Consider the following 142,583-nt stretch of genomic DNA (forward strand, 5'->3'; position numbering starts at 1 on the left):
AAGCAGTGGTAGGTCTCAAAGAGGCTGAGAGGGAAGACCCCGCTCCCTCATGGAGGTAAGAGTCATTGACTTCTTTGGGCATCTGGGTTTCTTGGGGGAGAAATGGGATCTCTGCTGCATAGCCTGGCTGGGAGCTTCCCCCATCCCTGGGACAGAGACATCTCCATCAATGTGCCACCCTTGTTCTTTTCCTAGCAAGAGACTCCCCAGAGAACTCCTCAAACCTGTTCTCCTGGAAGCGTTTGTGGGAGGAGGCTCCCATCCCTCAGTCTCCAACTCCATCATGCAGTCTCTTTCACCTAACATCTCCGCTCTCCAGCTCCACTTCCCGCAGCAGGACAAACGGACCTTCAGCTCCTAGAGAACAGACTCTGACCTCCTTCTGATCAGCAATGGGGTTTCACCATCCCCTCAGCAAACCTGTCAGCTGGGCTGGACCGGATTTGAAGGAGGAGGGTATCTAAGAGGGTGGCTTGGCCTATGGCTGCCTAGCCTGGGGCTAGGCCAAATTGATGACCAAGTGAGCCCCACCTGAGAGGAAACAAGAGGAAACAGCCGCAAAAGTACAGAAGCAGAGCGAGCTGTTCAGTCAACGGCCTTGGGCCAAACCCTGGAGTCCAGGGTAGGACCGGCTTCTCTCACTGTCCCTAAGGAAGGGGACATAGAAGACCCTAGAAACCCAAGAAGGGCAGGCCGAGCCGAAATCAGGCTGAGACAGAACTCCCCTCGAGGGTGGAAGGCCTTGTTTCTGTTCAAGACATTTTTGGACTTTGTTTGGAAGGAGCACGACCCAGGAAGGAGTGGAGTAAAGGCCAGTCACCTGGTTGGAGGGCTGAGTTCCCAGCCAACAAACTGAAAGAGTGAGTATCAGCGGGGTTGCTAGCCCAGCTAGAAAGCAATGACACGAGGCCTGGCCAGCATCTAGCGGTGAGTGAACTCTGGTACACACCTGCTTCCATTCTGGAAACAGCCTGGTATTGGAGAGTGGGTGGGGAGAGCAGGGAGGTGGGAGGGGTTCCTGAGGCTGGGGTGGGGAGGAAGCTGTGGGGCTGGGAGGGGAAGGACATGGCCCAGCTTGTGGGAGGGATCCTGCTGGCTGTGTCTGGATCCCTGTGTAGCCTCTTCTGTGGGAAGTTCCCATGGGTCAGTGGGGCCTGAATCTCTCCTGCTCCTTTGGTCTCTTTGGGCTTCACAGGAGGTGTCTGGTGAACTGCCCTTGGACTCTGGGCCCAGCACCGCTCAGAAATTATTCGCTACCTTCAGAGAGACAGGGCACAGCTCAGCCTGTTGGGTAGGCTGGAGACTCACACTTCACTCAAACACACAACCCAGAGGTGCTTTGGGAAGCACAGTAACAAAGAAGAGATTGAAGTGAAACTAAGCAAGAGAAAGAGACAAATTTCAAACAGAGAAACAAAACACAACACACTTTGTAGTGACTTAAACTGAATCTTAACAAGTCACAATCTTTGCCTTAGCAGTTTCCTGACTAGCATCTCAGCTTTCCTAACAGACCTTCTTTGATGTCCCTGTAGGGTACAAAACTTCTCTGTCGAATCCGCTGATTTGATTGCTTCGTCTTGTGGTTTCAGACCCTCTGTTCTCCTTCTGGGCTGCCTGGACCCTGACTGTAACATCTCTCTGGCCCAGCCTCTTACACAAATGTGTGCTGCAGCCAGCCCAGCGCAGGGAGCAGTGGGGACAGATGATCTCATCCTGTCAGACCAAGAAACAAGGGTCCCATTGAGGCTTAGATGGAAGATCCCAGGCATCTCCTGGAGGTAAGAACCATCCACTCTTCCGGGCACTTGGGGGTGTTGCAAGAAAGAGGGGACTCCTGTTCCATAGCCTATTTGTCATCGTGACTGTGTTTTTTTATTCTCAGAGGATGCGGCCGGGACCCTGCAGACTGTTTTGTGCAGGAGGTTTGAGCCGGGAGAGATCACTCCCTGTCATGACCCTTGGGTCATTAACCCGGGTCTGCAGGGTTCCTGGGAACAGCCACCCTCCAGCACGCCACCTGGAAGCCTACGAAAAACTGCTTACCTAGGACTGACGAAGTCCAGACCCAGTTTGAGGCTCCTATTGGCAGAGTCCCAGAGCAGCTAATCGGCCCCCAGGACCTCCTTAAACCAGCAGCAGGAACAAGAAGCTGTCTGAACACCCGAGCTGCTCCCCGGCTCTGGACCGTGTGTTGGCTGTTCCTGCTCCCACTCCCCAGGCTTGATTTCCTGGCATGCGGACTCGGGGTGACTCATCTGACTTGAGGTGCTGAACACAATTTGGTCTTTTGCTTCTGCTCTTCCAGTGTCCTGACCCAGCTCACTCTCGACTCCTGTCTCATGAGTGTGGACTCTGCCTCTGACCACTAGGTCTGGCTGCCCATGACCCGGCCGTGACACTAACTTTTCTACATTCCTCCAGTGCCCTTTTCTGCTCTCCAGCTCTGCTCTCCCAGCAAGACACACCGATGCCTTTGCTCCCAGAGTCCTGCTTGCCTGCTAGTCAAGGGCACAGGGGGAGTGCTTTTCTTGCCCCCTCCCCTACCACAGCTGCTTTTCCTCGGGGACTCTCCGTAGAGCAGAAGAGAATCCGTCCTGGCAGCAATTCAGGAAGTCACGGAAGGGATGGTCTGCTCAGCTCCCTCTGCAATGCCACTGCCCGAGACCATTACGAGTGGGTGCCCAGTGACTGCGCCGGCAGCTCCTTGAGAGACTGCTGGGGGCAGGGTAGTCGTGTTTCCCGGTGACCGCGGGAAGCCATGCAAAGAGTGCGGCATTAAGGAGACTCTCCTGCTGTCCCAAAGGGTTTCTGTTCTCCTGCACGGTCAGACCGTGGGGCCGGCTGGCAGAATGGGGAAGAGCTGGTTGGTGATGAGTCGGAGGAATCACCATAGAGGTGGCAGCAGCTGCAGATCCTGGAGTCGCTGTGGTCGGGTTACCATGCGTCCGGATTTTCCCGGCCATGTCCGGCTTTTGGGGTTTTAAATCACCCTCCGTGAGGAATTTGTAAAACTCTCCAAAGGGCCGGGATTTCCCTCCCAATGCAGCACTCTGGGGGCTGGGGCGGGGGGAGCCGCGTGCTCTGCGGGGGAGTGCGGCACTGTGTCTGGCTCCGCACCCCAGACACACTGCTCTGAGCAGCAGGGTATGGGGGGCTGGAGAAGGGGCATGGGGTCCCAAGGGGCAGTCAGGGGACAGGGAGCAGGAGGGGTTGGATGGGTCAGGGGTTCTGGGGGGAGCCTGTCAGGGGGTGGGCATATGGAGAGGGGTCGGGGGAGACAAGGGACAGGGAGCAGGGGGGGTTGGATGGGGCAGAGGTTTGGGGGCAATGTCAGGGGCAGGGATCGGGGGGGTTAGATGGGTCGGGGGTTCTGCGAGGGCAGTCAGAGGACAGGGAGTGGTTGGATAGGTGTGGGAGACCCGGGGGTCTGTCAGGGGGCGGGGGTGCGGATAGGGGGCGGGGCAGTCAGGGGACAGGTAGGGGGAAAGTTCGAGGGGGGCAGTTAGGTTGGGGGGGTCAAAGGAGGGGGCAGTTGGAGACAGGGAGAAGGAAGGCTTAGATAGAAAGCAGGGTCCTGGGAGGGGGTGATCAGGGGACAAAGAGCAGCGGGGGTTGTATGGGTTGGCAGTTCTGGGGCGGGGGCAGTCAGGGGGCAGGAAGTGGGAGGGAGTAGATAGGGGGCAGGGCTACAGCTCCCCCCCCCACTCCGGAGTGTCCTCTTTTTTGAAAGTTCAAATATGGTAACCCTACCCTATGGGCCCAGCCTCCATTCCTGAGAGTTCAGGCGAACCTCCCCCTGTTCTCAGGGAGTCTTTGGCTTTCGCGGCTGGGCCTGCCTGCCGAGACAGAGGACTCAGTATTTCCATCAGGCTGCTCAGTTGCAAATGCAGCCACCCAAAGACGTGAAGAATGGAAGCGAAAGAGCAAAGCTGGACCCTCCGCTGAGCTCCTGCAATCAAGTGAGCCCAGCCTGGGAGAGATGAGGGAAAGCTCCAAGGTGGCTGCAGGGAGCCAGGGGAGGAGAAATAAATAATTAATGATGAATCCTACGGGCTTTGTCTTGTGTGGTGAAGGGTTTAAAATGGGTCTAATTACGATCACATTCAACTTTACAATCGCTGTGTCTGATTGAAGGGCAGGTCTGGAAAGGTCAGAGGTCACTCTAGGAGCTTCAAGTCTCACATTCTGTCCCTATTGCCTCCTTTGACCAGCTGATCTCACCCCAACACATCCCTCAGGTGGTCGCAGTGGTGAGCTCTTTCCCTCTTTTTCTGGAGTAGCCGCCAGCATGGGGACAGGATACATGTGGCCAAGGAAATGGAGAGGCATGGGGGTCACTTGCAGAGGCATGCAGAGAACTTGCAGAGTTGCCTGTTAATGCAGCTCCTATGGGGGAAGCACAGTAGGGTACCGTGCACTCCGGGGCACCATTTCAAATTTTGGTGGTGACGGGGAGGATAATTTCACCATGATTCAAAGGGCTACTTTGGCACCTGAAATCTCTAGTGTTTTGGCAGATAACTTAGCAAAGAGCTGACAGGAACACTTGCCAGACTGCTTTCCGGGGAAGACAGCTATAAGAATGGATCCAGGGAATGGTTCTGTATCTCTGAGCTGTTTGGACACTTTCAGGGAACATTTCAGATGCAAGACAGAGATCCCCAAAGTTATCCTGGGTAACCCTGAGAGACTTCTGGAAAACTAGCAGATCCCACATCTCTGCTGTCACTTTGCACGACAAACTTGGACTGTCCGAACCTGTTCATGTATTTTACCTGCTTTAACCTCTCAATAACTTTCACATATAAAAGAAAGAAAACTAAATAAATGACGTAGTTACACCGATATAGGGCCGTAATGTAAACCCGACCTCAGAGTTGTCCCATTGAAATGGAATTATTCACAGCAGTCATTAAAGTTAAACATGCACGTAAGGGTTTCCAGGGCCAAGATTAAGGCCACAGTTTATGAGAGGTGCAGACGCAAGAAGAGAAGAGCTGTGCAAAAATTGAAATACCACTTGGAACTTGGCCCAAACAATGCAGCATGACAAATAAACTCATCTTGTTATACAGTAATAGAGCTGGTTCAAAATGGTTTTACACTCACAATGCAACCTTTGAACTGAAAATGCCACTTTGGATTACATTGATCATTTGAAAAAAGTTCCCTTTTTAAAAAAAACATTTTGGATTTCTCTGCCCACTTGAGAGAGAACGTGGAGTTTTTCCCACCGAAACTAAACAAAAATGTGATCATTAAAAACATTTGCAAATAAGTTTGAAGAATATGGGGGGGGGGGGAAGTGGTTTCTTCTTCAATTTTCATGACCCTCCCCACCCCCGCTATTTTTGACCAGTTCTAATTGTGAATAAATGTCTGTCTGTCCATGAATGATAAATATGTCTGCTACTGAAACATTTACAAACAAGGGCTCTCATCAGGAGCCCTGAGGTCACATGACGCAGAGAAACACCCAGGCCTGCGGGGTTCACATTCTCAGAGACATAAACCGCCCCAGGACGGGAATGTCACACACAGCACAGCGGGACTGGCCCGGGTTGGTGAGGTGCATGTTTTGCTGTTGCTGGCAAATTGTGCTTTTTTGAGGTCGGGGGGGGAGTTATATTTGAAAAGAGTTCTTCCTCCTCTCCCACTCTCAGCCCGGGGTGCCAGAACAGGGGGGACCAGGGCCCACCACTTTTTACTGGCCATAACTGTGAGCGACTGGATGAAGAGGGAGAGAAGGGAGCGGGGAGGGGGGGTTTGGGGCAAGGGGGGACATGAAGTGGGGGCTCAGGGAGAAATGCGGCAAGAGGGGGGGCCTCGGAAAGGGGCGGTTTGAGGGGGCCAGACGTCAAGGAGAAGGGATGGCACAGGGGCTAGGCCACAGTTTGGGTGCCAGCAGCCCCCCCTCCACTTGTAGGAAACTTTTGCCCATTCTGCCGTCGTCTCAAATAAATTTGTTACAGTAAGAAAACTTTGAGCAACAAGAAGACTCAGAGACCCACAATATAACCGCTAAAATCCACACCCGCCCCTGGAGCTGGGAAAAAACAGAATTTTCTGGTCACTGGCAATTCCAAAAAAAAAGATGGAAAAAAACTGGTTTCAGGTTGAACAAAACCTTTTCCAAATTTTTGATGAACCAAAAAGCTTTTTTTAAAAAAAACCAAAAAGACCCAGGAACATTTCAAGGGTTGTAACGTTTTGAATTTTTAAAATAAAACTGAAGGACATTTTTAAACAAAAAATTGTTTCAAACTGAAAAATCAAAATGGTTTGTTTGGAAAGTGTCTAAACGAAATGTGTCGACTTTTTAAGAACGGGGGGAGGGGCTGGACGTGAACAATTCAGCAGACTGGATATGAATTCGCAAACTGATGAATCTAAAATAGGTTTAGATGAAAAGTTTCGCCCAGTCTAGTCCCCACCATTGAGGGGCATCGTAAGAGGGATCAGCTCTTCTAGCTGGTTCCCCAGCCCAAGTCTGTCTCCATTTAATGGGTCCCTCCCCCCCACTCCGGTTTAGGGTTGCCAATTTTAATTGGACGTATTCCTGAAGATTTTATCACATGACATAATCTTTAATTAAAAATTAATCTTTAATTCCTGCAGACTCCCGGTCATCCTGGAGGATTGGCAATGCTACTCCAGTTTCCTGGGCCACACCCGTGTCCCCACCTAATGGATCCCTTCCTCTGGGTTCCTGGGTGAAGCGTCTGTCCTCCATGAGCAGGTCTCCTTCACCATTCTCCAGGGCTGGGTCTTGATTCCTGTTTCTAATTCCCTGGGCCTAGTCCCCGTCCCTGTCACACACTGCGGGGAGCTCAGATTCCTGTGAATCCTGCAGACTTCCAGGCTGCTGGGAGGGATGAGTCAGCAGCTTGCTGAAGACGAGTCGCAGGTAGGCAAACACTTTCCTCTACCTTTTCAAAACCCACATAGGTATAGTGAGACCAGCACCCCCACCACCCCCACCACTCCACGCACCATGAGATGGTTCCAGGACGCTGGCTCTGAAACAAAAGAGAGAGAAAGGCCCCATTACTAAGGGACTCCGTTAAATCATCCCACTGCTACCATGAGGATCCCAGAAGATGAAAATGTTCCTGGCATACAGTAAGAGCTGAGTTGGGTCGTGTGCACATGGGCAGCACTCAGAGCAGCGGGAATGAGATCTCCAGGCTCATTATCCCCATCGGCCAACCTGACGGAGGGAGAAAGGTGAGCCTGGCAAAGCAGCCCCTGTTCCAAAGTCTGGGAACTGGGATTTTTAAGATGCTCCAGGATGGGGTCCCTCAGGTCTTAAGGTTAGAGGGGAAGGTTATGATCATCTACTCCAGTGTCTCCTGAAGCGTGGGGAAGGGCTAGCCATGGTGGGAAAGGTGGGGTTTGAAGACGAGTACATGAAAATGGGGGGGTGGGGTCGCTAACACATTGCTGACGAGTGAGGGGCACGATTGGTTTCTTTGCCTTGAGGGGGGAGCTCAGCTTTTAAAAGTTTTGGGAAGAATAATTTAGTCTGAGCCCTGGCATAACCCAGGCCAGAGAACGTCGCCTACTGATTCCTGCATCCAGTCCAGTGATTTATGGCACTGACCTGGCATTGAGAGGGATTTTATCATACGCTGAAATCCAGCTGCAGAAGGGAAAGGGCATTAGAAGCTGAAAGACCCCAGAAGTGGCTCTGGTTTTCTACTCGAAATAACCACCGGGGCTGATTTTCCCCAGCCCAGCGCCTTGCAGTCATGCACCCAGCGATCTACTGAGTTCGGTGTGCAGGCAGGCTCCCAAATCCAGACAGTGGCACTTCACATCTGCTTTGCCCTGGCGTCAGGGACTGCCCTGAGCGCCCACCATGCAAACACTTACGCACCTGAGCCCTCCCACTGCGATCCAAGGCTACTCCTACGGATGGAGTTAAACACATGGCTAAAGCGTTTGCAGAGGTTCCAAAGAGCTGAGGCTCTGTGTAAAAGGAACATTACTTCAGTTATTCCAATCTTGGGTTGATGAGATGCTCCTGCCCGCCCCCTCCCTTCACAGCTGAGTCTCCCACCCAGTGGAATTCTCCAAGGAACTTCCCACTCCAAGAGACAGAGGTGCCTGAAGTGGCCATTAGCCTCTTAAGTCCCTTTGTGAATCCAGCCCTAACCATTCATCGGGACAAGTCCTCAGCTCCCTGCAGCTCTCCCGTTACGCAGGTCGCACGGTGCAGGTTTCCTCTCACCCATCAGACTTTGTTTTTAAAGGAAAGCTGAGATGCAGGAGATCAAGGTAGCGCTTCCAATGAACAAGTACCAAGTTGCCCACCCCATGGGATTCAGCCTCGTATGGTCCTTGCTCCAGACCCCCTAACTCTGTGCTTGTCAAGCAGGGCTACACGTATCCCTGGGGTACACAGAGGTCTTCCGAGGAGTAGGTCAACTCATCTAGATATTGGCCTAGTTTTACAACGGGCTACATAAAAAGCACTAGCGAAGTCAGTGCAAACTAAAATTTCAGACAGACACTGACTTGTTTACACTGTTCTATACGCTATACACGGATATGTAAGTACAATACTTATTTCCAGTGGATTTATTTTATAATTGTATGGTACAAATGAGAGTCAGCAATTTTTCAGCAATAGTGGCTGTGGCAACATTTGTATTTTTAGGTCTGATTTTCTAAGCAAGTCGTTTTTAAGTCAGGTGAAACTTGGGGTAAGCAAGTCAAATCAGACTCCTGAAAGGGGTGCAGTGGTCTGGAAAGGTTGAGAGCCACTGCCCTAACTCACCTCACAGCCTGGGACGTCTTCTCGACTGACCCTCTGCAGGAAAGTTAGAGATGAAGGACAATACCAGAGCCCACCTTCCCATTACGGGGAGGGGAAGGAAAGACTCACCCCTGGGCCTTTCCTTGTTACAGGGACCCACAGTGACACGGACTCTCTCTCACTCTGCAGCTTCTCAGGCTCTGCTGGTGGGAACAGCTGCGGGTGGATAAAAGGCAGCCAGGTTCTGTCTGAGACGTGTGCCGCGGAGCTCAAATGGATCTGCCAGAAAGAAGCGGCCGTGATATAAACAGTGCAACTGAGGATCCACATTTGTGTATCTGTAATGTGAAGTACCCCCCTGTTTAGTCTCATGGGTAGGGACCTACCAAATTCACCCATCCAGTTTGGTAAATTTCATGGTCATGAGATTTTTAAAAGTCTTTTAAATTTCACAGTTTTAGCTATTTCAATCTGAAATGTCACCCTGTTCTAACTGTGTGGATCCCATCCCAAGAGAGGGTCAAGGGGGGGGTCTCAAGGCTATTGGGGGAGGGGTGTCATGGTATTGCTCCCCTTACTTCGGCACTGCTCCTGGCAGTGGTGCTACCTTCAGAGCTGGGCTCCCGGCCGGCAGCCACGTAGCTTTCTGCTGCTGGGGGAGGTTCCTGGCGGTGCCTCTGATCTGGCCCTGGGAGCAGCCCATGCAGGGGACGAGGTCCTGTTCCTCCCCAGCCCAGCTAGAACTTGCAGCTAGAGCCTGGCACACGGTAGGAGCCCCTGCCCGGGACGCTCCCAGCCCTGCCCCTCCCCCGTTCCAGGGTCCAGCACTCAGAGGTTACAAAGGCCTGGAGCTGGCGGTTGGCAGGGTTCCCTCCTGACCACCGTGCTCTGGGCAGTTGCCCGCATCACCCACCCGTAAGGTTGGCCCTTCCCCCCCCTCCCCCAACCTCCCACCCTCACTTCTGCACTGTTGCTGGCAGCAGTGCTGCCTTCAGAGCTGGGCACCAGACCAGCAGCTGCTGCTCTCTGGCTGCCCAGCACTGAAGGCAGCGTAGACGTAAGGGTGGCAGTACTGTGCCATATCCCCCCCTCCCCCGCTGAGCCAGATTTCACAGGGGAGACCAGATTTCAGTGTCTGTGATGCATTTTTCATGGTCATGAATTTGGTAAAGCCCTACTCACGGGGCGGGACTGTGGCTTTAGGCAGAGCAGAACTCTGGGAGGTGCTGGGACTCAGGTGCCCCGCGCAGTCACAGTTCCTCTCCTCGGTCCTCCTCACTGGGCTGGGGCCTTGGGGTGTAATTTTTAACTGCCCCAAACCTGCAGTAAGTTAATACCCTGCAATGTACCCGGGTACCCGGGGCTGGGAGGCACCTCGCCACCACCTGCCCTTTGCCTGAGGGAGCCTTGTCTGTGCCTGCCAGGGGTCAGCTCCCCAACTCCACTGGCCACACGCACTCACTGCTGGGCCTGCCGTCACTGCAGGGGAGCAACAGGCCCACTCTGCCCTCCAGCCTTCTGAGCATCAGTCTGGAGCGTCCAGTCCCTGGTCCCCTGGGCACTGGCAGGATTCACAGATTCACTATTTCCAAAGAAACAGTAACATCCTCTGCCCCAGCTTACCAGCTCCAGCTCAGATCACTGCTCCACTTAACACACAGCGCTGCCATAGGCTCACAGAGAAATCACGCCTCAGTTCAACAAAGCCAAGAGTCAAGTGGAAGTGTTGGAAACAAATGGTTACATATAACAAAGTCATAACATGCGTTCTAGAGCCGAGACTGAACTAACAAGATATTCTCCTGTCTAACCAAGTACAGCTCACCCGAAATCCTTGCAGCACTTCACAGCCAGGCAGGCTCGGACCCTTCTTTCATGAGACATGCGTACTGTCAGTTTGTCTCCGAGGGGAAGGATCCAGCATGTCTCTGCACACCGAGAGAGATCAGACCAATCCTTTGTCTTTATGCTTAAATACGACAGATGGACACACACACACAGCCCCCTGCTGTTAATTTCTTCCTGTAGATTTCCCTTTTTTGTGGATTTTGCAATCTAATTTTGCACCTGGCTCAGTGTGCAAAGAGACATCCAACATCAGGCACACAATACACGGATGGCCAGACAGGGAGGTAACCTCAGTTGCCTCCTGTCTGAAAGGAGGATCTGAGGTACATCACCTCCCGTGGCCGGCCTTGACTCCAAGACCTTAAGGGCACCATTGTCAGTCTAGAGACACAGCTCCTTACATAGTATCTGTACAGAGGTCTTGCTCCGATTATGGTGACCATTGGGTTACTGGCCCTTGATACAGACCTCACATGCCCCCTTTGGTGAACTATTATGTAGACCACTGGTTCTCCACCGGGGTACATGTACTCCTGGTGATATGCAGAGGTCTTCCAGGGGATACATCAACTCATCCAGATATTTACCTAGTTTTAAAACAAGCTACATAAAAAGCACTAGCGAAGTCAGTAGAAACTAAAATTTCAGATAGTGACTTTTTTACACTGCTCTATAGCCTATACACTGAAATGGAAGTACAATATTTATATTTCCATTGACTTATTTTATTATATGGTAACAATGAGAACGTCAGCCATTATTTTCAGTAATAGTGGCTGTGACGCTTCTGTATTTTTTGTCTGTTTTTGTAAGCGAGTAGTTTTTAAGTGAGATGAAACTGGAGTTTCACTTTCTAAGTGAGGTGACAAATCAGACTCCTGAAAGAGGTACAGTCATCTGGAAAGGTTTAAAACTACTGATGTAAAGATCAGACCCAGGGGATTCCTGTAAAACCTTCTGTGCTGCCTGCCACTTGGCACCAAGGGGTCCCCGGGTCACATACGTCTTTCCCCCAAACTGCATCTCTGGGCAGGCTCAGCTCCTCTCTCCTGGAAGGAGGGAACTGGAGCCAAGGCCGTGCAGTAGTGCTGTCTGCAGTGTCTTGAGAGAGTGCGCGCCAACCTCAGGGCAGACTGCTGGGAACCAGGGCACAAATCCAGACTGGCTGAGAATTCTAGACATAGATTTCACCAACCAAACATGCAGGGTAACCTCCTCTGGCATCGTAACAGCCTAGCCATGCAGTCCCCTTGGGTACTCCGAGCTGTCTCGCAACCCAGGTGAGCCTGCCTTTGTGAGACAGATGGTCTCTTGCACTCAGAATCACAACAGTATTCAGGTTACTCCCAGTCCCACAGGTCCAGGACCCCCAGGTGAACTGCACCTTAGACATCGCACCAAAGACAGCGCATGTAGCCAGTCTTATTCTAGGATAATTTATTAAAAAAGAAATAAGATTTATTTACAAGGTTAAAGCGGGTGAACATATCTACACAACTCAGCTACAAAGTTTCAAAAAGGTAACAGAAGCATCTATAGCAGTGATGCTCTGAGCTCAGTGGTTCAGGAGCGAAATTAGTGATCAACCTTACCCAAAAGAGCCACAGTAGCGTGAATTCCTTGTTTCATTTACTATAGTACTACTCCTATTTAAACAAGGGAAATATTTAGTTTTTTATATAAATGCTTGCAGCAAATAACTTAGTGGCTAATAACATAGTAAAAGCATCCTGACTGGTTAACAATTAAATCACAGTGTTTTAATATCATGTGCTACAAAGAGCGGCAGGAGACACATTAAAGAGTGACTTGCAGCTCATGAGCCGCAGTCTGTGTATCACTGGTCCATTATAAACTCTGTGTCCTTTAGGGCTAACCCAGGCTAAGCAGCTGGGGATCTCTTGCTTATGCCTAGAAAACCTTGCCCCCCAGCATCAACGAGCTAGATTCAGTTCCTTCTTGTATCCCACCTCCTCCCCTGTGCTCTGAGCTGCTGGAGATCAGCACTTCATACTCCTTAATGCCTTCATTCACTCTCCAGTCTGGTGATTTACACAGTCACAGAGGCTCCCAAAACAAACGCTCCAATATTACCTTACAATGTGGGATACAGAGGTCAGAAGAAATGAGATTAATGCTGCAGCAGCTCACAAGCATTCAATAAAGGCTGAACACAGTCTTATAACGCTAATACCTATCTTAACACACAGGTGAGCCAGCCTGATCCCAGCTGTGTATTTCTCAGGGTCCCCTTGAGACATGGGGACTTTGGCATGACCTGGCACCTGGTCTGTCCGTGTCACACCGATCCCCTCCCTGCCCTTTTCAAGCCCACTGGGCTCCAGGAAGGGAGAGAACAGACATTTCTCCTCTTACTCCTACGTTCCAGGCCCCTCCCTTGGCAGGTGCAGCGCTCTTAAAACTAAAAGTGGAAAATTAAAACCAGATTAAAACGTTCGTGCTTTCATCCAAAAGCAATATCTGGCAACAAAAACCAGGAACGGGTGGTGTAAACTTGCAAACTTCAAAATCAATTGGGTTTTCAAAACACCCCAAAAACTGACCCATAAAAAAATCTTGTTAAAAAGTTGCTGGGGCGGGGGGGGGGGGGGGATTGAAAACATCCTCCCTCAGCTCTATTCCAGACCATAAAATGGGAATGATGAATATTTTTAAAAGATTCCATAGATAATTTTCTAGAGTAAAAAGCTTCTGTGGGGGAATGTCAGGGCAGTGAAAGCTGAGACTGCTGCCTTGGCTCAGTTAGGCAGAGTTCCTGGTCCAGCTGAGGTAGGCTGGAAAGGCTGGATTTGAGCCGTTCCACTGGCGGAAAAAGAGACGGCGCGGGTGGGGGGACAAGATGTGCAAATAGCATCTCTGGTTTTCACCTGCATCCACAGTGCTCTGCCCAGTGATGCGCAGAGCATTCCCCGATATTCTGGAATTGCTCAGATGTGATCTTGTAAAGAGATCAGTCCCACTTTTCCGGGACTAATTCCACAGTACTCTCCTTATGAGCCCCCTACCACGGCAGCCTCCTGTGCCTGTGTAAATGCATCGCGTTTGGTGCAGATCCAGGGTCTCTCACTGGCACATCGCAAGCTGCTGACCCCATTCGCATCATTCAGATACACGCAGTCTCCTCCTCCTCTTATCACAAACCTGCAAGACAGAAGCCAGGGAGCTGGTGTCAGGTAGGAATTGGACATTTCCCATCAGTCACAGGCAGGGAGAGACGCTCTCGCACAGTGCAGGGAGCTGCTGCACTCACAGCCCCTCACGATTCCCCTTCCTGCACCTGCCACAGGCCCCAGCTAGAAAGGGGGCAGTGGGGCAGCAAGGCCAGGAAAGGTTCGAAGATCAACTGACCTCCATGGACCATTTATGCCGGGTGGGTATTAATCCAATTCCTACTCTCTCCCCCGCGCCCCCCCCCCCCCAGCTGGGTCTGGATGGGCCCCTGCAGGCCCAACCCACCCAAACTGCCCCGGGTGCAGGTTCCAGGTGACTCTCAGCGTGGCGAGGAGCAGCAGTAACGCCGCACAGAGGAGCTGGGTCCCGGGCTCCCTGGACAGTTTACATCAGCACTCAGGCCAGAGGCCTGTCAGGACAGGCTGTATTGCAGGGGGCGGCTGGAGTGAAATGCCAGCAGCACAAACCCGGCGGCCATGGTGTGACCCCAGCCACTCACACAGAGCTTCCCGTGAGAGCTGGAGGCCAGTGCTTCCCACCTGGAAACAGGGTGGAATCCAGGCCCACAGGCAAATCCTCCCCCATGGTCCCATCCTGGCTACTCACAGTAGTCATGTGCTGGGCTGGGAGGAGGCCCAGCACTACTCTTTGGGCAGGCCAGGATCTCCCTGCCCTCAGGCCACCAGCCTCTGGCTCGGGGTGAGATCTGTCCCAGAGAAGGGAGAGCCCAGCCCACAGCCACCTGAGCAGATGGCTGTGGGTGGCTCCCTCACCAACATCACCCCAGAAGAGCTCTGATGGGATGGCAATGATGCACCCAGAGCCTTCTGCTGGGGTGGGCGCCCCCAGGGTGGCAGATTTCAGGGTTAACACCCCACTGAGATGCCTGTTTACCCAGTTCGCGTAAATTGGCGTCACATTAGCTATCCTCCAGTCATCGGGTACAGAAGCGGATTTAAATGATAGGTTACAGACTACAGTTAGTAGTCCTGCAATTTCACATTTGAGTTCCTGGTCCTGGTGACTTGTTACTGTTTAGTTTCTCAATTTGTTCCAAAACCTACTCTAATGACACCTCCATCTGGGACAGTTCCTCAGATTTGTCACCTAAAAAGGACGGCTCAGGTTTGGGAATCTCCCTCACACGCTCAGCCATGAAGACTGCTGCAAAGAATTCATTTAGTTTCTCTGCAATGGCATGGTGCCAGCTGCGGTGTGGACAGACTCCAAACAGGCCTGCTAACAGATGGGCTCATGATGCAATCACAAAGACAGACTGCTGCCGACATCAGGGCATCCTTGCTGGAATATGTGAAAATATCTGACTGGGATCAAACAACAGGTCATCAAGTGACTTGTTTCCTAAGCCTCCTCTGGGCACATTTTCCAGCTTCCCATCAATCGCAAAGGGCTTTTTTAAAAACACCATTCAGCTGTAAGTACACAAGATTGGCCACATGGGTGAGACCAACGGCCCATCTAGCCCAGTGTCCTGTCCTGCGATACTGGCCAGCGGTAGGTGCTTCCGAGGGAATGAACAGAACAGGGTCAGTATCGAGTGATCCATCCCATTCACACCCAGCTTCTGGCAGTCAGATGTTTATGGACACTCAGAGCATGGGGTTGCATCCCTGACCATCCTGGCTAATAGGAACTAGTCGAGCTATCCTCTGTGAACTTGTCTACTTCTTGTTTGAACAGAGTTATACTATTGGCCTTCACAACATCCCCTGGCAACAAGCTCCACAGGTTGACTGTGTGTTGTGTGAAGAAATACTTCCTTTTGTTTGTTTCAAACCTTCTGCCTATTCATTTAATTGTGGCAGGTTTCAGAGTAGCAGCCGTGTTAGTCTGTATTCGCAAAGAGAAAAGGAGGACTTGTGGCATCTTAGAGACTAACCAATTTAGTTGAGCATAAGCTTTCGTGAGCTACAGCTCACTTCATCGGATGCATTCAGTGGAAAATAACAGTGAGTAAATTTATATATACACAGAACATGAAAAAATGGGTGTTTAAAACTATTTCCCCTTGTTTATTTCTCCCCCCGCTCCCCCACTCTTCCTCAGACGCTCATGTTAACTCCTGGAAATGTACTGGAAATGGCTCACCTTGATTATCACTTCAAAAGGTTTTCTCTCTCTCCCCCCACCCCACTCCTCTGCTGGTAATAGCTCATCTTAAGTGATCACACTCCTTACAGTATGCATGTTGAACACCCATTTTTTCATGTTCTGTGTGTATATAAATTTACTCACTGTTATTTTCCACTGAATGCATCCAATGAAGTGAGCTGTAGCTCACGAAAGCTGATTCTCAACTAAATTGGTTAGTCTCTAAGGTGCCACAAGTCCTCCTTTTCTTTTTTCATTTAATTGTGTGACTGCCAGTTCTTGCATTATGTGAAGGAGTAAATAACACTTCCCTCTTCACTTTCTCGACCCCACTCATGATTTTATAGACCTCTTATATCCCCCCCTTAGTCATCTCCCCTCATATGGAAGCTGTTCCATATCTCTAATCATTTTCGTTGCCTGCCTCTGTACCATTTCCAATTCTCATAGATCCTTTTTGAGATGGGGCAACCAGATCTGCACACAGTGTTCCAGGTGTGGGGGTACCATGGATTTATACAGTGGCATGATGATATTTTATGCCTTTTTCCCTATCCCTTTCCTAACGTTTTTTAAAGGATGCTCGTTTTTTGCCTCTAACCACCTGGCATTTCCCCCCCACACAAGGATGTTAAATTTAATTACATTATGGTCACTATTACCGAGCAGTTCAGCTACATTCCCCACTTGGACCGGCCCCTGTGCTCCGCTTAGGCCTAAATCAAGAATTGCCCCTTCCCTTGTGGGTGCCAGGATTAGCTGCTCCAACAAGCCGTCATTGATGGTGTCTAAAAATCACTTCTCTGCATCCCATCCAGAGGGGACATGTTCCCAGACAATATGGGGATAGTTGAAAACCCCCATTATTATTCGGTTTTCTCCTTTGGTAGCCTCTCAAATCTCTGTAAATTTCACAGTCACCATCCTGGTCAGTAGTATACTCCTGCTGCTAGATTCTTATTCTTCAAGTGTGGAATTCCTGCTGTTAGAGATGCTAGGATACAGTTGGGTTCGTTTAAGATTTTTACTGTACTTTACTCTATGCTTTCCTGGACATATAGTGCCACTCTCCCGCCAGCGTGACCTACTCTGCCGTTCTTTCAGTGCTGATGGTCCAGGGTCAAACCCTGCTATGGGCTCAACCTTAAGACCTGAGGGACCCCATCCTGGAGCATCTTAAAAATCCCACTTCCCAGACTCTGGAACAGGGGCTGCTTTGCCGGGCTCACCTTTCTCCCTCCGTCAGGTTGGCCGATGGGGATAATGAGCCTGGAGATCTCATTCCCGCTGCTCTGAGTGCTGCCCATGTGCACATGACCCAGCTCAGCTCTTACTGTATCCCAGGAACGTCTTCATCTTCTGGGATCCTCATGGCAGCAGTGGGATGATTTAACGGAGTCCCTTAGTAATGGGGCCTTTCTCTCTCTTTTGTTTCAGAGCCAGCGTCCTGGAATCGTCTCATGGTGCGTGGAGTGGTGGGGGTGGTGGGGGTGCTGGTCTCACTATACCTATGTGGGTTTTGAAAAGGTAGAGGGAAAGTGTTTGCCTACCCGCGACTCGTCTTCAGCAAGCTGCTGACTCATCCCTCCCAGCAGCCTGGAAGTCTGTAGGATTCACAGGAATCTGAGCTCCCCGCAGTGTGTGACAAGGATGGGGACTAGGCCCAGGGAATTAGAAACAGGAATCGAGACCCAGCCCTGGAGCATGGTGAAGGAGACCTGCTCATGGAGGACAGACGCTTCACCCAGGAACCCAGAGGAAGGGATCCATTAGGTGGGGACACGGGTGTGGCCCAGGAAACTGGAGTAGCATTGCCAATCCTCCAGGATGACCGGGAGTCTGCAGGAATTAAAGATTAATTTTTAATTAAAGATTATGTCATGTGATAAAATCTTCAGGAATACGTCCAATTAAAATTGGCAACCCTAAACCGGAGTGGGGGGGAGGGACCCATTAAATGGAGACAGACTTGGGCTGGGGAACCAGCTAGAAGAGCTGATCCCTCTTACGATGCCCCTCAATGGTGGGGACTAGACTGGGCGAAACTTTTCATCTAAACCTATTTTAGATTCATCAGTTTGCGAATTCATATCCAGTCTGCTGAATTGTTCACGTCCAGCCCCTCCCCCCGTTCTTAAAAAGTCGAAGCATTTCGTTTAGACACTTTCCAAACAAACCATTTTGATTTTTCAGTTTGAAACAATTTTTTGTTTAAAAATGTCCTTCAGTTTTATTTTAAAAATTCAAAATGTTACAACCCTTGAAATGTTCCTGGGTCTTTTTTGTTTTTTTTAAAAAAAGCTTTTTGGTTCATCAAAAATTTGGAAAAATGTTTTGTTCAACCTGAAACCAGTTTTTTTCCATCTTTTTTTTTGGAATGGCCAGTGACCAGAAAATTCTGTTTGCCCAGCTCCAGGGGCGGTTGAGGATTTTAGCGGTTATATTGTGGGTCTGTGAGTCTCCTTGTTGCTCAAAGTTTTCTTACTGTAACAAATTTGTTTGAGACAACGGCAGGATGGGCAAAAGCTTCCTACAAGTGGGGGGGGGGGGGGGGCTGCGGGCACCCAAACTGTGGCCTAGCCCCTGTGCCATCCCTTCTCCTTGACGTCTGGCCCCCTCAAACCGCCCCTTTCCGAGGCCCCCCCTCTTGCCGCCTTTCTCCCTGAGCCCCCACTTCATGCTCCCCCTTGCACCCAAATCCCCCCCCCACTCCCTTCTCTCCCTCTTCATCCAGTCGCTCACAGTTATGGCCAGTAAAAAGTGGTGGGCCCTGGTCCCCCCTGTTCCGGCACCCCTGGCTGAGAGTGGGAGAGGATGAAGAACTCCTTTCAAACATAACTCCCCCCCCGACCTCAAAAAAGCACAATTTGCCAGCAACAGCAAAACATGCACCTCACCAACCCAGGCCAGTCCCGCTGTGCTGTGTGTGACATTCCCGTCCTGGGGCGGTTTATGTCTCTGAGAATGTGAACCCCGCAGGCCTGGGTGTTTCTCTGCGTCATGTGACCTCAGGGCTCCTGATGAGAGCCCTTGTTTGTATATGTTTCAGTAGCAGACATATTTATCATTCATGGACAGACAGACATTTATTCATAATTAGAACTGGTCAAAAATAGCGGGGGTGGGGAGGGTCATGAAAATTGAAGAAGAAACCACTTCCCCCCCCCCATATTCTTCAAACTTATTTGCAAATGTTTTTAATGATCACATTTTTGTTTAGTTTCGGTGGGAAAAACTCCACGTTCTCTCTCAAGTGGGCAGAGAAATCCAAAATGTTTTTTTTAAAAAGGGAACTTTTTTCAAATGATCAATGTAATCCAAAGTGGCATTTTTCGTTCAAAGGTTGCATTGTGAGTGTAAAACCATTTGGAACCAGCTCTATTACTGTATAACAAGATGAGTTTATTTGTCATGCTGCATTGTTTGGGCCAAGTTCCAAGTGGCATTTCAGTTTTTGCACAGCTCTTCTCTTCTTGCGTCTGCACCTCTCATAAGCTGTGGCCTTAATCTCGGCCCTGGAAACCCTTACGTGCATGTTTAACTTTAATGACTGCTGTGAATAATTCCATTTCAATGGGACAACTCTGAGGTCGGGTTTACATTACAGCCCTATATCGGTGTAACTACGTCATTTATTTAGTTTTCTTTCTTTTATATATGAAAGTTATTGAGAGGTTAAAGCAGGTAAAATACATGAACAGGTTCGGACAGTCCAAGTTTGTCAGTGCAAAGTGACAGCAGAGATGTGGGATCTGCTAGTTTTCCAGAAGTCTCTCAGGGTTACCCAGGATAACTTTGGGGATCTCTGTCTTGCATCTGGAATGTTCCCTGAAAGTGTCCAAACAGCTCAGAGATACAGAACCATTCCCTGGATCCATTCTTATAGCTGTCTTCCCCGGAAAGCAGTCTGGCAAGTGTTCCTGTCAGCTCTTTGCTAAGTTATCTGCCAAAACACTAGAGTTTTCAGGTGCCGAAGTAGCCCTTTGAATCATGGTGAAATTATCCTCCCCGTCACCACCAAAATTTGAAATGGTGCCCCTGAGTGCACGGTACCCTACCGTGTTCCCCCATAGGAGCTGCATTAACAGGCAACTCTGCAAGTTCTCTGCATGCCTCTGCAAGTGACCCCCATGCCTCTCCATTTCCTTGGCCACATGTATCCTGTCCCCATGCTGGCGGCTAATCCAGAAAAAGAGGGAAAGAGCTCACCACTGCCACCACCTGAGGGATGTGTTGGGGTGAGATCAGCTGGTCAAAGGAGGCAATAGGGACAGAATCTGAGACTTGAAGCTCCTAGAGTGACCTCTGACCTTTCCAGACCTGCCCTTCAATCAGACACAGCAATTGTAAAGTTGAATGTGATCCTAACTAGACCCATTTTAAACCCTTCACCACATAAGACAAAGCCCGTAGGATTCATCATTAATAATTTATTTCTCCTCCCCTGGCTCCCTGCAGCCACCTTGGAGCTTTCCCTCGTCTCTCCCAGGCTGGGCTCACTTGATTGCAGGAGCTCAGCGGAGGGTCCAGCTTTGCTCTTTCGCTTCCATTCTTCACGTCTTTGGGTGGCTGCATTTGCAACTGAGCAGCCTGATGGAAACACTGAATCCTCTGTCTCGGCAGGCAGGCCCAGCCGCGAAAGCCAAAGACTCCCTGAGAACAGGGGGAGGTTCGCCTGAATTCTCAGGAATGGAGGCTGGGCCCATAGGGTAGGGTTACCATATTTGAACTTTCAAAAAAGAGGACACTCCGGGGGGGTGGGGGGGGAGGAGTTGTAACCCTGCCCCCTATCTACTCCTTCCCACTTCCTGCCCCCTGACTGCCCCCCACAGACCTGCCAAACCATACAACCCCCGCTACTCCTTGTCCCCTGATCGCCCCCTCCCAGGACCCTGCTCTCTATCTAAGCCTCCCTTCTCCCTGTCTCCAACTGCCCCCTCCTTTGACCTCCCCAACCTCACTGCCCCCCTCGAACTTCCCCCCTACCTGTTCCCTGACTGCCCCGCCCCCTATCCGCACCCCCGCCCCCTGACAGACCCCCGGGTCTCCCACACCTATCCAACTACTCCCTGTCCTCTGACTGCCCTCGCAGAACCCCCGACCCATCTAACCCCCCCTGATCCCTGCCCCTGACATTGCCCCCAAACCTCTGCCCCATCCAACCCCCCCTGCTCCCTGTCCCTTGTCTCCCCCTACCCCTCTCCATATGCCCACCCCCTGACAGGCTCCCCCCAGAACCCCTCACCCATCCAACCCCTCCTGCTCCCTGTCCCCTGACTGCCCCTTGGGACCCCATGCCCCTTCTCCAGCCCCCCATACCCTGCTGCTCAGAGCAGTGTGTCTGGGGTGCGGAGCCAGACACAGTGCCGCGCTCCCCCGCAGAGCGCGCAGCTCCCCCCCAACCACCCCCAGAGTGCTGCATTGGGAGGGAAATCCCGGTCCTTTGGAGAGTTTTACAAATTCCTCCCGGAGGGCGATTTAAAACCCAAAAAGCCGGACATGGCCGGGAAAATCCGGACGCATGGTAACCCGACCGCAGGGACTCCAGGATCTGCAGCAGCTGCCACCTCTATGGTGAATCCTCCGACTCATCACCAACCAGCTCTTCCCCATTCTGCCAGCCGGCCCCACGGTCTGACCGTGCAGGAGAACAGAAACCCTTTGGGACAGCAGGAGAGTCTCCTCAATGCCGCACTCTTTGCATGGCTTCCCGCGGTCACCGGGAAACACGACTACCCTGCCCCAGCAGTCTCTCAAGGAGCTGCCGGCGCAGTCACTGGGCACCCACTCGTAATGGTCTCGGGCAGTGGCATTGCAGAGGGAGCTGAGCAGACCGTCCCTTCTGTGACTTCCTGAATTCCTGCCAGGATGGATTCTCTTCTGCGCTAGGGAGAGTCCCCGAGGAAAAGCAGCTGTGGTAGGGGAGGGGGCAAGACAAGCACTCCCCCTGTGCCCTTGACTAGCAGGCAAGCAGGACTCTGGGAGCAAAGGCATCGGTGTGTCTTGCTGGGAGAGAAGAGCTGGAGAGCAGAAAAGGGCACTGGAGGAATGTAGAAAAGTCAGTGTCACGGCCGGGTCATGGGCAGCCAGACCTAGTGGTCAGAGGCAGAGTCCACACTCATGAGACAGGAGTCGAGAGTGAGCTGGGTCAGGACACTGGAAGAGCAGGGGCAAAAGACCAAATTGTGTCCAGCACCTCAAGTCAGATGAGTCACCCCGAGTCCGCATGCCAGGAAATCAAGCCTGGGGAGTGGGAGCAGGAACAGCAACACACGGTCCAGAGCCGGGGAGCAGCTCGGGTGTTCATACAGCTTCTTCTTCCTGCTGCTGGTTTAAGGAGGTCCCGGGGGCCGATTAGCTGCTCTGGGACTCTGCCAATAGGAGCCTCAAACTGGGTCTGCACTTCGTCAGTCCTAGATAAGCAGTTTTTCGTAGGCTTCCAGGTGGCGTGCTGGAGGGTGGCTGCTCCCAGGAACCCTGCAGACCCGGGTTAATGACCCATGGGTCATGACAGTGAGTGATCTCTCCCCGCTTAAACCTCCTGCACGAAACAGTCTCCAGGGTCCCGGCCGCATCCTCTGAGAATAAAAAAACACAGTCACGATGACAAATAGGCTATGGAACAGGAGTCCCCTCTTTCTTGCAACAGCCCCAAGTGCCCGGAAGAGTGGATGGTTCTTACCTCCAGGAGATGCCTGGGATCTTCCATCTAAGCCTCAATGGGACCCTTGTTTCTTGGTCTGACAGGATGAGATCATCTGTCCCCACTGCTCCCTGCGCTGGGCTGGCTGCAGCACACATTTGTGTAAGAGGCTGGGCCAGAGAGATGTTACAGTCAGGGTCCAGGCAGCCCAGAAGGAGAACAGAGGGTCTGAAACCAGAAGACGAAGCAATCAAATCAGCGGATTCGACAGAGAAGTTTTGTACCCTACAGGGACATCAAAGAAGGTCTGTTAGAAAAGCTGAGATGTTAGTCTGGAAACTTCTAAGGCAAAGATTGTGACTTGTTAAGATTCAGTTTAAGTCACTACAAAGTGTGTTGTGTTTTGTTTCTGTTTGAAATTTGTCTCTTTCTCTTGCTTAGTTTCACTTAAATCTCTTCTTTGTTACTGTGCTTCCCAAAGCACCTCAGCGTTTTGTGTTCGAGTGAAGTGTGAGTCTCCAGCCTACCCAACAGGCTGAGCTGTGCCCTGTCTCTCTGAAGGTAGCGAATAATTTCTGAGCGGTGCTGGGCCCAGAGTCCAAGGGCAGTTCACCAGACATCTCCTGTGAAGCCCAAAGAGACCAAAGGAGCAGGAGAGATTCAGGCCCCACTGACCCATGGGAACTTCCCACAGAAGAGGCTACACAGGGCTCCAGACACAGCCAGCAGGATCCCTCCCACAAGCTGGGCCATGTCCTTCCCCTCCCAGCCCCACAGCTTCCTCTCCACCCCAGCCTCAGGAACCCCTCCCACCTCCCTGCTCTCCCCACCCACTCTCCAATACCAGGCTGTTTGCAGAATGGAAGCAGGTGTGTACCAGAGTTCACTCACCGCTAGATGCTGGCCAGGCCTCGTGTCACCGCTTTCTAGCTGGGCTAGCAACCCCGCTGATACTCACTCTTGCAGTTTGTTGGCTGGGAACTCAGCCCTCCAACCAGGTGACTGGCCTTTACTCCACTCCTTCCTGGGTCGTGCTCCTTCCAAACAAAGTCCAAAAATGTCTTGAACAGAAACAAGGCCTTCCACCCTCGTGGGGAGTTCTCTCTCAGCCTGATTTCAGCTCGGCCTGCCCTTCTTGGGTTTCTAGGGTCTTCTATGTCCCCTTCCTTAGGGACGGTGAGAGAAGCCGGTCCTACCCTGGACTCCAGGGTTTGGCCCAAGGCCGTCGACTGAACAGCTCGCTCTGCTTCTGTACTTTTGCTGCTGTTTCCTCTTGTTTCTTCTCAGGTGGGGCTCACTTGATCATCAATTTGGCCTAGCCCCAGGCTAGGCAGCCATAGGCCAAGCCACCCTCTTAGATACCCTCCTCCTTCAAATCCGGTCCAGCCCAGCTGACAGGTTTGCTGTGGGGATGATGAAACCCCATTGCTGATCAGAAGGAGGTCAGAGTCTGTTCTCTAGGAGCTGAAGGTCCGTTTGTCCTGCTGCGGGAAGTGGAGCTGGAGAGCGGAGATGTTAGGTGAAAGAGACTGCATGATGGAGTTGGAGACTGAGGGATGGGAGCCTCCTCCCACAAACGCTTCCAGGAGAACAGGTTTGAGGAGTTCTCTGGGGAGTCTCTTGCTAGGAAAAGAACAAGGGTGGCACATTGATGGAGATGTCTCTGTCCCAGGGATGGGGGAAGCTCCCAGCCAGGCTATGCAGCAGAGATCCCATTTCTCCCCCAAGAAACCCATATGCCCAAAGAAGTCAATGACTCTTATCTCCATGAGGGAGCGGGGTCTTCCCTCTCAGCCTCTTTGAGAACTACCACTGCTTGGTTTCCTCGGACCAGGGACCTGCCCCCACTGCTCCCTGAGGTGGTTCAGCGTCTGACTGCACCCATCTGGGAGGCTGTCACACACCCCAGGGCCTAGAAGACACGGGGGGAGGAGGCTCCTCTTCATCTCAGACTCGCAGAGTCCAGAGAAGGGCCAAAGGAAGAATAAAGGGCAGGAGATGAAGCTAGCCCTGAACCTCTGTCCCATCCTCACCTCCTCAAATGTGGAGCTTCCTGAGCTTCAGTTGGGCAGACAGTCTGTAGCCCTGACCCAAAGGTCCTTCTGCGCCACATGGGGCAGGAAGATCTCTACCTGGGAGCACGGAGAATGGGATGGGGGTGAGATCAAGGAAAGAGGGGAGGGATATGGGTGTGAGGGAAAGAGCTCCTGCCCCAGATGAAGGAATTTGGGGGGCCGAGGGAAGAACCCGGCTCCACAGAGAGGGGAGAGAATTTCTGTGAGTGCCAGGGGCCTCCATTTCCTCTTCCACTAGCCCCCCATTTACAGTGAGACAGAGCAGTACCTGCAGCAGGGAGTGGGACTTGCTGAACAGGGAGGGGAACCTTTGAGAGCATCAGATGAGCCACAGCCCTTGCAGCACCTCGGGCATCTGGTGCAAGTGCCTGATGATGTGAAGCTGGCACATGACCTTGGCTGTGACATCCTCGTGCTGCAGGGGAACGAGAACATGTCAGAGACGGAGACACTCCCCAGGAATCAGGGAGGATGAAGGGCACCTGGAATCAGCACCATCATTTCCACCCAGCAGCTGTTCATGTCTGAGTGGTGGATTCACCCTCCTGACCCCCAGGATGGAGGCTTGCTGTCCTCTCTAGTGACCTCCAGTGCCAACGCCCCTCCTTGTCGGCTGAACTTCTGCTACCTCCCCATCCGTGACCCTGACAGCTGTTCCACCTCCAACCCACCTGGGGACACCGCTCAAGTTCCTAGAACCCTCTCCTCCACCCCTACCTCCATCCCCACCCAGGTAGGGAAGGGAGGGGGCTCTAGCAGGGTGGCGGGGGGCAGGAGGGATTCTGGCAGCAGTGAAGTGGGATGGGGAGAGGTTGAGACCTTTCCCCAAGTCACCCCAGTGACAAAAGCTGAAGCCACAGGATGGCAGGCCTGGGGAACGGGGCAGGTCAGCAGCCCTGGCTGACTGAATCCTCCCAATCACTCTAGAGCGGGTCCAGCCCTGCCAGCAGCAAGACCCAGCTTCCCACGCCCATGTGCCTCAGCCCTTCCTGCTCAGTCGCCATCACCTGTCAGTCCTTGGCCTCCCAGGCTGCCAGGGAAGGGAGCAACTCTCGATGGTGGCTCAGGTGACATGGACACTAGGCTATGGGGAAATGGGTGCAGCTCTGTGGGGCAGGAAAGGTTCCCAGAGGGCACTTAGGGGACTCTCCTGTCCTTCCCAGGAGTGATAGCAGAGCACCACATCCTAAGAAGAGAAGTCCATGAAGTCCAGAAGTCCCCACTAGGCTCCTTGCCACCAGGCCAGCGAATGGCGATAGGATGGGAATGAGGCCCCGACCCCCACCTCAAGCTCTTGAGTCGATTGCAGCTGCTTACCGTGACCCCCATCAGTTGCTGGGCTTCCCCCAGGAGGGAGTAGACGAGCACCAGCCCAGCCTGGCTGACACGCAGCAGGGGGTCGTGAATGGCCAGCACTGCAGTCTGCAGGAAGGATCTTTTCTGCCCGATGGAGAAGAATTTTCCAAAGACCTAAAACCAAGAGGACACGAGGCTTGAGCAGATTGCCCACAGCCAGCCTCCAAGTCCCGGCGGTACAATGGCCTCTAGTGCCCCAAAGGGCGGGGAAGAGAGCTGCTGTGGCCAAGGCACTTCATTCCCCAGGAGGCTTTCAGGCTCCCAGGGCTCAGGGAAGCCCCTTTATTAAAAGGTCGCAGATGCTGAGGGACCAAAGCCTCCAGTGGCTCTTTCAGGAGGGCAATTTATGGCAGGGGCCAGGATGGGCTGGAAATGGATCTCTAATGTGTGTGAGCAGGCCCACTCTGCTGTGCAAGGCACAGAGACCACAGGGGACCCTGTGTTGCTTCCAGCAGAGAGATCTCCTGCACCTCAGCGGCTAGAGGAGTGTGTGTGTGTTGTGGGGGGCAAGGGGGTTGGAGCTGACAGACCAAAGGTCTCTTCCCCGCAGCTTAGTGATTTCTCTCGTCACTGGGAATGGCCTCTGCAGCTCCTTGGTTTCTTCACAGGGAATCCAACCTGCAGCCTGACAAGGACATGGAGACTCATGGCCCAGTCCCCATCCCAGACACTCCTCGGGGACTTTTCTTCTGCTGCATCAATTCAGCTTGTGGGAGGCGAGACATGCTCACACAGTCTCTCTCACGGGGCGTCTGTGGAGCAGCGTTCTGTCGATGCCCTTGTCGATCCAGGAGCCACTCCAAGGCCTCCTCTATGATGTTGTGGAAATCACCCATTTCACCTTTGACTCCAGTCTGGGGGCACTGTGTTACGGTGTGTTCGAAGGTTTGGATATTCTCACCACAGTTGTGAGACGGGGGCGGGGGGGTGTCTTTGATTTTCTACTTGTGCAGCAAGTAGCCGCAACTTGGCTCAGTGACAATGTGCTTCTTTGGAACAGTGGCTGAGGTCCAGATACTCTGCCATTCCCTGGCCGGGTCTGGAGACATGAGGGGGGCGCATGTGGTCCATACTGGCTCTGGAGCTCACTGTGTCCCCTACCCAGTTCCCAGGTTGGGGCGTTCTGCTTCCTGACCGGCAATGGAATTGGGCAAAGCCCACCTCCTTTCTCTGCTTCTACAGGGTGCAGGGAATTAAACAAGGGTCTGATCAAGCAATCGTGACTGACTGACTCAGGGCTCTCCTCTCAGACACTTGGCGATCAGCCAGGAGGTCAAGGAGTACAGAGACACCCAGAGCCATAATCCTATATTAACTCACCCACCCGGGGATCCTCCTTATGCCACGTAGCAATGCAGCCATGTAAGACACTCAAATCACGGCAACTAGCGAGGTTCCAATGTGGGACCTTTCGCACCAGCCTGTCCCACTGGTTGCTGGATGAGGAACTCTGAGCTGGAAATAAGGAGTGGGCTCTTTTCCTGTCTCCAGGAGGCATCCGCTGCAGGGAACCCAGCCAGCCACACTCCCTGAGCTGTCTCATGCCCTGGCACAGTGCCCTTACCTCCCCCACTCTGGCTGTATTCTTGTAGCCCAAGAGCCTTCTGTCCTGGTGCCAGTCATAGCACCAGAGATCTTCCGCGTCATGTATGGTCAGGCCTGGAAGAGAGAGAGAGAGAGAGAGAGAGAGAGAGAGACTTTTCTCATTCTGGTTGCAGTTTCTGTGTCCTTCCAATCCCATTGGTGGCTGCACAGTGGAGTGGAGAAGAACAGAGGCAGAGAGAGACTTGTCCTCCAGCTGGGGTCAGTCTGAGAGAAATGGTCTGGGGTCCCATTATCCACCTGTGGTCACTCATAGTCCCCTATTGGGTTCCGTCTCCCAGCTGGATTCCTTACCCCTCTGTTGGAGCAGCAGTTGGTAGAGCCGGTAAGTCCCCTCCCTGGCCTGCCGGCTGATGTCCTTGTCTGGATCGCTGACAAATAGAGCCAGCTGGGCCACATGGTGACCCATCCTAGGGAACTCAGCTGAGATCTAATGGAAGGGAGAGGAGAGGGGACTCCATCAGCACTTTCCTCTCAGCTCCCCTGGGCCAGAGGGCTCCTTCCCCTTAACCCCTCTGCAGGAGATGCTGGGGGAGAGGAGCTTGAGATCGACCCTTCATTTGCTCTGCTGCCAAGGGAGCCCGGAGCTGCTTTGGGATGCCAAGCAGGGGCTGGAGCATGGTCCCCTTAAAGGCCCAGGGACAACACTGAACCAGGACAAGAAGAACTTGACTCAAGCCTAGCTCAGTCCCTGCTCTCACTCTGCCTCCCCATGAAGTAACCTCCTAAGCCACAGCCCCGGCAGCAGCAGATCCTGCAGCCCGCTGGAGCCAGCCCGCCTCCGCCTGGAGCCAGCAAGCTGGGCTTGGAGCTCACTTACGTCAAACTCAGCGAGGGTGACTGTGTATCTCAGCAGGGCTGTGCTGCTCCTGATAGCCCTGGCTCGCTCCTGCGACACCCTGGACACGACCCACAAGTTGACATGCTGTGGGGAAAGGAGGCAGGTCAGACTCAGTGGCCAGGTGCACCTGCTTTGCAAATGAGCCCCACGCCCCCAGCCCCAGGGGCCTGAGACATTCTGTGCAGGGGGGAATAGCTGAGTCATTGATGGCAGAGCTTTAGAAGGGGATTCTTTCCCCCAGGACGCAGCTTGTACCCTGCAGGTCACAACTTCTCAGCGTCTCTCTAGATTGGGACAATGTTTGGGGTCGGGGCTGGTCCCATCCTTCCAGAACTCCTGATTCCTGAACAGTTCACCAGAAAGGAGACTGAACCCTCGGCCCTTCCCTGCTACGAAAATCCTTGCGGGGATGTAGGGAGTGACTGAGAACACAATCCCCCCAGGAATTTCAGAGCAGATAAGAGGGAAGGGCTGATTCCCTGGGAACCTCCTGTTTCTGTAGGAAGGAGCCTGTGCCTCTTCTCTGAGAACCGTCTCCCAGATCTCATGGGGTGTGTGTGTTGGAGGGGTGGGGGAAGGGTGGGTTTTCAGACTGTCACTCCCCAAGAAAGCCAGGAGCCCTGTGCTTAGTGCTCAGCAGAACCAGGCAGAGCTCTGGCTTGAAGTCCCAGCTCCTTCCTCTGTCCCTCAAGAAGGAAGGACCTGACACTGCATTGCACTGAGCTCCCCAACCAAGGACAGCCCACTGGGGACCCAGCTAGGAGGACAGAGTAGAAAATGGATCTTCCAGTCTCTCCTTACCAGTCTTCCAAAGAGTTACGGTCAAATGGGGCTCACCTCCAAGATGAAGTGGAGCCTGTCTGTGTCTGGGGACTCTGCCAGCAGGTTCCCCAGCATGGCATCCAGGACCTCTGGGATGACTTTGTGCAGAGCCTGCAAAGCATGGGTCAGAGTTAGCGAACCTGGGCCTACACCTGCCACAGGATGGGAAGAGGGGTCTCTGGGAAGCACTGGGGAGACTCCCAAACACATCTCCTGGCCTCTCTCCTTCACATCCCACTGCAGACAATTCCCAAGAATTGATGACCCCTGGACCTTTGATCCATGAGCTTAGCAGGTCTCTGCAGAGGACCTTGTAGGCAGAAGAGTATGAAACAGCCAAGTTGCCATGCATGGAAGCTGGGCTTCTGGGCAAAACACGGCTTATGAAAGAAAGAAAGAAAGAAAGAAAGAAAGAAAGAAAGAAAGAAAGAAAGAAAGAAAGAAAGAAAGAAAGAAATCCCCCAGGGAGGGGTAATCTCTTCCCTGCTGGAGGGAAGGATCCAACCCTGCAGCTTGTTCCATCTCCGCCACCCCACCCCTAAATCTGGAGCTCCAGCGAATCAAGGGAGCAGGGACCAAGGACTACTCTGGAAAAGTAAGAGGATGGAGGAGGAGGAGGTACCTGGATGTCGGTGGTGTCCTTCTCCGTGCCCAGGGTGAAGACGGAGTGAAGGGCAGCTCGCAAGAGGTGGGTCTCTAGGGCTGGCTCCAGGGCAGGTTTCATGGTGCTGGCAAGAGAGAGGAGCTGGTATTAGACTGTGCAGTACGGGCGTGGGACTGTCGCCAACACGGACACCAAGCCACAGGGATAGAGGCACAGGCTGGCGAGAATGGAAACTGAGGCACTTAGCTAGGGAATGACAAGGCCAAGGCGTCCCAGACAGACAGTGGCAGGACAGGAATAGCTCCTGTTCCCTGGAGCCTGCTGCCCCTCCTGTATCTGAGCCGGGGAGTGAGCCCCTCCCCAAGGCCCCTGTCATATTATGGGAGTGAAAAGAACAGCCCTGCCAGGAGAGAGTGACCCTTCCCACCCCACCATGTCTGCCAGAGGCGCCACTCTTGGGAGGTGACCTGGGAGGGACAGTGACGGTGACTCCCAGCCTTGGGCCTGAGCAGCACTGGGGTGAGGGGAGCCGGCCGGGTTGGGGGTGGGGCTGTCTCAGTACCAGAGGTTACCCACTGCAGCCAGGGAGTGGGCGAGGATGGCGCTGGGTGACGAGTCATCGGGAAGGTCCTCGATGAGCTCCTGTGAGATGCGAAGGAGACAACGGAGCATGTGAGATTCAGGCCCGACTCACACCTCCCAGTGAGGAGATGACACAGCCAGTGCCCCACATGGCCAGCAGGATCCCCCACCACCTCCCGCTCCTCCCATTCCTTCCTGCCCATCAGACTTGTCCCCCTTCCCGGATTCCTGCAAAGCTCACTCCCAATCCCCTTCTCTCCTCCTCCCTCTCAAAACTGCCCCCATTCAGCCCCATCCCGATGACTGAGCTGGGACCATGTGATTCCTTGGCCCCCACTCTCAGCTGCCCTTCAGCCCCACAATTCCCCCCCTGCCCACTACTGACCAATCTCACAATTTCTCCCTTCTCTTATCCCAAGTCTTGAACCCCAGCAATCCTTGTCCTCTGCTGCCCCCTCCAACACCACCCAGCCCCCACCCATTAGCCCGGCCATACCCCTGCCAATCCCGTGTCTCTCTCCTCCCTCCAGCTGCCATATGGCGTGTCTCACTCACCACGATCCTCTTCACCACAGCCGCCTTGCAGCAGCGCGGCTCCAGCGTGTCCTCCCCTCTCTCCCGTGCAGCCAGACATGCGGGGTAGATGGCCTGAAGGAACAGGAGCTGCTGCCCCTCATCCTGGACCCACCAGGAGTGGGGTATAGCGAGAGAAAACCTGTTAGCTAGGGACCTTCCTGCCCCACCCACACCAGCTCCAGGGCTCAGGCCTCAATGGGGGATTGTGGGGACCCGCCTATTGTCCAAATTCCCCACCACTCCTACACAAGCAGGATCAGGAACTGGGACAGTGCCTGTGGGGGGAGATGACCTCGGCTTTTGTGGGACAAACACCCCCATCTTGGGGGTCCCACATCATGGATGTAAAAGGGCCCCATTAGGGGTGGTGGATCAGGAGGGACAAGACCCTCGGCAGGGGGTGGGGATGCTGGGAAGGGACAGGGCAATCTTGCTTCCAGCCCAGGTGGGGAACATTTGTACCTTATCTCTGCACTGGAGCTGCTCTCGGATGACCTTGAGAGCAGCTTCATCTTTGGCCATGTCCACCCCTTCCTCCTGCTCCGAATCCAGGGGGGTCCCTGCACCAGGGAGGGAAGGACAGGGGTGTGGTGGGCAGAGCAGGATTCAAGATCCCCCTTCCCACCTCAGGCACCCAGGGCAGATCGGGCCCCACACCTCCCTCTCAGGGATGCCTTCAGCCCCCAACAGCTGCAGAAGCCCAGAGCAGAGCCCCCCTCCCCTGCCCAGGACTCCAGGGGAGGTGCCTGTTCCCCCCGCCCGGAGCAGCAAGGACCAACATGGCAGCAGGTCCCCGTGTGGAAGGGGCAGCTGTGTGACGGCTGCTGCTGTCCGTGGGGTTCGCGGGGCTCAGGCCAGACACCTGGGCTGGGGACCCCCCCCCCCGTATCCCTGGAGAGCGTCTGGGCCCAGGGTGTTCACATCCCATCCTCAGCCCTCCCTCAACCCAGCCTGGCTCCTCACCTGGAACAAAGCAGTGGCGCCCGTCAGCCTGGCTGCTGCCAGAGGCCCAGGTGCTGCCGCTGTCCCATGCTGAGCTGCCGGTGCTGGGACAGGCACCTTCCCCCTCCTGGCCGGCGGGGGCTGGAAGGGCCTCAGAGACCGGGCAGGGCGATGCCTCCTGATGGGAAGGAGGGCTGGGCTCCTGGGGCCGCTGCTGCCCACACAACAAGCCCCAGAGCCACCCTGCCCGGCGCCCCTCCTGGGCTGGGTCCTGTCTGCGAAACCGCAGCCTGGGCCAGCTCCACTGGGGCCTGGTCGGGGCCTCTCCCAGCTCGGTGCCTGCGCCAGGAGCTGGGTTCCTTTTCCAGAAGGCCGGGCACTTCCGCCGTCTGGCCTGGACGGGAGCTGCTTCCCCGCCAGCGGGGACGCAGGGCTTGCTCTGCCCCTTGGGAAGGTGGCAGCTGCTTCCCTCAGGCTCTGGGGCCACCTGCAGAGCCTTCCTCCGGACCATCCGCAGGAGCCTGGCCATCCTGGAACCGAGCGGGGAGCAGGGGTGAGTCTGGGCTCAAGGCAGCCTTTCACTCCTGGGCCTTTTCCGTCCCTCCTCCTCCCTGCTCCAACCACACCAGCCCCCTCTGCCCCCACAGGAGTGCAGGGAGTGCCATCTACACACACGGGCAGGAGTTCATTGCATGATCTGCTCCCAACATTCCCCCTCGTAATCCCTGCTGCTGCAATAGCCAGGAAGTCTCATCCTTTTCCAGCAAGGGGGTCAGTCCCAAAGACCATCCGTTACTCTGGACAAGCAGCCCCCTCCTGTCGTCCCAGGCCACTCTCCCGCCCAGGCTAGAGAAGGAACAGAACCCAGGAGCCCGGACTTCTCCCGCAAAACCATTCTCCACGTCAAAGTCACAAAGACCCTAAGCACAGGAAGACCAGGGCCCTCCTCTTTCCCCATTGATTTCCAGACTCAGCAGCTCACAGGGTCTGCCCCAGCTCAGAGACTCTCAGCCTGGGGAACAGTGTCCCACAAGGGAAGGGCTGGGAGCCCCATTGCTGGAACCTTTCCAAACACACCGGAGACGGCTCTGGAGAAGCCCCTGCCCGGTCTAAGAGTGAGGGGCTCTTGGGGGCTGTTTGCAACTGAAATCCCCCTTTGGAGATAGTCTCTCCCCCTGTTTCTCCTCTCCCCAGACAGACAGGGGAAGACACGGAGGAACCCGAATGCCACTCACTTGCTCTCAGTGATGGGATGATGGATGGCGGATGTTCAGGGTCAGCAGATGTCCCTCGCCCTCCTCCTCACTCTCCAAGCCCAAGGCAGGCTGGAGAGGGTGGTGACCTCAGGAGTTACCCTGCCCAGCCAGCAGGCAGGGTGATGACACGAGGGCGATCGACTGGCTGTGAAAACAAGAGTCTGTCTTATTGCCAAGGGATGGAGAAACTCAGCCAGCAGCAGGGGGGTGCAGAACACTGCCCTAGGGCGGAGGTGACAGCGCCTCCAGGATCCTGACATCCCAGCACTTTACACACCTTCCTGGAGCCTCCCAACCCCGCTGGGCTGTAGCGATGGGACCCCAACCCTACTGATAGCAAACGGGCCTCAGCTACCAGCTCAGGGTCACACTGAGTGTCAGAGCCATGGATGGACCCCTTCACTAACCACTGCCGCACACTCCCTCCCACAGCTGGCAATTGCAACCAGGCCCTAATGTCTGGTCCCCCTGCCTTTGAGAGGGAGGGTCACTCCTGCTTCCATTGCTGCTTCTTGATCTGTGGGACTTTGGGCAAGTTGCTCCCCTTCTCTATGGCTCTCTGGGACTCACATCCCTGAATGGCCTTTAAAAAAGACAATGGTTAAAGTTTGGCCCCAACTAGTTCTTGTTTCTCGAGACTAGCCATTTTAGCAAAGTTTAGAGTTCTTGACATTCAGCACCTGGAAACATCCCTTTCTCCTTCGCAGACGGCCTTAACATCCCTTATCTCACCCAGGCTCACTGCTGCCTGGAGTTAGAGAATTGACCCTGTTCCCATTGGACCTACCCAAGGTGTCACACAGCAAAGCGGTGACGGAGCCAGAAAGAGAAGACAACAGTCCTGACTCCTGTTCTAACAGACAACAACCCCCCCCCCCGAAGGCAGGGATAAAGCCCAGGAAATAAGGTGTGAACATTTGCATGGAAACCGTTTTCTGTCAGAAAATCCATTCAGACGAAACCACTTTGTTTCTTGAAATCGTAACAGGTAGGATGAAAATTCTTTGCAAAAATATTTGTTTGCAAAACAAGAGCATCTCCTGTCCGACACAGCGCATTAAACTGTCTCATCGTACACAAAGGGGAGACACTATGCTCTAGAAAATTAGATGAGATGCTTCAGTCTGAGCTAAGTAGTTGCTGCTTTTCACAATTTCAAAACAATAAAATACAAATGAAATCGAATATTAGGTCATAATCTGCTATGGCTCAGCGTGATAGGACACCCTCTAGTCTGCACTGCTCCGAGTGACACTCTTCAGTGGATCCCCAGCATCCACCCATGGCGAGGTAGGTGGGAGAGGATTGTTATTCGTACTTGACAGAAGGAGAAACGAAGGCTGAGAAAGGAGCAGTGACTTGTCTTAGCTGATGCAGCCAGTCAGTAGCAGAGTTGCTCTCAAATGAGCTACAGACCAACAATTGTTCCTAGTAATTATTCAGCAATTATTTCCGAAGAATTGGAATGTTCGAGAGGATCATGAACTGCTCCGAGACAATGAATGGAGAGCAGCGTCAACATTGGTCAAACATCTAACTGGATGTGACTTATTTGCTTGGTCATAAAAGAGAACAACAAAGACCAGAGTTTCCTCCCTGTCAATAGCCCCCTCCTCAGCCAATCAAGGTTGGGACTTTGAGGGGTGGGAGGCTAAGGGTTCTCATCAAATAGCCCAAAGAATGGCCCTGGTCACCACCAAGGGGATCACTCTCGGAGCACTAGTCCAGTCTCACCTCTCTGTGAGGGCCTCCCACAACCCCCCGCCCCCCGGCCCCCGCTCCACCCACAGAGCTCCTGGTGGTGGGAGGAGAGCAGAGGAAAAGGACAAAGGAAGCAAGAAGAGAAAGGTAGGAGGGACAGAGGAAAAGGGAAAACAAAAAGGAGAAACCCCAGTGTCCCCAGTAATTCTAAGGGACAAAGTCCTAGGTCGGAAATAAAATGCTGCCTCCACAATCTAATGTTTTTCTTTCCTAAAAATCAGCCAGCACCTGATGGATCAGACTGAACAGGTTCCAAACCTCTCCGAGGCTCTTACCTTCTCTACAGGGACGTCTGTTTTCGAGCAAAACCACTGAAAGAAAAGGAGAAAACTCCAAAGAGGGTCCTCCTTGCGCTCACGAATGTGAAAGTGAATGCTCTCTCAGTCCTCCAGGAGAGACCTCGAGAAGGAGACGTGCTGAAGCAAAGCCACAGGGATCTCCCAGGTTGCCCCTGTCCTGCACCCCTGTCCTGCCTGGCTGATGTCAAGATCTCTCTGTGAGGTCATCGCCTCCCCACCACCTTTGTCCAATAGGCTGAGGTCCTGCCAAAGGCCCTTGTGATGTCACTGCCACACCCACCCCTCCCCTGCAGTGCTGATGTCCTGCCCCTGTCCAGCTACATTGGATGTTTCAGCTGCTTCCCCTGGATCACCCCACTCAATGACACTTCCTTGTGGGGTGACACCGACTACACAGTAGAACACAGAGGTTCTTCCCCAGGCCACAATTAGGTTTCACAAGTTAGTCGACTTTATGGTCAGAAGGAACCGTTCGAGCATTTAATCTCATCCCCTGCGTATCCTGAGGCCTCCTGTATGTCAGAAGAGCTGGGCTTTTCTTTTACTCAAACATTTTCCAGAAAGGCATCTAGTCTTTATTCGAAGAGATCAAGAGATGGAGAAGCCATCGTTTCTCTTGGTTCTTTGTGCCAATGACGAACCACCCTCTTACAAATCTGGGTCTTATTGTCATTATACTTTTTCTGATTTCTGCTTCCATCCATGGGGTCTTGTCATGCCTTTCTCTGCGACATAAAAGAGCCCTTTTATACTCAACATTTTCTCTCCATGAAGTCAAGCAACTCACTTCTCATTCTTCTCTTGTAGATACTAAACAGATTGAGGTTTTTCAATGTCTCATTATAGGCATCATCCCCATCACTCAGTTATGAATCTTTTCTGCACCCTATCCAATTGTTTTAACGTAATATTCAAAATGTGCACACAAGAACTGGATTCAACATTCCAACATCAGTCTCACCAATGCTCTTTCACTTCCATTTCCATCCTCACTACTCTATCCAGCCAAGAATGGCTTTAACCTTTTTTAACACAGTTTCACATTGACAGCTCATGTTGAGCAGCTCGTCCACTATGGCCCCAAAATCCTTTTCAGGGTCACTGCTTTCCAGCGGATTGTCCCCAATTCTCTAGGGTGCCGCCTGACTCCTTTGTTACTGGAGGTATGGGGTTGCATTTGGCTTGATTAAAACCTAATTATTTAGTAAGTATTTGAGAAGAACTAGCCCATTAGAGAGAGAATCGTGAATTACTCAAAGACAATGAATGGAGAAAAGCGGCAAGAGCAATCAAATACATATTTGGTTACGGCCTATTTCCTTGGTCTTAAAAGAGGGTAACAAGGACCTGAGCCTCCTTCCTCACAATAGCCCCAAGCTCCCCCAATCAGCATTGAGATTCTGAGAAGCAGAAAGCTGAGAGTTCTCACCAGATGTCCCGGGTCACCACCGGAGGGAGTCACTCTTAGAGCACCATTCCAGCCACATGTCTTTGGGAGGGCCTCCCGCAATGAGAGTTGGAGTGCAACCCCTCCTGCCCCCGCTCCGTCCCCAACTCCACACCCACAGACAGGTCCTGGTGGTGAAAGGAAAGCAGGGGAAAAGGACAAAGATGCAAGAGAAGACGAGAAAGGAGGGAGAGACAGGAAAAGGGAAAACAAAAAGGAGAAACCCCAATGTCCCCAGTAATTCTAAGGGACAAAGTCCTAGGTCGGAAATAAAATGCTGCCCCCACAATCTAGTGTTTTGCATTCCTAAAAATCAGCCGGCACCTGATGGATCAGACTGAACAGGTTCCAAACCTCTCCGAGGCTCTTACCTTCTATACAGGGACGTCTGTTTTCAAGCAAAACCACTACAAGAAAAGGAGAAAACTCCGAAGAGGGTCCTCCTTGCGCTCACGAATGTGAAAGTGAATGCTCTCTCAGTCCTCCAGGAGAGACCTCGAGAAGGAGACGTGCTGAAGCAAAGCCACAGGGATCTCCGAGCTTGCCCCTGTCCTGCACCCCTGTCCTGCCTGGCTGATGTCGAGATCTCTCTGTGAGGTCACCGCCTCCCCACCACCTTTGTCCAATAGGCTGAGGTCCTGCCAAAGGCCCTTGTGATGTCACTGCCACACCCACCCCTCCCCTGCAGTGCTTATGTCCTGCCCCGTCCAGCCACATTGGATGTTTCAGCCGCTTCCCCTGGATCACCCCTCTCAATGAGTGTTCATTGTGGGCTCAAGCCGAACACAGTAAAACATCAGAGGCTTCTCCCCATGCTACGCTCAGTTTTTCATCAATTAGCAGACTTTATGGACAGAAGAGACAATTAGAGCATGTCATCTGACCCCCTGCATATCACATGCTTTCTGTAGAGCATAGGAGCTAGTTTTTGACTACACACATTCCAGAAAGGCATCTAGTCTTCATTAGAAGACATCAAGAGGTGTGGAATTCCCACCACTTCCCTTTCTAGTTTGTTCCTTTGGTGATTCATCCTCATGGTTGAATATGTGTGCCCTCTTTCGAATATGAATTGGTCTCTTTTGAGTTTCCAGCCACTGGGGTCTTGTTATGCTTTTCTCTGCTAGATTAATGAGCCCTTTAATACCCGATATTTTCTCTCCATGAAGTCACTTCAACACTTCAATGACATCACCTCCCGATCTTTTTTATCATCTAAACAGGCTGAGCTCTTTCAATAGCCCACGAGCAGGCATTTTTCTCCAGCCCTCAAAACGTTTCGTTGCTTTTTGCTGCCCCATCTCCAATATTTCAAAATCTTTTTTCAAAAGTGGATGCCAAAACTGGATGCAGTATTCCATGATCAGTCTTCCTCATGGTGTGTCACCTCCCTCTGCGCCTCACTGCTCTTTTCAAACATCTAATGATGGCTTTAGCCCCGTTCACCACAGCATCACCCTGGGTGCTCATGTTGAATGGCTTGCCCAGCATGGCCCCGAAATCCTCTTCACAGTCAGTGCTTTCCTGGATACACTTCCCCACTCTGTAGGTGTGGCCTGAATGCTTTGTCGCTAGCTATAGGACCCTTCCTTTGGTTATTTTCAAACTTGTTTTCTTTGAATGGGTCCAGCTTCTCAAGGGATCCGATTTCTCTGTGTCACTGCCCTGTCCTCGTCATTAGTTACCACTCTACTACTATTTTATCACCCACCAATGTTAGCAGCAGTGATTTTTTATTTGGGTTGCAGTTCATTGATATTTATTTTCAAGAATTAGTCCCCGACAGCCTCTTCATATCCCTAGTGCCTAGAACCTGCTCCACACAGCACAGCGAGAAAAGGCCGCCCAGCCCAGCTGTGCCATAGGGACTAAGCACAGAACAACCTTAGGAGCTTGTGTCATCCATAGCTTCTGAACAACATGTGGGGGTCATCAGCTTACAAATACATTCTAGACCGGTAACGTAGACAGGCCCCAAATGTATCTAAGTGTCCCGCCTTGAAAAAGAGGAGAGAAAAAAACAGAACCTTGATTAGCTTTATTTTATAGTCGTGGAAACTGAGGCACAGAGAAGCAAAGAGATTCGCTCATGGTCAAAAAGCCAGAAATAGAAAACGGCAGATCTGCTGATAGTCAGTCCTGGGCCCTAGCCGTGTTTGTCCTGGCCTCTCTGCTTCAGCTCCAGCAACAACCCGAGTCGAGGTTTTCTTCGTCTCCATGTCCTTTTAACTTCACGTCACTGCAGAAGAAAGATTGTTTCTGACCAGCTGGCTCTAATGCATGGAGATGTCTTTCCAGAAGACGTGCTCTGGCTCAGTCCCATGTCGTAGGTTTTCTGGAGGAAGCGCTCGGTGACGTTCTAGGGCCTGTGTTACACAGAAGATGGACAGAATGGTCCTTTCTGACCTTAATTCTTTTCTTTCGCTAGGAGGGTAACGCTGGACATTTTCTCTCATTCACTTTCCTTTGGAATAATTTCAATCCAGTCCAAAGGATTTCCTCTTCCATTGTGTCTTCAGCACCTTTCCTAGCAAACAGTTCCTGTTTGAGCACAGGTTTCCAGTTTCAGGCTGTCCCAGGGGGAGATGGCCATGAAAGGGGTAGTAGCTCAACTGAACCTATCCCCAGGTGAAGGGAATAAGTGCAGGGGCAGAAGGAGAGGCCCCGAGATAGGACAGATTCTTCTGCTGGGCTAAGAGTATAGTTGGATGCACTTCACTTCACTTCACTTCATCGGATGCATTCAGTGGAAAATACAGTGAGGAGATTTATATACACACAGAACGTGAAAAAATGGGTGTTATCATACACACTCACTTCAGATGAGCTATTACCAGCAGTGGGGGGGGGGAAGAAAACCTTTTGTAGTGATAATCAAGGTGGGCCATTTCCAGCAGTTAACAAGAATGTCTGAGGAGCAGTGGGGGGTGGGGGTGGGGGAATAAACATGGGGAAATAGTTTTACTTTGTGTAATGACTCATCCATTCCCAGTCTTTATTCAAGCCTAAATTAATTGTATCCAGTTTGCAAATTAACTCCAATTCAGCAGTCTCTCCTTGGAGTCTGTTTTTGAAGTCTTTTTGTTGTAATATAGCAACTTTTAGGTCAGAGATCGAGTGACCAGAGAGATTGAAGTGTTCTCCGACTGGTTTATGAACATTATAATTCTTGTCATCTGATTTGTGTCCATTTATTCTTTTACGTAGAGACTGTCCAGTTTGGCCAATGTACATGGCAGGGGGCATTGCTGGCACATGATGGCATAGATCACATTGGTAGATGTGCAGGTGAACGAGCCTCTGATAGTGTGGCTGATGTGATTAGGCCCTATGATGGTGTTCGCTGAATAGATATGTGGACACAGTTGGCAACGGGCTTTGTTGCAAGGATAGGTTCCTGGGTTAGTGGTTCTGTTGTGTGGTGTGTGGTTGCTGGTGAGTATTTGCTTCAGGTTGGGGGGCTGTCTGTAGTCAAGGACTGGCCTGTCTCCCAAGATTTGTGAGAGTGAAATGGCCCACCTTGATTATCACTACAAAAGGTTTTCTTCCCCCCCCCCCCCCCCACTCTCCTGCTGGTAATAGCTCATCTGAAATGAGTGTGTATGATAACACCCATTTTTTCACGTTCTGTGTGTATATAAATCTCCTCACTGTATTTTCCACTGAATGCATCCGATGAAGTGAGCTGTAGCTCACGAAAGCTTATGCTCAACTAAATTGGTTAGTCTCTAAGGTGCCACAAGTCCTCCTTTTCTTTTTGCTTAGATGAATGGGTCTGTAGTTGCCTGGATCACTTTTTCCCCTCTTGCTTTACTATCATCGGATACTAGATGGGGAGGAAGAGCCTCACCAGCTGTATAAAACCAGCTGGGGGAAGGCTGGGAGCAACAGGTATCAGAATAAGCTAGACCCGGGCTTCTCAAACTTTTGTTTTTGCTGGCCCCACTTTGAAAGTATTTCAGGCTATGACAACCCCCGACCCCCAAACAGTCATAGCAAGTTACTGTACGGACTCATAGAAACATACGCATGGTATTGCCACCCTTACTTCTGGGCTGCTACGGGCGGGGCACTGCCCTCAGAGCTGGGCAGCTGGAGAGGGGCAGCTGTTGTAGCCCTCTTCCCCTCCTGCCCCCCTCCCCTGAGAATATTTTTGTGATCTCTTGACCCCCCCCTCCCCCCGCCATAGCCTTGCAACCCCCTTTTGGGTCAGGACTCCCAGTTGGACAAATGCCGAGCTAGACAATCTCAAACCATGAACTAGTTCCCAGGTGTCTCTGGGCCGATTCTCAGAGGAGGCAGCTCCCAGAATCAGGCCCTCGATGGCTCTCCCAGTGCAGCAGGCCCTGGGTGCAGCGATTGGTTTGAAACAGGAACCCCTGCAAGATGCTCTCTACCTTCAGTTCCTGACCCCTCCAGGGGCCGAGTGCATCTCCCCCATCCTCAGGCAGAGCTCAGAGCAGAGTCAGCAGCAGCAGCCCCTCCCCGGCGAGAGCTCCAAGCGAAGGCAGGGGCCTGGCAGAGAGAGCAGAGGGGCACAGGCAGGTCAGCGGAGGGGTGGAAGGTGGATCCCACCCCAGGAGATTTAACAGAGAGAGGAAAGCGGGGCTGTGAGAGCGCAGAACAGAGATACCCCCCCAGCAAATCCCCCCACCCCAGACATCGAGATCCCGGCCTGGGACTGGGGTTCGCTCCCCAACACTTACTCACGACAGCTGCAGCAAGGGGTCCCTGTGGGGCGGGAGGAGCTTCCACCCCGCTCCGGCTGGCTGGATCTGGAAAGAGAGAGAGAGAACAGGGAGAGGAGAGTGCGGTGAGGAGTTGGTGCCCAGGGGTCCCCCTCCCCCGCTCCTAGCTCTGGACCCCCATTGCAGGGGTATCTGTGGGTGTGTTCAGGGAAGGGCCGGGGGCTCTGCTCCATCAGGCCTGAGAGTGTCAGAGCAAAGTAACTGTAACACTGCTGAGTATTTTCAATGTTGCCTCACCCTGAATGTCACTGATCCCCCAGTTTAGAATGCGTCTCCCCGGCCGCTTCTCTTGCTAATTTGAACCTCAGGGAACACATCAAATCTCTCTCCTGTCCCCCACAGCTGCTGGGTTTGGGCCACTGCCAGGGCCCTCTACACCGGAGTTAACATCTGGATCCTGGCCAAGCTGGTTCTAGCCCATGTGGCCAACCCCCAGTGACCAAAAATCACAAGTCAGAGCCCCCCAAAACCATCAGATTGGCTTAAACAAGATGAGATTTTGAAAACAACTGTGGGTTCTGTTCTTGATCTCCTGGTGGTGGAGCCTTTAGGGGTCACCTTTTCAAGCTTTTCTCCCCATCCAGGAGGGCTAGAACAAGAAAAACTTCTGACAAAAATGGCCAACCCCGCCAAAATCTTCTACCAGAATCAGAAAAAATTAGTCCAGAATGATTGAAAACAGAACAATTTTTGGTTTTTGAATTTTCCAAGAAGACAGTGAATGTTTTTTATTAAAGACGACACTTTCCACAAAAGGTTGCCTTGAATCAAACACCCAATTTTTCTGAAAAAAAAAAAAAAAATTAATTGAACCATTTCAGTGGTTCTCAAACTTTTGTCCTGGTGACCCCTTCCACACATCAAGCCTCTGAGTGCAACCCCCCGTTATAAATTATTAAACCACTTTAATATATTTAACACTGTTATAATGGCTGGGGATGAAGCAGGGTTTGGGGGTGGAGGCTGACAGCTCATGACCCCCACATAATAACCTCACGACCCCCAGTTTGAGGACCCCTGGACTACACTGAGCATGCCCAGAAAGAGAGCCAGAGGGTTGAAAGGCCGCTGGGATGGACAAGACTTGTGGGGCTCTGAGAGACAGTCCCCCCCCGCCACCCCGCAGCAGTGTGAATTCAGCTCCAACCAGGGGCAGGAATCTGAAATCAGTTAAACAGCAGAGACTTCATGCAGGCAGAGGTCCGGCTTGCCAGGCAGGGACAGCTCCTTCCCTTTTAGAACGTGGGCATCAGCAAAACTCAAGCATCAGAAACCTGGGAATTAGAGGCGAGGGACAGAGGGCCCCCCCGCCCCCCAGCCCGGAGAGGGGGAAGGGGAGGGGAGAGGGGGGACAGAGGCCCCCCCCAGCTCGAAGAGGGGGAGGGGACCCCTTAGGGGGAGCGGTCGCCAAACGGCGATGCCCAGCCCATGAGTTGGGGTTCCGGCGGGGGGGGGGGGCTCTGGAGGGGGGGTTCCAGCCCCTGCCCCCCAGTGTCCCGGAGCTCCCCCAGCGAGCCCGGCGTGGGTTGCACGTTTCTCACCGGCTCAAGACCCTGAGGGGAAAAGGACCCTGCCAGATTTACTTGGGGGTGGGTCTTTTGCTCATGGGTTGTGTTATGAATCCCGTGGGTGGTGTTTCCCCAGCATAATGCCGCATTGTTTCCCTCCTTTATTAAAAGGCTTTTGCTACACTCAGACTCTGTGCTTGCGAGAGGGGAAGTATTGCCTCTTGGAGGCACCCGGGGGTGGTTTGTAATTGTCCCAGGTCTCTGGGTGGGGGCTCGAGCTGGTTTTGTATTGCGTTATTGAAACCCCTAGATACTCAACCTGGCCCTTGTTGCTGCTAACTCTGACGTGCAGAAGGGTTACAGTTACATAGGAATTAGATACAGTGCTCCTGTCAGCTAATTTCCAAGTTATCTGCAAAAAAAACCCTAGATTTTTCAGATGCCTAAGTAGTACCTGTTAAAGTTGCCCCCCCACCTGAAATGGCACCCCAGCACCCCCCCCCAGCATGTACTGAGAGTTGGTCAGTCCCTGTCCCAACACATAACATCCCCCCCATGTATCTCTACTTTTCTCCAGCTCCCTCCATCCTACCCCCATTTTCCCTGCACCCCTGGGTCTCTCCCTGCCCCCTATGGGGCTGTCTCTCCGAGGCCCCATTCCGGAGAGAAGCGTGTGGCAGAGTTGAGAATGAATGGCAAGTGATAGTTACATTCCACAATTTTCCAGGGAAACTTTGTTCCCTTGGGTTTGTGGCTGGCTGCTTCTTGGCTCTGTTCCCAGCACTGACGTGCTCCCTGGGCTGCTTTTCTGGCCCCCCTGGCTGGCATGACCCTGTTCCCCAGCTCAGCTTGGACCCCTGCTTTCTCCTTAGCTCGGCCCCTCTCTCTCTGACCCAGGCAATTCTGGCTCACACAGACAATGGGACCCCCCTGGCCTCCTGACTCCCTGATTAACCTGCCCGCCCTGTCAATCAGGCTGACCTGGCGCATTGGCCTCTCCCCATTTTTCCTGGGGACCGGCAGTCTCAGGGTCCTGATTTCCCATTGACCCTTCCCCTTCCTTTTGGTACTGGCAGCTAGCTAACCCAAACACCCCCACTGAGTTTTAGTAAGTGGCAACAGTCACCTTACATCAGGGAGACTTGTACCCCCAAAGGGAGCAATGTACCCCCAACTTCCTTAAACTGATGTGGCTCTCAGCCACTGTTGTAAAAGCAGGAGGGTTTATTAGCTGTCTGGAACCCAGCATAGAGAGTCCTTGGTTAGAACAGAGAGTTCCGGCATGGTCCATCCGCGTCAACTGAGAGCCCTTTGACCCCTTTGTTGTCCCAGTTCAGGAGAGCGTCCCCGATTCCAGCGACCCCACACTGAACAACCCCCAACGTGGCTCCTCTTCAGCCCTTTGTTTTTGTTCCTGGGCAAACCTTGTCCCCTGGCCTTCCTCCTCAGCCCTTTGTTCTCCAGCTGGTCCCATCCCACTGGTTTCCTGCAGAGGGTGGGCCATCCATGGTCGTTAGTTGCTGGGTGCCAAATGTCTGGGCAATTGGAGTGGCCATTGTCTTCTGGGGGTCTCCATGGGCATGGGGCCCCAGGGCCCAGGCATCTAGGCGTCGGCCACGTCTGTATCTCTGGGTCTCTACAAAGGATAAACAACCTTTTCCCACCACCTACTTAACCATGCAGCACATAGGGGAAACTGAGGCACATAGTATTCATACAAAATAGTACAGAAAATTCCCACTCTGTCACAGTTCCAACCCTCCCCCAGTCTGTGCCCGGGGCAGAGAGGCCCTTCTTTGCCCCTTCTCCCCCGTCCCACCAGTCTCTGCCCCTGCTCGCCCAAGGATTGCAGTGGCTCTCAACTTTTCCATACTACTGTACCCCTTTCAGGACTCTGATTTACAGACCCCAAGTTACACCTCACTTAAAAAACATTCGCTTACAAAAGTGTCACACAGCCACTATTACGGAAAAATTGCTGACTCTCTCGTCGTTACCATATAATTATAAAATAAATCAGCTGGAAATGTACATGTCGGTGTACACTCCATAGAGCAAGGTGAAGACGTCACTGTCTGGAATGTTGGTTTGCACTGATGTCACCGGTGCTTTTAGGCAGCCCCTTGTAAAACTAGGCCATTAGCGAGATGAGCAGAGGCGGAGGAGGGTTTCCTGGGGCCCTGGGCCAGAGCAAGTGGACCCTCCTCCCCCTGCGGGGCGCCCGCCCCTTGTCCAATCAGAAGCAATATGCTAATAAGGCGTAGGATCTCCCCCGCGCTGTGTAGTTTCATTCTCCTCGCAGCTGGCTTTTTCGGGCGCTTTCCCTTGCCCGAGCCATGGGGGAAGACATGATGTGTGTGAAGGGGGGAGTTGGGGCTCCCCGCTCAGCTAATGCGCAGAGAGGGGGAGATGGAGCAGGGACCTGCCTTGCAAAGGATGCTGCAGCCATGGAGTCCCTGGAGGAGGTAAGCTGTGATCTTCCTCCAGAGCAGTGCCCTGGGAACCTGACTCCCACCCCGGCTCTGCAATGGGGGACTGGGGTTGGGGTGGAGACGGGGGGTTATTCTGAAGATCCCGGTGTCATCGCAGCCCTGTGATTATTGTTACAGCCCCCACAGGCAGGCTGCAGGGCCCCGCAGTGTCTGTGAATGACGTACGATTTGTACTGCAGCCGCTGTTGAATTGTGTGTCCATTCTTCGGCCACAAACTGAGCTTGAAGATTTTCGTTTCCCCCAAAGTGAGGTGTTGGGTTAAGGGGAGACTGGGGGGGGGGGTTCCAGGAAATGAACAGGAGCTTTTCGACGTGCCAGAAAACCCAGTAAAACACCCAGAATTGCTCCCAAGTCGGCGAGACGTCCTGCCTGTCAGAAAGGGCTCCTGTTCTCCGGCAAATCCTCCCTTCGGGGGACAAACCGACCCCGTGTGCAGACGCCACTTCTCCCTTCCCGAGGAGCCTGGCCCAGAGTGCGGCGCGCATCGCTTGGCCTCCTGCCCCGCTCCCTCCAACCTCTGGGGTCCCATGCTCCTGGCCGGGGGCGGGGGTGTTACGGCAGCTGGCGGGGGGCAGGCTCCTGGGGGACAGGGGAGCCGGGGTCTTTGCAGGAGCCTTGGCGAGAGAAGCTCACCCCTGAGCAACCCGACAGCTGCGCTCGCCCCTCGGGGGCTGCGAGCAGGAGCTGCGAACAGGCCGCGTGGCCGGGGAGCTCTCCGGGGGAAGGGCAGACGGTGTCTGACCCTGCATTGGCCTGGCTGGGGCGGGCGGGCTCGCTCTGCTCGTAACTCCAGCAGGAGAACAATGGTCCGCCGCCAGGGTGATGTTTAAGTTGAGGGGGGGGGCGGGGGGAGAGACACCTTTAAATCTGCTTGAACGCTCTGGGTGCCGTTGTGATGCGCTGTCACCCCCAGCGCCCCTGTCTTCTTTCACTTCGTCTCTCCCAGGCGGTGGGTGCAAGACCCAGGCTGTGGCTGCCTTTGTCTGTGCCCCGATGGCCGGGTTCCTCTCCCTTCTCGGGGGCAGCGGCGTTGTGGCCGGGCTGGGCCCGGAATGTGAGAGAGACAAGGCGGGGAGCTGACAGCTTTTCTTGGACCAACTTCTGGCGGTGAAAGGTACAAACTCTGGAGCTCCACAGAGCTCTTCTTCGGGTTTCCTCTGATGGCCTCCCCCAGCCCTGAAGACGAGCTCTGTGGAGCTCCGAGTTTGTATCTTCCACCAGTGGAAGTTAGTCCAGGAACAGGAATTACCCAGCTGGTCTCTCTCTTGCCTTGTTGCCGTCCTCCTCTTTCTCTCCACCCGTTTCACATCAGATGTTCAGGCTGGGAGCTCTTTGTGGCAGAGATTGTCTTACTATCTGTGCGCAGCATCCCTAGACCAACCCCTAACCCGATCCAGGACAGGAACCTCTCAGCTCCACCCTATTTCTTTCCACTGCAGTCCTGCCTCAGGGATGGAGGCCCCATTGTGCCAGATGCCATCAAAAACACATCACAGAAAGACAATCCTTTCCCCAGGGAGCGTGCAGGCGAAGCACAATAAGTAATTCTCAGCCGTTTGTGCAGAGGAGCAGCAGTGACCTCTAGTGGGAAGAGGAATTCCCATTGCTGGAGCACAGACAATCATAACAATAGTGTAATAAAGAATACAACTGCTCTACAGTTTGGATCCCAAAGTGCTTTACCAACCAGGTCGTACTCATGGGAATCCTTTCCCCCCACTACTGACATGCAGCCACCTCTGGAGTGAAACTCCACAACTGTTCAGCAGCACACAACACGGGCAGACGATGTCTTAGGGGAATGGTTGAAGCAGAATCCACTCACCTATTGGAATTTCACAGGGCATTTGAGGGAGGCAAATTGTAGTCCCCCGAACTGTCATTTGAATCGACTCAGATCTCCCCCATTAAAGAAGAGCCATAGGATTTGTAATGACCATAATGGGACCTTGCTTTTAACTCCCAGCTGAATCCTGACACCAGCAGAGGTACAGCGCCCGCAGCTGCCAGGTTGAGTCTCTGGGTTCAGTACTGCCTTAGTCAGGGGTGTCATCCGTCTTCTTTGTTACAACACTGAGTTTCCCTTGAGGTTTCCCATTGGGAAACAGCCTGGGTCTGACTCTGTTCAGCTTTTATAAGCTCACACGGTCAAACCTCAAGGAATTACATTTGAATGCACCAAGCCAGAGATTTCATAGAATCATAGAATCATAGAATATCAGGGTTGGAAGGGACCCCAGAAGGTCATCTAGTCCAACCCCCAATCTCCCAGCCAGTAATTCCTACATCGAGCCCAGAACTTGTGACTGAGTTAGAGCAGATCATTCGTAAGAGAGCAACTCCGTGTAAAGACTTGGAGTGAATTCTCTCCTCTCTGGCCTCCCAGCACCTTGCTTTCCTGACCTACAGCGTGCCCGGCTGTTTGAGTGCTGACCCTGAGAAAAGCCCTCACTACTACATTGAGCCTGAAGGCTTTTTACTAGGGCTGGCAAGCGATTAAAAAAAATAATCGCGCTTAATCGCACTGTTAAACCATAAGAGAATATCATTTCTTTAAATATTTTTGGATGGTTTCTACATTTTCAAATATATTGATTTCAATTCCAACGGAATACAAAGTGTACGGTGCTCACTTTATATTTTTGGTTACCAATATTTGCACTGTAAAAAACAAAAGAAAGAGAATATTTCAATTCACCTAATACAAGTACTGGAGTGCAATCTCTTTATCATGAAAGTTGAACTTACAAATGTAGCATTATGTGCAAAAAATAACTGCATTCAAAAATAAAACAATGTAAAACTTTCAAGCCTACAAGTCCACTCAGTCCTACTTCAGCCAATCGCTCAGACAAACAAGTTTGCTTACAATTTGCAGGAGATAATGTTGCCCACTTCTTATTTACAATATGACCTGAAAGTGGGAACAGACATTCGCATGGCACTGTTGTAGCCGGCATCACAAGATATTTATGTGCCAGATGCGTTAAAGATTCATATGTCCCTCCATGCTTAAACCACCATTCCGGAGGCCATGCGTCCATGCTGATGAGGGGTTCTGCTCAATAACGATCCATGGCAGAGCAGACCGAGGCATGTTCATTTTCATCATCTGAGTCAGATGTCACCAGCAGAGGGCTGATTTTCTTTTTTGGTGGTTTGGGTTCTGTAGTTTCCGTATCAGAGTGTTGCTCTTTGAAGACATCTGACAGCATGCTCCACACCCCGTCCCGATCAGATTTTGGAAGGGACTTCAGATTCTTAAACCTTGGCTTGAGTGCTGAATCTATCTTTAGAAATCTCACACTGGTACCTTCTTTGCATTTTGTCAAATCTGCTGTGAAAGTGTTCTTTAAATGAACATGTGTTGGGTCATCAGCCGAGACTGCTATAGCATGAACTATAGGGCAGAATGTGGGTAAAACAGAACAGGAGACCTACAATTCTCCCCCAAGGAGTTCAATCACAAATTTAATTAACGCATTTATTTTTTTTAACGAGCATTATCAGCATGGAAGCATGTCCTCTGGAATGGTGGCCGAAGCATGAAGGGAGAGATGAATGTTTAGCATATCTGGCACATAAATACCTTGCAATGCCGGCTACAAAAGTGCCATGCGAATGCCTGTTCTCACTTTCAGGTGACGTTGTAAATAAGAAGGGGGCAGCAGTATCTCCTGTCAATGTAAACAAAACTTGTTTGTCTTAGCGATTGGCTGAACAAGAAGTAGGACTGACTGGACTTGTAGGCTCTAAAGTTTTACATTGTTTCGTTTTTGAGTGCAGTTATGTAAGAAAAAAATCCACATCTGTAAGTTACACTTTCATGATAAAGAGATTGCACGACAGGACTTGTATGAGGTGAATTGAAAAATACTATTTCTTTTATCATTTTTACAGTGCAAATATTTGGAATCAAAAATAATCATGTAAAGTGAGCACTGTGCCCTTTGTGTTCGGTGTTGTAATAGCAATCAATATATTTGCAAATGTAGAAAAACATCCAAAAATATTTAATCAATTTCAATTGGTATTCTATTGTTTAACAGTGAGATTAATCACGATTAATTTTTTTAATCACAGTTGATTTTTTGAGTTAATCACGTGAGTTAACGGCGATTAATTGACAGCCCTGCTTTTTACACAACTGTAGGGGACACTTCAGCAATGTCTAGAACTAGAGCGGATACAGTGTAAGCCTAGTTCATGAAAAACGTGAAAAGAAATGACACTTTGATGTCCTTTGAAGGAAGCAGAAAAGTGAAAGTCCTCCCCCACTTTTCAAATGGAGGGAACTGTTAAGAGTAAATGTTTATTTCCCCTCCAAAAATGAATGAAATCCTCCCTCCCACCCTCAAAACCAGTATTTCCATTTTAAGTCCACTCCCCCATCAAAAAGTGAAAAATGGCAATCAGAATAAAAACTTTCATTTGGGTCCAAATGGCATTTTCCATTAAAAAACAACTTTGAACAAGAGTTTTCATCCAGCTGTAGTTTGAAGGTTCAGAATTAATGACACCTCAGTTCTCATCTCTCCCTCCAGAGGGATCCGGGTGCAAACTCTGCTCCAGGGACTGGCTGCTGCACGGGGACAAGTGCTACTGGCTGTCTAAGGAGCGTAAAGACTGGACTGGGAGCCGTGACGACTGCTCGGGGAAGAGCTCTCGCATGCTCGTGACCCAGAACCGGGAGGAGAAGGTAACATCAAATACAGGCTCATCCAACTCCAGCTGGAGAAAGACGTGTGTCACTAGTTACAATCCCAGTGTAGCCTGACTCTACCCCCCACCCCCACCCCAATCAAACTGCACACTGGGGTGTTTTCTCCCCTTCTGGGGCTCTGGCTTATTAACATACAGTTCAGAACAAGAACCCTACAGCTTTCCCACCCCAGACTGCCCAGCTGGCTCCTGTAGGCGTTTCACTCCCAGGCCCTCTGTCTGAGAGCTCAGCAGAGCCCTTCTGCATAGAGCTACTCACACAAACCTCCTACCCCATCAAATCTCTCCCTGCCCAGACTGGCTGCCCTTGTAGCCCCACCAGGCCTGGCTCCTGGTCACCTGCTTCCATCACCTTTGCCTCTGAGTCCAGGGGCACCTAGTCACAGGTGAGGCTCAACCCAGGACTCCCTTAAAGGGCCAGCTCACCCTGTGCCACCAAGGACTGGTGCTGATGTTACCATGTCTGCATAGAGAGAGCCACGTTTACCTGCACTGGGACCCTGCCCACCCAGGGGAGAGGGTGAACTAACTCAGGGGCTGGTGGGGTCTCCTGCTGGCATTATGGGCAGAGCTACTGAAGGAGAGAGCAGGCACTTCATGGGATCACTAAGGGAATTCTAGCATGTTACAGGATACTCATCCCCACCCCCTCTGCTTTGCCCATCACAGGATTTCATACAAGATGTTGTACAAGATGCAAACCACATCTGGATTGGCCTTAAAGTGACACCCCCAGGGGGGAAGTGGACCTGGGTGGACGGTTCCCCATTAGATCCAGTGCGGTGAGTGCTGCTTGACGTTTACTCTTTGAGATGTTTGGGGAAAGCTCCCATTGTATAACTTGCTCGTGTTAAATGTCCAGCGTCTGTCTGAGGCCTGGTCTACACTGAAAAGTCTTCCCAGCGTAACTACGTGGGCTAAGGGTATTTCCCTAACAGAGGGGTGCCAGCAAAGGCCCTGGTGTAACGGCAGTTCTACCAATAGCTCTGTGTGTAGAGCAGTGTAGCTTAGGGGGATCGGGGAGCTGGCATAAGCGATAGCGGTAGAAGCAGTTGTATATGGATATAACTGTACTTATCCTGAGGGGACCCAGCTATTTTCCTCTTTCCATGGTGAAAACTGAGCATTTATTCCTGTTGTTTCCTATCTTTTAACCAGTTACTGATCCATGAGAGGACCTTCCCCCTTATCCCATGACAGCTTCCTTTGCTTAAAAGCCTTTGGTGAGGGACCTTATATTTTCCTACTTCTAATGTACTTAATTTTTTTAGGTTTTGCATCTTTAGGAAGTTGCTTCTCAAACTCTTCCTTGGCCTGCCTCCTTATACTTTACAATTTACTTGCTGGAGTTTGTGCTCCGTCCTAGTTTCCTCATTAGGTTTAGACTTCCAGTTTTTCAAGGATGCTTTTTGCCTCTAATGGCCTCCATTACTCTGCTGTTTAGCCAGGATAGCATTTTTTTGCTCCTCCTCCTGTCTTTTTTTATTTGGGGTACACACTTAGCCCTGGTCTACACTGGGTGTGTGTGTGTGCGGGGGGATCGACCTAAGATATGCAACTTCAGCTAGGAGACTAGCATAGCTGAAGTGGACGTATCTAGCTCGACTAACCTTGGCATCTTCACGGCACTCCCCCCTCCACTCCGCCTGCACCTCTCGCGGCGCTGGAGTGCCGGAGTCGACGGGAGAGCGCTCAGGGTTCGATTTATCGCGTCTAGACTAGACGTGATAAATTGACCCCCAATAGATAGATCGCTACCTGCATTTCCGGCGGGTAGTGTAGACCTGCCCTTAGACCCGGTCTACATTACAGACTTATGACGGTATAACTATGCTGCTCAAGGGTGTGAAAAATCCACCCCCCAAGCGATGCAGGTATCCTGACCTCACCCCCAGTGTAGACAGCGCTACGTTGAGGGGAGCGCTTCTCCTGTCACCATAGCTATGGCCCTTGGGGAGGGGGATTGGCTCTGCTGATGGGAGAAGCTCTCTGGTCAGCGTAGGTAGCGTCTTCACTGCAGCGCTGTGAGTGTAGACAAGCCCCTCGTCTGAGCCTCTCATGCTGTTTTTAAGTCGTGTCTGTGATACTAGGAGACATTTGACCCTGGTGACAGCTCTGTGCAATTTCCATCCAACAAGCATCCACATGGTTTTGTGGTTCCCCTTTTAGAAGTGAAATGTGGGGGCTAGAAATCATCTCTCTGCATCATGCCCCGAGGTGACAGTTAGTCTGTCTGCTCCAATCACTCTTCATCCCGAGTCTGGAACAGGGTTAACAGGAGAGAATAAGGGACCCCCACCACCACCACCTCAGACTGTCCGCTAGCTCAGTGGCGTGAGCCTCCTCCTAAGAGGTGAGAGACGCCTGTTCAAATCCCTTCTCCTACCCAGCTACAAGGGGGACTTGAGTTGGGGTCTCCTACTTTCCAGGTGAGTGCCAGAACCCCTGGGCTAAATGTTACCAGGAAGCGCTTGCTCCTCTCTGGTTTCAGAGTAGCAGCCGTGTTAGTCTGTATGCGCAAAAAGAAAAGGAGGACTTGTGGCACCTTAGAGACTAACCAATTTAGTTGAGCATAAGCTTTCGTGAGCTACAGCTCACTTCATCGGCTGCATTCATCGGCTGCATGCTCCTCGCTGCCAGTCTGTGGACGCTCACCTGTGGGGCCCAAGCTGGTACGGGTCCTTTGAACATGCCCACTGGCTTGGGGCCCCAAGGCAAGTCAGGCGGAGACTGGCTCCTGGATCGTACTGGGGCTTAGGCAGCCAGCAGCCTAGAGGGAGGGAGCAGCACAGGTGCTCGGGGCGCACACAGACGCCTCGTAAACTTTGACTCAGAAAATTGAGGCACCGAGCAAGTTCAGGCGCTTCCAGGGTTTGGTGGCAACTGAGCTGGGGTTTGGTGAATCCCAGGGGGATGCGGTTCTGGGACGGAGGTGTCTGAAGTGGCCATTAGCCTCTTAAGTCTCTTTGTGAATCCAGCCCTAACCGTTCATCGGGACAAGTCCTCAGCTCCCTGCAGCTGTCCCGTTACCCAGGTCGCACGGTGCAGGTTTCCTCTCACCCATCAGACTTTGTTTTTAAAGGAAAGCTGAGATGTAGGAGATCAAGGTGGCGCTTCCAATGAACAAGTACCAGCTCACCAACCCCATGGGATTCAGCCTCGTATGGTCCTTGCTCCAGACCCCCTAACTCTGTGGGTCTCAAGCAGGGCTACATGTATCCCTGGGGTACACAGAGGTCTTCCGAGGAGTAGGTCAACTCATCTAGATATTGGCCTAGTTTTACAACGGGCTACATAAAAAGCACTAGCCAAGTCAGTGCAAACTAAAATTTCAGACAGACACTGACTTGTTTACACTGTTCTATACGCTATACACGGATATGTAAGTACAATACTTATTTCCAATGGATTTATTTTATAATTGTGTGGTACAAATGAGAGTCAGCAATTTTTCAGCAATAGTGGCTGTGGCAACATTTGTATTTTTAGGTCTGATTTTCTAAGCAAGTCGTTTTTAAGTCAGGTGAAACTTGGGGTACGCAAGACAAATCAGACTCCTGAAAGGGGTGCAGTGGTCTGGAAAGGTTGAGAGCCACTGCCCTAACTCACCTCACAGCCTGGGACGTCTTCTCGACTGACGCTCTGCAGGAAAGTTAGAGATGAAGGACAACACCAGAGCCCAGCTTCCCATTAGGGGGAGGGGGAGGAAAGACTCACCCCTGGCCCTTTCCTTGTTTCAGGGACCCACAGTGACACGGACTCTCTCTCACTCTGCAGCTTCTCAGGCTCTGCTGATGGGAACAGCTGCGGGTGGATAAAAGGCAGCCAGGTTCTGTCTGAGACGTGTGCCGCGGAGCTCAAATGGATCTGCCAGAAAGAAGCGGCCGTGATATAAACAGTGCAACTGAGGATCCACATTTGTGTATCTGTAATGTGAAGTACCCCCCTGTTCAGTTTCATGGGTATGGCCCTACCAAATTCACCCATCCAGTTGGTAAATTTCATGGTCATGAGATTTTTAAAAGTCTTTTAAATTTCACAGTTTTAGCTATTTCAATCTGAAATGTCACCCTGTTGTAACTGGGTGGATCCCATCCCAGAAGAGGGTCATGGGGGGGGCGGTCTCAAGGCTATTGGGGGAGGGGTGTCACGGTATTGCTCCCCTTACTTCGGCACTGCTCCTGGCAGTGGTGCTACCTTCAGAACTGGGCTCCCGGCCGGCAGCCACGGAGCTTTCTGCTGCTGGGGGAGGTTCCTGGCGGTGGCTCTGATCTGGCCCTGGGAGCAGCCCATGCAGGGGACGAGGTCCTGTTCCTTCCCAGCCCAGCCCGAACTTGCAGCTAGAGCCTGGCACATGGTAGGAGCCCCTGCCCAGGACACTCCCAGCCCTGCCCCTCCCCCGTTCCAGGGTCCAGCACTCAGAGGTTAAAAGGGCCTGGAGCTGGCGGTTGGCGGGGTTTCCTCCTGACCACCGTCCTCTGGGCAGTTGCCCGCATCACCCACCCATAAGGTTGGCCCTTCCCCCTCTCCCCCCCCCATGCCACCCTCACTTCTGCACTGTTGCTGGCAGCAGTGCTGCCTTCAGAGCTGGGCACCAGACCAGCAGCTGAACTCTGGGCGGTGCTGGGACTCAGGTGCCCCCCCCCGCAGTCACAGTTTGACTTAGTGCTTTTTATGTAGCCTGTCGTAACACAAGGCAAATGTCTCGATGAGTTGATGTGCCCCGTGGAAGACCTCTTTTTAGCCCCAGGGGTACACGAACCGGTGGGTGAGAACCACTGTTCTAAGGCAGCTCCAGCCCTGGTGCTGTCGGGGAGACGTGTCCTCGCGGCCCTGCCTGACGAGTCTTTCTGTTTCAGACCCTCATCGTAACTACAAGAAATGTACAATTGTGCTCACAGTCGCCCTCGCAACCATGTTCTTAGTTCTCATCATTGTCCTGGCAGGTGAGTTCTTACCCTTCCCTTCCCCCTCTCTGCACATCCCATTCCCCCTGGAGCCACCACAGTCAGTCTCTCCTCCTGGCCTGTCTGGCTTCTGCCCCTGGGACAGAGGATTCCTGGGGGATGCTCCTCCAAGACCCTCCTCCTGCTCCCTCCCAGACCCCTGCACCTGGGCACTCTCTGTGTCGGGACTGAAATTAGCTCCCCCCAGCCCATCTCTGAGCACTTTGGGTCCAAGTCATTGTTGCCGGGCCCCAGGCACGGTCACTGATACCCGTGCAGAGTGGGGGTGACTGATGGTGCAGGGCAGCAATGAGCTGGGCCCTCTGCCTGCAGCGTGTCGCCCTGAGGTGCCAGCCTGGCCTTCCTGCATCCCCGGGTGGTGCCCAGTGCTGGGCAGGTGCTGGCGTGTCACTGAAATGAGCCGTGGAATGCAGTACCGACACCTCCCTTAACGCAGTGTGAAACCCACCCATTGGTGACCTCGGCAGGGCAGGGTCTCGTCGCGCTGTTGACGTCCCCGCCTGCACAGACAGCGTGTGCGAGCGCAGATGGCAGCTGTTTGTGGTGTCCGTGAACCTGGCTGGCTGTGCTGGACAGGCCGGGCAGCGGGCGTTCGGTCTCCTGAAGGGAAGGGAGTTTGTTCCCGTCTTCATCTCAACCTGCCTCTCCAGGGAAGCAAAGCGCAGAGCAGGGGGAGGGGGCAGCAGTCCAGGCTAGCAGAACTCCTTGGGATACTAGACCTGGCAAATCATGTTGAAGTTAATCTCCTACCCATTAATTATTGCCCCCCTGCTGGCCCCCTGGTAACTGTCCCCTCCCTCTGCGGCTCTCTGCCCACCCCGTGTTGTAACACTGAGCTTGGGCCCAGCTCTCTGTCCTGGGCTTCCTGGCATAAGCTGCTTGTCAGCTGCATCCCTGTTGAATGTGAACCCAAGAGAGGGAGAGCAGAGTCAGATAACTCCCCTCTGGGGCTGGATTCCCAGCATCCTCCTGGCTCCCTCACGGCCTTTCAGTACCCACCCTGGTTCGAGGTGTCTCAGAAGCCTGGGGCGCAGGGGCTGATCTCCCCCTGTTCTCCTCGTTGGCGGGTGGCGGGTCTCCCTCACACCACGTGTCGCTGTCTCATTCTCAGTGTGGAGACCTAAGCTTCCGTCAGCTGAACCGGGGCCCGTTGCTGGATCGGATACCGAGGGAAATGCTACTATTTCTCTGAGGCCGAAAGGAACTGGACCTACAGCCTGACCTACTGCTCTGCGCTCAGCGCCTCCCTGGCTGAGATCAACAGTGAGCAGGAAATGGTGAGAGATGCTCGAATTGCAACGTTCTGGTCTTGGCTCAGCAGCTGCTGCAGGAGAACCTGGGCTCGAGGAGCAGCTCTGAGTAAATGAGCTTCCAGTTGCTGAATGTCAGGCCTGGCTGGCTGGCCCGGGGCACCTCTAGTGTCCGTGTCTGACTGCAGGGATCACTCGCTGTCAGCCCTCTCAAAAGGAGACCGCCCCTCTCGAGGGCAAGGCTGGCTTGAGTGTCTTCTGGGTGGCATCGGGCCAAAGGGGTACTGAGATCCCAGATTGACTTGAAGAGCCAGTGCTCTAGGGTAGCCAGATGAGGATGGGGGGGGGGCTCCTCTTAGCCCTGGCCCCTTCTGGCTGAGGATTTGGTGGCTCTTCTCTCATCCCTGGCCCTTCCCAGCATCCCTTATTAAGATCAGCTGGGCTCTTTCCTTCCCCTTCCCCTGTGATGGGGAGGGGAGCTCAGCTGTTCTCTAAGGCGAGGCGAGGTTTGGGATGGGAAAGTTAATACTGAATTACCCAGAGCTGGGCAAGAGGGAGGTGAAAATCCCCAGCCGTTCCCTGAAAACAGAGCCCTTCAGTGTATACCTGTGAGTCTCTGGTGCACAGAGCCTGTGCTCTGACCCCACCTCTCCCTCTGCTGTTTTTAGGCTTTCCTGCTGCGCTATAAAGGCAAATTTGACCACTGGATTGGCCTCTGGAGGGACCCTGGGCAGCTCTGGAAATGGGCCAATGGCACCAAATTCAACAACCTGTAAGTCCTCTGTGAATTCCCTGGGCTTTGGGTCCCTGGCGTCTGAGATAGCGAGTTCAGCCGACTCACCAGTCAGTGCTATGTACTCTGTGTATTAGTGATGGGTGGAAGCAAGTGTTGTCTGCTGGGAGACTGGCCAAAGCTTTCAGATCTGTCTGGCTTTAGTGGGGCCATCTGCGTTAAAGATGCCTGATAGTCACAAATGCTGAGTGCCTGGGGCTGCCATGAGAAAGTTGTCACGGAGTGTGGGGGAGTCCAGGCCCTGCACCCCTCTTCCTGGGATTCACTGAGACTCTCAGCCAGCCAGTAAAACCGAAGGTTTATTGGACAACAGGAACACAGTCCAAAACAGAGCTTGTGGGGACACCCCGGACCCCTCAGTGAAGTCCTTCTGGGGGAGCAGGGAGCTTAGACCCCAGCCCTGGGGTTCCCTGTGTTCCTCCACCCAGCCCCAAACTGAAACTAAACCCACCGAGCAGGTTCCCTGCTGCAGCCTCCGTCCACATTCCTGGGCAGAGGTGTCACCTCCCCCTCCCCCTCCTGGCTCAGGTGACAGGCTCTCAGGTCTCCCGTCCCCAGGGCACATTCCCAGGTCAACACTCCCCCCTCCCTGCTGCGTCACATCGTCACATCTCTCCCCCCTTCGAGACTGAACTGAGCGGGGTCACTGTGACCAGTGACCTGGGGAAGTTCGGGGCCCCCTCTCCGGGACAGCGCATCCGCTATCAGGTTGGCACTTCCCTTCACGTGGACCACGTCCATGTCGTAATCCTGCAGGAGCAGGCTCCACCTCAGGAGCTTGGCGTTGGCTCCTTTCATCTGGTGCAGCCAGGTCAGGGGAGAGTGGTCGGTGTAGACGGTGAAGTGTCGCCCGAAGAGATAGGGCTCTAGTTTCTTGAGGGCCCACACCATGGCCAGGCACTCCTTCTCGATGGCCGCGTAGTGTTGCTCCCGGGGTAGCAACTTCTTGCTCAGGTACACGATGGGGTGTCTCTCCCCCTTTTCATCCTCCTGCATTAACACCGCCCCCAGTCCCGTGTCGGAGGCGTCGGTGAACACCACAAAGGGCTTGTCAAAGTCTGGGTTTGCTAGAACTGGGCCACTGACCAGAGCCTCCTTCAGCGCCCGGAAAGCCTCCTGGCACTGCTCGGTCCAGACCACCTTGTCTGGCTTCCCCTTCTTGCATAGCTCAGTGATGGGGGTGGCTATGGCGCTAAAGTGGGGCACAAATCTTCGGTAGTAGCCTGCCATCCCAATAAAGGCTTGGACCTGCTTTTTGGTGTGGGGAGCGGGCCAGTCTCTGATCACCTCCACCTTGGCCGGTTCCGGCTTTAGGCGGCCGCTCCCCACCCGATGGCCCAGGTAAGATACTTCAGCCATCCCCACCTTGCACTTCTCCGCTTTGACAGTCAGCCCAGCCCCCTGGAGTCGGTCCAGCACTTGTCTAACCTGGGACACGTGGTCCTCCCAGGTCTGGCTAAAGACACAGATGTCGTCAATATACGCCACGGCAAAACTCTCCATCCCCCTCAGGAGCTGGTCCACCAGGCGCTGGAAGGTGGCCGGCGCTCCCTTGAGGCCGAAAGGCAGGGTCAGAAACTCATAGAGCCCCAGAGGGGTGATAAAGGCCGATTTCAGCCGGGCATCTGCATCCAGCGGCACTTGCCAGTAGCCCTTTGTAAGGTCCATGGTGGTAAGGTACCGAGCTCCTCCCAGCTTGTCTAGGAGCTCGTCCGGCCTGGGCATGGGGTAGGCATCCGATACAGTGATGGCATTGAGCTTCCGATAGTCCACACAGAACCGGACTGACCCATCCTTTTTGGGGACCAGCACCACCGGCGAGGCCCAAGGGCTGGCCGATGGCTGGATCACCCCCAAAGCCAGCATGTCCCGGACCTCTCTTTCCAGGTCCTGAGCAGTTTTCCCTGTGACTCTGAAGGGGGAGCATCTTATCGGCGGGTGCGACCCTGTCTGCACCCGGTGGACAGTCAGATTAGTGCGTCCAGGCTGGTTGGAAAACAGCTGTCGGTACGGATGCAGCACCCCCCTGACCTCAGCTTGCTGGGCAGGGGTGAGCTGATCCGAGAGGGGGATTGTTTCCAGGGGGGAACCAGCTCTGGTCCCAGGGAATAGATCTACTAAAGGGTCATCTCCCTGCTCCTCCCACTGACCACACACAGCTAACACCACATTCCCCCTGGCATAATATGGCTTCATCATATTCACATGGTACACCCGGCGGTGGTGGGCCCGGTTCGACAGCTCCACCACATAGTTTACCTCATTGAGCTGCTTGACGACCTTGAACGGGCCCTCCCAGGCGGCCTGTAGTTTGTTCTTTCTCACGGGGATGAGAACCATCACCTGATCCCCGGTGGCGTAGGCACGGGCCCGCGCCGTGCGGTCATACCAGACCTTCTGCTTCCTCTGGGCTCTGGCCAGATTCTCCCTGGCCAGGCCCATGAGTTCAGCCAGTCTCTCTCGGAAGGTCAGGACATACTCCACCACTGACTCTCCATCGGGAGTGGCCTTCCCCTCCCACTCGTCTCTCATCAGGTCCAGGGGGCCCCTCACCCTCCTTCCATATAACAGTTCGAAAGGCGAAAATCCGGTAGACTCCTGGGGCACCTCCCTGTACGCGAACAGCAGGTGAGGTAAGTACTTGTCCCAATCCTGCGGGTGCTGGTTCATAAAGGTTTTCAGCATCATCTTTAGCGTCCCGTTAAACCTCTCCACCAGCCCATTGGACTGGGGGTGATACGCTGAGGCCCAGTCATGCCGGACCCCACATTTCTCCCACAAGCACCGGAGCAGGGCCGACATGAAGTTGGAGCCTTGGTCTGTCAAGACTTCCCTGGGGAACCCCACTCGGCTGAAAATGGTCAGGAGCGCATCTGCCACGGTGTCTGCTTCAATGGAAGCTAAGGGCACTGCCTCGGGGTAGAGGGTGGCGAAATCTACCACCACCAGAATGTATTTCTTCCCCGACCGGGTCGTCTTGCTGAGAGGCCCCACGATGTCCATGGCCACCTTCTGGAAAGGCTCCTCTATGATGGGCAAAGGTCTCAACGCCGCTTTCCCCTTGTCCCGGGCCTTCCCCACCCTCTGACAGGGGTCACAGGATCGGCAATACTGCCGGACGGTGGTAAAGACCCCGGGCCAGTAAAAGTTCTGTAGCAACCTCTGCCGGGTGCGCCGGATTCCCTGGTGCCCTGCGAGGGGGATGTCATGGGCCAGGGACAGGAGCTTGCGGCGGTACTTCTGGGGGACCACCAGCTGCCTCCTGATCCCACAGGACTCCCCTTCCCCTGGGGGAGCCCATTCTCGGTACAGGAACCCCTTCTCCCACAGGAACCTCTCCTGGCAGCCTCTCCTCATGGTCCGTCCCTCACTGAGGTCGGCCAGGTCCCTGAGCTTCTGCAAGGAGGGATCTTTCCTCAACTCGGCCTGGAACTCAGCGGCTGGGGAAGGGATGGGGCCCGGTTCCCCCTCCGTGGCCAGGTCTGAGGCCGCAGCCTCTCTGAGCCGTGCCCCTCGGCGCTCCCTCCCCACCCGAGTAGGGTCTCGCGCCTCCAGTGTGGTACCCTCCCCAGGGTCAGGTCGCAGTGCCCCTCGCCGGCTCTGGCTACGGGTCACAACCAGGGCGGTCTGGGGGTCGCTTGGCCAGTCCTGTAGGTCTCCCCCCATCAAAACTTCAGTGGGCAAATGGTGGTGTACCCCCACATCCTTGGGGCCCTCCTTGGTCCCCCATTTCAGGTGTACCCTTGCCACGGGCACCTTAAATGGGGTCCCGCCCACCCCCGTCAGGGTCAGGTAGGTGTTGGGCACCACCCGATCTGGGGCCACCACCTCGGGCCGGGCCAGCGTCACCTCCGCGCCCGTATCCCAGTATCCATTGACCTTCCTCCCATCCACCTCCAGGGGAACAAGGCACTCTCTCCGGAGGGACAGCCCCGCACCCACCCTGTAAACCGAGCACCCTGAGTCCAGAGCCTCCAGCCCTCTGGCGGGGCTGGCTGGGGGTACTCTTCCCTCCTGAGCAGGTGGCAAACTGGTAGCCCCCCTTTCCTGGGTCGCCTGCCCCTCGTCCAGCTGAGTCCCTACCCAGTTAACCCTGGGTAGGTTGGGTCTGCTCAGTTTGTCCCTGAGCCCGGGGCACTGGGCCCGTACGTGGCCTCTCTGGCCACAGTGATAGCAGCTCAGGTCACATTGGTCCCCTCGAACGGGTCGGAGGGGCCCGACACCAGGCGTTCCCCTTTGGAGGGGGTTCTCCCTATTTCCCCGCTGGGAGGCCCCATGGTGACTCTCTCTCTGCATCGGGGGGGGCCTGTTCTTTTGGGACTCCTCCCGGCTACCCCCTGACCGACTGTTCACAAACTCGTCGGCCAGCTGCCCTGCATGCTGGGGGTTCGCGAGCTTTTTGTCCACCAGCCACAGCCTCAGGTCGGAAGGGCACTGTTCATACAGGTGCTCCAGTACAAACAGGTCAAGCAGGTCCTCTTTAGTTTGGGCCCCCGCTGTCCACTTGCGGGCATATCCCTGCATCCTGTTGACCAGTTGTAGGTAGGTGACCTCAGGCGTTTTACGCTGACTCCGGAACCTTCTCCGGTACATCTCGGGGGTCAGCCCAAACTCACGGAGCAGGGCCTGTTTGAACAGTTCATAATCCCCTGCCTCTGCCCCTGTCATCCGGCTGTACACCTCCACGGCTTTGGGGTCCAGTAAGGGGGTGAGGAACTGGAGCCTGTCTGCAGGGTCAACCCTGTGCAGCTCGCAGGCATTCTCAAAGGCCGTCAGGAAGCTATCTATGTCCTCCCCCTCCTTCCGCTGGGCCAGGAAGCACTTATCAAAGCTCCTTGCAGTCTTGGGTCCCCCGGCACTCACCGCAGCCGGGGCCCCACTGCTCCTCAGCCTGGCCAGCTCCAGTTCATGCTGTCTTTGTTTCTCCTTCTCCTGCTGCTCATGTTGACGTTCCCTCTCCTTCTCCTGACGTTCCCTCTCCTTCTCCTGATGCTCCCTCTCCTTCTCCTGACGTTCCCTCTCCTTCTCCTCCTGCTCATGTTGACGTTGTTTCTCCTTCTCCTCCTGCTCATGTTGACGTTGTTTCTCCTCATGTTGACGTTGTTTTTCATGATCCTCCAGCTCCCTCATTTTCCTCTCCCTCTCCCATTCCAGCCGCATCCGCTCCAGGGATGGGGAGCTCCGCTGGGAGGATCCCCTGCTGGCTGCTGGGGTCAGGGGGCCCTCGGTATTCGCTGGGCTTCCCACAACCCCTCCCCCAGGCATAGGTAGGAAGGGTCTCGGGGTGTCCTGGGCAGCAGTCTGACCCCTCCCAGCCTGGTCAGGCCCCAGGGCCCACGCTGCGTCCGCCGGGCGGCTTCCCTCAGGGACAGGGATCGGGTCATCCAAGCGATCCCTCTCCTCCAGCTGGGCAATCAGCTGTTCCTTGGTGGACCTCCCGACGCGCAGCCCCCTCTGCCTGCACAGCTCCACCAGGTCGCTCTTAAGGCGTTTAGCGTACATCTCCGAGCTGGCCACTTGCAGGCCGGGCAGCTGTCCACGGTTTCCAGGAAAAGCCCCTAGTGTGCCAGTCCTTCTTGAGGTCACCACCTCTTTGCCAGGGTCGAGCTGCAGACTCCTCCACCCCTGGGACCGCTCGCTGCAATCCCCCGGGGGACCCTGTTACTGCAAAAGTCCTTCTCTCTGGTCACACACTCCCAGGGGGTAACCGCCCCCTGAAACCGTCTCTCTCTGAATCTTCAGCACGCCTGGTCCCCGTCAATCCCCCTTCGTTTTACTGTTCCCCAGTCACTTACTGCAGGAAGCGCCGTTCACGGGGTGCAGTAGATCCCACCGCTGCCACCAGTTGTCACGGAGTGTGGGGGAGTCCAGGCCCTGCACCCCTCTTCCTGGGATTCACTGAGACTCTCAGCCAGCCAGTAAAACCGAAGGTTTATTGGACAACAGGAACACAGTCCAAAACAGAGCTTGTGGGGACACCCCGGACCCCTCAGTGAAGTCCTTCTGGGGGAGCAGGGAGCTTAGACCCCAGCCCTGGGGTTCCCTGTGTTCCTCCACCCAGCCCCAAACTGAAACTAAACCCACCGAGCAGGTTCCCTGCTGCAGCCTCCGTCCACATTCCTGGGCAGAGGTGTCACCTCCCCCTCCCCCTCCTGGCTCAGGTGACAGGCTCTCAGGTCTCCCGTCCCCAGGGCACATTCCCAGGTCAACACTCCCCCCTCCCTGCTGCGTCACATCGTCACAGTGGGGTACAGTAGAGATGGCCCAGACGACATCCCAAGAGGGATTTCAGTGGGATCTGGGAGGGATCAAATAACCAAACCCCAGTTGAGCCGATAGCAGGGTTTGACCCTGGACCATCAGCACTGAAAGAACGGCAGAGTAGGTCACGCTGGGGGGAGGGGCACTACATGTCCAGGAAAGCATAGAGTAAAGAACAGTAAAAATCTTAAACGAACCCAACTGTATCCTGGCATCTCTAAGAACAGGAATTCCACACTTGAAGAATAAGAATCTAGCAGCAGGAATATACTACTGACCAGGATGGTGACTGTGAAATTCACCGAGATTAGAGAGGCTACAAAAGCAGAAAACCCAATAATAATGGGGGTTTTCAACTATCCCCATATGATTAGAGATATGGAACAGCTTCCATAGGAGGGGAGACGACTAAGGGGGGGGATATAGGAGGTCGATAAAATCATGAGTGGCATCGAGAAAGTGAAGAGGGAAGTGTTATTTACACCTTCACGTACCGCAAGGCCTAGCGGTCACACAATTAAATGAATAGGCAGCAGGTCTGACACAAACAAAAGGAAGTATTTCTTCACACAACACAGTCAACCTGTGGAGCTTGTTGCCAGGGGATGTTGTGAAGGCCAATAGTATAACTCTGTTCAAACAAGAAGTAGATAAGTTCACAGAGGATAGCTCGACCAGTTCCTATCAGCCAGGATGGTCAGGGATGCAACCCCATGCTCTGAGTGTCCATATACATCTGACTGCCAGAAGCTGGGTGTGAATGGGATGGATCACTCGATACTGACCCTGTTCTGTTCATTCCCTCGGAAGCACCTACCGCTGGCCAGTATCGGAGGACAGGACACTGGGCTAGATGGACCATTGGTCTGACCCATGTGGCCAGTCTTGTGTACTTACAGCTGAATGGTGTTTTTAAAAAAGCCCTTTGCGATTGATGGGAAGCTGGAAAATGTGCCCAGAGGAGGCTTAGGAAACAGGTCACTTGATGACCTGTTGTTTGATCCCAGTCAGATATTTTCACATATTCCAGCAAGGATGCCCTGATGTAGGCAGCAGTCTGTCTTTGTGATTGCATCATGAGCCCATCTGTTAGCAGGCCTGTTTGGGGTCTGTCCACACCGCAGCTGGCACCATGCCATTGCAGAGAAACTAAATGAATTCTTTGCAGCAGTCTTCATGGCTGAGCGTGTGAGGGAGATTCCCAAACCTGAGCCGTCCTTTTTAGGTGACAAATCTGAGGAACTGTCCCAGATGGAGGTGTCATTAGAGGAGGTTTTGGAACAAATTGAGAAACTAAACAGTAACAAGTCACCAGGACCAGGAACTCAAAGGTGAAATTGCAGGACTACTAACTGTAGTCTGTAACCTATCATTGAAATCCGCTTCTGTACCCGATGACTGGAGGATAGCTACTGTGACGCCAGTTTACCTGAACTGGGTAAACAGGCATCTCAGTGGGGTGTTAACCCTGAAATCTGCCACCCTGCGGGCACCCACCCCAGCAGAAGGCTCTGGGTGCATCATTGCCATCCCATCAGAGCTCTTCTGGGGTGATGCTGGTGGGGGAGCCACCCACAGCCATCTGCTCAGGTGGCTTTGGGCTGGGCTCTCCCTTCTCTGGGACAGATCTCACCCCGAGCCAGAGGCTGGTGGCCTGAGGGCAGGGAGATCTCGGCCTGCCCAAAGAGTAGTGCTGGGCCTCCTCCCAGCCCAGCACATGGCTACTGTGAGTAGCCAGGATGGGACCACGGGGGAGGATTTGCCTGTGGGCCTGGATCCCACCCTGTTCCCAGGTGGGAAGCGCTGGCCTCCAGCTCTCACGAGAAGCTCTGTGTGAGTGGCTGGGGTCACCCCATGGCCGCTGGGTTTGTGCTGCTGGCATTTCACTCCAGCCACCCCCTGCAATACAGCCTGTCCTGACAGGCCTCTGGCCTGAGAGCTGATGTAAACTGTCCAGGGAGACCTGGACCCAGCTCTTCTGTGCGGCGTTACTGCTACTCCTCGCCACGCTGAGAGTCACCTGGAACCTGCGCCCGGGGCAGTTTGGGTGGGTTGGGCCTGCAGGGGCCCATCCAGACCCAGCTGGGTGTGTGGTGGGGGGGAGAGTAGGACCTGGGTTAATGCCCACCCAGCATAAATGGTCCATGGAGGTCAGTTGATCTTCGAACCTTTCCTGGCCTTGCTGCCCCACTGCCCCCTTTCTAGCTGGGGCCTGTGGCAGGTGCAGGAAGGGGAATCGTGAGGGGCTGTGAGTGCAGCAGCTCCCTGCACTGTGCGAGAGCGTCTCTCCCTGCCTGTGACTGATGGGAAATGTCCAACTCCTACCTGACACCAGCTCCCTGGCTTCTCTCTTGCAGGTTTCCAATAGGAGAAGGAGGAGACTGCGCGTATCTGAACGGTGTGAGTGCGGTCAGCAGCTTGCGATGCGCCAGTGAGAGACCCTGGATCTGCACCAAACCCGATGCATTTACACAGGCACAGGAGGCTGCCGTGGAAGGGGGCTGGTAACAAGAGTATTATAGAATCTAGCCCTGGAAAAGCCTGACTGTGATTTCTTGTGACCATCACATCTGAGCAATTCCAGAATATCGGGGAATGCTCTGCGCATCACTGGGTTACTTCCCTGTCTGGCCATCCGTGTATTGTGTGCCTGATGTTGGATGTCTCTTTGCACACTGAGCCAGGTGCAAAATTAGATTGCAAAATCCACAAAAAAGGAAATCTACAGGAAGAAACTTACAGCACGGGGCTGTGTGTGTGTCCATCTGTGGTGTTTAAGCATAAAGACAAAGGATCGGTCTGATCTCTCTCGGTGTGCAGAGACATACTGGATCCTTCCCCTCGGAGACAAACTGACGGTATGCATGTCTCCTAAAAGAAGGGTCCGAGCCTGCCTGGCTGTAAAGTGCTGCAAGGATTTCGGGTGAGCTGTACTTGGTTACACAGGAGAATACCTTGTTAGTTCAGTCTAGGCTCTAGAACGCATGTTAGGACTTTGTTATATGTAACCATTTGTTTCCAACACTTTCACTCGCCTCTTGGCTTTGTTGAACTGAGGCGTGATTTCGCTGTGAGCCTATGGCAGCGCTGTGTGTTACGTGGAGCAGTGATCTGAGCTGGAGCTGGTAAGCTGGGGCCGAGGATGTGACTGTTCCTTTGGAAACAGTGAATCTGTGAATACTACTGGTGCCCAGGGGACCAGGGACTGGATGCTCCAGACAGACTCTCAAAGGACTTGAGGGCAGAGTGGGCCTATTGCTACCCTGCAGTGACGGCAGGCCCAGCAGCGAGTGCGTGTGGCCAGTGGAGTTGGGGAGCTGACCCCTGGCAGGCACAGACAAGGCTCCCTCAGGCAAAGGGCAGGTGGTGGCGAGGTGCCTCCCAGCCCCGGGTACCCGGGTACATTGCAGGGTATTAACTTACTGCAGGTTTGGGGCAGTTAAAAATTACACCCCAAGGCCCCAGCCCAGTGAGGAGGACCGAGGAGAGGAACTGTGACTGCGGGGGGCACCTGAGTCCCAGCACCGCCCAGAGTTCCGCTCTACTAGCTAAAAGTTCTAAGACTCCATTCCTGGTCGATCCCCGGCAAAGACAGAATATAGACAGACACACAGACCCTTTGTTTCTCTCCCTCCTCCCAGCTTTTGAAAGTATCTTGTCTCCTCATTGGTCATTTTGGTCAGGTGCCAGTGAGGTTACCTTTTGCTTCTTAACCCTTTACAGGTGAGCGGAGATTTCCTCTGGCCAGGAGGGATTTTAAAGGGGTTTACCCTTCCCTTTATATTTATGACACGCCCCCCAAATCTCAGCTAGGGTGAAACACTGGCTGGGATTTCTTCCTGGAGCTCTAGGACAAACAGAGTTAATAAGACACATGCATCTCTAAATATACTACCAAGTACATAAAGACTAACTATATTTTCTACATCTCAAGGACGATTTTAACCAGTTGATTCTGGGAAACTTTCACGGGAGAGTGCATCAGCCACTTTGTTAGAAGCTCCTGAGATGTGTTGGATGTCGAAATCAAAATCTTGGAGAGCTAAACTCCACCAAAGAAGTTTTTTGTTACTTTCTTTGACGGTGTGAAGCCACTTCAGTGCAGCATGGTCGGTTTGCAGGTGGAAACGCCGTCCCCAAACATATGGGCGTAGCTTTTCTAGAGCGTAGACAATAGCGTAACATTCTTTTTCGGTGGTTGACCAGTTGCTTTCCCTCTCAGACAGTTTTTTGCTGAGAAACACTACAGGGTGGAATTCTTGATCAGGTCCTTTCTGCATTAAAACTGCTCCCACACCACGCTCGGACGCATCTGTGGTTACTAGGAACGGTTTGTCAAAGTCTGGGGCCCTTAGTACAGGGTCAGACATGAGTGTCGCTTTAAGCTTGTTAAAGGCCTTCTGACACTTTTCGGTCCACTGAACAGCATTTGGCTGTTTGTTTTTGGTTAGGTCTGTCAGAGGGGCGGCGATTTGGCTGTAGTGCGGTACAAATCGTCTGTAATAACCGGCCAAGCCTAAGAAGGATTGAACCTGTTTCTTTGACTTTGGGACAGGCCACTTTTGGATAGCATCCACTTTGGCCTGTAGGGGGCTGATAGTTCCTTGACCCCCCTGGTGTCCAAGGTAAGTCACTCTGTTTAGGCCTATTTGACACTTCTTAGCCTTAACAGTTAGTCCTGCCTCCCTTATGCGCTCAAGGACTTTTTGTAGATGTTCCAGGTGGTCTGCCCAGTAATCCGAAAATATGGCCACATCGTCAAGGTAGGCGACTGCATATTCTCCTAATCCCGCTCGGAGACCATCTACAAGTCTTTGGAAGGTGGCGGGTGCATTTCGCAGCCCGAAAGGGAGTACATTAAATTCATACAGCCCGAGATGTGTGGTGAAGGCTGACCTTTCCTTGGCAGATTCATCTAGCGGTACCTGCCAGTACCCCTTGGTTAAGTCCAAGGCAGAGATGAACTGGGCCCGTCCCAGTTTCTCTAATAGTTCATCTGTGCGTGGCATTGGATAGTTGTCTGGGCGAGTTACAGCATTTAGCTTACGGTAGTCCACGCAAAAACGTACTTCCCCATCTGGTTTGGGAACTAGAACCACTGGAGATGCCCATGCACTTTCAGAGGGGCGGATTACACCCATCTGTGACATATCCTGGATCTCCCGTTCTATAGCAGTTTTAGCTTGAGGAGACACTCGGTAAGGTTGGACCCTAATTGGGTGAGCATTACCTGTGTCAATGGAGTGGTTTGCCCGTTCAGTCAGTCCTGGGGTGGCTGAGAACGCTGGCGCGTAGCTAGTGCACAGCTCCTGGAACTGCTGTCGCTACATACGCCCAAGGGTCATGGAGAGGTTCACCTCTTCCACACCACCAGCACATTTTCCTTCGTAGTAGACACCTTCAGGCCACTCAGCGTCGTCTCCTCCCTGGGCTGTAAACTGACAAACCCTTAATTCTCTGCAATAAAAGGGCTTTAGAGAATTAATATGGTACACCTTAGGTTTTCGGTTGGAGGTGGGGAATGGTATGAGATAATTAACAGCTCCCAGGCGCTCCTGGACCGTGAATGGCCCTTCCCACGACGCTTCCATTTTATGGGCCTGGAGCGCCTTTAAGACCATGACCTGGTCCCCTACTTTGAAGGAACGCTCTCTGGCATGTTTATCATACCAGGCTTTTTGCTCTTTTTGAGCATCCTGTAAGTTTTCTTTAGCAAGGGCTAAAGAGGTTCAGAGGGTGTTTTGTAGGTCGGTTACAAAGTCCAGAATGTTAGTTCCTGGAGAAGGTGTAAATCCCTCCCATTGCTGCTTCACCAACTGCAATGGCCCCTTAACCTCACGGCCATATACAAGTTCAAATGGGGAAAACCCTAAACTGGAGTGTGGTACAGCTCTGTAGGCAAAGAGCAACTGCTGCAACACTAGGTCCCAATCATTGGAGTGCTCACTTACGAATTTACGTATCATGGCCCCCAAAGTTCCATTAAACTTCTCCACCATGCCATTTGTTTGATGGTGGTAAGGAGTGGCAACCAAGTGATTTACCCCATGAGCTTCCCAAAGGTTTTTCATAGTTCCTGCCAGGAAATTAGTCCCTGCATCTGTGAGGATGTCGGAGGGCCAACCTACCCTGGCAAAAATGTCTGCTAGTGCCTGTCACACACTTTTAGCCCTGGTGTTGCTTAGAGCTACTGCTTCCGGCCATCGGGTGGCAAAATCCGTGAAGGTCAGTATGTACTGCTTTCCTCTGGGTGTCTTTTTCGGAAAAGGACCCAGAATATCCACAGCTACTTGCTGAAATGGAACTTCAATGATGGGGAGTGGCTGGAGAGGGGCTTTGACCTGGTCTTGGGGCTTTCCCACTCTTTGGCACACCTCACAAGACCGGACATAGGTAGAAACATCCTTGTCCATTCCCTCCCAGTGGAATGACCCGCCCAAACGGTCTTTGGTCCTGTTCACCCCAGCATGGCCACTAGGGTGATCATGGGCTAAGCTCAAGAGCTTGGCCCGGTATTTAGTTGGAACTACCAACTGTCTCCGAGGATGCCAGTCTTCCTGGTGCCCACCAGAAAGAGTTTCCTTGTATAAAAGTCCTCTTTCTACAACAAACCTGGATCGATTAGAAGAGCTGAGAGGCGGTGGGTTGCTCCATGCCGCCGTCCAAGCTCTCTGGAGGCTTTCATCTGCTTCCTGTTCGGTCTGGAACTGTTCCCTTGATGCTGGAGACATCAGTTCCTCATTGGATTGTGGACCTAGGCTTGGTCCCTCTGGAAGCGATATAGGGGATGGAGCTGTTTCTGTTGACTGTGAACCGCTCTCCGCTGGTGCACTATGTTGGGATTCAGGCTCCGGCTGAGCCTCTTGTGTCGGGTTATCGGCTGCTGCCAGTTCAGGGTCGGTGGGGCCCTCTGGTGTTGAGGTTGCAAGTACTGGATTCAGTGCTGACAATGGGTCTGGTGTTGGTTGTTCGGCTGGTTCCGGTTCTGGGACTGGTTCCGTCTGGGTCTCTGGGACTGGATCCACTACTGCTGTTGCAGACATTGGCCTGGGGTCCGGGTCCATCACCTCTGACCGGGTCCTGATAGAAGTTTCCGGAACAGAGCTAGGCCTCACGGCTTGTTTAGCCTGGCTGCGGGTGACCGTTCCCACCCTCTTGGCCTGCTTCACATGATTGGCCAAGTCTTCCCCCAACAGCATGGGGATGGGATAATCATCATAGACTGCAAAAGTCCACATTCCTGACCAGCCCTTGTACTGGACAGGCAACTTGGCTGTAGGCAAATCGAAAGAGTTGGACTTGAAGGGTTGAATCGTCACTTGGATCTCTGGATTGATTAAATTGGGGTCCACTAAGGAAGCATGGATAGCTGACACTTGTGCTCCGGTGTCCCTCCACGCGGTGACCTTCTTCCCGCCCACACTCACAGTTTCCCTCCGCTCCAAGGGTATCTGGGAGGTATCTGGGCCTGTGGACCTCTGGTGTGATTCCGGTGCAATGAACTGTAATCTGTTGGGGTTCTTGGGGCAGTTGGCCTTTACATGCCCCAGCTCGTTACATTTAAAACATCGTCCAGCTGACGGATCACTGGGGCGAGGAGGGTTGCTGGAGAACGGGGTGGTGGGACGATAAGGGGTCTGGAGGGTTCTTTGGGAGGTAGGTGGGGCTTTGGGCGGCCCCCGGTAATAGGGTGGGGTCTGGGGTTGTCCCTTCTGGTCTCCGCTCCAACTGCGACCAGTTTTCTTCTTCTCTGCCACCTCCACCCACCTGGCTCCAATCTCTCCTGCCTCGATTACAGTTTTGGGCTTCCCATCTAGGATGTATCTTTCTATTTCCTCAGGAACACCCTCTAAGAATTGTTCCATTTGCATGAGGAAGGGCACATCTACTGGAGATTCAACACTTGCTCCTGATATCCAGGCATCCCAATGTTTCACAGTGTGGTAGGCATGTCGGGTAAATGACACGTCTGGTTTCCACCTTAGGGCTCTGAACCTCCGACGAGAATGCTCGGGTGTTATCCCCATTCTGACTCTTGCCTTGGATTTAAACAGTTCATACTCATTCATGTGTTCTCTAGGTATTTCAGCCGCCACCTCAGCTAAGGGTCCACTGAGCTGTGGCCTCAGCTCTACCATGTATTGGTCGGTAGAGATGCTGTACCCAAGGCAGGCCCTTTCGAAGTTTTCTAAGAAGGCAGTGCCCGGGCGATGCTCTGGAACTGCTCCCTATGAAGCCAGTCAGGACTCTGGGGCAGTCGCCTTCCGGTGAGCAGCCTGTCCGCAGGGCAAACAGCTCACATGGCTTCCACCTTCCTGGGTCTGACCTCGGAGCATTCAGCATCCTCTGCCCCTCCGTGTGCTTCCCACAGCGAGACCGCTCAGGCGGGGCTCCTGGGGAAGCCAGAGGGTCCTGCACCCCAACTCCGCAGTCAGACGGGACTCTCAGCCAGCCAGTAAAACAGAGGTTTATTAGACGACAGGAACATGGTCTAAAACAGAGCTTGCAGGTGCAGAGAACAGGACCCCTCAGCTGGGTCCATTTTGGAGGGCAGTGAGCCAGACAACCACGTCTGCACTTCACTCCATGTCCTAGCCAGCCTCCAAACTGAAACTCCCTCCAGCCCCTCCTCCTCTGGGCTTTGTTCCTTTCCCAGGCCAGGAGGTCACCTGATTCCTTTGTTCTCCAACCCTTTAGCTCTCACCTTGCAGGGGGGAAGGGTCCAGGCCATCAGTTGCCAGGAAACAGGGTGTCGGCCATTCTCTGTGTCCAGACCCCTGCACACACCTGCCCTCTAGGGCTCTGCAGTGATCATACACCCTTACCCCACCACCTAGATACTTAAGAACTGCATAAGGGAAATTGAGGCACCCCCACAATATTCGGAGGAACCATTAAGAACAGTCCCACTTCGTCACAGGCCTCAGTATCATCACCTGCCTTGTAGGTGGGGAACTTTCTGGGATGGGAAGTGGTACCTGGAGAAGGATTGCTAGGGTTTGTTGGTATATTCTGCTGAGCCTTTATCTTCTCCACCTCCTCCACATGCTTCCTCTCTTTTTCCTTCTCCTCCTCCACATGCTTCCTTGCCTCCATTTCCCTCTTGGGGGCAGCTTCCTGTACCTCCTTCTCCAGCCACATGAGTTCTATCTGTCTTTCATGTTCCCTTTGTTTTTCCTCAGCCTGAAATTTGGCTAATTCCAGCTGTAGTCGAGCCGCGGATTTTGTCATTCTAACCTCTCTGTTTTTAACTAACTTTACACCCGAGGTTTAGAAATAAACAAACAAAACTTGGCTGTAAAATTTTGCTGTGCTGGAATAGAATACCTATTCTCTGATAGTGATTGTCAGCCTACAGAAAAAGACAATTCCCTTGTCTCTGCTCTGGGCCCAAATCAAAGCAAAAAACCTCCAACTACTTGGAAACCTGCTTACCCAGCTCAAAGAAAAAGCAAATGGGTAGAACACACCCCCCCTATTTACTTTTAGGGAAAAAAAATAAAACTCTGGCTTGGAAGACTGTGAATTTCCCTGCAGGAGTTAAGTACCCTGCCTCCAGGCAAAGAAAACCTGCAATTCACAAAGATAATCCCCTTTTGTCTCTGCTTGGCCACAAAGCAGAGATAAAACAAGCTGCTTTCAGTTTCAGCTGCTTTTTGGACTTCCTTTCCAAAGGAAAAAACAATTCCTTTTTAAAATCTGTATTTCTAGTTCAAAAAATCTCAACTGGATCTCAAAATGATTTCAGGTTAATCCCACCACTATGCCACCATGTCAAGGTTCCTCCCCCACTCTGAACTCTAGGGTACAGATGTGGGGACCTGCATGAAAAACCTCCTAAGCTTATCTTTACCAGCTTAGGTCAAAACTTCCCCAAGGTACAAAATATTCCACCCTTTGTCCTTGGATTGGCCGCTACCACCACCAAACAAATACTGGTTACTGGGGAAGAGCTGTTTGGACACGTCTTTCCCCCCAAAATACTTCCCAAAACCTTGCACCCCACTTTCTGGGCAAGGTTTGGGAAAAAGCCTCACCAATTTGCCTAGGTGACTACAGACCTAGACCCTTGGATCCTAAGAACAATGAACAATCCTCCCGACACTTGCACCCCCCCTTTCCTGGGAAATGTTGGATAAAAAGCCTCACCAATTTGCATAGGTGACCACAGACCCAAACCCTTGGATCTGAGAACAATGAAAAAGCATTCAGTTTTCTTACAAGAAGACTTTTAATAAAAATAGAAGTAATTAGAAATAAGAAATCCCCCCTGTAAAATCAGGATGGTAGATACCTTACAGGGTAATTAGATTCAAAACATAGAGAACCCCTCTAGGCAAAACCTTAAGTTACAAAAAAGATACACAGACAGAAATAGTTATTCTATTCAGCACAATTCTTTTCTCAGCCATTTAAAGAAATCATAATCTAACACGTACCTAGCTAGATTACTTACTAAAAGTTCTAAGACTCCATTCCTGGTCTATCCCCGGCAAAGACAGAATATAGACAGACACACAGACCCTTTGTTTCTCTCCCTCCTCCCAGCTTTTGAAAGTATCTTGTCTCCTCATTGGTCATTTTGGTCAGGGGCCAGCGAGGTTACATTTAGCTTCTTAACCCTTTACAGGTGAGAGGAGATTTCCTCTGGCCAGGAGGGATTTTAAAGGGGTTTACCCTTCCCTTTATATTTATGACACACCCCAAGGCCCCAGCCCAGTGAGGAGGACCGAGGAGAGGAACTGTGACTGCGCGGGGCACCTGAGTCCCAGCACCGCCCAGAGTTCTGCTCTGCCTAAAGCCACAGTCCCACCCTGTGAGTAGGGCTTTACCAAATTCATGACCATGAAAAATGCATCACAGACTGTGAAATCTGGTCTCCCCTGTGCAATCTTGCTGCGGGGGTGGGGGTGGGGGTGGGGGAAATATGTCACAGTACTGCCACCCTTACGTCTACGCTTCCTTCAGAGCTGGGTGGCCAGAGAGCAGCAGCTGCTGGTCTGGTGCCCAGCTCTGAAGGCAGCACTGCTGCCAGCAACAGTGCAGAAGAGAGGGTGGCATGGGGGGCGGAGGGGGAAGGGCCAACCTTATGGGTGGGTGATGCGGGCAACTGCCCAGAGGACGGTGGTCAGGAGGAAACCCCGCCAACCGCCAGCTCCAGGCCCTTTTAATCTCTGAGTGCTGGACCCTGGAACGGGGGAGGGGCAGGGCTGGGAGTGTCCTGGGCAGGGGCTCCTACCATGTGCCAGGCTCTAGCTGCAAGTTCGGGCTGGACTGGGGAGGAACAGGACCTCGTCCCCTGCATGGGCTGCTCCCAGGGCCAGATCAGAGCCACCGCCAGGAACCTCCCCCAGCAGCAGAAAGCTCCGTGGCTGCCAGCCGGGAGCCCAGCTCTGAAGGTAGCACCACTGCCAGGAGCAGTGCCGAAGTAAGGGGAGCAATACCGTGACACCCCTCCCCCAATAGCCTTGAGACCATCCCCCCATGACCCTCTTCTGGGATGGGATCCACACAGTTACAACAGGGTGACATTTCAGATTGAAATAGCTAAAACTGTGAAATTTAAAAGACTTTTAAAAATCTCATGACCATGAAATTTATCAACTGGATGGGTGAATTTGGTAGGGCCATACCCATGAAACTGAACAGGGGGGTACTTCATGTGACGAAGTGGGACTGTTCTTAATGTTTCCTCTGAATAGTGTGGGGGTGCCTCACTTTCCCCTAGGCAGTTCTTAAGTATCTAGGTGGTGGGGTAAGGGTGTATGATCATTGCAGAGCCCTAGAGGGCAGGTGTGTGCAGCGGTCTGCACACAGAGAATGGCCGACACCCTGTTTCCTGGCAACTGATGGCCCGGGCCCTTCCCCCCTGCAAGGTGAGAGCTAAAGGGTTGGAGAACAAAGGAATCAGGTGACCTCCTGGCCCGGGAAAGGAACAAAGCCCAGGGGAGGAGGGGCTGGGGGGAGTTTCAGTTTGAGGCTGGCTGGGACATGGAGTGAAGGGCAGACGTGGTTGTCTGGCTCACGGCCCCCCAAAATGGACCCAGCTGAGGGGTCCCATTCTCTGCACCTACGAGCTCTGTTTTAGACCATGTTCCTGTCGTTTAATAAACCTCTGTTTTACTGGCTGGCTGAGAGTCACGTCTGACTGTGGAGTTGGGGTGCAGGACCCTCTGGCTTCCCCAGGAGCCCCGCCTGAGCGGACTCGCTGTGGGAAGTGCACGGAGGGGCAGAGGATGCTGAATGCTCCGAGGTCAGACCCAGGAAGGTGGAAGCGGTGTGAGCTGTGTGTCCTGAAGACAGGCTGCCCCCAGAAAGGAGACTGCCCCAGAGTCCTGACTGGCTTCATGGGGAGCAGTTCCAGAGCATCACCCGGGGACTCCGTGACACTTCACATTACAGATACACAAATGTGGATCCTCAGTTGCACTGTTTATATCACGGCCGCTTCTTTCTGCAGATCCATTTGAGCTCCGCGGCACACGTCTCAGACAGAACCTGGCTGCCCTTTATCCACCCGCAGCTGTTCCCATCAGCAGAGCCTGAGAAGCTGCAGAGTGAGAGAGAGTCCGTGTCACTGTGGGTCCCTGAAACAAGGAAAGGGCCAGGGGTGAGTCTTTCCTCCCCCTCCCCCTAATGGGAAGCTGGGCTCTGGTATTGTCCTTCATCTCTAACTTTCCTGCAGAGCGTCAGTCGAGAAGACGTCCCAGGCTGTGAGGTGAGTTAGGGCAGTGGCTCTCAACCTTTCCAGACCACTGCACCCCTTTCAGGAGTCTGATTTGTCTTGCGTACCCCAAGTTTCACCTGACTTAAAAACGACTTGCTTAGAAAATCAGACCTAAAAATACAAATGTTGCCACAGCCACTATTGCTGAAAAATTGCTGACTCTCATTTGTACCACACAATTATAAAATAAATCCATTGGAAATAAGTATTGTACTTACATATCCGTGTATAGCGTATAGAACAGTGTAAACAAGTCAGTGTCTGTCTGAAATTTTAGTTTGCACTGACTTGGCTAGTGCTTTTTATGTAGCCCGTTGTAAAACTAGGCCAATATCTAGATGAGTTGACCTACTCCTCGGAAGACCTCTGTGTACCCCAGGGATACATGTAGCCCTGCTTGAGACCCACAGAGTTAGGGGGTCTGGAGCAAGGACCATACGAGGCTGAATCCCATGGGGTTGGTGAGCTGGTACTTGTTCATTGGAAGCGCCACCTTGATCTCCTACATCTCAGCTTTCCTTTAAAAACAAAGTCTGATGGGTGAGAGGAAACCTGCACCGTGCGACCTGGGTAACGGGACAGCTGCAGGGAGCTGAGGACTTGTCCCGATGAACGGTTAGGGCTGGATTCACAAAGAGACTTAAGAGGCTAATGGCCACTTCAGACACCTCCGTCCCAGAACCGCATCCCCCTGGGATTCACCAAACCCCAGCTCAGTTGCCACCAAACCCTGGAAGCGCCTGAACTTGCTCGGTGCCTCAATTTTCTGAGTCAAAGTTTACGAGGCGTCTGTGTGCGCCCCGAGCACCTGTGCTGCTCCCTCCCTCTAGGCTGCTGGCTGCCTAAGCCCCAGTACGATCCAGGAGCCAGTCTCCGCCTGACTTGCCTTGGGGCCCCAAGCCAGTGGGCATGTTCAAAGGACCCGTACCAGCTTGGGCCCCACAGGTGAGCGTCCACAGACTGGCAGCGAGGAGCATGCAGCCGATGAATGCAGCCGATGAAGTGAGCTGTAGCTCACGAAAGCTTATGCTCAAATAAATTGGTTAGTCTCTAAGGTGCCACAAGTCCTCCTTTTCTTTTTGCGCATACAGACTAACATGGCTGCTACTTTGAAACCAGAGAGGAGCAAGCGCTTCCTGGTAACATTTAGCCCAGGGGTTCTGGCACTCACCTGGAAAGTAGGAGACCCCAACTCAAGTCCCCCTTGTAGCTGGGTAGGAGAAGGGATTTGAACAGGCGTCTCTCACCTCTTAGGAGGAGGCTCACGCCACTGAGCTAGCGGACAGTCTGAGGTGGTGGTGGTGGGGGTCCCTTATTCTCTCCTGTTAACCCTGTTCCAGACTCGGGATGAAGAGTGATTGGAGCAGACAGACTAACTGTCACCTCGGGGCATGATGCAGAGAGATGATTTCTAGCCCCCACATTTCACTTCTAAAAGGGGAACCACAAAACCATGTGGATGCTTGTTGGATGGAAATTGCACAGAGCTGTCACCAGGGTCAAATGTCTCCTAGTATCACAGACACGACTTAAAAACAGCATGAGAGGCTCAGACGAGGGGCTTGTCTACACTCACAGCGCTGCAGTGAAGACGCTACCTACGCTGACCAGAGAGCTTCTCCCATCAGCAGAGCCAATCCCCCTCCCCAAGGGCCATAGCTATGGTGACAGGAGAAGCGCTCCCCTCAACGTAGCGCTGTCTACACTGGGGGTGAGGTCAGGATACCTGCATCGCTTGGGGGGTGGATTTTTCACACCCTTGAGCAGCATAGTTATACCGTCATAAGTCTGTAATGTAGACCGGGTCTAAGGGCAGGTCTACACTACCCGCCGGAAATGCAGGTAGCGATCTATCTATTGGGGGTCAATTTATCACGTCTAGTCTAGACGCGATAAATCGAACCCTGAGCGCTCTCCCGTCGACTCCGGCACTCCAGCGCCGCGAGAGGTGCAGGCGGAGTGGAGGGGGGAGTGCCGTGAAGATGCCAAGGTTAGTCGAGCTAGATACGTCCACTTCAGCTATGCTAGTCTCCTAGCTGAAGTTGCATATCTTAGGTCGATCCCCCCGCACACACACACACCCAGTGTAGACCAGGGCTAAGTGTGTACCCCAAATAAAAAAAGACAGGAGGAGGAGCAAAAAAATGCTATCCTGGCTAAACAGCAGAGTAATGGAGGCCATTAGAGGCAAAAAGCATCCTTGAAAAACTGGAAGTCTAAACCTAATGAGGAAACTAGGACGGAGCACAAACTCCAGCAAGTAAATTGTAAAGTATAAGGAGGCAGGCCAAGGAAGAGTTTGAGAAGCAACTTCCTAAAGATGCAAAACCTAAAAAAATTAAGTACATTAGAAGTAGGAAAATATAAGGTCCCTCACCAAAGGCTTTTAAGCAAAGGAAGCTGTCATGGGATAAGGGGGAAGGTCCTCTCATGGATCAGTAACTGGTTAAAAGATAGGAAACAACAGGAATAAATGCTCAGTTTTCACCATGGAAAGAGGAAAATAGCTGGGTCCCCTCAGGATAAGTACAGTTATATCCATATACAACTGCTTCTACCGCTATCGCTTATGCCAGCTCCCCGATCCCCCTAAGCTACACTGCTCTACACACAGAGCTATTGGTAGAACTGCCGTTACACCAGGGCCTTTGCTGGCACCCCTCTGTTAGGGAAATACCCTTAGCCCACGTAGTTACGCTGGGAAGACTTTTCAGCGTAGACCAGGCCTCAGACAGACGCTGGACATTTAACACGAGCAAGTTATACAATGGGAGCTTTCCCCAAACATCTCAAAGAGTAAACGTCAAGCAGCACTCACCGCACTGGATCTAATGGGGAACCGTCCACCCAGGTCCACTTCCCTCCTGGGGGTGTCACTTTAAGGCCAATCCAGATGTGGTTTGCATCTTGTACAACATCTTGTATGAAATCCTGTGATGGGCAAAGCAGAGGGGGTGGGGATGAGTATCCTGTAACATGCTAGAATTCCCTTAGTGATCCCATGAAGTGCCTGCTCTCTCCTTCAGTAGCTCTGCCCATAATGCCAGCAGGAGACCCCACCAGCCCCTGAGTTAGTTCACCCTCTCCCCTGGGTGGGCAGGGTCCCAGTGCAGGTAAACGTGGCTCTCTCTATGCAGACATGGTAACATCAGCACCAGTCCTTGGTGGCACAGGGTGAGCTGGCCCTTTAAGGGAGTCCTGGGTTGAGCCTCACCTGTGACTAGGTGCCCCTGGGCTCAGAGGCAAAGGTGATGGAAGCAGGTGACCAGGAGCCAGGCCTGGTGGGGCTACAAGGGCAGCCAGTCTGGGCAGGGAGAGATTTGATGGGGTAGGAGGTTTGTGTGATTAGCTCTATGCAGAAGGGCTCTGCTGAGCTCTCAGACAGAGGGCCTGGGAGTGAAACGCCTGCAAGAGCCAGCTGGGCAGTCTGAGGTGGGAAAGCTGTAGGGTTCTTGTTCTGAACTGTATGTTAATAAGCCAGAGCCCCAGAAGGGGAGAAAACACCCCAGTGTGCAGTTTGATTGGGGTGGGGGTGGGGGGTAGAGTCAGGCTACCCTGGGATTGTAACTAGTGACACACGTCTTTCTCCAGCTGGAGTTGGATGAGCCTGTATTTTATGTTACCATCTCCTCCCGGTTCTGGGTCACGAGCATGCGAGAGCTCTTCCCCGAGCAGTCGTCACGGCTCCCAGTCCAGTCTTTACGCTCCTTAGACAGCCAGTAGCACTTGTCCCCATGCAGCAGCCGGTCCCTGGGGCAGAGTTTGCACCCGGATCCCTCTGGAGGGAGAGATGAGAACTGAGGTGTCATTAATTCTGAACCTTCAAACTACAGCTGGATGAAAACTCTTGTTCAAAGTTGTTTTTTAATGGAAAATGCCATTTTGACCCAAATGAAAGTTTTTATTCTGATTGCCATTTTTCATTTTTTGATGGGGGAGTGGACTTAAAATGGAAATACTGGTTTTGAGGGTGGGAGGGAGGATTTCATTCATTTTTGGAGGGGAAATAAACATTTACTCTTAACAGTTCCCTCCATTTGAAAAGTGGGGGAGGACTTTCACTTTTCTGCTTCCTTCAAAGGACATCAAAGTGTCATTTCTTTTCACGTTTTTCATGAACGAGGCTTACACTGTATCCGCTCTAGTTCTAGACATTGCTGAAGTGTCCCCTACAGTTGTGTAAAAAGCAGGGCTGTCAATTAATCGCCGTTAACTCACGTGATTAACTCAAAAAATCAACTGTGATTAAAAAAATTAATCGTGATTAATCTCACTGTTAAACAATAGAATACCAATTGAAATTGATTAAATATTTTTGGATGTTTTTCTACATTTGCAAATATATTGATTGCTATTACAACACCGAACACAAAGGGCACAGTGCTCACTTTACATGATTATTTTTGATTACAAATATTTGCACTGTAAAAATGATAAAAGAAATAGTATTTTTCAATTCACCTCATACAAGTCCTGTAGTGCAATCTCTTTATCATGAAAGTGTAACTTACAGATGTGGATTTTTTTCTTACATAACTGCACTCAAAACCGAAACACTGTAAAACTTTAGAGCCTACAAGTCCAGTCAGTCCTACTTCTTGTTCAGCCAATCGCTAAGACAACCAAGTTTTGTTTACATTGACAGGAGATACTGCTGCCCCCTTCTTATTTACAATGTCACCTGAAAGTGAGAACAGGCATTCGCATGGCACTTTTGTAGCCGGCATTGCAAGGTATTTATGTGCCAGATATGCTAAACATTCATCTCTCCCTTCATGCTTCGGCCACCATTCCAGAGGACATGCTTCCATGCTGATAATGCTCGTTAAAAAAAATAAATGCGTTAATTAAATTTGTGATTGAACTCCTTGGGGGAGAATTGTAGGTCTCCTGTTCTGTTTTACCCACATTCTGCCCTATAGTTCATGCTATAGCAGTCTCGGCTGATGACCCAACACATGTTCATTTAAAGAACACTTTCACAGCAGATTTGACAAAATGCAAAGAAGGTACCAGTGTGAGATTTCTAAAGATAGATTCAGCACTCAAGCCAAGGTTTAAGAATCTGAAGTCCCTTCCAAAATCTGATCGGGACGGGGTGTGGAGCATGCTGTCAGATGTCTTCAAAGAGCAACACTCTGATACGGAAACTACAGAACCCAAACCACCAAAAAAGAAAATCAACCCTCTGCTGGTGGCATCTGACTCAGATGATGAAAATGAACATGCCTCGGTCTGCTCTGCCATGGATCGTTATTGAGCAGAACCCCTCATCAGCATGGACGCATGGCCTCCGGAATGGTGGTTTAAGCATGGAGGGACATATGAATCTTTAGCGCATCTGGCACATAAATATCTTGTGATGCCGGCTACAACAGAGCCAGGCGAACGTCTGTTCCCACTTTCAGGTCATATTGTAAATAAGAAGTGGGCAACATTATCTCCTGCAAATTGTAAGCAAACTTGTTTGTCTGAGCGATTGGCTGAAGTAGGACTGAGTGGACTTGTAGGCTTGAAAGTTTTACATTGTTTTATTTTTGAATGCAGTTATTTTTTGCACATAATGCTACATTTGTAAGTTCAACTTTCATGATAAAGAGATTGCACTCCAGTACTTGTATTAGGTGAATTGAAATATTCTCTTTCTTTTGTTTTTTACAGTGCAAATATTGGTAACCAAAAATATAAAGTGAGCACCGTACACTTTGTATTCCGTTGGAATTGAAATCAATATATTTGAAAATGTAGAAACCATCCAAAAATATTTAAAGAAATGATATTCTCTTATGGTTTAACAGTGCGATTAAGCGCGATTAATTTTTTTAATCGCTTGCCAGCCCTAGTAAAAAGCCTTCAGGCTCAATGTAGTAGTGAGGGCTTTTCTCAGGGTCAGCACTCAAACAGCCGGGCACGCTGTAGGTCAGGAAAGCAAGGTGCTGGGAGGCCAGAGAGGAGAGAATTCACTCCAAGTCTTTACACGGAGTTGCTCTCTTACGAATCATCTGCTCTAACTCAGTCACAAGTTCTGGGCTCGATGCAGGAATTACCGGCTGGGAGAAATCTCTGGCTTGGTGCATTCAAATGTAATTCCTTGAGGTTTGACCGTGTGAGCTTATAAAAGCTGAACAGAGTCAGACCCAGGCTGTTTCCCAATGGGAAACCTCAAGGGAAACTCAGTGTTGAAACAAATAAGAAGGATGACACCCCCGACTAAGGCAGAACTGAACCTAGAGACTCAACCTGGCAGCTGGGGGCGCTGTACCTCTGCTGGTGTCAGGATTCAGCTGGGAATTAAAAGCAAGGTCCCATTGTGGTCATTACAAATCCTATGGCTCTTCTTTAATGGTGGAGATCTGAGTCGGTTCAAATGACAGTTCGGGGGACTACAATTTGCCTCTCTCAAATGCCCTGTGAAATTCCAATAGGTGAGTGGATTCTGCTTCAACCATTCCCCTAAGACATCGTCTGCCCGTGTTGTGTGCTGCTGAACAGTTGTGGAGTTTCACTCCAGAGGTGGCTGCATGTCAGTAGTGGGGGGAAAGGATTCCCATGAGTATGACAAGCACTTTGGGATCCAACCTCTAGAGCAGTTGTATTCTTTATTACACTATTGTTATGATTGTCTGTGCTCCAGCAATGGGAATTCCTCGTCCCACTAGAGGTCACTGCTGCTCCTCTGCACAAACGGCTGAGAATTACTTATTGTGCTTCGCCTGCACACTCCCTGGGGAAAGGATTGTCTTTCTGTGATGTGTTTTTGATGGCGTCTGGCACAATGGGGCCTCCATCCCTGAGGCAGGACTGCAGTGGAAAGAAATAGGGTAGAGCTGAGAGGTTCCTGTCCTGGATCGGGTTAGGGGTTGGTCTAGGGATGCTGCGCACAGATAGTAAGACAATCTCTGCCACAAAGAGCTCCCAGCCTAAACATCTGATGTGAAACGAGTGGAGAGAAAGAGGAGGACGGCAACAAGGCAAGAGAGAGACCAGCTGGGTAATTCCTATTCCTGGACTAACTTCCACTGGTGGAAGATACAAACTCGGAGCTCCACAGAGCTCGTCTTCAGGGCTGGGGGAGGCCATCAGAGGAAACCCGAAGAAGAGCTCTGTGGAGCTCCAGAGTTTGTACCTTTCACCACCAGAAGTTGGTCCAAGAAAAGCTGTCAGCTCCCCGCCTTGTCTCTCTCACATTCCGGGACCAGCCCGGCCACAACGCCGCTGCCCCCGAGAAGGGAGAGGAACCCGGCCATCGGGGTACAGACAAAGGCAGCCACAGCCTGGGTCTTGCACCCACCGCCTGGGAGAGATGAAGTGAAAGAAGACAGGGGCGCTGGGGGTGACAGCGCATCACAACGGCACCCAGAGCATTCAAGCAGATTTAAAGGTGTCTCTCCCCCTGCCCCCACCCTCAACTTAAACATCACCCTGGCGGCGGACCATTGTTCTCCTGCTGGAGTTACGAGCAGAGCGAGCCCGCCCGCCCCAGCCAGGCCAATGCAGGGTCAGACAACCTCTGCCCTTCACCCGGAGAGCTCCCCGGCCACGCGGCCTGTTCGCAGCTCCTGCTCGCAGCCCCCGAGGGGCGAGCGCAGCTGTCGGGTTGCTCAGGGGTGAGCTTCTCTCGCGAAGGCTCCTGCAAAGACCCCGGCTACCCTGTCCCCCAGGAGCCTGCCCCCCCCAGCTGCCGTAACACCCCCCCCCCCCCCCAGCCACGAGCATGGGACCCCAGAGGTTGGAGGGACCGGGGCAGGAGGGCCAAGCGATGCGTGCCGCACTCTGGGCCAGGCTCCTCGGGAAGGGAGAAGTGACGTCTGCACACGGGGTCGATTTGTCCCCCGAAGGGAGGATTTGCCAGAGAACAGGAGCCCTTTCTGAAAGGCAGGACGTCTCGCCGACTTGGGAGCAATTCTGGGTGTTTTACTGGGTTTTCTGGCACGTCTAAAAGCTCCTGTTCATTTCCTGGAAACCCCCCCCCCCCAGTCTCCCCTTAACCCAACACCTCACTTTGGGGGAAACGAAAATCTTCAAGCTCAATTTGTTGCCGAAGAATGGCCACACAATTCAACAGCGGCTGCAGTACAAATCGTACGTTATTCACAGACACTGCGAGGCCCTGCAGCCTGCCTGTGGGGGCTGTAACAATAATCACAGGGCTGCGATGACTCTGGGATCTTCAGAATAACCCCCCGTCTCCACCCTAATCCCAGTCCCCCATTGAAGAGCCGGGGTGGGAGTCAGGTTCCCAGGGCACTGCTCTGGAGGAAGACCACAGCTTACCTCCTCCAGGGACTCCATGCCTGCAGCATCCTTTGCAAGGCAGGTCCCTGCTCCATCTCCCCATCTATGCGCATTAGCTGAGCGGGGAGCCCCAACTCCCCCCTTCACACACATCATGTCTTCCCCCATTGCTCATGCAAGGGAAAGCGCGCGAAAAAGCCAGCCGTGAGGAGAATGAAACTACACAGCGCGGGGGAGATCCTACGCATTATTAGCATATTGCTTCTGATTGGACAAGGGGCAGGAGCGCCGGAGGGGGAGGAGGGTCCACTTGCTCTGGCCCAGGGCCCCAGGAAACCCTCCTCCGCCTCTGCTCATCTCGCTAGTGGCCTAGTTTTACAAGGGGCTGCCTAAAAGCACCGGTGACATTGCTCCCTTTGGGGGTACAAGTCTCCCTGATGTAAGGCGACTGTTGTCCACTTCCTAAAACTCAGTGGGGGTGTTTGGGTTAGCTAGCTCCCAGTACCAAAAGGAAGGGGAAGGGTCAATGGGAAATCAGGACCCTGAGACTGCCAGTCCCCAAGAACAATGGGGAGAGGCCAATGCGCCAGGTCAGCCTGATTGACAGGGCGGGCAGGTTAATCAGGGAGTCAGGAGGCCAGGGGGGTCCCATCCTCTGTGTGAGCCAGAATTGCCCTGGGTCAGAGAGAGAGGGGCCGAGCTAAGGAGAAAGCAGGGGTCCAAGCTGAGCTGCGGAACAGGGTCATGCCAGCCAGGGGGGCCAGAAAAGCAGCCCAGGGGGCACGTCAGTGTTGGGAACAGAGCCAAGAAGCAGCCAGCCACAAACCTAAGGGAACAAAGTTTCCCTGGAAAATTGTGGAATGTAACTATCACTTGCCATTCATTCTCAACTCTGCCACACGCTTCTCTCCGGAATGGGGCCTCGGAGAGACAGCCCCATAGACATCTGGGGGCAGGGAGAGACCCAGGGGTGCAGGGAAAATGGGGGTAGGATGGAGGGAGCTGGAGAAAAGTAGAGATACATGGGGGGGGTGTTATGTGTTGGGACAGGGACTGACCAACTCTCAGTACATGCTGGGGGGGGGTGCTGGGGTGCCATTTCAGATGGGGGGGCAACTTTAACAGTTACTACTTAGGCATCTGAAAAATCTAGGGTTTTTTTTGCAGATAACTTGGAAATTAGCTGACAGGAGCACTGTATCTAATTCCTATGTAACTGTAACCCTTCTGCACGTCAGAGTTAGCAGCAACAAGGGCCAGGTTGAGTATCTAGGGGTTTCAATAACGCAATACAAAACCAGCTCGAGCCCCCACCCAGAGACCTGGGACAATTACAAACCACCCCCGGGTGCCTCCAAGAGGCAATACTTCCCCTCTCGCAAGCACAGAGTCTGAGTGTAGCAAAAGCCTTTTAATAAAGGAGGGAAACAATGCGGCATTATGCTGGGGAAACACCACCCACGGGATTCATAACACAACCCATGAGCAAAAGACCCACCCCCAAGTAAATCTGGCAGGGTCCTTTTCCCCTCAGGGTCTTGAGCCGGTGAGAAACGTGCAACCCACGCCGGGCTCGCTGGGGGAGCTCCGGGACACTGGGGGGCAGGGGCTGGAACCCCCACCTCCAGAGCCCCCCCCCCCGCCGGAACCCCGACGCATGGGCTGGGCATCGCCGTTTGGCGACCGCTCCCCCTAAGGGGCCCCCTCCCCCTCTTCAAGCTGGGGGGGGGCCTCTGTTACCCCTCTCCCCTCCCCTTCCCCCTCTCCGGGCTGGGGGGGTCCCCCGTCCCTTCCCCCTCTCCAGGCTGGGGGGTGGGGGGGCCCTCTGTCCCTCGCCTCTAATTCCCAGGTTTCTGATGCTTGAGTTTTGCTGATGCCCACGTTCTAAAAGGGAAGGAGCTGTCCCTGCCTGGCAAGCCGGACCTCTGCCTGCATGAAGTCTCTGCTGTTTAACTGATTTCAGATTCCTGCCCCTGGTTGGAGCTGAATTCACACTGCTGCGGGGTGGCGGGGGGGGACAGTCTCTCAGAGCTCCACAAGTCTTGTCCATCCCAGCGGCCTTTCAACCCTCTGGCTCTCTTTCTGGGCATGCTCAGTGTAGTCCAGGGGTCCTCAAACTGGGGGTCGTGAGGTTATTATGTGGGGGTCATGAGCTGTCAGCCTCCACCCCCAAACCCTGCTTCATCCCCAGCCATTATAACAGTGTTAAATATATTAAAGTGGTTTAATAATTTATAACGGGGGGTTGCACTCAGAGGCTTGATGTGTGGAAGGGGTCACCAGGACAAAAGTTTGAGAACCACTGAAATGGTTCAATTAATTTTTTTTTTTTTCGGAAAAATTGGGTGTTTGATTCAAGGCAACCTTTTGTGGAAAGTGTCGTCTTTAATAAAAAACATTCACTGTCTTCTTGGAAAATTCAAAAACCAAAATTGTTCTGTTTTCAATCATTCTGGACTAATTTTTTCTGATTCTGGTAGAAGATTTTGGCGGGGTTGGCCATTTTTGTCAGAAGTTTTTCTTGTTCTAGCCCTCCTGGATGGGGAGAAAAGCTTGAAAAGGTGACCCCTAAAGGCTCCACCACCAGGAAATCAAGAACAGAACCCACAGTTGTTTTCAAAATCTCATCTTGTTTAAGCCAATCTGATGGTTTTGGGGGGCTCTGACTTGTGATTTTTGGTCACTGGGGGTTGGCCACATGGGCTAGAACCAGCTTGGCCAGGATCCAGATGTTAACTCCGGTGCAGAGGGCCCTGGCAGTGGCCCAAACCCAGCAGCTGTGGGGGACAGGAGAGAGATTTGATGTGTTCCCTGAGGTTCAAATTAGCAAGAGAAGCGGCCGGGGAGACGCATTCTAAACTGGGGGATCAGTGACATTCAGGGTGAGGCAATATTGAAAATACTCAGCAGTGTTACAGTTACTTTGCTCTGACACTCTCAGCCCTGATGGAGCAGAGCCCCCGGCCCTTCCCTGAACACACCCACAGATACCCCTGTAATGGGGGTCCAGAGCTAGGAGCGGGGGAGGGGGACCCCTGGGCACCAACTCCTCACCGCACTCTCCTCTCCCTGTTCTCTCTCTCTCTTTCCAGATCCAGCCAGCCGGAGCGGGGTGGAAGCTCCTCCCGCCCCACAGGGACCCCTTGCTGCAGCTGTCGTGAGTAAGTGTTGGGGAGCGAACCCCTCTCCCAGGCCGGGATCTCGGTGTCTGGGGTGGGGGGATTTGCTGGGGGGTGTCTCTGTTCTGCGCTCTCACAGCCCCGCTTTCCTCTCTCTGTTAAATCTCCTGGGGTGGGATTCACCTTCCACCCCTCCGCTGACCTGCCTGTGCCCCTCTGCTCTCTCTGCCAGGCCCCTGCCTTCACTTGGAGCTCTCGCCAGGGAGGGGCTGCTGCTGCTGACTCTGCTCTGAGCTCTGCCTGAGGATGGGGGAGATGCACTCGGCCCCTGGAGGGGTCAGGAACTGAAGGTAGAGAGCATCTTGCAGGGGTTCCTGTTTCAAACCGATCGCTGCACCCAGGGCCTGCTGCACTGGGAGAGCCATCGAGGGCCTGATTCTGGGAGCTGCCTCCTCTGAGAATCGGCCCAGAGACACCTGGGAACTAGTTCATGGTTTGAGATTGTCTAGCTCGGCATTTGTCCAACTGGGAGTCCTGACCCAAAAGGGGGTTGCAAGGCTATGGTGGGGGGAGGGGGGGTCAAGAGATCACAAAAATATTCTCAGGGGAGGGGGGCAGGAGGGGAAGAGGGCTACAACAGCTGCCCCTCTCCAGCTGCCCAGCTCTGAGGGCAGTGCCCCGCCCGTAGCAGCCCAGAAGTAAGGGTTGCAATACCATGCGTATGTTTCTATGAGACCGTACAGTAACTTGCTATGACTGTTTGGGGGTCGGGGGTTGTCATAGCCTGAAATACTTTCAAAGTGGGGCCAGCAAAAACAAAAGTTTGAGAAGCCCGGGTCTAGCTTATTCTGATATCTGTTGTTCCCAGCCTTCCCCCAGCTGGTTTTATAGAGCTGGTGAGGCTCTTCCTCCCCATCTAGTGTCCGATGATAGTAAAGCAAGAGGGGAAAAAGTGATCCAGGCAACTACAGACCCATTCATCTAAGCAAAAAGAAAAGGAGGACTTGTGGCACCTTAGAGACTAACCAATTTAGTTGAGCATAAGCTTTCGTGAGCTACAGCTCACTTCATCGGATGCATTCAGTGGAAAATACAGTGAGGAGATTTATATACACACAGAACGTGAAAAAATGGGTGTTATCATACACACTCACTTCAGATGAGCTATTACCAGCAGGAGAGTGGAGGGGGGGAAAGAAAACCTTTTGTAGTGATAATCAAGGTGGGCCATTTCACTCTCACAAATCTTGGGAGACAGGCCAGTCCTTGACTACAGACAGCCCCCCAACCTGAAGCAAATACTCACCAGCAACCACACACCACACAACAGAGCCACTAACCCAGGAACCTATCCTTGCAACAAAGCCCGTTGCCAACTGTGTCCACATATCTATTCAGGGGACACCATCATAGGGCCTAATCACATCAGCCACACTATCAGAGGCTCGTTCACCTGCACATCTACCAATGTGATCTATGCCATCATGTGCCAGCAATGACCCCTGCCATGTACATTGGCCAAACCGGACAGTCTCTACGTAAAAGAATAAATGGACACAAATCAGATGTCAAGAATTATAACGTTCATAAACTAGTCGGAGAACACTTCAATCTCTCTGGTCACTTGATCTCTGACCTAAAAGTTGCTATATTACAACAAAAAGACTTCAAAAACAGACTCCAACGAGAGACTGCTGAATTGGAGTTAATTTGCAAACTGGATACAATTAATTTAGGCTTGAATAAAGACTGGGAATGGATGAGTCATTACACAAAGTAAAACTATTTCCCCATGTTTATTCCCCCACCCCCACCCCCCACTGTTCCTCAGATGTTCTTGTTAACTGCTGGAAATGGCCCACCTTGATTATCACTACAAAAGGTTTTCTCCCCCCCGCCCCCCCGTCCCGCTGGTAATAGCTCATCTGAAGTGAGTGTGTATGATAACACCCATTTTTTCACGTTCTGTGTGTATATAAATCTCCTCACTGTATTTTCCACTGAATGCATCCGATGAAGTGAAGTGAAGTGCATCCAACTATACTCTTAGCCCAGCAGAAGAATCTGTCCTATCTCGGGGCCTCTCCTTCTGCCCCTGCACTTATTCCCTTCACCTGGGGATAGGTTCAGTTGAGCTACTACCCCTTTCATGGCCATCTCACCCTGGGACAGCCTGAAACTGGAAACCTGTGCTCGAACAGTAACTGTTTGCTAGGGAAGGTGCTGAAGACACAATGGAAGAGGAAATCCTTTGGACTGGATTGAAATTATTCCAAAGGAAAGTGAATGAGAGAAAATGTCCAGCGTTACCCTCCTAGCAAAAGAAAAGAATTAAGGTCAGAAAGGACCATTCTGTCCATCTTCTGTGTAACACAGGCCCTAGAACATCACCGAGTGCTTCCTCCAGAAAACATACGACATGGGACTGAGCCAGAGCACGTCTTCTGGAAAGACATCTCCATGCATTAGAGCCAGCTGGTCAGAAACAATCTTTCTTCTGCAGTGACGTGAAGTTAAAGGACATGGAGATGAAGAAAACCTCGCCTCGGGTTGTTGCTGGAGCTGAAGCAGAGAGGCCAGGACAAACACGGCTAGGGCCCAGGACTGACTACCAGCAGATCTGCCGTTTTCTATTCCTGGCTTTTTGACCATGAGCGAATCTCTTTGCTTCTCTGTGCCTCAGTTTCCACGACTATAAAATAAAGCTAATCAAGATTCTGTTTTTTTCTCTCCTCTTTTTCAAGGCGGGACACTTAGATACATTTGGGGCCTGTCTACGCTACCGGTCTAGAATGTATTTGTAAGCTGATGACCCCCACATGTTGTTCAGAAGCTATGGATGACAGAAGCTCCTAAGGTTGTTCTGTGCTTAGCCCCTAGGGCACAGCTGGGCCGGGCGGCCTTTTCTCACTGTACTGTGTGGAGCAGGTTCTAGGCACTAGGGATATGAAGAGGCTGTCGGGGACTAATTCTTGAAAATAAATATCAATGAACTGCAACCCAAATAAAAAATCACTGCTGCTAACATTGGTGGGTGATAAAATAGTAGCAGAGTGGTAACTAATGATGAGGACAGGGCAGTGACACAGAGAAATCGGATCCCTTGAGAAGCTGGACCCATTCAAAGAAAACAAGTTTGAAAATAACCAAAGGAAGGGTCCTATAGCTAACAACAAAGCATGCAGGCCACACCTACAGAGTGGGGAAGTGTATCCAGGAAAGCACTGACTGTGAAGAGGATTTCAGGGCCATGCTGGGCAAGCCATTCAACATGAGCACCCAGGGTGATGCTGTGGTGAACAGGGCTAAAGCCATTGTTAGATGTATGAAAAGAGCAGTGAGGCGCAGAGGGAGGTGACACACCATGAGGAAGACTGATCATGGAATCCTGCATCCAGTTTTGGCGTCCACCTTTGAAAAAAGATTTTGAAATATTGGAGATGGGGCAGCAAAAAGCAACGAAACGTTTTGAGGGCTGGAGAAAAATGCCTGGGAATGAGCTATTGAAAGAGCTCAGCCTATTTAGATGATAAAAAAGATTGGGAGGTGATGTCATTGAAGTGTTGAAGTGACTTCATGGAGAGAAAATATGTGGTATTAAAGGGCTCATTAATCTAGCAGAGAAAAGCATAACAAGACCCAGTGGCTGGAAACTCAAAAGAGACCAATTCGTATTCGAAAGAGGGCACACATATTCAACAGTGAGGATGAATCACCAAAGGAACAAACTAGAAAGGGAAGTGGTGGGAATTCCCCACCTCTTGATGTCTTCTAATGAAGACTAGATGCCTTTCTGGAACGTGTGTAGTCAAAAACTAGCTCCTATGCTCTACAGAAAGCATGTGATATGCGGGGGGTCGGATGACATGCTCTAATTGTCTCTTCTGTCCATAAAGTCTGCTAATTTATGAAAAACTGAGCGTAGCATGGGGAGAAGCCTCTGATGTTTTACTGTGTTCGGCTTGAGCCCACAATGAACGCTCATTGAGAGGGGTGATCCAGGGGAAGCGGCTGAAACATCCAATGTGGCTGGACAGGGGCAGGACATAAGCACTGCAGGGGAGGGGTGGGTGTGGCTGTGACATCACAAGGGCCTTTGGCAGGACCTCAGCCTATTGGACAAAGGTGGTGGGGAGGCGGTGACCTCACAGAGAGATCTTGACATCAGCCAGGCAGGACAGGGGTGCAGGACAGGGGCAAGCTCGGAGATCCCTGTGGCTTTGCTTCAGCACGTCTCCTTCTCGAGGTCTCTCCTGGAGGACTGAGAGAGCATTCACTTTCACATTCGTGAGCGCAAGGAGGACCCTCTTCAGAGTTTTCTCCTTTTCTTATAGTGGTTTTGCTTGAAACCAGACGTCCCTGTATAGAAGGTAAGAGCCTCGGAGAGGTTTGGAACCTGACCAGTCTGATCCATCAGGTGCTGGCTGATTTTTAGGAAAGAAAAACATTAGATTGTGGGGGCAGCATTTTATTTCCGACCTAGGACTTTGTCCCTTAGAATTACTGGGGACACTGGGGTTTCTCCTTTTTGTTTTCCCTTTTCCTCTGTCCCTCCTACCTTTCTCTTCTTGCTTCCTTTGTCCTTTTCCTCTGCTCTCCTCCCACCACCAGGAGCTCTGTGGGTGGAGCGGGGGCCGGGGGGTGGGGGGTTGTGGGAGGCCCTCACAGAGAGGTGAGACTGGACTAGTGCTCCGAGAGTGATCCCCTTGGTGGTGACCAGGGCCATTCTTTGGGCTATTTAATGAGAACCCTTAGCCTCCCACCCCTCAAAGTCCCAACCTTGATTGGCTGAGGAGGGGGCTATTGACAGGGAGGAAACTCTGGTCTTTGTTGTTCTCTTTTATGACCAAGCAAATAAGTCACAACCAGTTAGATGTTTGACCAATGTTGACGCTGCTCTCCATTCATTGTCTCGGAGCAGTTCATGATCCTCTCAAACATTCCAATTCTTCTGAAATAATTGCTGAATAATTACTAGGAACAATTGTTGGTCTGTAGCTCATTTGAGAGCAACTCTGCTACTGACTGGCTGCATCAGCTAAGACAAGTCACTGCTCCTTTCTCAGCTTTCGTTTCTCCTTCTGTCAAGTACGAATAACAATCCTCTCCCACCTACCTCGCCATGGGTGGATGCTGGGGATCCACTGAAGAGTGTCACTCGGAGCAGTGCAGACTAGGGGGTGTCCTATCACACTGAGCCATAGCAGATTATGACCTAATATTCGATTTCATTTGTATTTTATTGTTTTGAAATTGTGAAAAGCAGCAACTACTTAGCTCAGACTGAAGCATCTCATCTAATTTTCTAGAGCATAGTGTCTCCCCTTTGTGTACGATGAGACAGTTTAATGCGCTGTGTCGGACAGGAGATGCTCTTGTTTTGCAAACAAATATTTTTGCAAAGAATTTTCATCCTACTTGTTACGATTTCAAGAAACAAAGTGGTTTCGTCTGAATGGATTTTCTGACAGAAAACGGTTTCCATGCAAATGTTCACACCTTATTTCCTGGGCTTTATCCCTGCCTCCAGGGGGGTTGTTGTCTGTTAGAACAGGAGTCAGGACTGTTGTCTTCTCTTTCTGGCTCCGTCACCGCTTTGCTGTGTGACACCTTGGGTAGGTCCAATGGGAACAGGGTCAATTCTCTAACTCCAGGCAGCAGTGAGCCTGGGTGAGATAAGGGATGTTAAGGCCATCTGCGAAGGAGAAAGGGATGTTTCCAGGTGCTGAATGTCAAGAACTCTAAACTTTGCTAAAATGGCTAGTCTCGAGAAACAAGAACTAGTTGGGGCCAAACTTTAACCATTGTCTTTTTTAAAGGCCATTCAGGGATGTGAGTCCCAGAGAGCCATAGAGAGGGGGAGCAACTTGCCCAAAGTCCCACAGATCAAGAAGCAGCAATGGAAGCAGGAGTGACCCTCCCTCTCAAAGGCAGCGGGACCAGACATTAGGGCCTGGTTGCAATTGCCAGCTGTGGGAGAGAGTGTGCGGCAGTGGTTAGTGAAGGGGTCCATCCATGGCTCTGACACTCAGTGTGACCCTGAGCTGGTAGCTGAGGCCCGTTTGCTATCAGTAGGGTTGGGGTCCCATGGCTACAGCCCAGCGGGGTTGAGAGGCTCCAGGAAGGTGTGTAAAGTGCTGGGATGTCAGGATCCTGGAGGCGCTGTCACCTCCGCCCTAGGGCAGTGTTCTGCACCCCCCTGCTGCTGGCTGAGTTTCTCCATCCCTTGACAATAAGACAGACTCTTGTTTTCACAGCCAGTCGATCGCCCTCGTGTCATCACCCTGCCTGCTGGCTGGGCAGGGTAACTCCTGAGGTCACCACCCTCTCCAGCCTGCCTTGGGCTTGGAGAGTGAGGAGGAGGGCGAGGGACGTCTGCTGACCCTGAACATCCGCCATCCATCATCCCATCACTGAGAGCAAGTGAGTGGCATTCGGGTTCCTCCGTGTCTTCCCCTGTCTGTCTGGGGAGAGGAGAAACAGGGGGAGAGACTATCTCCAAAGGGGGATTTCATTTGCAAACAGCCCCCAAGAGCCCCTCACTCTTAGACCGGGCAGGGGCTTCTCCAGAGCCGTCTCCGGTGTGTTTGGAAAGGTTCCAGCAATGGGGCTCCCAGCCCTTCCCTTGTGGGACACTGTTCCCCAGGCTGAGAGTCTCTGAGCTGGGCCAGACCCTGTGAGCTGCTGAGTCTGGAAATCAATGGGGAACGAGGAGGGCCCTGGTCTTCCTGTGCTTAGGGTCTTTGTGACTTTGACGTGGAGAATGGTTTTGCAGGAGAAGTCCGGGCTCCTGGGTTCTGTTCCTTCTCTAGCCTGGGCGGGAGAGTGGCCTGGGACGACAGGAGGGGGCTGCTTGTCCAGAGGAACCGATGATCTTTGGGACTGACCCCCTTGCTGGAAAAGGATGAGACTTCCTGGCTATTGCAGCAGCAGGGATTACGAGGGGGAATGTTGGGAGCAGATCATGCAATGAACTCCTGCCCGTGTGTGTAGATGGCACTCCCTGCACTCCTGTGGGGGCAGAGGGGGCTGGTGTGGTTGGAGCAGGGAGGAGGAGGAACGGAAAAGGCCCAGGAGTGAAAGGCTGCCTTGAGCCCAGACTCACCCCTGCTCCCCGCTCGGTTCCAGGATGGCCAGGCTCCTGCGGATGGTCCGGAGGAAGGCTCTGCAGGTGGCCCCAGAGCCTGAGGGAAGCAGCTGCCACCTTCGCAAGGGGCAGAGCAAGCCCTGCGTCCCCGCTGGCGGGGAAGCAGCTCCCGTCCAGGCCAGACGGCGGAAGTGCCCGGCCTTCTGGAAAAGGAACCCAGCTCCCGGCGCAGGCACCGAGCTGGGAGAGGCCCCGACCAGGCCCCAGTGGAGCTGGCCCAGGCTGCGGTTTCGCAGACAGGATCCATCCCAGGAGCTGCGCCGGGCAGGGTGGCTCTGGGGCTTGTTGTGTGGGCAGCAGCGGCCCCAGGAGCCCAGCCCTCCTTCCCATCAGGAGGCATCGCCCTGCCCAGTCACTGAGGACCTTCCAGCCCCCGCAGGCCAGGAGGGGGAAGGTCCCTGTCCCAGCACCGGCAGCTCAGCAGGGGACAGCGGCAGCACCTGGGCCTCTGGCAGCAGCCAGAGTGATGGAGGCCACTGCTTTGTTCCAGGTGAGGAGCCAGGCTGGGCTGAGGGAGGGCTGAGGACGGGATGTGAACACCCTGGGCCCAGAAGCTCTCCCAGGGATACGGGGGGGGTCCCCAGCCCAGGTGTCTGACCGGAGCCCCGCGAACCCCACGGACAGCAGCAGCCATCACACAGCTGCCCCTTCCACACAGGGACCTGGGGGTGGGGGCGTGAAGAGCTGCTGCCACGTTGGTCCTTGCTGCTCCGGGCGGGGGGAACAGGCACCTCCCCTGGAGTCCTGGGCAGGGGAGGGGGGCTCTGCTCTGGGCTTCTGAAGCTGTTGGGGGCTGAAGGCATCCCTGAGAGGGAGGTTTGGGGCCCGATCTGCCCTGGGTGCCTGAGGTGGGAAGGGGGGTCTTGAATCCTGCTCTGCCCACCACACCCCTGTCCTTCCCTCCCTGGTGCAGGGACCCCCCTGGATTCGGAGCAGGAGGAAGGGGTGGACATGGCCAAAGATGAAGCTGCTCTCAAGGTCATCCGAGAGCAGCTCCAGTGCAGAGATAAGGTACAAATGTTCCCCACCTGGGCTGGAAGCAAGATTGCCCTGTCCCTTCCCAGCATCCCCACCCCCTGCCGAGGGTCTTGTCCCTCCTGATCCACCACCCCTAATGGGTCCCTTTTACATCCATGATGTGGGACCCCCAAGATGGGGGTGTTTGTCCCACAACAGCCGAGGTCATCTCCCCCCACAGGCACTGTCCCAGTTCCTGATCCTGCTTGTGTAGGAGTTGTGACGATGTGACGCAGCAGGGAGGGGGGAGTGTTGACCTGGGAATGTGCCCTGGGGACGGGAGACCTGAGAGCCTGTCACCTGAGCCAGGAGGGGGAGGGGGAGGTAACACCTCTGCCCAGGAATGTGGAGGGAGGCTGCAGCAGGGAACCTGCTCGGTGGGTTTAGTTTCAGTTTGGGGCTGGGTGGAGGAACACAGGGAACCCCAGGGCTGGGGTCTAAGCTCCCTGCTCCCCCAGAAGGACTTCACTGAGGGGTCCTGGGTGTACCCACAAGCTCTGTTTTGGACTGTGTTCCTGTTGTCCAATAAACCTTCGGTTTTACTGGCTGGCTGAGAGTCTCAGTGAATCCCAGGAAGAGGGGTGCAGGGCCTGGACTCCCCCACACTCCGTGACAACTGGTGGCAGCGGTGGGATCTACTGCACCCCGTGAACGGCGCTTCCTGCAGTAAGTGACTGGGGAACAGTAAAACGAAGGGGGATTGACGGGGACCAGGCGTGCTGAAGATTCAGAGAGAGAGACGGTTTCAGGGGGCGGTTAACCCCTGGGAGTGTGTCACCAGAGAGAAGGACTTTTGCAGTAACAGGGTCCCCCGGGGGATTGCAGCGAGCGGTCCCAGGGGCGGAGGAGTCTGCAACTCGACCCTGGCAAAGAGGTGGTGACCTCAAGAAGGACTGGCACACTAGGGGCTTTTCCTGGAAACCGTGGACAGCTGCCCGGCCTGCGAGTGGCCAGCCGGGAGATGTACGCTAAACGCCTTAAGAGCGACCTGGTGGAGCTGTGCAGGCAGAGGGGGCTGCGCGTCGGGAGGTCCACCAAGGAACAGCTGATTGCCCAGCTGGAGGAGAGGGATCGCTTGGATGACCCGATCCCTGTCCCTGAGGGAAGCCGCCCGGCGGACGCAGCGTGGGCCCTGGGGCCTGACCAGGCTGGGAGGGGTCAGACTGCTGCCCAGGACACCCCGAGACCCTTCCTACCTATGCCTGGGGGAGGGGTTGTGGGAAGCCCAGCGAATACCGAGGGCCCCCTGACCCCAGCAGCCAGCAGGGGATCCTCCCAGCGGAGCTCCCCATCCCTGGAGCGGATGCGGCTGGAATGGGAGAGGGAGAGGAAAATGAGGGAGCTGGAGGATCATGAAAAACAACGTCAACATGAGGAGAAACAACGTCAACATGAGCAGGAGGAGAAGGAGAAACAACGTCAACATGAGCAGGAGGAGAAGGAGAGGGAGCGTCAGGAGAAGGAGAGGGAGCGTCAGGAGAAGGAGAGGGAACGTCAGGAGAAGGAGAGGGAACGTCAGGAGAAGGAGAGGGAACGTCAACATGAGCAGCAGGAGAAGGAGAAACAAAGACAGCATGAACTGGAGCTGGCCAGGCTGAGGAGCAGTGGGGCCCCGGCTGCGGTGAGTGAGGGGGGACCCAAGACTGCAAGGAGCTTTGATAAGTGCTTCCTGGCCCAGCGGAAGGAGGGGGAGGACATAGATAGCTTCCTGACGGCCTTTGAGAATGCCTGCGAGCTGCACAGGGTTGACCCTGCAGACAGGCTCCAGTTCCTCACCCCCTTACTGGACCCCAAAGCCGTGGAGGTCTACAGCCGGATGACAGGGGCAGAGGCAGGGGACTATGAACTGTTCAAACAGGCTCTGCTCCGTGAGTTTGGGCTGACCCCCGAGATGTACCGGAGAAGGTTCCGGAGTCAGCGTAAAACGCCTGAGGTCACCTACCTACAACTGGTCAACAGGATGCAGGGATATGCCCGCAAGTGGACAGTGGGGGCCCAAACTAAAGAGGACCTGCTTGACCTGTTTGTACTGGAGCACCTGTATGAACAGTGCCCTTCCGACCTGAGGCTGTGGCTGGTGGACAAAAAGCTCGCGAACCCCCAGCATGCAGGGCAGCTGGCCGACGAGTTTGTGAACAGTCGGTCAGGGGGTAGCCGGGAGGAGTCCCAAAAGAACAGGCCCCCCCCGATGCAGAGAGAGAGTCACCATGGGGCCTCCCAGCGGGGAAATAGGGAGAACCCCCTCCAAAGGGGAACGCCTGGTGTCGGGCCCCTCCGACCCGTTCGAGGGGACCAACGTGACCTGAGCTGCTATCACTGTGGCCAGAGAGGCCACGTACGGGCCCAGTGCCCCGGGCTCAGGGACAAACTGAGCAGACCCAACCTACCCAGGGTTAACTGGGTAGGGACTCAGCTGGACGAGGGGCAGGCGACCCAGGAAAGGGGGGCTACCAGTTTGCCACCTGCTCAGGAGGGAAGAGTACCCCCAGCCAGCCCCGCCAGAGGGCTGGAGGCTCTGGACTCAGGGTGCTCGGTTTACAGGGTGGGTGCGGGGCTGTCCCTCCGGAGAGAGTGCCTTGTTCCCCTGGAGGTGGATGGGAGGAAGGTCAATGGATACTGGGATACGGGCGCGGAGGTGACGCTGGCCCGGCCCGAGGTGGTGGCCCCAGATCGGGTGGTGCCCAACACCTACCTGACCCTGACGGGGGTGGGCGGGACCCCATTTAAGGTGCCCGTGGCAAGGGTACACCTGAAATGGGGGACCAAGGAGGGCCCCAAGGATGTGGGGGTACACCACCATTTGCCCACTGAAGTTTTGATGGGGGGAGACCTAGAGGACTGGCCAAGCGACCCCCAGACCGCCCTGGTTGTGACCCGTAGCCAGAGCCGGCGAGGGGCACTGCGACCTGACCCTGGGGAGGGTACCACACTGGAGGCGCGAGACCCTACTCGGGTGGGGAGGGAGCGCCGAGGGGCACGGCTCAGAGAGGCTGCGGCCTCAGACCTGGCCACGGAGGGGGAACCGGGCCCCATCCCTTCCCCAGCCGCTGAGTTCCAGGCCGAGTTGAGGAAAGATCCCTCCTTGCAGAAGCTCAGGGACCTGGCCGACCTCAGTGAGGGACGGACCATGAGGAGAGGCTGCCAGGAGAGGTTCCTGTGGGAGAAGGGGTTCCTGTACCGAGAATGGGCTCCCCCAGGGGAAGGGGAGTCCTGTGGGATCAGGAGGCAGCTGGTGGTCCCCCAGAAGTACCGCCGCAAGCTCCTGTCCCTGGCCCATGACATCCCCCTCGCAGGGCACCAGGGAATCCGGCGCACCCGGCAGAGGTTGCTACAGAACTTTTACTGGCCCGGGGTCTTTACCACCGTCCGGCAGTATTGCCGATCCTGTGACCCCTGTCAGAGGGTGGGGAAGGCCCGGGACAAGGGGAAAGTGGCGTTGAGACCTTTGCCCATCATAGAGGAGCCTTTCCAGAAGGTGGCCATGGACATCGTGGGGCCTCTCAGCAAGACGACCCGGTCGGGGAAGAAATACATTCTGGTGGTGGTAGATTTCGCCACCCGCTACCCCGAGGCAGTGCCCTTAGCTTCCATTGAAGCAGACACCGTGGCAGATGCGCTCCTGACCATTTTCAGCCGAGTGGGGTTCCCCAGGGAAGTCTTGACAGACCAAGGCTCCAACTTCATGTCGGCCCTGCTCCGGTGCTTGTGGGAGAAATGTGGGGTCCGGCATGACTGGGCCTCAGCGTATCACCCCCAGTCCAATGGGCTGGTGGAGAGGTTTAACGGGACGCTAAAGATGATGCTGAAAACCTTTATGAACCAGCACCCGCAGGATTGGGACAAGTACTTACCTCACCTGCTGTTCGCGTACAGGGAGGTGCCCCAGGAGTCTACCGGATTTTCGCCTTTCGAACTGTTATATGGAAGGAGGGTGAGGGGCCCCCTGGACCTGATGAGAGACGAGTGGGAGGGGAAGGCCACTCCCGATGGAGAGTCAGTGGTGGAGTATGTCCTGACCTTCCGAGAGAGACTGGCTGAACTCATGGGCCTGGCCAGGGAGAATCTGGCCAGAGCCCAGAGGAAGCAGAAGGTCTGGTATGACCGCACGGCGCGGGCCCGTGCCTACGCCACCGGGGATCAGGTGATGGTTCTCATCCCTGTGAGAAAGAACAAACTACAGGCCGCCTGGGAGGGCCCGTTCAAGGTCGTCAAGCAGCTCAATGAGGTAAACTATGTGGTGGAGCTGTCGAACCGGGCCCACCACCGCCGGGTGTACCATGTGAATATGATGAAGCCATATTATGCCAGGGGGAATGTGGTGTTAGCTGTGTGTGGTCAGTGGGAGGAGCAGGGAGATGACCCTTTAGTAGATCTATTCCCTGGGACCAGAGCTGGTTCCCCCCTGGAAACAATCCCCCTCTCGGATCAGCTCACCCCTGCCCAGCAAGCTGAGGTCAGGGGGGTGCTGCATCCGTACCGACAGCTGTTTTCCAACCAGCCTGGACGCACTAATCTGACTGTCCACCGGGTGCAGACAGGGTCGCACCCGCCGATAAGATGCTCCCCCTTCCGAGTCACAGGGAAAACTGCTCAGGACCTGGAAAGAGAGGTCCGGGACATGCTGGCTTTGGGGGTGATCCAGCCATCGGCCAGCCCTTGGGCCTCGCCGGTGGTGCTGGTCCCCAAAAAGGATGGGTCAGTCCGGTTCTGTGTGGACTATCGGAAGCTCAATGCCATCACTGTATCGGATGCCTACCCCATGCCCAGGCCGGACGAGCTCCTAGACAAGCTGGGAGGAGCTCGGTACCTTACCACCATGGACCTTACAAAGGGCTACTGGCAAGTGCCGCTGGATGCAGATGCCCGGCTGAAATCGGCCTTTATCACCCCTCTGGGGCTCTATGAGTTTCTGACCCTGCCTTTCGGCCTCAAGGGAGCGCCGGCCACCTTCCAGCGCCTGGTGGACCAGCTCCTGAGGGGGATGGAGAGTTTTGCCGTGGCGTATATTGACGACATCTGTGTCTTTAGCCAGACCTGGGAGGACCACGTGTCCCAGGTTAGACAAGTGCTGGACCGACTCCAGGGGGCTGGGCTGACTGTCAAAGCGGAGAAGTGCAAGGTGGGGATGGCTGAAGTATCTTACCTGGGCCATCGGGTGGGGAGCGGCCGCCTAAAGCCGGAACCGGCCAAGGTGGAGGTGATCAGAGACTGGCCCGCTCCCCACACCAAAAAGCAGGTCCAAGCCTTTATTGGGATGGCAGGATACTACCGAAGATTTGTGCCCCACTTTAGCGCCATAGCCACCCCCATCACTGAGCTATGCAAGAAGGGGAAGCCAGACAAGGTGGTCTGGACCGAGCAGTGCCAGGAGGCTTTCCGGGCGCTGAAGGAGGCTCTGGTCAGTGGCCCAGTTCTAGCAAACCCAGACTTTGACAAGCCCTTTGTGGTGTTCACCGACGCCTCCGACACGGGACTGGGGGCGGTGCTAATGCAGGAGGATGAAAAGGGGGAGAGACACCCCATCGTGTACCTGAGCAAGAAGTTGCTACCCCGGGAGCAACACTACGCGGCCATCGAGAAGGAGTGCCTGGCCATGGTGTGGGCCCTCAAGAAACTAGAGCCCTATCTCTTCGGGCGACACTTCACCGTCTACACCGACCACTCTCCCCTGACCTGGCTGCACCAGATGAAAGGAGCCAACGCCAAGCTCCTGAGGTGGAGCCTGCTCCTGCAGGATTACGACATGGACGTGGTCCACGTGAAGGGAAGTGCCAACCTGATAGCGGATGCGCTGTCCCGGAGAGGGGGCCCCGAACTTCCCCAGGTCACTGGTCACAGTGACCCCGCTCAGTTCAGTCTCGAAGGGGGGAGAGATGTGACGATGTGACGCAGCAGGGAGGGGGGAGTGTTGACCTGGGAATGTGCCCTGGGGACGGGAGACCTGAGAGCCTGTCACCTGAGCCAGGAGGGGGAGGGGGAGGTAACACCTCTGCCCAGGAATGTGGAGGGAGGCTGCAGCAGGGAACCTGCTCGGTGGGTTTAGTTTCAGTTTGGGGCTGGGTGGAGGAACACAGGGAACCCCAGGGCTGGGGTCTAAGCTCCCTGCTCCCCCAGAAGGACTTCACTGAGGGGTCCTGGGTGTACCCACAAGCTCTGTTTTGGACTGTGTTCCTGTTGTCCAATAAACCTTCGGTTTTACTGGCTGGCTGAGAGTCTCAGTGAATCCCAGGAAGAGGGGTGCAGGGCCTGGACTCCCCCACACTCCGTGACAGGAGTGGTGGGGAATTTGGACAATAGGCCGGTCCCCACAATCCCCCATTGAGGCCTGAGCCCTGGAGCTGGTGTGGGTGGGGCAGGAAGTTCCCTAGCTAACAGGTTCTCTCTCGCTATACCCCACTCCTGGTGGGTCCAGGATGAGGGGCAGCAGCTCCTGTTCCTTCAGGCCATCTACCCCGCATGTCTGGCTGCACGGGAGAGAGGGGAGGACACGCTGGAGCCGCGCTGCTGCAAGGCGGCTCTTGTGAAGAGGATCGTGGTGAGTGAGACACGCCATATGGCAGCTGGAGGGAGGAGAGAGACACGGGATTGCAGGGGTATGGCCGGGCTAATGGGTGGGGGCTGGGTGGTGTTGGAGGGGGCAGCAGAGGACAAGGATTGCTGGGGCTCAAGACTTGGGATAAGAGAAGGGAGAAATTGTGAGATTGGTCAGTAGTGGGCAGGGGGGGACTTGTGGGGCTGGAGGGCAGCTGAGAGTGGGAGCCAAGGAATCACATGGTCCCAGCTCGGTCGTCGGGATGGGGCTGAATGGGGGCAGTTTTGAGAGGGAGGAGGAGAGAAGGGGATTGGGAGTGAGCTGGGCAGGAATCCGGGAAGGGGGACAAGTCTGATGGGCAGGAAGGAATGGGAGGAGCGGGAGGTGGTGGGGGATCCTGCTGGCCATGTGGGGCACTGGCTGTGTCATCTCCTCACTGGGAGGTGTGAGTCGGGCCTGAATCTCACATGCTCCTTTGTCTCCTTCGCATCTCACAGGAGCTCATCGAGGAGCTTCCCGATGACTCGTCACCCAGCGCCATCCTCACCCACTCCCTGGCTGCAGTGGGCAACCTCTGGTACTGAGACAGCCCCACCCCAACCCCGCCGGCTCCCCTCACCCCAGTGCTGCTCAGGCCCAAGGCTGGGAGTCACCATCACTGTCCCTCACAGCTCACCTCTCAAGAGTGGCGCCTCTGGCAGAGATGGTGGGGTGGGAAGGGTCACTCTCTCCTGGCAGGGCTGTTCTTTTCACTCCCATAACATGACAGGGGCCTTGGGGAGGGGCTCACTCCCCGGCTCAGATACAGGAGGGTCAGCAGGCTCCAGGGAACAGGAGCTATTCCTGTCCTGCCACTGTCTGTCTGGGACGCCTTGGCCTTGTCATTCCCTAGCTAAGTGCCTCAGTTTCCATTCTCGCCAGCCTGTGCCTCTATCCCTGTGGGTTGGAGTCCGTGTTGGCGACAGTCCCACGCCCGTACTGCACAGTCTAATACCAGCTCCTCTCTCTTGCCAGCACCATGAAACCTGCGCTGGAGCCAGCCCTAGAGACCCACCTCTTGCGAGCTGCCCTTCACTCCGTCTTCACCCTGGGCACGGAGAAGGACACCACCGACATCCAGGTACCTCCTCCTCCTCCGTCCTCTTACTTTTCCAGAGTAGTCCTTGGTCCCTGCTCCCTTGATTCGCTGGAGCTCCAGATTTAGGGGTGGGGTAGCGGAGATGGAACAAGCTGCAGGGTTGGATCCTTCCCTCCAGCAGGGAAGAGATTACCCCTTCCTGGGGGATTTCTTTCTTTCTTTCTTTCTTTCTTTCTTTCTTTCTTTCTTTCTTTCTTTCTTTCTTTCTTTCTTTCTTTCTTTCTTCCATAAGCCGTGTTTTGCCCAGAAGCCCAGCTTCCATGCATGGCAACTTGGCTGTTTCATACTCTTCTGCCTACAAGGCCCTCTGCAGAGACCTGCTAAGCTCATGGATCAAAGGTCTAGGGGTCATCAATTCTTGTGAATTGCCTGCAGTGGGATGTGAAGGAGAGAGGCCAGGAGATGTGTTTGGGAGTCTCCCCAGTGCTTCCCAGAGACCCCTCTTCCCATCCTGTGGCAGGTGTAGGCCCAGGTTCCCTAACTCTGACCCATGCTTTGCAGGCTCTGCACAAAGTCATCCCAGAGGTCCTGGATGCCATGCTGGGGAACCTGCTGGCAGAGTCCCCAGACACAGACAGGCTCCACTTCATCTTGGAGGTGAGCCCCATTTGACAGTAACTCTTTGGAGGACTGGTAAGGAGAGACTGGAAGATCCATTTTCTACTCTGTCCTCCTAGCTGGGTCCCCAGTGGACCGTCCTTGGTTGGGGAGGTCAGTGCAATGCAGTGTGAGGTCCTTCCTTCTTGAGGGACAGAGGAAGGAGCTGGGACTTCAAGCCAGAGCTCTGCCTGGTTCTGCTGAGCACTAAGCACAGGGCTCCTGGCTGTCTTGGGGAGTGAGAGTCCGAAAACCCAGTTCTCAGTCACTCCCTACATCCCCGCAAGGATTTTCGTAGCAGGGAAAGGCCGAGGGTTCAGTCTCCTTTCTGGTGAACTGTTCAGGAATCAGGAGTTCTGGAAGGATGGGACCAGCCCCGACCCCAAACATTGTCCCAATCTAGAGAGACACTGAGAAGTTGTGACCTGCAGGGTACAAGCTGCATCCTGGGGGAAAGAATCCCCTTCTAAAGCTCTGCCATCAATGACTCAGCTATTCCCCCCTGCACAGATTGTCTCAGGCCCCTGGGGCTGGGGGCGTGGGGCTCATTTGCAAAGCAGGTGCACCTGGCCACTGAGCCTGACCTGCCTCCTTTCCCCACAGCATGTCAACTTGTGGGTCGTGTCCAGGGTGTCGCAGGAGCGAGCCAGGGCTATCAGGAGCAGCACAGCCCTGCTGAGATACACAGTCACCCTCCCTGAGTTTGACATAAGTGAGCTCCGCGACCAGCTTGCTGGCTCCAGGTGGAGGCGGGCTGGCTCCAGCGGGCTGCAGGATCTGCTGCTGCCGGGGCTGTGGCTTAGGAGGTTACTTCATGGGGAGGCAGAGTGAGAGCAGGGACTGAGCTAGGCTTGAGTCAAGTTCTTCTTGTCCTGGTTCAGTGTTGTCCCTGGGCCTTTAAGGGGACCATGCTCCAGCCCCTGCTTGGCATCCCAAAGCAGCTCCGGGCTCCCTTGGCAGCAGAGCAAATGAAGGGTCGATCTCAAGCTCCTCTCCCCCAGCATCTCTTGCAGAGCGGCTAAGGGGAAGGAGCCCTCTTGCCCAGGGGAGTTGAGAGGAAAATGCTGATGGAGTCCCCTCTCCTCTTCCTTCCATTAGATCTCAGCTGAATTCCCTAGGATGGGTCACCATGTGGCCCAGCTGGCTCTATTTGTCAGCGATCCAGACAAGGACATCAGCCGGCAGGCCAGGGAGGGGACTTACCGGCTCTACCAACTGCTGCTCCAACAGAGGGGTAAGGAACCCAGCTGGGACACGGAACCCAATAGGGGACTATGAGTGACCACAGGTGGATAATGGGACCCCAGACCATTTTTCTCAGACTGACCCCAGCTGGAGGACAAGTCTCTCTCTGCCTCTGTTCTTCTCCACTCCACTGTGCAGCCACCAATGGGATTGGAAGGACACAGACACTGCAACCAGAATGAGAAAAGTCTCTCTCTCTCTCTCTCTCTCTCTTCCAGGCCTGACCATACATGACGCGGAAGATCTCTGGTGCTATGACTGGCACCAGGACAGAAGGCTCTTGGGCTACAAGAATACAGCCAGAGTGGGGGAGGTAAGGGCACTGTGCCAGGGCATGAGACAGCTCAGGGAGTGTGGCTGGCTGGGTTCCCTGCAGCGGATGCCTCCTGGAGACAGGAAAAGAGCCCACTCCTTATTTCCAGCTCAGAGTTCCTCATCCAGCAACCAGTGGGACAGGCTGGTGCGAAAGGTCCCACATTGGAACCTCGCTAGTTGCCGTGATTTGAGTGTCTTACATGGCTGCATTGCTACGTGGCATAAGGAGGATCCCCGGGTGGGTGAGTTAATATAAGATTATGGCTCTGGGTGTCTCTGTACTCCTTGACCTCCTGGCTGATCGCCAAGTGTCTGAGAGGAGAGCCCTGAGTCAGTCAGTCACGATTGCTTGATCAGACCCTTGTTTAATTCCCTGCACCCTGTAGAAGCAGAGAAAGGAGGTGGGCTTTGCCCAATTCCATTGCCGGTCAGGAAGCAGAACGCCCCAACCTGGGAACTGGGTAGGGGACACAGTGAGCTCCAGAGCCAGTATGGACCACATGCGCCCCCCTCATGTCTCCAGACCCGGCCAGGGAATGGCAGAGTATCTGGACCTCAGCCACTGTTCCAAAGAAGCACATTGTCACTGAGCCAAGTTGCGGCTACTTGCTGTACAAGTAGAAAATCAAAGACACCCCCCCGCCCCCGTCTCACAACTGTGGTGAGAATATCCAAACCTTCGAACACACCGTAACACAGTGCCCCCAGCCTGGAGTCAAAGGTGAAATGGGTGATTTCCACAACATCACAGAGGAGGCCTTGGAGTGGCTCCTGGATCGACAAGGGCATCGACAGAACGCTGCTCCACAGACGCCCCGTGAGAGAGACTGTGTGAGCTTGTCCCGCCTCCCACAAGCTGAATTGCTGCAGCAGAAGAAAAGTCTCCGAGGAGCGTCTGGGATGGGGACTGGGCCATGAGTCTCCTTGTCCTTGTCAGGCTGCAGGTTGGATTCCCTGTGAAGAAACCAAGGAGCTGCAGAGGCCATTCCCAGCGACGAGAGAAATCACTAAGCTGCGGGGAAGAGACCTTTGGTCTGTCAGCTCCAACCCCCTCGCCCCCCACAACACACACACACTCCTCTAGCCGCTGAGGTGCAGGAGATCTCTCTGCTGGAAGCAACACAGGGTCCCCTGTGGTCTCTGTGCCCTGCACAGCAGAGTGGGCCTGCTCACACACATTAGAGATCCATTTCCAGCCCATCCTGGCCCCTGCCATAAATTGCCCTCCTGAAAGAGCCACTGGAGGCTTTGGTCCCTAAGCATCTGCGACCTTTTAATAAAGGGGCTTCCCTGAGCCCTGGGAGCCTGAAAGCCTCCTGGGGAATGAAGTGCCTTGGCCACAGCAGCTCTCTTCCCCGCCCTTTGGGGCTCTAGAGGCCATTGTACCGCCAGGACTTGGAGGCTGGCTGTGGGCAATCTGCTCGAGCCTCTTGTCCTCTTGGTTTTAGGTCTTTGGAAAATTCTTCTCCATCGGGCAGAAAAGATCCTTCCTGCAGACAGCAGTGCTGGCCATCCACGACCCCCTGCTGCGTGTCAGCCAGGCTGGGCTGGTGCTCGTCTACTCCCTCCTGGGGGAAGCCCAGCAACTGATGGGGGTCACGGTAAGCAGCTGCAATCGACTCAGGAGCTTGGGGTGGGGGCCGGGGCCTCATTCCCATCCTATCGCCATTCGCTGGCCTGGTGGCAAGGAGCCTAGTGGGGACTTCTGGACTTCATGGACTTCTCTTCTTAGGGTGTGGTGCTCTGCTATCACTCCTGGGAAGGACAGGAGAGTCCCCTAAGTGCCTCTGGGAACCTTTCCTGCCCCACAGAGCTGCACCCATTTCCCCATAGCCTAGTGTCCATGTCACCCGAGCCACCATCGAGAGTTGCTCCCTTCCCTGGCAGCCTGGGAGGCCAAGGACTGACTGGTGCTGGCGACTGAGCAGGAAGGGCTGAGGCACATGGGCCTGGGAAGCTGGTCTTGCTGCTGGTAGGGCTGGACCCGCTCTCGAGAGATTGGGAGGATTCAGTCAGCAGGGGCTGCTGACCTGCCCCGTTCCCCAGGGCTGCCATCCTGTGGCTTCAGCTTTTGTCACTGGGGTGACTTGGGGAAAGGTCTCAAGCTCTCCCCATCCCACTTCACTGCTGCCAGAATCCCTCCTGCCCCCCGCCACCCTGCTAGAGTCCCCTCCCTTCCCTACCTGGGTGGGGATGGAGGTAGGGGTGGAGGAGAGAGTTCTACGAACTTGAGCGGTGTCCCCAGGTGGGTTGGAGGTGGAACAGCTGTCAGGGGCATGGATGGGGAGGTGGCAGAAGTTCAGCCGACAAGGAGGGGGGTTGGCACTGGAGGTCACTAGAGAGGACAGCAAGCCTCCATCCTGGGGGTCGGGATGGTGAATCCACCACTCAGACATGAGCAGCTGCTGGGTGGAAATGATGGTGCTGATTCCAGGTGCCCTTCATCCTCCCTGATTCCTGGGGAGTGTCTCCGTCTCTGACATGTTCTCGTTCCCCTGCAGCACGAGGATGTCACAGCCAAGGTCATGTGCCAGCTTCACATCATCAGGCACTTGCACCAGATGCCCGAGGCGCTGCAAGGGCTGTGGCTCATCTGATGCTCTTAAAGGTTCCCCTCCCTGTTCAGCAAGTCCCACTCCCTGCTGCAGGTACTGCTCTGTCTCACTGTAAATGGGGGGCTAGTGGAAGAGGAAATGGAGGCCCCTGGCACTCACAGAAATTCTCTCCCCTCTCTGTGGAGCCGGGTCCTTCCCTCGGCCCCCCAAATTCCTTCATCTGGGGCAGGAGCTCTTTCCCTCACACCCATATCCCTCCCCTCTTTCCTTGATCTCACCCCCATCCCATTCTCCGTGCTCCCAGGTAGAGATCTTCCTGCCCCATGTGGCGCAGAAGGACCTTTGTGTCAGAGCTACAGACTGTCTGCCCAACTGAAGCTCAGGAAGCTCCACATTTGAGGAGGTGAGGATGGGACAGAGGTTCAGGGCTAGCTTCATCTCCTGCCCTTTATTCTTCCTTTGGCCCTTCTCTGGACTCTGCGAGTCTGAGATGAAGAGGAGCCTGCTCCCCCCGTGTCTTGTAGGCCGTGGGGTGTGTGACAGCCTCCCAGATGGGTGCAGTCAGAAGATGAACCACCTCAGGGAGCAGTCGGGGCAGGTCCCTGGTCCGAGGAAACCAAGCAGTGGTAGGTCTCAAAGAGGCTGAGAGGGAAGACCCCGCTCCCTCACGGAGGTAAGAGTCATTGACTTCTTTGGGCATCTGGGTTTCTTGGGGGAGAAATGGGATCTCTGCTGCATAGGCTGGCTGGGAGCTTCCCCCATCCCTGGGACAGAGACATCTCCATCAATGTGCCACCCTTGTTCTTTTCCTAGCAAGAGACTCCCCAGAGAACTCCTCAAACCTGTTCTCCTGGAAGCGTTTGTGGGAGGAGGCTCCCATCCCTCAGTCTCCAACTCCATCATGCAGTCTCTTTCACCTAACATCTCCGCTCTCCAGCTCCACTTCCCGCAGCAGGACAAACGGACCTTCAGCTCCTAGAGAACAGACTCTGACCTCCTTCTGATCAGCAATGGGGTTTCACCATCCCCTCAGCAAACCTGTCAGCTGGGCTGGACCGGATTTGAAGGAGGAGGGTATCTCAGAGGGTGGCTTGGCCTATGGCTGCCTAGCCTGGGGCTAGGCCAAATTGATGACCAAGTGAGCCCAACCTGAGAGGAAACAAGAGGAAACAGCAGCAAAAGTACAGAAGCAGAGCGAGCTGTTCAGTCGACGGCCTTGGGCCAAACCCTGGAGTCCAGGGTAGGACCGGCTTCTCTCACCGTCCCTAAGGAAGGGGACATAGAAGACCCTAGAAACCCAAGAAGGGCAGGCCGAGCCGAAATCAGGCTGAGACAGAACTCCCCTCGAGGGTGGAAGGCCTTGTTTCTGTTCAAGACATTTTTGGACTTTGTTTGGAAGGAGCACGACCCAGGAAGGAGTGGAGTAAAGGCCAGTCACCTGGTTGGAGGGCTGAGTTCCCAGCCAACAAACTGAAAGAGTGAGTATCAGCGGGGTTGCTAGCCCAGCTAGAAAGCGATGACTCGAAGCCTGGCCAGCATCTAGCGGTGAGTGAACTCTGGTAAACACTTGCTTCCATTCTGGAAACAGCCTGGTATTGGAGAGTGGGTGGGGAGAGCAGGGAGGTGGGAGGGGTTCCTGAGACTGGGGTGGGGAGGAAGCTGTGGGGCTGGGAGGGGAAGGACATGGCCCAGCTTGTGGGAGGGATCCTGCTGGCTGTGTCTGGAGCCCTGTGTAGCCTCTTCTGTGGGAAGTTCCCATGGATCAGTGGGGCCTGAATCTCTCCTGCTCCTTTGGTCTCTTTGGGCTTCACAGGAGATGTCTGGTGAACTGCCCTTGGACTCTGGGCCCAGCACCGCTCAGAAATTATTCGCTACCTTCAGAGAGACAGGGCACAGCTCAGCCTGTTGGGTAGGCTGGAGACTCACACTTCACTCAAACACACAACCCAGAGGTGCTTTGGGAAGCACAGTAACAAAGAAGAGATTGAAGTGAAACTAAGCAAGAGAAAGAGACAAATTTCAAACAGACAAACAGAACACAACACACTTTGTAGTGACTTAAACTGAATCTTAACAAGTCACAATCTTTGCCTTAGCAGTTTCCTGACTAACATCTCAGCTTTCCTAACAGACCTTCTTTGATGTCCCTGTAGGGTACAAAACTTCTCTGTCGAATCCGCTGATTTGATTGCTTCGTCTTCTGGTTTCAGACCCTCTGTTCTCCTTCTGGGCTGCCTGGACCCTGACTGTAACATCTCTCTGGCCCAGCCTCTTACACAAATGTGTGCTGCAGCCAGGCCAGCGCAGGGAGCAGTGGGGACAGATGATCTCATCCTGTCAGACCAAGAAACAAGGGTCCCATTGAGGCTTAGATGGAAGATCCCAGGCATCTCCTGGAGGTAAGAACCATGCACTCTTCCGGGCACTTGGGGCTGTTGCAAGAAAGAGGGGGCTCCTGTTCCATAGCCTATTTGTCATCGTGACTGTGTTTTTTTATTCTCAGAGGATGCGGCCGGGACCCTGCAGACTGTTTTGTGCAGGAGGTTTGAGCTGGGAGAGATCACTCCCTGTCATGACCCATGGGTCATTAACCCGGGTCTGCAGGGTTCCTGGGACCAGCCACCCTCCAGCACGCCACCTGGAAGCCTACGAAAAACTGCTTACCTAGGACTGACGAAGTCCAGACCCAGTTTGAGGCTCCTATTGGCAGAGTCCCAGAGCAGCTAATCGGCCCCCAGGACCTCCTTAAACCAGCAGCAGGAACAAGAAGCTGTCTGAACACCCGAGCTGCTCCCCGGCTCTGGACCGTGTGTTGGCTGTTCCTGCTCCCACTCCCCAGGCTTGATTTCCTGGCATGCGGACTCGGGGTGACTCATCTGACTTGAGGTGCTGAACACAATTTGGTCTTTTGCTTCTGCTCTTCCAGTGTCCTGACCCAGCTCACTCTCGACTCCTGTCTCGTGAGTGTGGACTCTGCCTCTGACCACTAGGTCTGGCTGCCCATGACCCGGCCGTGACACTGACTTTTCTACATTCCTCCAGTGCCCTTTTCTGCTCTCCAGCTCTGCTCTCCCAGCAAGACACACCGATGCCTTTGCTCCCAGAGTCCTGCTTGCCTGCTAGTCAAGGGCACAGGGGGAGTGCTTTTCTTGCCCCCTCCCCTACCACAGCTGCTTTTCCTCGGGGACTCTCCGTAGCGCAGAAGAGAATCCGTCCTGGCAGCAATTCAGGAAGTCACGGAAGGGACGGTCTGCTCAGCTCCCTCTGCAATGCCACTGCCCGAGACCATTACGAGTGGGTGCCCAGTGACTGCGCCGGCAGCTCCTTGAGAGACTGCTGGGGGCAGGGTAGTCGTGTTTCCCGGTGACTGCGGGAAGCCATGCAAAGAGTGCGGCATTGAGGAGACTCTCCTGCTGTCCCAAAGGGTTTCTGTTCTCCTGCACGGTCAGACCGTGGGGCCGGCTGGCAGAATGGGGAAGAGCTGGTTGGTGATGAGTCGGAGGATTCACCATAGAGGTGGCAGCAGCTGCAGATCCTGGAGTCGCTGTGGTCGGGTTACCATGCGGCCAGATTTTCCCGGACATGTCCCGCTTTTGGGGTTTTAAATCGCCCTCCGGGAGGAATTTGTAAAACTCTCCAAAGGGCCGGGATTTCCCTCCCAATGCAGCACTCTGGGGGTGGTGGTGGGGGAGCTGCGCGCTCTGCGGGGGAGCGCGGCACTGTGTCTGGCTCCGCACCCCAGACACACTGCTCTGAGCAGCAGGGTATGGGGGGCTGGAGAAGGGGCATGGGGTCCCGAGGGGCAGTCAGGGGACAGGGAGCAGGAGGGGTTGGATGGGTCAGGGGTTCTGGGGGGAGCCTGTCAGGGGGTGGGCATATGGAGAGGTGTCGGGGGAGACAAGGGACAGGGAGCAGGGGGGGTTGGATGGGGCAGAGGTTTGGGGGCAATGTCAGGGGCAGGGATCGGGGGGGTTAGATGGGTCGGGGGTTCTGCGAGGGCAGTCAGAGGACAGGGAGTGGTTGGATAGGTGTGGGAGACCCGGGGGTCTGTCAGGGGGCGGGGGTGCGGATAGGGGGCAGGGCAGTCAGGGGACAGGTAGGGGGAAAGTTCGAGGGGGGCAGTTAGGTTGGGGGGGTCAAAGGAGGGGGCAGTTGGAGACAGGGAGAAGGAAGGCTTAGATAGAGAGCAGGGTCCTGGGAGGGGGCGATCAGGGGACAAGGAGCAGCGGGGGTTGTATGGGTTGGCAGTTCTGGGGGGGGGCAGTCAGGGGGCAGGAAGTGGGAGGGAGTAGATAGGGGGCAGGGCTACAACTCCCCCCCCCCCCCCACTCCGGAGTGTCCTCTTTTTTGAAAGTTCAAATATGGTAACCCTACCCTATGGGCCCAGCCTCCATTCCTGAGAGCTCAGGCGAACCTCCCCCTGTTCTCAGGGAGTCTTTGGCTTTCGTGGCTGGGCCTGCCTGCCGAGACAGAGGACTCAGTGTTTCCATCAGGCTGCTCAGTTGCAAATGCAGCCACCCAAAGACGTGAAGAATGGAAGCGAAAGAGCAAAGCTGGACCCTCCGCTGAGCTCCTGCAATCAAGTGAGCCCAGCCTGGGAGAGACGAGGGAAAGCTCCAAGGTGGCTGCAGGGAGCCAGGGGAGGAGAAATAAATAATTAATGATGAATCCTACGGGCTTTGTCTTGTGTGGTGAAGGGTTTAAAATGGGTCTAGTTACGATCACATTCAACTTTACAATCGCTGTGTCTGATTGAAGGGCAGATCTGGAAAGGTCAGAGGTCACTCTAGGAGCTTCAAGTCTCACATTCTGTCCCTATTGCCTCCTTTGACCAGCTGATCTCACCCCAACACATCCCTCAGGTGGTCGCAGTGGTGAGCTCTTTCCCTCTTTTTCTGGAGTAGCCGCCAGCATGGGGACAGGATACATGTGGCCAAGGAAATGGAGAGGCATGGGGGTCACTTGCAGAGGCATGCAGAGAACTTGCAGAGTTGCCTGTTAATGCAGCTCCTATGGGGGAAGCACAGTAGGGTACCGTGCACTCCGGGGCACCATTTCAAATTTTGGTGGTGACGGGGAGGATAATTTCACCATGATTCAAAGGGCTACTTCGGCACCTGAAAACTCTAGTGTTTTGGCAGATAACTTAGCAAAGAGCTGACAGGAACACTTGCCAGACTGCTTTCCGGGGAAGACAGCTATAAGAATGGATCCAGGGAATGGTTCTGTATCTCTGAGCTGTTTGGACACTTTCAGGGAACATTTCAGATGCAAGACAGAGATCCCCAAAGTTATCCTGGGTAAACCTGAGAGACTTCTGGAAAACTAGCAGATCCCACATCTCTGCTGTCACTTTGCACTGACAAACTTGGACTGTCCGAACCTGTTCATGTATTTTACCTGCTTTAACCTCTCAATAACTTTCATATATAAAAGAAAGAAAACTAAATAAATGACATCGTTACACCAATATAGGGCCGTAATGTAAACCCGACCTCAGAGTTGTCCCATTGAAATGGAATTATTCACAGCAGTCATTAAAGTTAAACATGCACGTAAGGGTTTCCAGGGCCGAGATTAAGGCCACAGTTTATGAGAGGTGCAGACGCAAGAAGAGAAGAGCTGTGCAAAAACTGAAATGCCACTTGGAACTTGGCCCAAACAATGCAGCATGACAAATAAACTCATCTTGTTATACAGTAATAGAGCTGGTTCAAAATGGTTTTACACTCACAATGCAACCTTTGAATGAAAAATGCCACTTTGGATTACATTGATCATTTGAAAAAAGTTCCCTTTTTAAAAAAAACATTTTGGATTTCTCTTCCCACTTGAGAGAGAACGTGGAGTTTTTCCCACCAAAACTAAACAAAAATTTGATCATTAAAAACATTTGCAAATAAGTTTGAAGAATATGGGGGGGGGGAAGTGGTTTCTTCTTCAATTTTCATGACCCTCCCCACCCCCGCTATTTTTGACCAGTTCTAATTATGAATAAATGTCTGTCTGTCCATGAATGATAAGTATGTCTGCTACTGAAACATTTACAAACAAGGGCTCTCATCAGGAGCCCTGAGGTCACATGACGCAGAGAAACACCCAGGCCTGCGGGGTTCACGTTCTCAGAGACATAAACCGCCCCAGGACGGGAATGTCACACACAGCACAGCGGGACTGGCCCGGGTTGGTGAGGTGCATGTTTTGCTGTTGCTGGCAAATTGTGCTTTTTTGAGGTGTGTGGGGGGGGAGTTATATTTGAAAGGAGTTCTTCCTCCTCTCCCACTCTCAGCCAGGGGTGCCGGAACAGGGGGGACCAGGGCCCACCACTTTTTACTGGCCATAACTGTGAGCGACTGGATGAAGAGGGAGAGAAGGGAGCGGGTGGGGGGGGCGGGGTTTGGGGACAAGGGGGGGCATGAAGTGGGGGCTCAGGGAGAAAGGCGGCAAGAGGGGGGGCCTCGGAAAGGGGCGGTTTGAGGGGGCCAGATGTCAAGGAGAAGGGATGGCACAGGGGCTAGGCCACAGTTTGGGTGCCAGCAGCCCCCCCTCCACTTGTAGGAAGCTTTTGCCCATTCTGCCGTCGTCTCAAATAAATTTGTTACAGTAAGAAAACTTTGAGCAACAAGAAGACTCAGAGACCCACAATATAACCGCTAAAATCCTCACCCGCCCCTGGAGCTGGGAAAAAACAGAATTTTCTGGTCACTGGCAATTCCAAAAAAAAAGATGGAAAAAAACTGGTTTCAGGTTGAACAAAACATTTTCCAAATTTTTGATGAACCAAAAAGCTTTTTTTAAAAAAAACAAAAAGACCCAGGAACATTTCAAGGGTTGTAACGTTTTGAATTTTTAAAATAAAACTGAAGGACATTTTTAAACAAAAAATTGTTTCAAACTGAAAAATCAAAATGGTTTGTTTGGAAAGTGTCTAAACGAAATGCGTCGACTTTTTAAGAACGGGGGGAGGGGCTGGACGTGAACAATTCAGCAGACTGGATATGAATTCGCAAACTGCTGAATCTAAAATAGGTTTAGATGAAAAGTTTCGCCCAGTCTAGTCCCCACCATTGAGGGGCATCGTAAGAGGGATCAGCTCTTCTAGCTGGTTCCCCAGCCCAAGTCTGTCTCCATTTAATGGGTCTCTCCCCCCCACTCCGGTTTAGGGTTGCCAATTTTAATTGGACGTATTCCTGAAGATTTTATCACATGACATAATCTTTAATTAAAAATTAATCTTTAATTCCTGCAGACTCCCGGTCATCCTGGAGGATTGGCAATGCTACTCCAGTTTCCTGGGCCACACCCGTGTCCCCACCTAATGGATCCCTTCCTCTGGGTTCCTGGGTGAAGCGTCTGTCCTCTATGAGCAGGTCTCCTTCACCATTCTCCAGGGCTGGGTCTCGATTCCTGTTTCTAATTCCCTGGGCCTAGTCCCCGTCCCTGTCACACACTGCGGGGAGCTCAGATTCCTGTGAATCCTGCAGACTTCCAGGCTGCTGGGAGGGATGAGTCAGCAGCTTGCTGAAGACAAGTCGCGGGTAGGCAAACACTTTCCTCTACCTTTTCAAAACCCACATAGGTATAGTGAGACCAGCACCCCCACCACCCCCACCACTCCACGCACCATGAGATGGTTCCAGGACGCTGGCTCTGAAACAAAAGAGAGAGAAAGGCCCCATTACTAAGGGACTCCGTTAAATCATCCCACTGCTGCCATGAGGATCCCAGAAGATGAAAATGTTCCTGGCATACAGTAAGAGCTGAGTTGGGTCGTGTGCACATGGGCAGCACTCAGAGCAGCGGGAATGAGATCTCCAGGCTCATTATCCCCATCGGCCAACCTGACGGAGGGAGAAAGGTGAGCCCGGCAAAGCAGCCCCTGTTCCAAAGTCTGGGAACTGGGATTTTTAAGATGCTCCAGGATGGGGTCCCTCAGGTCTTAAGGTTAGAGGGGAAGGTTATGATCATCTACTCCAGTGTCTCCTGAAGCGTGGGGAAAGGCTAGCCATGGTGGGAAAGGTGGGGTTTGAAGACGAGTACATGAAAATGGGGGGGGTGGGGTCGCTAACACATTGCTGACGGGTGAGGGGCACGATTGGTTTCTTTGCCTTGAGGAGGGAGCTCAGCTTTTAAAAGTTTTGGGAAGAATAATTTAGTCTGAGCCCTGGCATAACCCAGGCCAGAGAACGTCGCCTACTGATTCCTGCATCCAGTCCAGTGATTTATGGCACTGACTTGGCATTGAGAGGGATTTTATCATACGCTGAAATCCAGCTGCAGAAGGGAAAGGGCATTAGAAGCTGAAAGACCCCAGAAGTGGCTCTGGTTTTCTACTCGAAATAACCACCCGGGGCTGATTTTCCCCAGCCCAGCGCCTTGCAGTCATGCACCCAGCGCCTACTGAGTTCGGTGTGCAGGCGGGCTCCCAAATCCAGACAGTGGCACTTCACATCTGCTTTGCCCTGGCGTCAGGGACTGCCCTGAGCGCCCACCATGCAAACACTTACGCACCTGAGCCCTCCCACTGCGATCCAAGGCTACTCCTACGGATGGAGTTAAACACGTGGCTAAAGCGTTTGCAGAGGTTCCAAAGAGCTGAGGCTCTGTGTAAAAGGAACATTACTTCAGTTATTCCAATCTTGGGTTGATGAGATGCTCCTGCCCGCCCCCTCCCTTCACAGCTGAGTCTCCCACCCAGTGGAATTCTCCAAGGAACTTCCCACTCCAAGAGACAGAGGTGCCTGAAGTGGCCATAAGCCTCTTAAGTCCCTTTGTGAATCCAGCCCTAACCATTCATCGGGACAAGTCCTCAGCTCCCTGCAGCTCTCCCGTTACGCAGGTCGCACGGTGCAGGTTTCCTCTCACCCATCAGACTTTGTTTTTAAAGGAAAGCTGAGATGCAGGAGATCAAGGTAGCGCTTCCAATGAACAAGTACCAGGTTGCCCACCCCATGGGATTCAGCCTCGTATGGTCCTTGCTCCAGACCCCCTAACTCTGTGTTTCTCAAGCAGGGGTACACGTATCCCTGGGGTACACAGAGATCTTCCGAGGAGTAGGTCAACTCATCTAGATATTGGCCTAGTTTTACAACGGGCTACATAAAAAGCACTAGCCAAGTCAGTGCAAACTAAAATTTCAGACAGACACTGACTTGTTTACACTGTTCTATACGCTATATACGGATATGTAAGTACAATACTTATTTCCAGTGGATTTATTTTATAATTGTATGGTACAAATGAGAGTCAGCAATTTTTCAGCAATAGTGGCTGTGGCAACATTTGTATTTTTAGGTCTGATTTTCTAAGCAAGTCGTTTTTAAGTCAGGTGAAACTTGGGGTAAGCAAGTCAAATCAGACTCCTGAAAGGGGTGCAGTAGTCTGGAAAGGTTGAGAGCCACTGCCCTAACTCACCTCACAGCCTGGGACGTCTTCTCGACTGACCCTCTGCAGGAAAGTTAGAGATGAAGGACAATACCAGAGCCCAGCTTCCCATTAGGGGGAGGGGAAGGAAAGACTCACCCCTGGGCCTTTCCTTGTTACAGGGACCCACAGTGACACGGACTCTCTCTCACTCTGCAGCTTCTCAGGCTCTGCTGGTGGGAACAGCTGCGGGTGGATAAAAGGCAGCCAGGTTCTGTCTGAGACGTGTGCTGCGGAGCTGAAATGGATCTGCCAGAAAGAAGCGGCCGTGATATAAACAGTGCAACTGAGGATCCACATTTGTGTATCTGTAATGTGAAGTACCCCCCTGTTTAGTCTCATGGGTAGGGACCTACCAAATTCACCCATCCAGTTTGGTAAATTTCATGGTCATGAGATTTTTAAAAGTCTTTTAAATTTCACAGTTTTAGCTATTTCAATCTGAAATGTCACCCTGTTGTAACTGTGTGGATCCCATCCCAAGAGAGGGTCAAGGGGGGGGTCTCAAGGCTATTGGGGGAGGGGTGTCACGGTACTGCTCCCCTTACTTCGGCACTGCTCCTGGCAGTGGTGCTACCTTCAGAGCTGGGCTCCCGGCCGGCAGCCACGTAGCTTTCTGCTGCTGGGGGAGGTTCCTGGCGGTGGCTCTGATCTGGCCCTGGGAGCAGCCCATGCAGGGGACGAGGTCCTGTTCCTCCCCAGCCCAGCCCGAACTTGCAGCTAGAGCCTGGCACACGGTATGAGCCCCTGCCCGGGACGCTCCCAGCCCTGCCCCTCCCCCGTTCCAGGGTCCAGCACTCAGAGGTTACAAAGGCCTGGAGCTGGCGGTTGGCGGGGTTCCCTCCTGACCACCGTGCTCAGGGCAGTTGCCCGCATCACCCACCCGTAAGGTTGGCCCTTCCCCCCCCCTCCCCCAACCTCCCACCCTCACTTCTGCACTGTTGCTGGCAGCAGTGCTGCCTTCAGAGCTGGGCACCAGACCAGCAGCTGCTGCTCTCTGGCCGCCCAGCTCTGAAGGCAGCGTAGACGTAAGGGTGGCAGTTCTGTGCCATATCCCCCCCTCCCCCGCTGAGCCAGATTTCACAGGGGAGACCAGATTTCAGTGTCTGTGATGCATTTTTCATGGTCATGAATTTGGTAAAGCCCTACTCACGGGGCGGGACTGTGGCTTTAGGCAGAGCGGAACTCTGGGCGGTGCTGGGACTCAGGTGCCCCGCGCAGTCACAGTTCCTCTCCTCGGTCCTCCTCACTGGGCTGGGGCCTTGGGGTGTAATTTTTAACTGCCCCAAACCTGCAGTAAGTTAATACCCTGCAATGTACCCGGGTACCTGGGGCTGGGAGGCACCTCGCCACCACCTGCCCTTTGCCTGAGGGAGCCTTGTCTGTGCCTGCCAGGGGTCAGCTCCCCAACTCCACTGGCCACACGCACTCGCTGCTGGGCCTGCCGTCACTGCAGGGGAGCAACAGGCCCACTCTGCCCTCAAGCCTTCTGAGCATCAGTCTGGAGCGTCCAGTCCCTGGTCCCCTGGGCACTGGCAGGATTCACAGATTCACTGTTTCCAAAGAAACAGTAACATCCTCTGCCCCAGCTTACCAGCTCCAGCTCAGATCACTGCTCCACTTAACACACAGCGCTGCCATAGGCTCACAGCGAAATCACGCCTCAGTTCAACAAAGCCAAGAGTCAAGTGGAAGGGTTGGAAACAAATGGTTACATATAACAAAGTCATAACATGCGTTCTAGAGCCGAGACTGAACTAACAAGATATTCTCCTGTCTAACCAAGTACAGCTCACCCAAAATCCTTGCAGCACTTCACAGCCAGGCAGGCTCGGACCCTTCTTTCATGAGACATGTGTACTGTCAGTTTGTCTCCGAGGGGAAGGATCCAGCATGTCTCTGCACACCAAGAGAGATCAGACCAATCCTTTGTCTTTATGCTTAAATACGACAGATGGACACACACACAGCCCCCTGCTGTTAATTTCTTCCTGTAGATTTCCCTTTTTTGTGGATTTTGCAATCTAATTTTGCACCTGGCTCAGTGTGCAAAGAGACATCCAACATCAGGCACACAATACACGGATGGCCAGACAGGGAGGTAACCTCAGTTGCCTCCTGTCTGAAAGGAGGATCTGAGGTACATCACCTCCCGTGACCTGCCTTGACTCCAAGACCTTAAGGGCATCATTGTCAGTCTAGAGACACAGCTCCTTACATAGTATCTGTACAGAGGTCTTGCTCCGATTATGGTGACCATTGGGTTACTGGCCCTTGATACAGACCTCACATGCCCCCTTTGGTGAACTATTATGTAGACCACTGGTTCTCCACCGGGGTACATGTACTCCTGGTGATATGCAGAGGTCTTCCAGGGGATACATCAACTCATCCAGATATTTACCTAGTTTTAAAACAAGCTACATAAAAAGCACTAGCCAAGTCAGTACAAACTAAAATTTCAGATAGTGACTTTTTTACACTGCTCTATAGCCTGTACACTGAAATGGAAGTACAATATTTATATTTCCATTGACTTATTTTATTATATGGTAACAATGAGAACGTCAGCCATTATTTTCAGTAATAGTGGCTGTGACGCTTCTGTATTTTTTGTCTGTTTTTGTAAGCGAGTAGTTTTTAAGTGAGATGAAACTGGAGTTTCACTTTCTAAGTGAGGTGACAAATCAGACTCCTGAAAGAGGTACAGTCATCTGGAAAGGTTTAAAACTACTGATGTAAAGATCAGACCCAGGGGATTCCTGTAAAACCTTCTGTGCTGCCTGCCACTTGGCACCAAGGGGTCCCCGGGTCACATACGTCTTTCCCCCAAACTGCATCTCTGGGCAGGCTCAGCGCCTCTCTCCTGGAAGGAGGGAACTGGAGCCAAGGCCGTGCAGTAGTGCTGTCTGCAGTGTCTTGAGAGAGTGCGCGCCAACCTCAGGGCAGACTGCTGGGAACCAGGGCACAAATCCAAACTGGCTGAGAATTCTAGACATAGATTTCACCAACCAAACATGCAGGGTAACCTCCTCCGGCATCGTAACAGCCTAGCCATGCAGTCCCCTTGGGTACTCCGAGCTGTCTCGCAACCCAGGTGAGCCTGCCTTTGTGAGACAGATGGTCTCTTGCACTCAGAATCACAACAGTATTCAGGTTACTCCCAGTCCCACAGGTCCAGGACCCCCAGGTGAACTGCACCTTAGACATCACACCAAAGACAGCGCATGTAGCCAGTCTTATTCTAGGATAATGTATTAAAAAGGAAATAAGATTTATTTACAAGGTTAAAGCGGGTGAACATATCTACACAACTCAGCTACAAAGTTTCAAAAAGGTAACAGAAGCATCTATAGCAGTGATGCTCTGAGCTCAGTGGTTCAGGAGCGAAATTAGTGATCAACCTTACCCAAAAGAGCCACAGTAGCGTGAATTCCTTGTTTCATTTACTATAGTACTACTCCTATTTAAACAAGGGAAATATTTAGTTTTTTATATAAATGCTTGCAGCAAATAACTTAGTGGCTAATAACATAGTAAAAGCATCCTGACTGGTTAACAATTAAATCACAGTGTTTTAATATCATGTGCTACAAAGAGCGGCAGGAGACACATTAAAGAGTGACTTGCAGCTCATGAGCCGCAGTCTGTGTATCACTGGTCCATTATAAACTCTGTGTCCTTTAGGGCTAACCCAGGCTAAGCAGGTGGGGATCTCTTGCTTATGCCTAGAAAACCTTGCCCCCCAGCATCAACGAGCTAGATTCAGTTCCTTCTTGTATCCCACCTCCTCCCTTGTGCTCTGAGCTGCTGGAGATCAGCACTTCATACTCCTTAATGCCTTCATTCACTCTCCTGTCTGGTGATTTACACAGTCACAGAGGCTCCCAAAACAAACGCTCCAATATTACCTTACAATGTGGGATACAGAGGTCAGAAGAAATGAGATGAATGCTGCAGCAGCTCACAAGCATTCAATAAAGGCTGAACACAGTCTTATAACGCTAATACCTATCTTAACACACAGGTGAGCCAGCCTGATCCCAGCTGAGTATTTCTCAGGGTCCCCTTGAGACATGGGGACTTTGGCATGACCTGGCACCTGGTCTGTCCGTGTCACACCTACCCCCTCCCTGCCCTTTTCAAGCCCACTGGGCTCCAGGAAGGGAGAGAACAGACATTTCTCCTCTTACTCCTACGTTCCAGGCCCCTCCCTTGGCAGGTGCAGCGCTCTTAAAACTAAAAGTGGAAAATTAAAACCAGATTAAAACGTTCGTGCTTTCATCCAAAAGCAATATCTGGCAACAAAAACCAGGAACGGGTGGTGTAAACTTGCAAACTTCAAAATCAATTGGGTTTTCAAAACACCCCAAAAACTGACCCATAAAAAAATCTTGTTAAAAAGTTGCTGGGGCGGGGCGGGGGGGGGGGATTGAAAACATCCTCCCTCAGCTCTATTCCAGACCATAAAATGGGAATGATGAATATTTTTAAAAGATTCCATAGATAATTTTCTAGAGTAAAAAGCTTCTGTGGGGGAATGTCATGGCAGTGAAAGCTGAGGCTGGTGCCTTGGCTCAGTTAGGCAGAGTTCCTGGTCCAGCTGAGGGAGGTTGGAAAGGCTGGATTTGAGCCGTTCCACTGGCGGAAAAAGAGACGGCGCGGGTGGGGGGACAAGATGTGCAAATAGCATCTCTGGTTTTCACCTGCATCCACAGTGCTCTGCCCAGTGATGCGCAGAGCATTCCCCGATATTCTGGAATTGCTCAGATGTGATCTTGTAAAGAGATCAGTCCCGCTTTTCCGGGACTAATTCCACAGTACTCTCCTTATGAGCCCCCTACCACGGCAGCCTCCTGTGCCTGTGTAAATGCATCGCGTTTGGTGCAGATCCAGTGTCTCTCACCGGCGCATCGCAAGCTGCTGACCCCATTCGCATCATTCAGATACACGCAGTCTCCTCCTCCTCTTATCACAAACCTGCAAGACAGAAGCCAGGGAGCTGGTGTCAGGTAGGAGTTGAACATTTCCCATCAGTCACAGGCAGGGAGAGACGCTCTCGCACAGTGCAGGGAGCTGCTGCACTCACAGCCCCTCACGATTCCCCTTCCTGCACCTGCCACAGGCCCCAGCTAGAAAGGGGGCAGTGGGGCAGCAAGGCCAGGAAAGGTTCGAAGATCAACTGACCTCCATGGACCATTTATGCCGGGTGGGTATTAATCCAATTCCTACTCTCTCCCCCGCGCCCCACCCCCCAGCTGGGTCTGGATGGGCCCCTGCAGGCCCAACCCACCCAAACTGCCCCGGGTGCAGGTTCCAGGTGACTCTCAGCGTGGCGAGGAGCAGCAGTAACGCCGCACAGAGGAGCTGGGTCCCGGGCTCCCTGGACAGTTTACATCAGCACTCAGGCCAGAGGCCTGTCAGGACAGGCTGTATTGCAGGGGGCGGCTGGAGTGAAATGCCAGCAGCACAAACCCGCGGCCATGGTGTGACCCCAGCCACTCACACAGAGCTTCCCGTGAGAGCTGGAGGCCAGCGCTTCCCACCTGGAAACAGGGTGGGATCCAGGCCCACAGGCAAATCCTCCCCCATGGTCCCATCCTGGCTACTCACAGTAGTCATGTGCTGGGCTGGGAGGAGGCCCAGCACTACTCTTTGGGCAGGCCGGGATCTCCCTGCCCTCAGGCCACCAGCCTCTGGCTCGGGGTGAGATCTGTCCCAGAGAAGGGAGAGCCCAGCCCACAGCCACCTGAGCAGATGGCTGTGGGTGGCTCCCCCACCTGCATCACCCCAGAAGAGCTCTGATGGGATGGCAATGATGCACCCAGAGCCTTCTGGTGGGGTGGGCGCCCGCAGGGTGGCAGATTTCAGGGTTAACACCCCACTGAGATGCCTGTTTACCCAGTTCGCGTAAATTGGCGTCACATTAGCTATCCTCTAGTCATCGGGTACAGAAGCGGATTTCAATGATAGGTTACAGACTACAGTTAGTAGTCCTGCAATTTCACATTTGAGTTCCTGGTCCTGGTGACTTGTTACTGTTTAGTTTCTCAATTTGTTCCAAAACCTCCTCTAATGACACCTCCATCTGGGACAGTTCCTCAGATTTGTCACCTAAAAAGGACGGCTCAGGTTTGGGAATCTCCCTCACATGCTCAGCCATGAAGACTGCTGCAAAGAATTCATTTAGTTTCTCTGCAATGGCATGGTGCCAGCTGCGGTGTGGACAGACTCCAAACAGGCCTGCTAACAGATGGGCTCATGATGCAATCACAAAGACAGACTGCTGCCGACATCAGGGCATCCTTGCTGGAATATGTGAAAATATCTGACTGGGATCAAACAACAGGTCATCAACTGACTTGTTTTCTAAGCCTCCTCTGGGCACATTTTCCAGCTTCCCATCAATCGCAAAGGGCTTTTTTAAAAATGCCATTCAGCTGTAAGTACCTAAGACTGGTCACACTGGGTCAGACCAATGGCCCAGCTAGCCGAGTGTCCTTTCCTCCGATACTGGCCAGTGATAGGTGCTTCCGAGGGAATGAACAGAACAGGGTCAGTATCGAGTGATCCATCCCATTCACACCCAGCTTCTGGCAGTCAGATGTTTATGGACACTCAGAGCATGGGGTTGCATCCCTGACCATCCTGGCTAATAGGAACTAGTCGAGCTATCCTCTGTGAACTTGTCTACTTCTTGTTTGAACAGAGTTATACTATTGGCCTTCACAACATCCCCTGGCAACAAGCTCCACAGGTTGACTGTGTATTGTGTGAAGAAATACTTCCTTTTGTTTGTTTCAAACCTGCTGCCTATTCATTTAATTGTGGCAGGTTTCAGAGTAGCAGCCGTGTTAGTCTGTATTCGCAAAGAGAAAAGGAGGACTTGTGGCATCTTAGAGACTAACCAATTTAGTTGAGCATAAGCTTTCGTGAGCTACAGCTCACTTCATCGGATGCATTCAGTGGAAAATAACAGTGAGTAAATTTATATATACACAGAACATGAAAAAATGGGTGTTTAAAACTATTTCCCCTTGTTTATTTCTCCCCCCGCTCCCCCACTCTTCCTCAGACGCTCATGTTAACTCCTGGAAATGGACTGGAAATGGCTCACCTTGATTATCACTTCAAAAGGTTTTCTCTCTCTCCCCCCACCCCACTCCTCTGCTGGTAATAGCTCATCTTAAGTGATCACACTCCTTACAGTATGCATGTTGAACACCCATTTTTTCATGTTCTGTGTGTATATAAATTTACTCACTGTTATTTTCCACTGAATGCATCCAATGAAGTGAGCTGTAGCTCACGAAAGCTTATGCTCAACTAAATTGGTTAGTCTCTAAGGTGCCACAAGTCCTCCTTTTCTTTTTTCATTTAATTGTGTGACTGCCAGTTCTTGCATTATGTGAAGGAGTAAATAACACTTCCCTCTTCACTTTCTCGACCCCACTCATGATTTTATAGACCTCTTATATCCCCCCCTTAGTCGTCTCCCCTCATATGCAAGCTGTTCCATATCTCTAATCATTTTCGTTGCCTGCCTCTGTACTATTTCCAGTTCTCATAGATCCTTTTTGAGATGGGGCAACCAGATCTGCACACAGTGTTCCAGGTGTGGGGGTACCATGGATTTATACAGTGGCATGATGATATTTTATGCCTTTTTCCCTATCCCTTTCCTAACGTTTTTTAAAGGATGCTCGTTTTTTGCCTCTAACCACCTGGCATTTCCCCCCCACACAAGGATGTTAAATTTAATTACATTATGGTCACTATTACCGAGCAGTTCAGCTACATTCCCCACTTGGACCGGCCCCTGTGCTCCGCTTAGGCCTAAATCAAGAATTGCCCCTTCCCTTGTGGGTGCCAGGATTAGCTGCTCCAACAAGCCGTCATTGATGGTGTCTAAAAATCACTTCTCTGCATCCCATCCAGAGGGGACATGTTCCCAGACAATATGGGGATAGTTGAAAACCCCCATTATTATTCGGTTTTCTGCTTTTATAGCCTCTCTAATCTCTGTAAATTTCACACAGTCACCATCCTGGTCAGTAGTATACTCCTGCTGCTAGATTCTTATTCTTCAAGTGTGGAATTCCTGTTGTTAGAGATGCTAGGATACAGTTGGGTTCGTTTAAGATTTTTACTGTACTTTACTCTATGCTTTCCTGGACATATAGTGCCACTCTCCCGCCAGCGTAACCTACTCTGCCGTTCTTTCAGTGCTGATGGTCCAGGGTCAAACCCTGCTATGGGCTCAACCTTAAGACCTGAGGGACCCCATCCTGGAGCATCTTAAAAATCCCACTTCCCAGACTCTGGAACAGGGGCTGCTTTGCCGGGCTCACCTTTCTCCCTCCGTCAGGTTGGCCGATGGGGATAATGAGCCTGGAGATCTCATTCCCGCTGCTCTGAGTGCTGCCCATGTGCACATGACCCAGCTCAGCTCTTACTGTATCCCAGGAACGTCTTCATCTTCTGGGATCCTCATGGCAGCAGTGGGATGATTTAACGGAGTCCCTTAGTAATGGGGCCTTTCTCTCTCTTTTGTTTCAGAGCCAGCGTCCTGGAATCGTCTCATGGTGCGTGGAGTGGTGGGGGTGGTGGGGGTGCTGGTCTCACTATACCTATGTGGGTTTTGAAAAGGTAGAGGGAAAGTGTATGCCTACCCGCGACTCGTCTTCAGCAAGCTGCTGACTCATCCCTCCCAGCAGCCTGGAAGTCTGTAGGATTCACAGGAATCTGAGCTCCCCGCAGTGTGTGACAGGGATGGGGACTAGGCCCAGGGAATTAGAAACAGGAATCGAGACCCAGCCCTGGAGCATGGTGAAGGAGACCTGCTCATGGAGGACAGACGCTTCACCCAGGAACCCAGAGGAAGGGATCCATTAGGTGGGGACACGGGTGTGGCCCAGGAAACTGGAGTAGCATTGCCAGTCCTCCAGGATGACCGGGAGTCTGCAGGAATTAAAGATTAATTTTTAATTAAAGATTATGTCATGTGATAAAATCTTCAGGAATACGTCCAATTAAAATTGGCAACCCTAAACCGGAGTGGGGGGAGGGACCCATTAAATGGAGACAGACTTGGGCTGGGGAACCAGCTAGAAGAGCTGATCCCTCTTACGATGCCCTCAATGGTGGGGACTAGACTGGGCGAAACTTTTCATCTAAACCTATTTTAGATTCAGCAGTTTGCGAATTCATATCCAGTCTGCTGAATTGTTCACGTCCAGCCCCTCCCCCCGTTCTTAAAAAGTCGAAGCATTTCGTTTAGACACTTTCCAAACAAACCATTTTGATTTTTCAGTTTGAAACAATTTTTTGTTTAAAAATGTCCTTCAGTTTTATTTTAAAAATTCAAAATGTTACAACCCTTGAAATGTTCCTGGGTCTTTTTGGTTTTTTTTAAAAAAAGCTTTTTGGTTCATCAAAAATTTGGAAAAATGTTTTGTTCAACCTGAAACCAGTTTTTTTCCATCTTTTTTTTTGGAATTGCCAGTGACCAGAAAATTCTGTTTGCCCAGCTCCAGGGGTGGGTGAGGATTTTAGCGGTTCTATTGTGGGTCTCTGAGTCTCCTTGTTGCTCAAAGTTTTCTTATTGTAACAAATTTATTTGAGACGACGGCAGAATGGGCAAAAGCTTCCTACAAGTGGGGGGGGGCTGCTGGCACCCAAACTGTGGCCTAGCCCCTGTGCCATCCCTTCTCCTTGACGTCTGGCCCCCTCAAACCGCCCCTTTCCGAGCCCCCCCCGCCGCCTTTCTCCCTGAGCCCCCACTTCATGCCCCCCCTTCCCCCTCCGCCCCGCTCCCTTCTCTCCCTCTTCATCCAGTCGCTCACAGTTATGGCCAGTAAAAAGTGGTGGGCCCTGGTCCCCCCTGTTCCGGCACCCCTGGCTGAGAGTGGGAGAGGAGGAAGAACTCCTTTCAAATATAACTCCCCCCCCACACACCTCAAAAAAGCACAATTTGCCAGCAACAGCAAAACATGCACCTCACCAACCCGGGCCAGTCCCGCTGTGCTGTGTGTGACATTCCCGTCCTGGGGCGGTTTATGTCTCTGAGAACGTGAACCCCGCAGGCCTGGGTGTTTCTCTGCGTCATGTGACCTCAGGGCTCCTGATGAGAGCCCTTGTTTGTAAATGTTTCAGTAGCAGACATACTTATCATTCATGGACAGACAGACATTTATTCATAATTAGAACTGGTCAAAAATAGCGGGGGTGGGGAGGGTCATGAAAATTGAAGAAGAAACCACTTCCCCCCCCCCCATATTCTTCAAACTTATTTGCAAATGTTTTTAATGATCAAATTTTTGTTTAGTTTTGGTGGGAAAAACTCCACGTTCTCTCTCAAGTGGGAAGAGAAATCCAAAATGTTTTTTTTAAAAAGGGAACTTTTTTCAAATGATCAATGTAATCCAAAGTGGCATTTTTCATTCAAAGGTTGCATTGTGAGTGTAAAACCATTTTGAACCAGCTCTATTACTGTATAACAAGATGAGTTTATTTGTCATGCTGCATTGTTTGGGCCAAGTTCCAAGTGGCATTTCAGTTTTTGCACAGCTCTTCTCTTCTTGCGTCTGCACCTCTCATAAACTGTGGCCTTAATCTCGGCCCTGGAAACCCTTACGTGCATGTTTAACTTTAATGACTGCTGTGAATAATTCCATTTCAATGGGACAACTCTGAGGTCGGGTTTACATTACGGCCCTATATCGGTGTAACGATGTCATTTATTTAGTTTTCTTTCTTTTATATATGAAAGTTATTGAGAGGTTAAAGCAGGTAAAATACATGAACAGGTTCGGACAGTCCAAGTTTGTCAGTGCAAAGTGACAGCAGAGATGTGGGATCTGCTAGTTTTCCAGAAGTCTCTCAGGTTTACCCAGGATAACTTTGGGGATCTCTGTCTTGCATCTGAAATGTTCCCTGAAAGTGTCCAAACAGCTCAGAGATACAGAACCATTCCCTGGATCCATTCTTATAGCTGTCTTCCCCGGAAAGCAGTCTGGCAAGTGTTCCTGTCAGCTCTTTGCTAAGTTATCTGCCAAAACACTAGAGTTTTCAGGTGCCGAAGTAGCCCTTTGAATCATGGTGAAATTATCCTCCCCGTCACCACCAAAATTTGAAATGGTGCCCCGGAGTGCACGGTACCCTACTGTGCTTCCCCCATAGGAGCTGCATTAACAGGCAACTCTGCAAGTTCTCTGCATGCCTCTGCAAGTGACCCCCATGCCTCTCCATTTCCTTGGCCACATGTATCCTGTCCCCATGCTGGCGGCTACTCCAGAAAAAGAGGGAAAGAGCTCACCACTGCGACCACCTGAGGGATGTGTTGGGGTGAGATCAGCTGGTCAAAGGAGGCAATAGGGACAGAATGTGAGACTTGAAGCTCCTAGAGTGACCTCTGACCTTTCCAGATCTGCCCTTCAATCAGACACAGCGATTGTAAAGTTGAATGTGATCGTAACTAGACCCATTTTAAACCCTTCACCACACAAGACAAAGCCCGTAGGATTCATCATTAATTATTTATTTCTCCTCCCCTGGCTCCCTGCAGCCACCTTGGAGCTTTCCCTCGTCTCTCCCAGGCTGGGCTCACTTGATTGCAGGAGCTCAGCGGAGGGTCCAGCTTTGCTCTTTCGCTTCCATTCTTCACGTCTTTGGGTGGCTGCATTTGCAACTGAGCAGCCTGATGGAAACACTGAGTCCTCTGTCTCGGCAGGCAGGCCCAGCCACGAAAGCCAAAGACTCCCTGAGAACAGGGGGAGGTTCGCCTGAGCTCTCAGGAATGGAGGCTGGGCCCATAGGGTAGGGTTACCATATTTGAACTTTCAAAAAAGAGGACACTCCGGAGTGGGGGGGGGGGGAGTTGTAGCCCTGCCCCCTATCTACTCCCTCCCACTTCCTGCCCCCTGACTGCCCCCCCCCAGAACTGCCAACCCATACAACCCCCGCTGCTCCTTGTCCCCTGATCGCCCCCTCCCAGGACCCTGCTCTCTATCTAAGCCTTCCTTCTCCCTGTCTCCAACTGCCCCCTCCTTTGACCCCCCCAACCTAACTGCCCCCCTCGAACTTTCCCCCTACCTGTCCCCTGACTGCCCTGCCCCCTATCCGCACCCCCGCCCCCTGACAGACCCCCGGGTCTCCCACACCTATCCAACCACTCCCTGTCCTCTGACTGCCCTCGCAGAACCCCCGACCCATCTAACCCCCCCGATCCCTGCCCCTGACATTGCCCCCAAACCTCTGCCCCATCCAACCCCCCCTGCTCCCTGTCCCTTGTCTCCCCCGACACCTCTCCATATGCCCACCCCCTGACAGGCTCCCCCCAGAACCCCTGACCCATCCAACCCCTCCTGCTCCCTGTCCCCTGACTGCCCCTCGGGACCCCATGCCCCTTCTCCAGCCCCCCATACCCTGCTGCTCAGAGCAGTGTGTCTGGGGTGCGGAGCCAGACACAGTGCCGCGCTCCCCCGCAGAGCGCGCAGCTCCCCCACCACCACCCCCAGAGTGCTGCATTGGGAGGGAAATCCCGGCCCTTTGGAGAGTTTTACAAATTCCTCCCGGAGGGCGATTTAAAACCCCAAAAGCGGGACATGTCCGGGAAAATCTGGCCGCATGGTAACCCGACCACAGCGACTCCAGGATCTGCAGCTGCTGCCACCTCTATGGTGAATCCTCCGACTCATCACCAACCAGCTCTTCCCCATTCTGCCAGCCGGCCCCACGGTCTGACCGTGCAGGAGAACAGAAACCCTTTGGGACAGCAGGAGAGTCTCCTCAATGCCACACTCTTTGCATGGCTTCCCGCGGTCACCGGGAAACACGACTACCCTGCCCCAGCAGTCTCTCAAGGAGCTGCCGGCGCAGTCACTGGGCACCCACTCGTAATGGTCTCGGGCAGTGGCATTGCAGAGGGAGCTGAGCAGACCGTCCCTTCCGTGACTTCCTGAATTGCTGCCAGGACGGATTCTCTTCTGCGCTACGGAGAGTCCCCGAGGAAAAGCAGCTGTGGTAGGGGAGGGGGCAAGAAAAGCACTCCCCCTGTGCCCTTGACTAGCAGGCAAGCAGGACTCTGGGAGCAAAGGCATCGGTGTGTCTTGCTGGGAGAGCAGAGCTGGAGAGCAGAAAAGGGCACTGGAGGAATGTAGAAAAGTCAGTGTCACGGCCGGGTCATGGGCAGCCAGACCTAGTGGTCAGAGGCAGAGTCCACACTCACGAGACAGGAGTCGAGAGTGAGCTGGGTCAGGACACTGGAAGAGCAGAAGCAAAAGACCAAATTGTGTTCAGCACCTCAAGTCAGATGAGTCACCCCGAGTCCGCATGCCAGGAAATCAAGCCTGGGGAGTGGGAGCAGGAACAGCCAACACACGGTCCAGAGCCGGGGAGCAGCTCGGGTGTTCAGACAGCTTCTTGTTCCTGCTGCTGGTTTAAGGAGGTCCTGGGGGCCGATTAGCTGCTCTGGGACTCTGCCAATAGGAGCCTCAAACTGGGTCTGGACTTCGTCAGTCCTAGGTAAGCAGTTTTTCGTAGGCTTCCAGGTGGCGTGCTGGAGGGTGGCTGGTCCCAGGAACCCTGCAGACCCGGGTTAATGACCCATGGGTCATGACAGGGAGTGATATCTCCCAGCTCAAACCTCCTGCACAAAACAGTCTGCAGGGTCCCGGCCGCATCCTCTGAGAATAAAAAAACACAGTCACGATGACAAATAGGCTATGGAACAGGAGCCCCCTCTTTCTTGCAACAGCCCCAAGTGCCCGGAAGAGTGCATGGTTCTTACCTCCAGGAGATGCCTGGGATCTTCCATCTAAGCCTCAATGGGACCCTTGTTTCTTGGTCTGACAGGATGAGATCATCTGTCCCCACTGCTCCCTGCGCTGGCCTGGCTGCAGCACACATTTGTGTAAGAGGCTGGGCCAGAGAGATGTTACAGTCAGGGTCCAGGCAGCCCAGAAGGAGAACAGAGGGTCTGAAACCAGAAGACGAAGCAATCAAATCAGCGGATTCGACAGAGAAGTTTTGTACCCTACAGGGACATCAAAGAAGGTCTGTTAGGAAAGCTGAGATGTTAGTCAGGAAACTGCTAAGGCAAAGATTGTGACTTGTTAAGATTCAGTTTAAGTCACTACAAAGTGTGTTGTGTTCTGTTTGTCTGTTTGAAATTTGTCTCTTTCTCTTGCTTAGTTTCACTTCAATCTCTTCTTTGTTACTGTGCTTCCCAAAGCACCTCTGGGTTGTGTGTTTGAGTGAAGTGTGAGTCTCCAGCCTACCCAACAGGCTGAGCTGTGCCCTGTCTCTCTGAAGGTAGCGAATAATTTCTGAGCGGTGCTGGGCCCAGAGTCCAAGGGCAGTTCACCAGACATCTCCTGTGAAGCCCAAAGAGACCAAAGGAGCAGGAGAGATTCAGGCCCCACTGATCCATGGGAACTTCCCACAGAAGAGGCTACACAGGGCTCCAGACACAGCCAGCAGGATCCCTCCCACAAGCTGGGCCATGTCCTTCCCCTCCCAGCCCCACAGCTTCCTCCCCACCCCAGTCTCAGGAACCCCTCCCACCTCCCTGCTCTCCCCACCCACTCTCCAATACCAGGCTGTTTCCAGAATGGAAGCAAGTGTTTACCAGAGTTCACTCACCGCTAGATGCTGGCCAGGCTTCGAGTCATCGCTTTCTAGCTGGGCTAGCAACCCCGCTGATACTCACTCTTTCAGTTTGTTGGCTGGGAACTCAGCCCTCCAACCAGGTGACTGGCCTTTACTCCACTCCTTCCTGGGTCGTGCTCCTTCCAAACAAAGTCCAAAAATGTCTTGAACAGAAACAAGGCCTTCCACCCTCGAGGGGAGTTCTGTCTCAGCCTGATTTCGGCTCGGCCTGCCCTTCTTGGGTTTCTAGGGTCTTCTATGTCCCCTTCCTTAGGGACGGTGAGAGAAGCCGGTCCTACCCTGGACTCCAGGGTTTGGCCCAAGGCCGTCGACTGAACAGCTCGCTCTGCTTCTGTACTTTTGCTGCTGTTTCCTCTTGTTTCCTCTCAGGTTGGGCTCACTTGGTCATCAATTTGGCCTAGCCCCAGGCTAGGCAGCCATAGGCCAAGCCACCCTCTGAGATACCCTCCTCCTTCAAATCCGGTCCAGCCCAGCTGACAGGTTTGCTGAGGGGATGGTGAAACCCCATTGCTGATCAGAAGGAGGTCAGAGTCTGTTCTCTAGGAGCTGAAGGTCCGTTTGTCCTGCTGCGGGAAGTGGAGCTGGAGAGCGGAGATGTTAGGTGAAAGAGACTGCATGATGGAGTTGGAGACTGAGGGATGGGAGCCTCCTCCCACAAACGCTTCCAGGAGAACAGGTTTGAGGAGTTCTCTGGGGAGTCTCTTGCTAGGAAAAGAACAAGGGTGGCACATTGATGGAGATGTCTCTGTCCCAGGGATGGGGGAAGCTCCCAGCCAGCCTATGCAGCAGAGATCCCATTTCTCCCCCAAGAAACCCAGATGCCCAAAGAAGTCAATGACTCTTACCTCCGTGAGGGAGCGGGGTCTTCCCTCTCAGCCTCTTTGAGACCTACCACTGCTTGGTTTCCTCGGACCAGGGACCTGCCCCGACTGCTCCCTGAGGTGGTTCATCTTCTGACTGCACCCATCTGGGAGGCTGTCACACACCCCACGGCCTACAAGACACGGGGGGAGCAGGCTCCTCTTCATCTCAGACTCGCAGAGTCCAGAGAAGGGCCAAAGGAAGAATAAAGGGCAGGAGATGAAGCTAGCCCTGAACCTCTGTCCCATCCTCACCTCCTCAAATGTGGAGCTTCCTGAGCTTCAGTTGGGCAGACAGTCTGTCGCTCTGACACAAAGGTCCTTCTGCGCCACATGGGGCAGGAAGATCTCTACCTGGGAGCACGGAGAATGGGATGGGGGTGAGATCAAGGAAAGAGGGGAGGGGTATGGGTGTGAGGGAAAGAGCTCCTACCCCAGATGAAGGAATTTGGGGGGCCGAGGGAAGGACACGGCTCCACAGAGAGGGGAGAGAATTTCTGTGAGTGCCAGGGGCCTCCATTTCCTCTTCCACTAGCCCCCCATTTACAGTGAGACAGAGCAGTACCTGCAGCAGGGAGTGGGACTTGCTGAACAGGGAGGGGAACCTTTAAGAGCATCAGATGAGCCACAGCCCTTGCAGCGCCTCGGGCATCTGGTGCAAGTGCCTGATTATGTGAAGCTGGCACATGACCTTGGCTGTGACATCCTCGTGCTGCAGGGGAACAAGAACATGTCAGAGACGGAGACACTCCCCAGGAATCAGGGAGGATTAAGGGCACCTGGAACCAGCACCATCATTTCCACCCAGCAGCTGCTCATGTCTGAGTGGTGGATTCACCCTCCCGACCCCCAGGATGGAGGCTTGCTGTCCTCTCTAGTGACCTCCAGTGCCAACTCCCCTCCTTGTCGGCTGAACTCCTGCCACCTCCCCATCCGTGCCCCTGACAGCTGTTCCACCTCCAACCCACCTGGGGACACCGCTCAAGTTCCTAGAACCCTCTCCTCCACCCCTACCTCCATCCCCACTCAGCTAGGGAAGGGAGGGGGATCTAGCAGGGTGGCGGGGGGCAGGAGGGATTCTGGCAGCAGTGAAGTGGGATGGGGAGAGCTTGAGACCTTTCCCTAAGTCACCCCAGTGACAAAAGCTGAAGCCACAGGATGGCAGCCCTGGGGAACGGGGCAGGTCAGCAGCCCCTGCTGACTGAATCCTCCCAATCTCTCGAGAGCGGGTCCAGCCCTACCAGCAACAAGGCCAGCTTCCCACGCCCATGTGCCTCAGCCCTTCCTGCTCAGTCGACATCACCAGTCAGTCCTTGGCCTCCCAGGCTGCCAGGGAAGGGAGTAACTCTCGATGGTGGCTCAGGTGACATGGACACTAGGCTATGGGGAAATGGGTGCAGCTCTGTGGGGCAGGAAAGGTTCCCAGAGGCACTTAGGGGACTCTCCTGTCCTTCCCAGGAGTGATAGCAGAGCACCACATCCTAAGAAGAGAAGTCCATGAAGTCCAGAAGTCCCCACTAGGCTCCTTGCCACCAGGCCAGCGAATGGCGATAGGATGGGAATGAGGCCCCGGCCCCCACCCCAAGCTCCTGAGTCGATTGCAGCTGCTTACCGTGACCCCCATCAGTTGCTGGGCTTCCCCCAGGAGGGAGTAGACGAGCACCAGCCCAGCCTGGCTGACACGCAGCAGGGGGTGGTGGATGGCCTGCACTGCTGTCTGCAGGAAGGATCTTTTCAGCCCGATGGAGAAGAATTTTCCAAAGACCTAAAACCAAGAGGACACAAGGCTCGAGCAGATTGCCCACAGCCAGCCTCCAAGTCCTGGCGGTACAGTGGCCTCTAGTGCCCCAAAGGGCGGGGAAGAGAGCTGCTGTGGCCAAGGCACTTCATTCCCCAGGAGGCTTTCAGGCTCCCAGGGCTCAGGGAAGCCCCTTTATTAAAAGGTCGCAGATGCTTAGGGACCAAAGCCTCCAGTGGCTCTTTCAGGAGGGCAATTTATGGCAGGGGCCAGGATGTGCTGGAAATGGATCTCTAATGTGTGTGAGCAGGCCCACTCTGCTGTGCAGGGCACAGAGACCACAGGGGACCCTGTGTTGTTTCCAGCAGCGAGATCTCCTGAACCTCAGCGGCTAGAGGAGTGTGTGTGTGTTGTGGGGGGCAAGGGGGTTGGAGCTGACAGACCAAAGGTCTCTTCCCCGCAGCTTAGTGATTTCTCTCCTCGCTGGGAATGGCCTCTGCAGCTCCTTGGTTTCTTCACAGGGAATCCAACCTGCAGCCTGACAAGGACAAGGAGACTCATGGCCCAGTCCCCATCCCAGACGCTCCTCGGAGACTTTTCTTCTGCTGCAGCAATTCAGCTTGTGGGAGGCGGGACAAGCTCACACAGTCTCTCTCACGGGGTGTCTGTGGAGCAGCGTTCTGTCGATGCCCTTCTCGATCCAGGAGCCACTCCAAGGCCTCCTCTGTGATGTTGTGGAAATCACCCATCTCACCTTTGACTCCAGTCTGGGGGCACTGTGTTACGGTGTGTTCGAAGGTTTGGATATTCTCACCACAGTTGTGAGACGGGGGCGGGGGGGTGTCTTTGATTTTCTACTTGTGCAGCAAGTAGCCGCAACTTGGCTCAGTGACAATGTGCTTCTTTGGAACAGTGGCTGAGGTCCAGATACTCTGCCATTCCCTGGCCGGGTCTGGAGACATGAGGGGGGCGCATGTGTTCCATATTGGCTCTGGAGCTCCCTATGTCCCCTACCCAGTTCCCAGGTTGGGGCGTTCTGCTTCCTGACCGCAATGGAATTGGGCAAAGCCCACCTCCTTTCTCTGCTTCTACAGGGTGCAGGGAATTAAACAAGGGTCTGATCAAGCAATCGTGACTGACTGACTCAGGGCTCTCCTCTCAGAAACTTGGCGATCAGCCAGGAGGTCAAGGAGTACAGAGACACCCAGAGCTATAATCCTATATTAACTCACCCACCCGGGGATCCTCCTTATGCCACGTAGCAATGCAGCCATGTAAGACACTCAAATCACGGCAACTAGCGAGGTTCCAATGTGGGACCTTTCGCACCAGCCTGTCCCACTGGTTGCTGGATGAGGAACTCTGAGCTGGAAATAAGGAGTGGGCTCTTTTCCTGTCTCCAGGAGGCATCCGCTGCAGGGAACCCAGCCAGCCACACTCCCTGAGCTGTCTCATGCCCTGGCACAGTGTCCTTACCTCCCCCACTCTGGCTGTATTCTTGTAGCCCAAGAGCCTTCTGTCCTGGTGCCAGTCATAGCACCAGAGATCTTCCGCGTCATGTATGGTCAGGCCTGGAAGAAAGAAAGAAAGAAAGAAAGAAAGAAAGAAAGAAAGAGAGAGAGAGAGAGAGAGAGAGAGAGAGAGAGAGAGAGAGAGAGAGAGAGAGAGAGAGACTTTTCTCATTCTGGTTGCAGTTTCTGTGTCCTTCCAATCCCATTGGTGGCTCCACAGTGGAGTGGAGAAGAACAGAGGCAGAGAGAGACTTGTCCTCCAGCTGGGGTCAGTCTGAGAGAACTGGTCTGGGGTCCCATTATCCACCTGTGGTCACTTATAGTCCCCTGTTGGGTTCCGTGTCCCAGCTGGATTCCTTACCCCTCTGTTGGAGCAGCAGTTGGTAGAGCCGGTAAGTCCCCTCCCTGGCCTGCCGGCTGATGTCCTTGTCTGGATCGCTGACAAATAGAGCCAGCTGGGCCACATGGTGACCCATCCTAGGGAATTCAGCTGAGATCTAATGGAAGGGAGAGGAGAGGGGACTCCATCAGCATTTTCCTCTCAGCTCCCCTGGGCCAGAGGGCTCCTTCCCCTTAGCCCCTCTGCAGGAGATGCTGGGGGAGAGGAGCTTGAGATCGACCCTTCATTTGCTCTGCTGCCAAGGGAGCCCGGAGCTGCTTTGCGATGCCAAGCAGGGGCTGGAGCATGGTCCCCTTAAAGGCCCAGGGACAACACTGAACCAGGACAAGAAGAACTTGACTCAAGCCTAGCTCAGTCCCTGCTCTCACTCTGCCTCCCCATGAAGAACCCTCCTAAGCCACAGCCCCGGCAGCAGCAGATCCTGCAGCCTGCTGGAGCCAGCCCGCCTCCGCCTGGAGCCAGCAAGCTGGGCTCGGAGCTCACTTATGTCAAACTCAGGGAGGGTGACTGTGTATCTCAGCAGGGCTGTGCTGCTCCTGATAGCCCTGGCTCGCTCCTGCGACACCCTGGACACGACCCACAAGTTGAAATGCTGTGGGGAAAGGAGGCAGGTCAGACTCAGTGGCCAGGTGCACCTGCTTTGCAAATGAGCCCCACGCCCCCAGCCCCAGGGGCCTGAGACATTCTGCGCAGGGGGGAATATGTGAGCCCTTGATGGCAGAGCTTTAGAAGGGGATTCTTTCCCCCAGGACGCAGCTTGTACCCTGCAGGTCACAGCTTCTCAGCGTCTCTCTAGATTGGGACAATGTTTGGGGTCGGGGCTGGTCCCATCCTCCCAGAACTCCTGATTCCTGAACAGTTCACCAGAAAGGAGACTGAACCCTCGGCCCTTCCCTGCTACGAAAATCCTTGCGGGGATGTAGGGAGTGACTGAGAACACAATCCCCCCAGGAATTTCAGAGCAGATAAGAGGGAAGGGCTGATTCCCTGGGATCCTCCTGTTTCTCTAGGAAGGAGCCTGTGCCTCTTCTCTGAGAACCGTCTCCCAAATCTCATGCGGTGTGTGTGTTGGAGGGGTGGGTGAAGGGTGGGTTTTCAGACTCTCACTCCCCAAGACAGCCAGGAGCCCTGTGCTTAGTGCTCAGCAGAACCAGGCAGAGCTCTGGCTTGAAGTCCCAGCTCCTTCCTCTGTCCCTCAAGAAGGAAGGACCTGACACTGCATTGCACTGACCTCCCCAACCAAGGACGGCCCACTGGGGACCCAGCTAGGAGGACAGAGTAGAAAATGGATCTTCCAGTCTCTCCTTACCAGTCCCCCAAAGAGTTACGGTCAAATGGGGCTCACCTCCAAGATGAAGTGGAGCCTGTCTGTGTCTGGGGACTCTGCCAGCAGGTTCCCCAGCATGGCATCCAGGACCTCTGGGATGACTTTGTGCAGAGCCTGCAAAGCATGGTCAGAGTTAGGGAACCTGGGCCTACACCTGCCTCAGGCTGGGAAGAGGGGTCTCTGGGAAGAACTGGGGAGACTCCCAAACACATCTCCTGACTTCTCTCCTTCACATCCCACTGCAGGCAATTCGCAAGAATTGATGACCCCTGGACCTTTGATCCATGAGCTTAGCAGGTCTCTGCAGAGGGCCTTGTAGGCAGAAGAGTATGATTCAGCCAAGTTGTTATGGATGGAAGCTGGGCTTCTGGGCAAAACACGGCTTATGGAAGAAAGAAAGAAAGAAAGAAAGAAAGAAAGAAAGAAAGAAAGAAAGAAAGAAAGAAAGAAAGAAAGAAAGAAAGAAAGAAAGAAAGAAAGAAAGAAATCCCCCAGGGAGGGGTAATCTCTTCCCTGCTGGAGGGAAGGATCCAACCCTGCAGCTTGTTCCATCTCCGCCACCCCACCCCTAAATCTGGAGCTCCAGCGAATCAAGGGAGCAGGGACCAAGGACTACGCTGGAAAAGTAAGAGGACGGAGGAGGAGGAGGTACCTGGATGTCGGTGGTGTCCTTCTCCGTGCCCAGGGTGAAGACGGAGTGAAGGGCAGCTCGAAAGAGGTGGGTCTCTAGGGCTGGCTCCAGGGCAGGTTTCATGGTGCTGGCAAGAGAGAGGAGCTGGTATTAGACTGTGCAGTACGGGCGTGGGACTGTCGCCAACACGGACACCAACCCACAGGGATAGAGGCACAGGCTGGCGAGAATGGAAACTGAGGCACTTAGCTAGGGAATGACAAGGCCAAGGCGTCCCAGACAGACAGCGGCAGGACAGGAATAGCTCCTGTTCCTGGAGCCTGCTGCCCCTCCTGTATCTGAGCCGGGGAGTGAGCCCCTCCCCAAGGCCCCTGTCATGTTATGGGAGTGAAAAGAACAGCCCTGCCAGGAGAGAGTGACCCTTCCCACCCCACCATCTCTGCCAGAGGCGCCACTCTTGGGAGGTGACCTGGGAGGGACAGTGATGGTGACTCCCAGCCTTGGGCCTGAGCAGCACTGGGGTGAGGGGAGCCGGCGGGGTTGGGAGTGGGGCTGTCTCAGTACCAGAGGTTGCCCACTGCAGCCAGGGAGTGGGCGAGGATGGCGCTGGGTGACGAGTCATCGGGAAGCTCCTCGATGAGCTCCTGTGAGATGCGAAGGAGACAAAGGAGCGTGTGAGATTCAGGCCCGACTCACACCTCCCAGTGAGGAGATGACACAGCCAGTGCCCCACATGGCCAGCAGGATCCCCCACCACCTCCCGCTCCTCCCATTCCTTCCTGCCCATCAGACTTGTCCCCCTTCCCGGATTCCTGCAAAGCTCACTCCCAATCCCCTTCTCTCCTCCTCCCTCTCAAAACTGCCCCCATTCAGCCCCATCCCGACGACCGAGCTGGGACCATGTGATTCCTTGGCCCCCACTCTCAGCTGCCCTCCAGCCCCACAATTCCCCCCCTGCCCACTACTGACCAATCTCACAATTTCTCCCTTCTCTTATCCCAAGTCTTGAGCCCCAGCAATCCTTGTCCTCTGCTGCCCCCTCCAACACCACCCAGCCCCCACCCATTAGCCCAGCCATACCCCTGCCAATCCCGTGTCTCTCTCCTCCCTCCAGCTGCAATATGGCGTGTCTCACTCACCACGATCCTCTTCACCACAGCCGCCTTGCAGCAGCGCGGCTCCAGAGTGTCCTCCCCTCTCTCCCGTGCAGCCAGACATGGGGGGTAGATGGCCTGAAGGAACAGGAGCTGCTGCCCCTCATCCTGGACCCACCAGGAGTGGGGTATAGCGAGAGAGAACCTGTTAGCTAGGGAACTTCCTGCCCCACCCACACCAGCTCCAGGGCTCAGGACTCAATGGGGGATTGTGGGGACCCGCCTATTGTCCAAATTCCCCACCACTCCTACACAAGCAGGATCAGGAACTGGGACAGTATCTGTGGGGGGAGATGACCTCGGCTGTTGTGGGACAAACACCCCCATCTTGGGGGTCCCACATCATGGATGTAAAAGGGCCCCATTAGGGGTGGTGGATCAGGAGGGACAAGGCCCTCGGCAGGGGGTGGGGATGCTGGGAAGGGACAGGGCAATCTTGCTTCCAGCCCAGGTGGGGAACATTTGTACCTTATCTCTGCACTGGAGCTGCTCTCGGATGACCTTGACAGCAGCTTCATCTTTGGCCATGTCCACCCCTTCCTCCTGCTCCGAATCCAGGGGGGTCCCTGCACCAGGGAGGGAAGGACAGGGGTGTGGTGGGCAGAGCAGGATTCAAGACCCCCCTTCCCACCTCAGGCACCCAGGACAGATCGGGCCCCAAACCTCCCTCTCAGGGATGCCTTCAGCCCCCAACAGCTTCAGAAGCCCAGAGCAGAGCCCCCCTCCCCTGCCCAGGACTCCAGGGGAGGTGCCTGTTCCCCCCGCCCGGAGCAGCAAGGACCAACGTGGCAGCAGCTCTTCACGCCCCCACCCCCAGGTCCCCGTGCGGAAGGGGCAGCTGTGTGATGGCTGCTGCTGTCCGTGGGGTTCGCGGGGCTCCGGTCAAACACCTGGGCTGGGGAACCCCCCGTATCCCTGGGAGAGCGTCTGGGCCCAGGGTGTTCACATCCCGTCCTCAGCCCTCCCTCAAACCAGCCTGGCTCCTCACCTGGAACAAAGCAGTGGCGCCCATCGGCCTGGCTGCTGCCAGAGGCCCAGGTGCTGCCGCTGTCCCAGGCTGAGTTGCCGGTGCTGGGACAGGGACCTTCCCCCTCCTGGCCGGTGGGGGCTGGAAGGGCCTCAGAGACCGGGCAGGGCGATGCCTCCTGATGGGAAGGAGGGCTGGGCTCCTGGGGCCGCTGCTGCCCACACAACAAGCCCCAGAGCCACCCTGCCCGGCGCCCCTCCTGGGGTGGGTCCTGTCTGCGAAACCGCAGCCTGGGCCAGCTCCACTGGGGCCTGGTCGGGGCCTCTCCCAGCTCGGCGCCTGCGCCGGGAGCCGGGTTCCTTTTCCAGAAGGCGGGGCACTTCCTCCGTCTGGCCTGGACGGGAGCTGCTTCCCCGCCAGCGGGGACGCAGGGCTTGCTCTGCCCCTTGGGAAGGTGGCAGCTGCTTCCCTCAGGCTCTGGGGCCACCTGCAGAGCCTTCCTCCGGACCATCCGCAGGAGCCTGGCCATCCTGGAACCGAGCGGGGAGCAGGGGTGAGTCTGGGCTCAAGGCAGCCTTTCACTCCTGGGCCTTTTCCGTCCCTCCTCCTCCCTGCTCCAACCACACCAGCCCCCTCTGCCCCCACAGGAGTGCAGGGAGTGCCATCTACACACACGAAAAGAGTTCATTGCATGATCTGCTCCCAACATTCCCCCTCGTAATCCCTGCTGCTGCAATAGCCAGGAAGTCTCATCCTTTTCCAGCAAGGGGGTCAGTCCCAAAGACCATCGGTTACTCTGGACAAGCAGCCCCCTCCTGTCGTCCCAGGCCACTCTCCCGCCCAGGCTAGAGAAGGAACAGAACCCAGGAGCCCGGACTTCTCCTGCAAAACCATTCTCCACGTCAAAGTCACAAAGACCCTAAGCACAGGAAGACCAGGGCCCTCCTCGTTCCCCATTGATTTCCAGACTCAGCAGCTCACAGGGTCTGGCCCAGCTCAGAGACTCTCAGCCTGGGGAACAGTGTCCCACAAGGGAAGGGCTGGGAGCCCCATTGCTGGAACCTTTCCAAACACACCGGAGACGGCTCTGGAGAAGCCCCTGCCCGGTCTAAGAGTGAGGGGCTCTTGGGGGCTGTTTGCAACTGAAATCCCCCTTTGGAGATAGTCTCTCCCCCTGTTTCTCCTCTCCCCAGACAGACAGGGGAAGACACGGAGGAACCCGAATGCCACTCACTTGCTCTCAGTGATGGGATGATGGATGGTGGATGTTCAGGGTCAGCAGATGTCCCTCGCCCTCCTCCTCACTCTCCAAGCCCAAGGCAGGCTGGAGAGGGTGGTGACCTCAGGAGTTACCCTGCCCAGCCAGCAGGCAGGGTGATGACACGAGGGCGATCGACTGGCTGTGAAAACAAGAGTCTGTCTTATTGTCAAGGGATGGAGAAACTCAGCCAGCAGCAGGGGGGTGCAGAACACTGCCCTAGGGCGGAGGTGACAGCGCCTCCAGGATCCTGACATCCCAGCACTTTACACACCTTCCTGGAGCCTCCCAACCCCGCTGGGCTGTAGCGATGGGACCCCAACCCTACTGATAGCAAACGGGCCTCAGCTACCGGCTCAGGGTCACACTGAGTGTCAGAGCCATGGATGGACTCCTTCACTAACCACTGCCGCACACTCCCTCCCACAGCTGGCAATTGCAACCAGGCCCAATGTCTGGTCCCCCTGCCTTTGAGAGGGAGGGTCACTCTTGCTTCCATTGCTGCTTCTTGATCTGTGGGACTTTGGGCAAGTTGCTTCCCCTCTCTATGGCT

Source organism: Natator depressus, chromosome 14 (assembly GCF_965152275.1).
Source record: "Natator depressus isolate rNatDep1 chromosome 14, rNatDep2.hap1, whole genome shotgun sequence".
Taxonomy (NCBI): Eukaryota; Metazoa; Chordata; order Testudines; family Cheloniidae; genus Natator; species Natator depressus.